This window comes from Marmota flaviventris, chromosome 16 (genome assembly GCF_047511675.1).
Source record: "Marmota flaviventris isolate mMarFla1 chromosome 16, mMarFla1.hap1, whole genome shotgun sequence".
Classification (NCBI taxonomy): Eukaryota; Metazoa; Chordata; class Mammalia; order Rodentia; family Sciuridae; genus Marmota; species Marmota flaviventris.
The window spans coordinates 74799966-74944144 of NC_092513.1; the positions used below are offsets into that span (position 1 = coordinate 74799966).

At 43.6% G+C, this 144179-nt stretch overlaps 2 protein-coding genes across 8 annotated transcripts; both read right to left on the reverse strand.

The window, feature by feature from the left end:
- Positions 1–30838: 30838 nt before the first annotated feature.
- LOC114107919 (F-box/WD repeat-containing protein 12-like) lies at positions 30839–73836 on the reverse strand. Of its 6 annotated transcripts, none has more exons than XR_011704751.1 (12): positions 73705–73836; positions 71048–71085; positions 67463–67614; positions 66760–66875; positions 54200–54409; positions 45018–45176; positions 43225–43435; positions 42025–42203; positions 41819–41946; positions 40555–40882; positions 33552–33682; positions 30839–31090 (listed from the first exon to the last, which is right to left on the reverse strand). XR_011704751.1 is itself a non-coding variant. In XM_071602553.1 (10 exons), exons 1-10 carry the CDS (start codon positions 73792–73794, stop codon positions 40756–40758), a joined length of 1401 nt encoding a protein of 466 aa, XP_071458654.1. In that variant the 5' UTR covers positions 73795–73836; the 3' UTR covers positions 37291–40755. The 6 variants fall into 6 exon arrangements, 4 of the variants coding, with proteins under 4 accessions (XP_071458654.1, XP_027811200.2, XP_071458655.1 ...); XR_011704750.1 differs by having other exon boundaries at positions 37399–40882; XM_071602553.1 differs by lacking the exons at positions 30839–31090; positions 33552–33682 and having other exon boundaries at positions 37291–40882; positions 73714–73836.
- A 9653-nt stretch (positions 73837–83489) lies between these two features.
- Positions 83490–91064, reverse strand: Cdk20 (cyclin dependent kinase 20). Of its 2 annotated transcripts, XM_027955423.2 has the most exons (8): positions 90716–91064; positions 90243–90356; positions 87853–88041; positions 87544–87665; positions 87370–87432; positions 86656–86779; positions 86088–86243; positions 83490–84456 (listed from the first exon to the last, which is right to left on the reverse strand). In XM_027955423.2, the coding sequence occupies exons 1-8, from the start codon at positions 90788–90790 to the stop codon at positions 84259–84261; spliced, it is 1041 nt and encodes a 346-aa protein (XP_027811224.1). In that variant the 5' UTR covers positions 90791–91064; the 3' UTR covers positions 83490–84258. The 2 variants fall into 2 exon arrangements, with proteins under 2 accessions (XP_027811224.1, XP_071458657.1); XM_071602556.1 differs by lacking the exons at positions 86656–86779; positions 87370–87432.
- Between the last annotated feature and the right edge of the window lie 53115 nt (positions 91065–144179).

Below are 144179 nucleotides of genomic sequence, written 5' to 3' on the forward strand. Positions count from 1 at the left end.
CCCAACTCCAGAACTCTGAGAAGTGAAGGTCTGGAGTCTTATTTACCTAGTCTATAGCATTCGGTATGGCAGCCCAAGCTAACTGAGACAGTGCACAGAACGGCCTGGGAGCACAGTCACAAACTGGGGCAATGATGAATATCCACATTCAGAATTCAAAGAGAGTAACTTCCTCATGAGTGCCACTTGACCACAGTGTCCTTATCAAGAGTTCAGGACAACATTGTGGATATCTGTAGAGTTCTGTCATGGAGCCAGCAACCCTAACCCCACTTCTGGTTGTGATTTCCTCATGCCAAGAACAATCAGGTGTAGGGTAGAAGGTGAAATGACTTGGGGAGGGACCATCATATGGAGCAAGACAGCCAACTCCAAATTCTGGCTCACATTACCCCAGAAACCTACTATAGCTTGAGTCTGCCATATAATGATGAAGACCATTGGAAACAAAGATTTCCATCACCCACAGGGCTGTGATGGGCACTGAGTTAAGGCACATTTCCTCCCCTGGTGTGAGATCAATGATGCTGGGAATGTAGGTCTCTCGGCTTGTTTCCCACCCTCAGGACTTTCCTTCCAGTTCCCCTACATCCCAGCCTCCTTTTCTGTCCCCCACTTTTCCCTGTCAGAGCTCAAGGAGAAGTTCTGGGTCCCTGGGAAGAACACTCACATGAGTGGAGTCTTAGGAAGGTGCTGGTGGACTAGGATCTTGAAGCACTGCCAGTGCCCGAAGATTCTGTAGGTGCTCTGAGGTCCACTGGAGTCATCTGGTGGCACCGCAGCTGGTATCCCCTCCCCGTACACTCCCTGTGGCCATTGGTGGGCATTCATTGGGAAGACAATGGGGGTCAGGTGGGCAAATGGTGGTATTGCTGGAGTGTGAAGGCTCAAAGTCCATCAGCTCCCATAGTTCTGGGTCCCCCCACTGGCTGAGGCAGGCACAGTTGTCCTCCAGGCAGAAGCTGCTATGAGGAATGGAGCAGGATGATCCACACTACCTCAGAAGGCCCCTGTGGCCCTCCAATTGAGGAGCACCTGAGTGAGGGCAACCTTCTGAATGTGGCTCTCCTAGCCTCCATCTGGCCCATGTTGATCAAAGTTGAATAGCCTAGACACACACACAGCAGGGACACTGCTCCTGCTGCCATTGATATTCCAGGGTAAGGAGACTGCACCAGTGGGTTACCCTGGGAGATTGGTGCAGTCACAGGAGGCAACATGGGCAGCACCCAGATTGGCTGGTGTGCTGGCACAGGAGCAGAGGGAAGACAGGGCAGGTCTCTGAGGGGAGACATAGGGGAGCCAGGTTCTGCCTGGTGTCAGCATTCAAGATGTTGTGGAGCAAAGTAAGGGCAAGTGGCTGTAGGAGTGAGGCCCCCAGCCTTTGTCACTGGGCATCTGAGGAGGAAGGGCAACAGCTCAGGGTCTCGTGGGCAGGAAATCTTGTGGTTTGCAACTTTCTCTGAGTGAAATTTAGGCTTCCTTCCTCCAATCAAAAGTATCACTCAGAGAAATCTTGATCCCAGTACTCAAACATTCCCTGAACATGGTCTATAGTGACACCTCAGCTTTCCCTGACTTAGAGGCCCCTTGGCGTCCTTTGCTGACAATGGGTCAGCGTCCAAGGCATCTCGCTGGAAACTGACTCTGCCGAGTGGCACCATGCCTCTCAGCATTCTCACCAACAGGAAGGAGACCTCCCTTCTCCAAGAAAGTTCCAGGCACTCCAAGGCCTATGTGAAGGTGACAAGTTCATAATTTATGGGTCCATCACCTCCTCAGCCTTCCTTTTGCTGATTCTCCTTGGAAAACCCTGTTTCTTTCCTGGCCTTGCACAACTAAGCAAAAGCACCTGAGTGAAATGTCTCCCCAGCTAGAGCCTGAGGAACCCTGAAGGTCACCAGGAGCACATCCTGCCCAAAGTGGGGGTACTTCTCCCAGCACTTCTAACCACAAACACCAGTGGGGACACATATTCTGGCACCTCAGTGTATCTGTAAAGAGGGTTTTTCCAAGAGAATTCTTGACATGGCCACAACTAGATTAGCACTTGAATATTTTGGCAGGAGGTGCAAAAGCCATGGTCACAGAACTGTTCTCAACTTGAAATGAATCAAGGCAGGGGACCTAAATCGTACGAGTAGAGACTGTATTTGTCTCACCCACCCAGATGCATGAGAAATGACAGTTTTAGTTAAGAATGTTCAACATAAAGTAGAAAGAATGTCATTCATTCTTAAATCTTGAACCACGGGAGATGCAGCGCTAAAACTGAACACCCAAGGGCCACACTTACACATATCAAATAAATGGTGGGAAGAGTTGATAGGCACAGAGATAGTTCAAAAGTGTTGGGAAAACATACAGCGGGAATGGGGTTGATAGCTAAAAGACAAGGGATTTCTTTTTGAGCTGATGGAAGTACTCTATATTTTGTTGCAGTCATGAAAGAAATGTTTATTGCCGACATGGTGGCAAAGTCTATGAAAACTAGATTTCTAATATTTGATGGGTGATGTGAGTTATGTGAATGTCTTCCTAAAGTGATTTTGTAATGACCTGCAGCAAAAATAGTGAGATGTTAGCAGACAATGCCTCAGATGGTTGGCCAGGGTGCCACAGCCTGGCCAAGATCCCAGGAAACTGTCCTGGCCAATGCATAGAGATCAGGAGGAAGTTTATAAACTGAGTTTCTATAAGAGTGCATCTAAAAAAAGGGGACATACAAGAGCCCAGACCCAATGGTCACTGTCAGAAAGCACAGCTTTTCATTAATGGAGGGAGTGGGTCTTGGTGGTGTCAGTTGATGACTCCCTCGTGTGCTGTGACTTCTTCCCCTAGAAGTCAGGGCCAGTCCTCTCATCAAGCCATCTATTGAGGAAGACCGTGGCCATGCTGGGGTTTTGTCCATCCTCACTGTCCAGCATCATTCAGGGGAGGAGAAAGAAGCTGTCTAAACACATAATGTTTCCAGAATTACTTCTAGAAACCTGATTAATGGCACAGGGGCCTGAAGACTCCAAAGCAGTTCTGCATCCAAATGAGACAGGAGGGCTCAAAGTTGTCAAGAAATACTTGAGAAAACATTGTGTCCCTGTCTGTGAAAGCCATGGAACCTGTGTCCTATGAAGAACCATGGTGTTTGATTACACATGACAGACCACAAACTGCATCACGTCTGATCCCTTTTGTGCATGTCAGAACTCACCCCATCTCTTATTAGGACCACTAAACTTTAGCCTCCTTGTAATTAAACCATTCTCCTTTGCAAACTTTCCAGGCAAACCATGTTGTGTAGCCTCGGTTTCTTTTTCTCATTGGTTTGTAGGAGAACTTGATTACATTTGGGACAGCCACGAGGAACACAGGTCAGGCTGTGGTCAGGGTAGGGATGACACTAGGGAGGGTCAGAGCTGTGTCAGTGGTGGTTCTGCCTTGGGATGCAGTCAGAGCCTCCAGGCTGCTGGGTCCCCAGAGAGTTCATGGTCAGGACTGTAGAGGGGGTGGGAGGGTGGGAGGAAGGCCATGTTCTCTCATCAGGCCACCTACAGAGGAAGACCATGGCCATGCTGGGGATCAGTCCAACCACTCTGTCCATCATCATTCAGGAGATGAGAAAGAAGCTAAGAAAAAAGACAAAACAAATGTTTCCAGGCTTATTGCTAGAAACCTGGTTAATGGCACAGGGGACTGAAGGCTGAAAAGTAACTCTCCTTCCAAAGGAGACAGGAGGGCCCAAAGATCTCAAGAGGCAGGTTATAAAAAAATTATGCCTCTGTCTGTGATGGCCATGGCTGCCACAAATGCCTCATAGTCACTCGGAGCCTTTTGCTTCCATAGCAGGTCCTCCCCAGATGACTCCACTCCTTGCCTGGAGTGCAAGGAGTCCCTCCCCTAACCATGCTTAGGCAGAAATACTGGGGATATCTTCAAGGACACTGCATGCTTGAGCCCATCTTTTTAATTCAAATAAATTTGTTTCCCCATCTCCTTTTGCCAACAGTGGCTGTGCATCCCTTCATGATCTGTACCTCTTCCCATTCTGCTGCAGCAGGAGTCCTAATGAAGGCTCTTAGGGATGGGTAGAGTTTGTATATTCAGACTCTCATCTCAACTGGAGCAGGTCAAGTTGGTTGCACTGAAAACTGGCAAACTGGGTAGGTCAACCTTAGGTTGACCAGCACAGAGAGTGACCCAGAGCAGTGGTGAGCTATAGGAGCTGCTAGGTCTGTCAGATGAGTTCCAGGACACTATTGGAAGTGGCTGGCTACTGCCCCCAGGAGAGCAACAGGAGAACTGCTGCCACCAGGAGCTGGGGGTTGCTGACATTCAATGCCAGGTACTAACACTACTGTCTGAGAGCCCCATGTCAGTCCTCAGATCCCAGAGCTCCAACACCAAGGAAGATGTGCTTTGCCTCTTTGTGATTCCTCTTCATGTCTGGCCCTCAGATAATTGGTAAGAGAGATGTTTAAGGGGCACAGATCATGAAGGGATGCCCAGAGAAGATTCCCTAAACCAAGAGAGGCCTTTTCAATGGTGCGATGATTAGGGTTTTCTCCTAGGATCAGAGGAAGAAACAGTCTAAATCTGCAAACAAGACCCAATAGATGGATGCTTGTGCTTCCTTCTTCCTGGCAACCCCAGTTGTCTCCTCTCAGTTCTCACTGCATGGACATGCACAGACCACATGGCAGAGTCAGCAGCCACAGAAGATGTTTCCTACCAAACTGCCTTTATTATAACTGACAGTCCAACAGGGTACAGCTTCCCACCAAGGCTTGAACATCGTGACCCTCCCTTCTCAGTACCCTCCCTTCTGCCCCACACCTGCCCTCTTTCTGTATTCCCTGTACCCTCCCACCCCCTTCACTTTCCTGAGAACCCTCAGGAACTGCCCTGTGTGGGGAAGAAGGTCCTCAAAAGCTGAAGACCTTTGGCCCTTCTGGTGTAGAATGAAGCAAAGGTGATTCTTGCCTGAGGGGCAGCCACCCCAGAGGCCACCGGCCAACACTTCTGTCCTCAGGGCCTCTTCTTCTTCTGGTTGCCAGATGACACACACTTTCTCTTCTGAGGCTGTGAGGTTCCACCTAGCTCCAGGTCCACACCTTGCCCTCCGATGACCTGGAGGGGAGGCCCTGTGCAGGGCATCTTTTCCGCATTGCATGAGCGTCCAGTGAGAACGCTCTTCATGGTCATGGCACCTGGAGGAGGGTGGGAGCTGAGGCGCCCCCTCTGGGGAGGTGCGGCCTGGAGTGGTTGGTCTCCTGAGCACAGGGTTTCTATTTGAGGGGCCTGGCTCTGGGACAGTCCCCAGGGCAGCAGGCGGTGCCGGGAGTTAAGGAGGAAATCCAGGCTTTGGAGGTCATCGTCCACACTGCAGCCATTGGCTGTCTTATGTGGCCGCCCAGAAGAAGTGGCTTTTCTGGGACCCACTACGCCTTTGTTCCCCAGGTTTAAGGAGGAGGATCTGCAGTTCTGGGGAGGATGGTTGGAGCCGATGGCCCCCAAAGAGGAAGACCCATGAGAGCCTTGGAAGACAGCAGTGTCCTTTGAACCCAGCAACTCTGGCTCCATGGCCCTGCGCCTCTTCATGACCTGGGAAGCCACCTCTGTGGACGAGTCCTCCATGCCGGCCCCTTGATCAGTGTGATGTTTCCGTTTCTCTGCACCTTGGTTGGCAGGTGCCTGGGAAGCTCTTGAGTCCTGTTGGGACATACCATGACCTTGAGGCCCCTGAAGAGCTGCTTCTTCACAAGCTGAAGGAGAATATGGGCACTGGCCAACTCTTCTACATGCATGAAATGGGCCACAGGGACTGGGACAATCATTTCTATGGGAGGTGGGAAGTGGAGAGACAGACTGAGTCTCTGCTGGCCACCCTCCTGGGCTTCCTTTATTCTTGATGCCCTGAACCCATCCATGACTCTCCTGTCTCCTTCCTTTCCCTTCTACATCCTATGTCCTGTGAAGTCACTCAAGGAAACATGTATCATAGGCAGGATAGAGACAGATGACGTCCTGTGGGCCACATGACTAGGGTCCTGTGCCTTCCTCATCTACGTGCTATCCCTTGATCCTCTGTCCACCTGTGGCCACTCCCTTTCTTGTCTATTTGTGTCCCTTTGTCTCCTAGCTGGCCAGTATTGCTCTCTGCCTTATCCACTTGGTGTCTTTCTCCAAGTCCCATAACCCTGGTTTATCTACCTCCATAGTTCTATGTGGTGCCCCTTTCTCTTTATCTTTTCTTTCTCCCCAACCCCTGATGTTCCTGCCATTGTTTGTGAGGAGTATAACCAGTGTACCTTCTACCTGGTTTACTGGGGGACCCTCCTTCCCTGTCTACCTGGTCAGGCGTGAGTCCTTCCTCCTGGTCCAGCTCTTTTGTTAGGGCCAAGATATTTATGGATGGTTCAGAGGAAAGTATTTCTTCCAGGAAGCGGGGGTGAATTATGTTCTCTGCCTGGGATGAGAAGGAAGAGAGGGTGAGTGACCTTGGGAGTAAATAGCCCCAAGTCAGGGAGACTTCTAGTAGAAACCGGAAGCAATGATGATCCCATTCTTGTTACACTATGGGGATATTATAGCCCAACAACCTGCTACAAACATTTACAAGAGTGCGTGCGTGTGTGTGTGTGTGCATGCACACACACACACACACACACACACACACAGATTCTGCTGAGCAACTGTGCTAGAAGCTCAGTTCCATGAGTTTTGCAACCTTGACTACACCAAGATGGTAGGCGTGGCCCACCTTGTTGACAAAGTCCTCATCAACGTAGCTCAGGAGACTTGCATCTGGGTATAAATCCTCTATTGGCTGATGCTCCAGTCCTTCCTCTCCCAAGATCTCAGCAAGCTCTTCTGTGGACAAGTGGGAGGGCTCCCATGTGGCAAAGCTGGTAGGTCCACATAGCTCATCCATGATGTCCATGTACTCTTGGATGGCTTCAGGTGGGATCTCCTCGGGCGCCTTGGTCTCAGGCCCGTTGGTCTTGGCCACCTTGTTCTTGCGTGCCTTGGTCTTGCGTGCCTTGGTCTCAGGCACCTTGGTCTCTGGTGCCTTTGGTTTGGCTGCTAATGAGCAGGCAGGCTGTAGTTTGGGGCTGGTCTTTCTGGAGGTGCACCCTAGGACAGGGAAGACCAGAGTGGTGCATGAATGAGGGATCCATGTTCATCCCAAACACTGGGTAGTAGGCAGGGTTCAGCGGACCTAACTGGCATACCATGCATGAGGCAACCTGACCCAGGACCTGAGGGATAAAACAGTGCACCAGATGCACCATCTAGGAGAGTCTAGTGGGAGCACATTTAGAGTGACTGATATTCCATGTGCTCTACCCTCCAAGACCCAAGTCCTGGGCAGATGATATGTGTGTTCTTTGGACAGGCAAAAAGAGAAAGGAGCTGTGTACTTGTGCTGGTGAATACGCAGTTCAAGGCTGGGTGGCAGGGACCTCAGGGGCTAGGGGCTGTTCTGCTTACAAGACCAAATCCCCCACACTGAGGGAAAAGGTCTTATTTGAGACAACAACTTGCCTTAGCCCTTGTCACCATTCAGAGACTATCGTGGGCTCCTGTGGGAAAGAGGGAACCCTACCTGGCCGTTGGAAAGCCTCAAGGACTGGCGGCTTTGAAAGTTGCAGCATTGGAGGTACAGGAGGAGGTCGGCACTGGAAGACCCCTGACAGCTGCATCCTTGGATCCTCCATCTCCTCGGCAGCCTCAAACTCCATGAACCTTGGTGGGTAAGGGAGGCACAGGCTGAGCTGAGAAGCAGGTCAGCCATACCAGGCAGGTGCTAGCCCCATACCAGGGAGGAGCTGGGGGCAGAGATATGGAGCTGTGTCCTGGAGTGGTTCAGGCCATTCCAGGAGGGAGCTGCTACATAGGAAGAGTGGCAGTTCTGAGGGAACACCACATCAGCCAGCACCTAAAGGGAATCAGCTGAGTGACGCGGCATAGCCCTAGGTGACCCTTGTTTCCCCTGTCCCTGCCAGGAACCACATGGATCAGGCAAGTTCCAGAAACTGGTCAGGGAAGTGATGTATATGAGGGTCCTGGCCCAATTAAGGGATGCTGAGGCTGGGACCTTGAGGATCACCTGGGAATGAAAGGCATAGGAGGGGTCATGTGGAGGTGGAAGCTAAACTGAGAACATTGGGTTGCTTCCCCAGAGGGCTGGTTCTTTTTCTTCCTTTCTCTTGTTGGAATGCCAGGGATTTCATAGAGCAAAGGCAGTAAAGATGGCAGACCTGTCCTAGGGCATCTGAGGTTCTGGATGCCCCTGACCCTGCACTCTTCACTGCCACCCTCTTCTGGTACATTGGGTTAAAAGGGTGACCACTTTCATGAGATCCAGTAGTCCCCACTCTGTAAAGAGGTGCCAGTTCCCGGGCAGGTGGTGTGTGTGAGGCTAGTGAAACTCTTTACCTCTGCCCAGACAACAAAGGAGAAGGAGTCAGTGTGGCTGGACTGGTTTCTCATACTCATTGTGACCCTGAACCTCAAGGCACAGTTGGAATCACGAACACTGAGGCTGGAGATTCTGGGATTGTTGCAGAGAGAATGTCCAGCGCTTCAGCTAGAAGGAGCTGCAATTTGGAGAGCTAGACGCCTCAGAGCCAACACATAGGTAGGTGACATGCCCTACCCGACCCTGCTGTGCAAACCCTGAATTCCCACCACTAGGTTCTGGGCCCTGGAATCTAGCTCACTTTTGTGAGGTCTCATAGAAGACCATCCGGTCAAAGTTGCTGGTGCGCTGCCATTCCTGCAAACCCTTCCGCAGGCCCTCTTCCATAGTCATGGTGGGCTCCCGTCGGGACAGAGACCGAAGCACTGGGCTGGAATTCATCAGGATCAGTGTCCACAAGGTCACCCTCCTTCATCAGCAGACCAACATACCTTCCTAACTTTGTTACATTTGACCCATCATTTTCACCTCAAAGTATTGACATTGGGACTCCAGGACACTTATACCAAACCTGAACACCAAGGGCTGCATTGAGCAGCATGATTGTGCTTGGATTCCTCAATGATGTGGTGTACTAGGTGCTGAATGTTTTTATCCTCCCGCATTCACCTGTTGAAGCCCTAACCCCCAGTGTGATGGTATCTGGAGACTGGCTTTAGTGCTTAGAGGGTTAGATGAGACCCTGAGGGTGGTGCTTCATGGGGGCATTAGTGGTCTTCCTGGAGAAGGAGGAGACACTGAAGAGATGTCAGTCATGTGAGGACACAGGTGAGCCAGCTGTCTTCCCAGCAAGGAGAAGAGAGCGTTCATGGGACTTTAGGTCAGGTACCCTTTACCTGGGAATCCTGATTCCAGAACTGTGAGAAAGGAATACCTGCCTGTGTTTGTGTCCACGTGTTCCATAGTGTCCTGTATGGTGGCCCAGGCTGACTAAGACAGTGCACAGAATGGCCTGGGAGCACAGTTACAAACTGGGGCAAAGATGAACATGCCCATGCAGTATCCAAAGACAGCTTCCCCATGAGTGTGACATCACCAGAGGGTCCCAATCAGGAGTTCATGACAATGTGTGTGGGTATCCTTAGAGTTCTGTCTTGGGGCCAGCACCCCTGACCCCACTTGTGGTTGTGATGTCCTCTGTGCCAGGAACAATCAGCTCTATGGTGGAAGGTGAAATGACTGGGGGAGGGACCATTATGTGGAGTCAGACAGCCCACTCCAGTTCCTGGCCCACATTACCCCCAGGAACCTCCTCTGACCTTGAGTCCTCCATGTGATGGAGATGATCATTGGAAACAAAGATTGCCTGCACTCACAGGGCTGTGATGGGCACCGGACACAAGGCACGTTTCATTCCCTGGTGTGAGGGGATACATCTGGGAATGTAAGGCTCTCAGCTTGTCCCCTCACCCTCAGGACCTTTCTTCCAGTTCCCCTACATCCCAGCCCCCTCTTTCCAACCCATGCTTTTCGTCCTCACAGAGCTCAAGGAGGAGCCTGAGGAGAACACTCACATGAGGAAGCAGGAAAGTGCTTCCACATCAGGAGTCTGAGGAAGGTGCCTGCGGACCAGGGTCTTGAAGCGCTGCCAGCGTCTGAAGTTCTCATAGACGCTGGGAGGTCCGCCGGAGTCATCTGGTGGCACCGCAGATGGGAAGATGGGTGGTGCACCTGCCCCATACACTGTACCTGGCCACTGGCACGCATCCATTGGGAACATGATGGGGGCCAGCTGGGCAAATGGCCGTGGTGCTGGAGGGCGAAGGCCCAGGTGCCAGTGGATCCCATAGTTCTGGATCCCCCCACTGGCTGAGGCAGGCACAGTGGTCCTCGGGGCAGAAGGTGCCGTGAGGAATGGAGCAGGATGCTCCACACCCCCACAGAAAGCCCCTGGGGCCCTGAAGTTGAGGGGTGCCTGAGTGTGGGCAATGTTCTGAATATGAGGAGGCCCTGCTGGCCTCAGTTGTGGCCCATGTTGTCCAAAGGTGGACAGCCCAGGCACATATGGTTGTCCAGGGTAAGTGGACAGCACCAGAGGGTTACCCTGGGAGATGGGTGCAGTCACCCGTGGTACCAAGGGAAGCTCCCAGAATGGCTGGTGTGTTGGCACAGGGGCAGCTGGAAGAAAGGGCAGGCCCTGGAACGCAGACATGTGGGCACCAGGATTGACGTTCATGCCTGGTCTCTGGGATGCAGATGCTGTGGAGGCAAAGCAAACGGGAGAATGGAGGAGGGGAAATGGCAGCAGGATTGAGGCCCCCCAGTTCCTTAGTCTGTGGGAATCTGAGGACAAATGCTCACAGCTCAGGGCCCTGTGGGCAGGCAAATTGTGCAGTTTGCAAACTTCCCTGAGTGAATTTCATGGTGTGTTCCCTTTGTCATAGTTCTACCCAGAGAAAACTAGTTCCCAGGACACCAGGACTCCCTGAAAGCTGTCAGTGGACTGTGGCACCTCAGCTTTCCCTGCCTCTGAGAGGTCCCTTGTGCATCCTTGGCAGACAATCCCTTGGCCTCCTAGGTGACTCCCTAGAAATGGATCAATGTGACTCTGCTCAGTGGCACCGTGCCCCTCCCCATGCTCGCCAACAGGGTAAGGGACCTTCCCCTGGGCAGTTCTAGGCACTCCAAGGTCATTTGTGAAGGTGACAGGTTCTCAAGATTATTGCCCCATCACCTGCTCAGCCTTCTTATTGCTTATACTCCGTGTCTACCCCTCCCCTTCTTTCCTAGACTTGCACAAACAAACAAAAATCCCCTGAATAAAATCTGTCCCTAGCTAGGGGCTGAGGAACCCTGAAGGTCAGCCAGAAGCACTTCCTGCTCAGAATGTGGGTGCTTCTCCCAGAATTTCCCACAGTAAACACTAAATGGGGGACAGATTCTGGCCTGCCATGTCCCCAGTGTTCATTGGTCCCTGCCATGATACACAAGCTCTGTTCCCAGGGAAGAGGTCTGTGTGATAGACACTGATTTCGCTGAAACCCTCTCCTGCCCTGACCAGCAATGGCTTCTGAGGATCATGGAAGGTGATGGCATCGTGAGGATTGGGGCATTTCAGAGATTTTCACAGCCACTGGTCATGTTGGTACTGGGCCTGGGAATTGGAGCCATTATGCAGTCCTTTTCCTTTGAGCTCCCAAACAAAGGAAGGAAAATGTCACAGAGAACCAGGTCTGCACCAGCTGCCAGGCGTGGCCAGGTTGTCTAGAGCACATCCCTGTTCACCAGGACGTCATGCAGAGTGTAATCAGGGAATGCGAGGTCCTCCCCACTTCCACGCTTGCACATGTTGATCAGGACCCCTGCCTAACTTCAAGTGACAACATGAGTTGGGCCCCTTCCTAACTGGGTGCTATTCTCCTTCCTCTCTTGTAAAGAACCCAGTCATCTTCAAACCTGATCCTCGAAAAAAGAAGGACAACCCACAAGTGTTCATGGAGTACCAAACAAGGAAGATGAGAGAAGTCTTCCTGCCCACATGAAATGAAAGGATTGGGCTACCCCACAGAGAGGGGCCAACACCAAGAAGCTCTGAAAGAACTCCTCTTTCCATGAAAGTGATAACGATTCAGACGACCTCACAGGAGCCCAGATGTATGTCGGTTAAGTTTTCCTGGGTTCCCTGACCTTTAGGAATAGAGAACAACCAACTGTCTGAATGGAAGGAGAAGTTTTCCTGGGCAGGAAGTTGGCGAGGTGCCCTGGGCTGTGGCAGTTGGAGTGCCCTGCAGCCTCACCCACAGAGAGTATATCACACTGCGTCTGTGGTCATTTGTGAGCCCCACTGGGCAGTTTTCTAGCTAAGAACACTTCTCACCACTGCCCACTTATGATCTGAGACCCTTCAGTTGAACCCCTCACAATGATATCCCAGGCAGCTTCCATGTGTCTGAAGAATGGACCCAGGTCTCACTCATCCTCTCCCCTCGCCCTTCAGGGAGCCCAAACTGCCCAACACTGTGATACCGTCTCTGACTGCCTAAAAAGCCACGAAGTGACCTGTGTCCATTCTACAACGATGCAATCCCTTGGCCTTTCTCCTTTCCGTTGGCCCCATGTACTTCCCGTGAGTTGTCTGGATCTATGTCTTAGGAGCTCTCCTCCCCATGAGCAGTATCAGTCTTCCCTGGGCTTTCCCAGCCACGTCAAGTGTGTCCTCTAGTGGACTTTCCTTCCTCTATTTCTTCTCACATGGAGAAAGTGCTCCATTCAAATTCCCAAGGATTTAAGGAGTGACCAGCAGTCAAAAACCAAACCCTCCAGGCTCACCTCCTCCTAAAGGCTAGGACACTGGACACAGAGTCTCGAGTCTCCAGAGTGGGAAACGTCAACACAGGACCCAGAGAGTGACCTGGCTATAGCAGATGCTCAGGGTCCAACTGAGCAAAGCTGGGCAAAGTTTGAATGTAAACCCCAGTGGAATGTTGGATCCAGACATTCTGCAGGGGGGGAGGGGCTGAGGGCAGCAGACCTGGGTGGGGGCTGGGCAGACATTCCATGAAGAGCTCTGGCAGGTATGGAAGAACCTCAAGTTCACATCAAGTAGTTTAGTAGTGACACAAGAGGTGTGTGCCTCCAGGCCATTTTGCAATAGTTTCTCAAATGCACAGGAGAGTGGCATGACAGGTGCCCCTCTATTCCAATGCCTCCCCTGTCATTTTTGTTTTCTTCCCCTATTGGGCAGGGCCAGTCAACAGGGCTCTCATCAGCCATAAGGGCATGGGTATAAACAGCCAATACTCTAAGCTGTAGGGTGTGGCTTGCATTCTATAGGATATAATGGTTTTTCATCCCATCATGTCTGTAAAATGCACACTTTGGTGTTTATGAAATATTCATAAACAAGCCTTTTCAAAGGAACCCAGAGGCAATCCTTGACACTCAGGAACTGAAAACATGCTTCTTTCATTCTTCACTTGTCAAGTCTTCTAATAACTTCCCACATTCATGTCATTGATATTATATCTGGCAGGTTGTTTTTTTTTTTTTTTTTTTTTTTTTTTTTTTTTTCCTGAGTCAGTGAAATAAGTGAAACAATAGGGGCAGTATGGAAAAAGTGTCTTCTCCTCATTCCACAATCAGTATTTTTTTAAAATAATGGTTTAGTGTAACTAATGATGGAGAGTATATTTTTGAAGCAAGGTTTATTTGCTAGACTGAGATAGATTTCAGGGCCCTTGGAAACTCTCTAATCAGTGCTTTGCTACTTAGCTTCACCCTGTACCCCATGCAATCAGTTTTGCACTGTTTCAGATGCATATAAGCCAAGTAGCTCAAATCCAATTCGTGCAAAGAGGCCATGGGAACTAGCCGTGAATTGTCCTTCTGCCCTACCATGAAACAAAAAGGTTTCTGCACATGGATGTCCACTTAATCAGGAACATTGGCGGAATGGCTAAAGGTCCTGTCTGCCTCCTGTAGAGCCTTTAGTTCTGTGCAGGGGGAGGCCCTTGGCAGTGTCACCTGTGACATATCTTCTCCATTATCCTTTAGAGTGATACTAATTACCCAAATCCCCAGAGAGAGCATCAAGGGAGTGGATTTTCTTTTTCAGTGTGTTCTAAGGTCATGCGAATCCATGGTACACATTCGAAAAACTTCCAGCTGAAAGTATGCCTTGTAGGAGACAAAGAAGAGGATCAATTTGCTGTCTGCTGAAATTGGTCAACATTGCCAAGTCTTCATTAAACGTAGAAGAAAAACTTTTAGAGAGAACATTTGAGCATCCGTATCTATTGGGAGAGCTCTCCGTATGTAGTAAGATGCCGAGGACAGTAAATGCAGCAGTAGGTAAAATCAAGGAATGGGGTTTTCAGAGGTTGCCCAGACCTATAATTCTCTGCAGAACTGTTTCTTACTGGAACCTACAGATGGACTGGGAGGAAAGCACACACTGATGTTTGGATGAGTGAACAGGAATCAAAAGGACTGAGTGCAAAAGGGGTAAAATCACCCGGCCCAAGATGAGTCTGTGTTTCAGGGTCGAGAGAAGCCAAGCAGTGCAGCAGGGTGGTCTCTAATGCAGGGATGGCAGGTTTGTAGATGGACTCGCTGAACGCAGGGCCAGCCCAGAGGCTGTGGGACGAGGAGCCGCCTTTCCTGAGACACCCAGAAGCCTTCAGCCCCACTTGGTCCTCTTGCAGCGGGGCGCTCCTGGCTTCCAGTCTGCTCCGCACCCCTCGCGCATGCGCACGCCCTTGGCTGGAGGCGCTCTGGCGCTCGCGGGCCACCATCCAAGGGCTCCAGAGTCGGTTGGGGCTCGGGCGTCCGTTGGGGCTGCAGCGGGGCAAGGCACAGGCGCGAGCACGGACGACGCGTTCCCAACGGCCGGCCAGGTTCCCATGGCGGCGTCCAGACTCAGTCCCATAGGCTCCGAGGTACTGGACCCGCGAACCTCTCTGGTCCCCAGTGTGTCCCTGCCTGGTCCTCTGGCCCCTGCGCCTCGCCGGGCAGCCCGGGCGCTGGCCTTGGCTCCTCTGGTGGGACGTGGGCCGCCCGCACCAGGCCCGGAAGTGAGGGGCGCGTCGGCCAGTGCGATGGCCATTGTCCATCCGTGTCCCTTACAGCCTGTGTGGCTCCAGGGCACCTGTGCAGTGATTGAGAAGTGGGGTCCAGGTCAGCAGGTCCGCGGCTCCTGTCGGTGTCAGACGAAGTGGTGACGGTCATCTCCTTGTTCCTGGTGAAAGCTGTGAATGTTGGGGACAACTGTCAGCCGGCATCTGGGTTGTTAGGCCGAAGGAAGCGCATTTCTCGTGACGTTAGCGACTTTGCAGAAGGGAACACACTGAGCCGAGTGTGCTGAGTCCGCTGTGGTCACACCGTGGTTGACGAGCCCTCCTAGGTGGGCTGTTGGTGGGCCCGGCTGGACAGAGCACCTAAATGTGATGGGAGAACCATGTGGCCCCAAGTCGTGTGCAATAAAGAGACTCGTGTTGTATTATTACATTTTGTGGTGCTCATCTTTTACATTAGGAAAGTTATGTGTTCTCTCTTTGTAAATGTTCATTGGCCACTGCGGTGTCAGAGCTTGGTTTTGGGGATGCTAATACGTTTTGATTCTGCTTTTGCCTGCGGTGCATGGTTGCATCTGACTATGTTGCAAGCTTTTTTCCTTCTTGGGAATTATGTAAATTCAGAGGCCATGAATTTTTGGTTGCATGTCCATTTTGAAGATGGTGTTCCAAAGTGTGTATTTGCATTCATAGTTTTGGGTTTGTTATGTTTTCAGTTGGCTGGTGAGAATCTGAGATTTGTATGTGTCTGGATGGATTATTGAGAGAAAGTTGTATCTCTAATGGGAGAGTAGGAAAGTTGCATTTGGAGGGTGTGAGAAATAATACATATCAACTCAGGGAGTTTGGTGTAGGTGTTTGTATTTTGGCTTTGGAATATTTCACCTGTGGTTCTCCGCACCACCCCCCACCCCAAATGCTGCAATTTTTGTTTATATCATGGGTTATTTGGAAGAGATATGTGCATGTGTATATGAGCAATGTTAAGTAACACCTTTGGGTGTATTTTTTGATGGGTATACAATCTGTTTTGGGAAATGTAGTGGGAATGTTTGTGTATTTAGGATATTATGTGTATTTGTGGGTATGTTTGTTGTTGTTTTATGGATTTTTGTATTTCCTTGTGTGAAGTCACGTCTATGGCTAATCTTGAGGCGTGGCAGAATGAATATGTGTGATTGTGATGTGAAGTGTATATTATTCTCCATTTGGGGAAATGGATGATTTATTTCTTTGTGAATATTTGGAAGTGTGTGACTTTGTATATGCAGGTAATGTGAGATAATAGGACTTTGCATATTTATATGTAGCTATTTGATGCTTGTGGAGAGTTACATGTGTATTGACTGTAGTTACTAGCATTCTTTGGGTTTGTATGGGGTGTTTTATAATCAGAGTTGTGTGAAGAAAGAATGTTAAGGGGACAGGTATTGCAGGGGTATGGCAGTTTTGATGAATATCTTCGTTGGCAACGTGTTTTAAGTGGGGATTTACTAGTATATAACTGGGAAGTAAGGCTGTCTGTATCTGATGGAATGCTGGGCTTGTGCATTTATGCCAAAAAGTATGAATTATATTTGTATGTATTATAGGCGTGTAATATGCTACAATTATTTCTTAGTATTTGGGGGATGTTGGATCTGGTTTCCATTTTAAAAAATTAAAACTTTATAAAATTTATGAGTGGGTTGATGAGTATTTTTAAGTGGTGTGCTAGAGAATATTGTGTGTGTTTGGCATGTGTACTACTTTGTGTATATTGAGCTGTGGGTGGATGAATCATGTAAGTTTATTTTCATAAATGTGGTTGTTATATCAAAGTGTATTTGTTTGAAGAATGCGGGGGTGTCTACAAGTGTGTGAAAATGTTTGGGGATAATGTTTATGTTGTGTTCTGAAGATGTGGAATGTGGCAGTGTTTGAGAGGGGTTGTATATTCAGTATTGGGAATGTTTGCGTATATGTGTTAGTGTGTGGGAGTTGTGTGTGATTTAGTCACTGTACCTTTGTACATGTGTTTGCTCTTCTTTGTGTATTGTTTGGTACTGTGATATGAACCCAGGGCCTCATACTTGTGTAATGAGTGTTTTTGTATGCAGCATATGAGTGTTTGGGCTCAAGGGTCCTGTTTCTGTTTATTCTGGAATGTAATGTTTAGAGAGATTGGTGATGTTGCTTGAGGGAGTGGTCCTGACTTTGTGTTTGGTCTTATGCAGTTGAAACCTGTAGGTTATGGTGGTCATGTGAGTATTTTAACTCCTGGTTGTTTTGATGAGTGTTCTGGGGTTTGGGAGGTTCGTTGTGTTTGTTTAGAAATAGAGAAGCCATGTAGACAGGCTGTGCATTTGGAAATAGCAGATTACAGGAATTTGAGAGCTTTAGGCTTTTGCTTCAGTCTTGGCTGGGGGTGGTGTCTGAGACAATTTGTGTATGCTAGGTGGTTTTCTGGAGTCTGTGCCCATAGAATTTTCACGGTGTGCATATGGACAGTGTGTCTGTTGTATGTTTGTATCTAGCGCATGTGTATGTGTGCGCATAGTTATAGGAATGGCGTGAACATTCAGGGTATTATGGTTTTCTATTTTAGGTAAAAATTGGTAATTTGTCTATGTGTTGATGGTGCAGGTGTCACCAGTGAAGGGTTTGAAAAGGTCTTCAGAAATGTAGGATCCTCTACTCAAACCTTCAGGTTTCTTGGCAGAGAAGATTTTAAGGCCCCGATTTTAGGGAAAGTGAAAGAGCTTGATTGCAAAGCAAAAGTGGCCATACTTAGAGGCCAAGTAGCCTCCCTGTCAGATGGTTGGTGGCTTCTGTTGTTCAGAGCATTGGCTGCATGATGTGTAGAAGTCATAATGTTGTATGACTTCTTGGGCATGAGGTGAGATGGTAGTTGTTCTCTCTATGCAGAATGCTCTGATAACCAGCTGGGCAGCTACAGGGGCTGTTGGCTTCTCTGGGCCATAGCTGGTGGGCAGAGACACCTTGTTTCATGGTTTGAGCTGTTGAAAGCCAAAATCTGTGCCTCAGCTACCATGTGCCTCCTCAAACCTCATACACACACACACACACACACACACACACACACACACACTAGAGGTGTTCTAGTAAGATGTCCTTTAGGGGTAGGCAGAAGAGCCTTGACTTCTAGTTTACAGGGGTGTAAGTGTCCCACCATGGTTAAATTCTACTACCAAACTGGAGCCACTAAACACAGTGTATCACAGTGTTCAGTGATGCACTGATCCTTGGGCAAGTGACTTTGCTCAAGTGTCTTAACCTCTCTGAGCCTCAGCTTACTTCTCTATAAAACTGGAATAATAAAGCTAACTCTACAAGATTGTGAAGACTAGAGTTAAGGTGTAAAGTGCTTGGAGCAGTGAATGGTGTGTTTTTAGTAGCTGCCAAAAATGTTTGGTATCCTGTTTATTGGTCCTTCCAGAATATAACTGTCCATCTCCTTAATATATCCCGTTTCCATCCATATCAGTGCATCAGCATGTATTCCATGGCCCATGGGGAACATGGGCTCCCTACTCTTGCTCCTAAGCCCTAACTTCACCTCTCCCTCATAAGAACATTGAGTTTAGCATCTGTCTCATGTAGGATTGATACCTCAGGGACAGCAAGCAGACCCTTTGACTTGAAATCCTCCAGAGCATCCTTCAGCGGCTGCATTAATTAAGCAATGAAAAATGAAAAAGATATAGGAGGGTGTGTTTTTGACTTTCCAAAAGTCAAGTATGATAACTTTCTCTTGGGTAATATTTGTTCCTCAGAGTCTACACCTAGTTGAGGGAGTAGCAGAAATGACCTGGTTCCTTACCTCAGTGCATCTCTGCCCTGAGCCATGTGACTCAACACAGCCTCCCTTGTGTCCTGGCTCTGAGCTTTCTGCCTTGCTTGGAGTCCTCCTCTTTCTTTTCTGTCATAGACAGGAGGACATCATGAGGCTGACTGCTGGAGGATATGGCCCTGAGAGAGATGCATGTCCCTGTCACTTGAGTGAGGCCAGACTGGGGGAGGAGAGCTGTCTGGCAGAGCCATCCCTAATCCTGACCCTCATGCCTGAGAGGATAAATATCTGTCATTTTGAATGGCTGAGTTTTCCAGTGTTTGTTAGTCTACAATATGGGTTCACTAGGTATCTAGTGCACCCGAAAATGAATGTACACCTTAAGATAAGATTGTATCCAGTGAAGAGAAAACCACAGAAGTTGAAACTGTTCAGTACAAGGCAATGTATTCTTCCATTTGCACTCTTCCTCAAGCCTGTATTTGTATCCCTTCCCTTCTTTCTGTAGAGACCCTGTCCTTTAATTTAATTGCTGACTGATTCTCTCCAAAAACTCCATGTGTGAATCCATAATACATATATTTGTTTATTGTCTATTTCCTTCTGTGGGGTGAAATATCCATAAGAGAGATGGTCTTTCAGTGTCTCTTGGTGCTTAATGAGTAATCATTGAAGGAATCAAAGAATGCTGTCTTATGTTGAGTTCCTTGCAGTTCAGTCCTGAGACAGTTTTGCCAGCATTGTATTTTTTTTTTTTTTGAAGAAAAGTTCAAAAAGACCATAATCAGGCTGAGGAGAAGCTGAAATACGACCCAGGCCCCCAGATAGTCTCAGCTAGCCTCATGTGTCAGGGAAGAATTAATATTGTCATTAGGGCTGTGCTCAGCTTTTTATTACGCATTTATCCATGAAACCTCCCTAGAAAGTTGTAAGAGCTCTTGAGGGTGCTCTCTATAGCTGATGCAGAGGTCAAAGGAGCTGACAGCCAAGGCTGTTTCCAGCAGCATTCTCAGAAACTGGTAAAAGAGTCCCTTCATTGAGAATAGATCCAGGTTGCAGATGTCCGTGTCCAACATAGTCTACTTCTGATGAGCTCAAATTCATTACTTTCATTTCCATTCTGAGGAAGGAAAAAACCAAATGTGTGTTTGTGTTCAGGATTGTGGGAGTTGTTTGCATATGTTCAGAGTAATTTATGTTTATATGTTTAGGTTTTCATGTGTGAATTTTGGGGCTGTGAGAACTCAAGCCCAGCCTCTAACATACATTTTTGATATGGAAGAATTTCAGGAGAAAATTTGTTAGTGTTCTGTTGAGCATTTTACATCGTGTGTGTATATTTTTTCACTGTAAGCTAGTAGAGTCAATGACTTGAGAAGTAGTGAGAATGAGCTTTATTAGCAACAAGCTGTCCTGCTGGAATTGGAGATTGTAGGCTCCAAGGAACATATATGATGGTCCTAGGTGGGTGCCTCAGTTGTCTAGTGTTTCAGGAAAGTAGCCTCTTCTGGAGTGTGGGCTGTGTATGTCTTATTCATGTATATGTCACCAAGAGTTTCAGTCCAGTAGATCTAATCAAGACTTAAGTGATCAAAGTTTCTGTGTTAAAATTCTTGATTAGAGTGGTTTGTGGGTTTTGTTTAGTCAACATTTCTCTTTCTGTTATTCGAGGGGGTAGTGGTTACTGGGGATTGAACTTAGGGGCACTTGACCACTAAGCCACATCCCCAGCTCTAGTTTGTATTTTATTTAGAGACAGGGTCTCACTGAGTTGCTTAGCACTTCACTGTTGCTGAGGCTGGCTTTGAACTCTCGATCCTCCTGCCTCAGCCTCCCAAGGTGCTGGGATTACAGGTGTGCACCACCGTGCCTGGCATGATCAACATTTCTGGCAAGCATGTTTTCAGGTGTGACCTTCTCCCATAACTTCGGACTGGGGAGTTTCCAAGAACGGAGGGTCTTGTGCATTTCTAGCTGGGTTTATAGTGTGCAGCTAATCTGTGAGAGACAGGGCAGGTATAAGCTAAGAGAATTGGATTTTGATTGGGTGAAGGGCTTATTTGTTCTTTCATGATGTTTCTTTGATTATATTTATTATAAGAGAGCCATTTGACCAAAAGACATTTTGTAATAAAAAGATCCCTATTTTATTATTAATTTTGTGGTACTCATGTGTTGAGCAGTGAAACTGATGATATGCTCTCACGTGGTGTTGGTGGGCTGTTAGGGGGTCCTTGTATGTATTTCTGGATGCCAGAAAGTTTTCCTTTCATTTTGATGGGCATGAAGATCATGGAGTGGTTATTTGTATGAGAAAATGAGATGCTGCACTTTTCCTGGAGGGATGGTAAGAATTCAGAGGGCTTGAGTGTTTTTTACTTTTTTTTTTTTTTGGTGAGATGCTGGTGTCCCTAATGTGTTGATATGCATTCAAAGTTTAGGGTTTGTTTTGTTTTCAACTTACCCATGAGAATCTGATATGTATTCACCGGTGTGGGTGGTGGTGTCTGGGTGGCTATTTGAGACCAAGGGAAAGTCATGATGTGTTTTGTGAGACTGTGCAGTGTTTGGTGTATTCGGAGGGCTGTTACTTATTTGTTTAGGCTCATGAATGCACCTTGGGATGTTTGGGTGTAATGTGTGTGTTTGGGTATGGGCTATGTTAATGAATGTGTTTGGGTCTAAATCTCTGGGTTTGCCATGTGATTGATGTAGTTGGGAAATGGAAGAGGGGTACTTGTATATTTGGTACTTTGTTATGTGGGGTTTTATAAAAAATTTCTTTTCTTTATTCATGTATATGTATTTGTGTGCTTGAAGGCTAATTTTGTGGAGTAGTAGGATGAATATGTTCAAGTGTGGTGTGGAGTTGATAGGGTTCTGCATTTTTGAAGACAAGGAGTTATTCATAGTTGGGAGTGTGTGAGCTTGAATATGAAGATAGTATAATGTTTTGTGTATAATTGGGTATATTTGCATATTTTATGTAATGGGTGACTGTGTAGAAATGAGATGCCTATGGAGAGTTACTTGTGTATTGAGTTTGTATTAACTACCACACCTCAGGAGTACGTGTGTTTGTGTTGCATGTGTTCATAATAGTTTTGAGAAGGAGAATATTTATGTGTCAATTAGTATGTTTATTTAAGGGACATGACAGTTGATATCTGCTTTCTGGGGATATATATATATATATATATATATATATATATATATATATATATATATGAAGTAGAAAGTTATTTGTAACTGGGAGGTGAGGATCTATGTATGTGATGAAGAGGTGACATTGTGCTGTGGGAATTGTGTTTATATGTTTTAGGGATACATGATACAGTTATTTGTTAGCATTTGAGTAAAAATAAAATGTGTTCTATTCGCCTGTGATAATTTGGGGTTTGTAAGTGAGCTTATGTGTATTTTAGATAATATTCTTGAGATTTTTTTGTGTCTTGGGCATGCAAATTGGTTTGTGGATTTGTAGATGGATGGTTGAATTCTATAAATTTCTTCACTGGGAATGAGGTTGCTAGGATTATTCAAAGTGTATTTCTTTGGAGAACCATTTCTAGGTGTGGACAGGAACGTTCGACTGGTGAGGTTGGCAGGTTGTGTTCTGAAGATATGGAATACTTTGTAGTGTTTTAAAGACTCTCTATATTCATGATTTGGGTATATTTATGTGTCTGTCCCTCCTTTCCTGTTTGGAAATTATGTATATATTTATCCATAGATAGAGATTAATGTGTGCATGATTTTTCATGTGTGCTGGTATTGAATTCTCTGACTCATTGCATTCAAGTCTAGCATTTTTGTGTTTTGTATGTAGGCACCCAAGTGATTAGGTGTATGTTCATGGATTTGTGGATGTGTGTATTTAGAATCTGTGTATACAGGATGCTTAGTAATTGTGTTTTGTGTTTATTGTAGCATGTAATTCTTGATGATTTTGGTGATGTTAGTAGAATGTGGAGTCCTAATGTATAATTATGTTTAGTCTCATGCATTTGAGAAGTATAAGTTGTTAGTGGCTGAGTGTGTTTTGAATTCATAGGGATCTTGTGATGTGTACTCTGGCAGATGTGAGAGGTTCATTTGTGCTTGGAAATAGATTGTGTCTTTGGATGTTATGGAATGTGTCTATTTTAGAACTGTGGGATTTTATGTGGATCTGCTTTGTGTAGTGCAAGATATGACTGGTTGTATGCTTTTTGGTTTTCCAGAGTCTATGCCTGTAAGATATTCATTGGGTATATAGGAGCAGTGTATTTGTTGTACACGTATGTATCCAACCGATGTTGTACCTGTATGAATACTAATAGGAATATGCTTGAACATTTAGGATGAATAGGGTATTTTTGTTCAAAAATTCATGTAGTAACAGGTGGTGTTTCTGTGTGTTTAGGGTAGAGATATCACGTGTTCATCTTGTCAGAAGCCATGAGGTTTATTTTTGTCTGGAGGTGTAAATGCGGTTTTGTTTGTGTATTTGGGGTTGGAATTCAAGTTAGTACCCTGGGCAGGTGAATTTTGTGCACATATTCTTTGTGCGCTGGAGCTGCCAGGAACCAATATGGTAGCTGATGCTGCTCATTCCTTTCAGTTCAGCAGCATTGGGTTGTTAGGATGAAGTTAGTCTTGAGATAGATATACTTTGTACACTAGCATAGTTTATTGTGTGTGTGTATGTGTGTGTGTGTGTGTGTGTGTGCGTGTGCGTGTGTATGCACCATTTTTGTGAACAGGCATCTGTGTGAAGTAAATATATTCAGGCAACAATGTGTTCATATCTTACAGATTGTGCATGCATTGTGAATGGGGCATCAGGGACTCTTTGGGCAAGGCATTGACCCTGGTCATTCTGATCCACCACATTGCTCCAAACAGGGTTAGTGCATTCTTTGGGGCCAAAGAGCCCACATGACTGTTGATTTCTGGCTCTTCCTCATGCAGGTGGGTTCCGCAGTGTATGCTCTTTAGGCAGGCAGGTTCCTCTTCAGCATGCGTGTGGTCCAGGTGTCTCAGTTATAAGATGGCAGTGGAGAACAGAAACTTTAAAATAGGCATAATGTTTGTGATGGGAAGCAGGCATAAAATCATGGGGTTTTCTGGAAAGATGGGAAAGTCCTTATCCATGCCAACACCCTGAACTTCATCTGGGCAGTAATAGATTCTTTCTGGTGGCTGCTCTGAGGCTAAGTTGGTGGATGAAAATACTGTGTTCCACAATGTGAGGCTGCTGAAAGCCTGCAGAACCTCTGCGCATTGAGTGGTTGACATATCAGTGAGCTGCGTGCTCGAGGTGGCCACCAGGGCACCCCACAACAGGCCCTTCCTTCCTGGGACTCACCCGAGGTTTCATGTTCCTGCCTCCTTAGGCTGACTCTCCTTCTGGCTGTGACCCAGGGATGGTTTCTGAGCAGGGTTACCCTTTGTATGTGAAGTGGTGGAAGGAATAAGTGAGGGGATCCAGTCCCCACCAAGGGTTGGGAAATCATTGTCTGGGAAAGGCTCATGAGTCAAAAGCTTGGTCTGCAGTGAATGGTGCTATTGGGAGGTAGGGGGAGGTTTTAGGAGGTGGGATGCAGTGGAAGTTAATCATGTCATTGGGGTTGTTTTACAGATGGGATATTGGGACATAGGTCTTTCCCTATCACTACCCCCTTTCTTTTTCTCTTTGCTTCCTGGCCACATTGAAGTGAGCAGTTTTCCTCCAGCATACTATACTGCCCAGCCTCAGGTCCAAAGGCAACAGGGCCAAGCAATCATGGGTTGTAACCTCCATACAATGAGCCCAAATTAGTCTTTTCTCCTTTCATGGTATTGATCTCAGATATTTTAGTACTGTGGCACATGACTGATTAACCCAGAAAAGTGATTAACCCAGAAAAATAGTGCTGGGAATGTGCAGGTGTTTTTGAGTATACCTGGTCATATAATTTAGAGGATTTTGGAACTGGTTTTCAGGAGACGTTGAGAAAGCTCGGAGAAACAGGCTAGAGAAAGCCTAGAGTGCTAGGAGAGAGCTTTGTGGGTTATGCTGATGTGAGGTCAGACCAGAATGTGTGGAGAGATGCAGACAGTAGAGGCCGTGTCCATGAGGTTTTGAGATTGAAGTAAGCACCTTAGTGGGAATTGGAGTAGAGGCCACTCATGTTACCTCTGGCAAGAATTGGCCTACATTCTGCATGTCCTTAGAATTCATGGGAGGCTTATTTAAAGGTAAGAGAAGGTTATACTTTAGATGTGAGGCATCCCTGGAAAGCTCATATGTTATACCCATATCACACCATCATGCATGAAAGTTTAGAGGTGAAATGATTGGGTGTTGAGAGCTTAATCCTCTTCCTAATGAGTGCATTAACCCACTGGTGTGGATTAACCGGATGGTAACTGTAGTCAATCAAAGGGGGCATGTCTTTGGGGTACACAGTTTGTCCCTGGTGAGCAGAGGTCTCTCTCTGCATCCTCATTGCCATATCCTGAGCTGCTTTCCCACACCGTACACTTCCCCCACTGTGTTCTGCCTCACCTTGGCCCCAGAGCTATGGAGTTGGTGGTCAGTGGAGTGAGACCTCTGAAACCATGAGCTACATAAACTTGTCTCCTCTAATTGTTGTTGTTAGATCTTTTGGTCACCGTGATGAAAAGTATCTAGTTTATGCTAATTAAGATAAGCTGTGTGGAATGTATATATACCCCTCTTGTCCTACAATAAATGGCTTCCACTACTGCTGTATCAACGTACACAAGTTGTTCGTCACCCCCCCACCCACCCCCCCCCCCCGGTTATTTTGCTGCAGCCGGACTGCAGCAGTACAGTGTCCAGTGTTTTCTACAAAAATAACAAAGTATACAAAAAGGTAAGGCCAAAAAACAGACAAACAAAAACCCAAAGAAACAGACCACTGGAAGAAACCCAGAAATTATGAAGATAATATAACAGACATGAATTTGAAATAAATATTGTGGGTGAAAGTGGTGGTATACAACTGTAGCCTGAGCTACTTAGAAAGCTAAGACTTGAGCTACAAAGTTCCAGACCAGCCCAGGTACCTAGTGAGATCTTATCTAAAAAAAATTAAAAAGCAGATAAGTAGCCTTAATATTATACAAAGAATTGATATGTTAGATTCGTAATTTGGCGCAAAGAACATGAAAACACGCACATTTTAAAGCCCCTACCCCAACAGTACTAAATGAGAACTCTAAAGGTAGACTCAGGAATATGTCTCAAGTTCTCCTGGTGATTCTTAAACATTGAACAATTCTTAAGACAGTCCTGAGGAAAATTGTCAGAAGCACAAGGATATTAAAATTGCAACCTGTTTACTCAGAAAAATGAGAAATTATATCCCATCTGATTCAAATGTATGATATGTCAAGATCATTGTACTGTCATGTGTAACTAAGTAAAACAAATAAAAATAAATAAATAAAATTGTTATTAATATTATCATTTTTTAAAGGAAAAATAAATTTCATTGCTTTGCTAGTAAAGGGAAACACAGGGGATTTCTGTCCCAGAGTCTGTGATTCTACCTATTCAGGGAAACAGAAGGTTTTTAAAGATGTGATTCCAGGTGTTTCCTGATGGGAATTGTAATTAACTTGTAAATTTGGGATCTTCTTAGATCTTCCAATACCCTCCCCAAAGTCTGAATTACTTCTTTACTGTGGTGAGAGTGTGTGCTCAGGAACATATAACTTGATCTGCACTGGAGAAGAGGGGTAATCCTGTTTCTCCTGAGATTAGGGAGGGGACATTAAGGAGAAGAGGAAAAAACATGTCTATTTTAAAATAAGCCTCAGTGGCAGAGCAGCAAGGGCTATATTCAAACATGTAGTGGACCACTGTTACATTTCTCCATTGTCAATTTCTGTCTTCCATTTCTTTGGGAAAATGTGCGATGACACCCCCAAGCTGCTTCCTGCTGAGAGAGTGAAGTTGGGGGAAAGTGACCCAAATACCTTGTTTCTATCAGGTGGGATATGAACAGTGTGAGGGCATTTAGCATCAGGGCAGTCCAGAGGTCCATGGTGGCAGTTGGCTGGTGACTGGATAAAGCATACATTGGGCAGGGATCATGTTTTTCGTAGACCTCCAATGGAATGTGCTTAGTTTCTTTTCCTGGTTAGCAAGCAAAAGCTGGAACCAGAGTGAATTTTGGGGAGGCACTTGCAAATTAAGTTATTGCTTTTGGGTACGAATATTATCTGTGCACTTAATTCACACAACAAATTCATTACACAAGAGGAATCGGACAGTCTGGTATATACAAAAACTGTGCCCAGATTGCATTGAAGGGGTTGGAACACAGGCTATTATTGAGCCTGACCTGTCACCCTTATCATTATCAAAATGCCATCAGCTTTAATAAGTGCATCCCCACTGTCAGTTATGCCCAGAGGCTCTTTTTCTTTTTCTTACACTAGGCACATTGATATTCAATGGGGGAGGCCCTATCCATCCTTTTCCTTAGGCTTTGTTGAAGATCCCTTTGCAGTGGCTGCCAACAAAACACAGGTTGGCTTTAGTTTCTGTTTTTTTTTCCCCCTGGATGCAGTTGTTTATCCTGCTAGTCTCCCCATGCATTTAATTGAATGGGATATTGTAATAGCAAGAATTGATATGCTCCAGTGATGGATGGCCCCTGGTCAAATGGGGTATCCTATCAAATCTTAAAAGGGGAAACTATTCCTGTCTTCAGGTCATAATCTAGCATACTGGCTCCCTTTGCCACATCCTTTGTGACTGACAGCCTACACCCCCTGGAAAAGATAACATAGTTTAATGGTTGGGCAGTCAGGGCAATGGGCACCAATTAAAGTTGTTGTTGTTGTTGTTTTTCAAATGTAAAGACCACTGAGGTTAACCTGTAGAAACATTGCAGCCAAGTCCTTTGCCCCAGAGCTGTGGGAAAACAGAAGTGAGGGCAGACCCAAATGGAGGTTGCAGAAAAGTTTAGACTTAAGGACTAAAGGGACATAATCAATTAGAAGGTTACCAGCCAAGCCAATAGCCCCAGTACCTTCCCAATACCTGTTCAATATAAATTCCAATCAGCAGCCCCAGCACTTTCCAATATCTGTTCAGCATGGACTCTGATCAATGCCCCTACCCAGAAGCCATACAAGTCGTCAGACTAGCACCCAAATGGGAAACCCTACTGCCAGGTCCCCCCTTGCATCTCGAGAGCTCTATCTCCCTTCCTTTCACTCAAAACAAAACTCACTTCTTTTATTCTTGCCCTCTACCATCACTCCTTGAACCTAAGAGATAAGAATGAAGAAAGAAATCAGCAAGGCCTGCAGCCCACACAGACCCCACCCACCAGCAGAATCAGAGAACCAACTCCATTCTCAAAATCTGGTTTCCCCCATTAGAAAGAAGGGCTGAAGGCAGGACAGAAGCCAAGTCCTTTTTGCCCTTTTTTTTTTTTTTTTTTACAGCCCAGGCAGCTTTCCTGAGACTTTCTCCTCTAGCCCAGGGTTGATGTCTCTGACTCAGAGCTGGATGATCTGCAACTCCCTGGTGCTGGGCTGAGAAGCAGTGTCTTTTTGCACTATTAGCTTAATTTCTAGCTGTTCAGACTCCTTATCATGCATGTACCTGCAGGTTTTCTTCTACTTATTTTACCTCTGAAAGAACAACTCCAACTGCAAAATTATATAATTCAGAGAGCCATTTTAAGGCTAGATCGTTATAGTAAAACTCATCTTTTTCTTAGAAAGTCTTATACTTATAGATGACTTTTCAGCCAAGATCTTTCCCAAGAGATTGCCTATAGGATCAAAGCAGTATCACCTGTCTCTTAAAGAGCTTGTAATGGATACAAACAAAAACACAGACACACACAACCAGAGAGGAGCCCCCAAACCACGGCTGACAGATAAGAACCTTTAAAATAGACCAGATGGGAGGAAATCCCCTAAGTTCCCTACTTCCACTTAACCATGATTCCTACAGCAGTGATGCCACAGATGTCTCAATAAAGAGGAACCAAATGTTCCTACGAAAGGGAACCAGATATATGGAATCGAGTATCTCAGAGTGCACACCCAGGGAGCTTATTGAATGACCAAGGTGTTGCAAGTTTACTGCTTTGGGTTTCCTTTTTCTCAGGGTAGACCAATTGATGGAGCAACACATGCAGTTCAGGGAGAGAAGGAAGGCATTCCCAGAAGCAAAATAAACTTCAGCAGCCGCTGGGATGGTCCCTCAGTCCCTCCCTTTACTCACAGGAACAGCTCCTCTGGTTTGGCCCCAGGCAAACTCACCTCATCTCCTAATTCTCCAGTTGTTGGCTCTCAACAAGCTCACCAGCTACCTTTCATCCTTAGCATGGAAGGAGGGTTCCCCAGAATGCTAGACCATCCCTAGAAAATTGGAGTGGCAGGTCCATCTGGACCACCAATTGTTACTGAATGCTCAATACTCATCCCTGATGCCAAACCAATAATGAAGACAAGGTTTTGATCAAAAGGGAAAAAAGAGTTTTCTTGATTTCTAGCAAAGGAGAAACATATCCCACAGCCTTTGATTCTCTTATTATCCGTTTACTATTTATAGACTCTGAAATTTTATTCAAATATCAAAGAATAAGTTTTTTAAAAAAGGTTAATCTCTCTCTCTCTCTCTCTCTCTCTCTCTCTCTCTCTCTCTCTCTCGTAATTGTAGATGGACAGCATGCCTTCATTTACTTTTATATAGTGCTGAGGATGGAACCCAGTGCCTCACATGTGCTAGGTAAGTGCTCTGCCACTGAGCTAGAGCCCCAGCCCCAAGTATAAACTTTTAAATTCATTTATTTTCTTTATTGCTTTTCCTTTTTTCTACTTCATGATTAATGGTCTTTATTTTCTGCTTACTTTGGGTTTAATTTGCTTATCCTTTTCTATTTTTGTTACTGTATGTGTAAACTCAAATTTTAAACTTTACTGAAGTATAATTGGTATATAAACCTTGGCACATATTTAATCTGTACAACTTGATGAATTTAGACATATGCATATATCCACGAAAATATCCCCACTGCCAAGGTAATACACATCCGTTGTTTCCAAAATTTTCCTTCTGTTTCTTTTTTGGATTCGCTCATTTGCTTCTGGTGGTTTTGTCTGTTTGCTGCAATAATGCATGCTAGGCAAGTTCTCTGACAGTGAGCTACATCCCCAGCCCTTTTTATTTTGAGACAAACTCTTGTTAAGTTTCCCAGGATGGCCTTTAACTTGTGATCCTCCTGCCTTTGCCTCCTGAGTAGCTTAGTTTATAGGCATAGACCAGCATGGCCAGCTTTGTTACTGGAGTTTTTTTTTTTTTTTTATGTGTATATATATTTGATAGTAAAATATTTAACATGAGGATAGGGATGTAGCTCAGTGGTAGAGCACTTGCCTCGCATGCATGAAGCCCTGGGTTTGATCCCTAAGCACCATGAAAAAACAATTTAACATCAGGTTTTAATGGAATTTTAAGTGCATGATACCATATTGCTAACTATAGACACTACGTTGTTCAACAGATCTCTAGAACTTATTTCATTTTGTGTAACTGTAACTTTATACCCATTCAACAACAATGTCTCATTTTCCCGTCTCTTATCCCCTGGAGTCTACCATTTAGTTTTCTACTTCTTTGACTATTTTAGATGCTTCATGTAAGTAGAATTATGTATTGGTCCTTCTGTGCCTGATTTATTTCACTTAGCATCTTCTAGTTTTATGCATATTGTCATAAATGGTAGGATTTCTTTCTTTTTCTTTTTAAAGGCTGTAGAATAGTGTTCCATGATGTATGTATGTGTACGTATGTGTGTGTGAGTGTATACACATCACATTTTCTTTATTAATTCTAATGTTCATAGATATTTGGGTTGTTTTTATATCTTGGTTATTGTAAATAATGCTACAATGAATATGGATGTGCAGATATGTCTTTGAGATCCTGATTTCAATTCTTTTAAGTTCATACTCAAAAGTGAGATGCTGGATCATATTGTACCTCTATTTTTAATTTTTTAGGAAATTTTTAAAAATCATTTACTCACATACTTATTATCCAAATATTCTTTATTCCTTTGTGAAGATTCATATGACATCTCTTTCCTTCAAGGAGAAGGCAAACATTTTAACATTTGTTATATAGCAGTTATTCAGTTGACTGATTATGGTTTTCCTTGTATGAAAAGGTCTTTGATGGGCTGGGGATGTGGCTCAAGCGGTAGCGCGCTCGCCTGGCATGCGTGTGGCCCAGGTTCGATCCTCAGCACCACATACAAACAAAGATGTTGTGTCCGCCAAAAACTAAAATAAATAAATAAATAAATATTAAAATTCTCTCTCTCGTTAAAAAAAAGAAAAAAGAAAAGGTCTTTGATTTAAAAATTATTTTTTTTTGTATAAGTACTACAAAGATGTTACTTCAGTGTTTGCTACCCTAACGTGTTTCCTAAGAGAAATATTCTTTTGTTCTTTTTTTATTGGTTTGTTTTAGTTACACATGATAGTAGAATCCATTTTGATAAAATTATCATAAGCATGGAATACAATCATTGTTCTTTTATATGTAATGTATCTTATTTCTCTGGCTGTTTTATAACATTTTGAACAATCTGATTATAATATGCTTTGATTTACTTTTCTTCTTTTTTTCTTATATTTTGGGCTCATTGAGTTTCTTTGGTCTGTTAGCTTTTTAAAAATCAAATTTGAAAATATTTTACCTATTATGTGACTTTCTATCACTAAAATAGTGATAGAAAGGGGAAATGCTGCTTTAGGGATAAAAACCTGGACAGACCTCCCGCCTATTGTTCTTGCTTGAGTTTTTTTGGTAGCACACCTTTCTGCAGAAGTAAAATTTACCTTGCTGAGTATGTAAATACTGCTTTCTGGGCACCCTGATATTTCTAATACTTTCATTCAGATACATGGTTTATTAGCCCTAACCTATCTCGTCCCCCTTCAAAACTGAGAACACCAATATAAAAGTAACTAACGTATTGGTTTGTAAGGACATTGAATTGCCAGCGTCCTGTTCTAGATCCCCTAGAGCAGCACTAGAAGTCTCCAATCATTGCCCAACCTCTTCTCGGAATAGTGTAGCCTTGCAAGCAGATCACGCCATAATGAGACTGCAACTCTAAGCAAGAACAGCATCTCATGGGAACCTGACTGCCCCTTTTGAGGATCACAGATCTGATAGATAATCATGCCCCTCAAGTACTTAAGGACTTCTCTGGAGCCACTTCACAGAACCAGGACTGAAATAATGACCAATCAGACCACGATTTGACCAGGAATGTTTAATTATGCATACCTCTTACCCCCTGCTAAACCTAAACCTCTTGTCAGTACTCTGAAGACAAAGCCAAGATGCTGTCTTGCTTTGCCTTCCATTATGGCCATATTGATTTAAGTTCATTTTCTGCTTTTCACCATTACTTTTTCCTTTTGGTTTTTGGGGAGAGTAGCCATACCTGATTTGTTGGGATCCCCAGAGTTGGCCCTCTGGCCTGAGATTTCAGTAATAGGAGAGCTAAAAGAATTATGCATGTGTAAAAAGTTTAAAGGAAATAAAACAACAAAATCAAGACTTAAGTGAAAGTCAGAGATAAAACCCACAGAGAGAGAAATAAACCTGTTTTTTGCACCTTCCAGAAAGTGAAGCTGGGAATAAATAAACAGGCCTCAATTTAGGTTGGAGTAGTCACAAAGTTTCAAGTCTCTAAGGTTTCTCTGGAGGCCAGAGTTTCTAGTGGACCATTCCTCATAAGAATTTATACTGATTTATATAGCCTCAGATTCATGGAATGATTAATTTATGCTGAGTCATATAATCACAAATTCATACTAATGCATAGAACTACAGATTAGTACCGACTCATATAATCAAATTCATGCTGATTCATAAAAGCACACATCCCAGTCTAGCACCATAGAATACAGAATAGCCTTTCTTCATTCTTCATTTGTAGCTCTTTCTCCAACACAGAATTTAGTTCTCAATCCTCATAAAGTTTTTTGCATCTTTGCTCAATCTTGGAGTTCACATGAAGTAGTTTGGGATATCACCTCCCCCAATCTTGTTTAATTTAATTTAATTATTTTGAGCACAAGAAAAATGAGCATTTCTAAATGTCAGAATGTTAGACTTGGGTGTACTCAAAGAAGAAGCCTTCATATTCCTCCTACCTAGCTCCCATTCTCCATCCTATCTGCATTGCCTCTTTCCATTTAGATAATCTCATTAATTCTTAGTTTATATTTTTTGTTTTTTGTGAAGATGAATACATACATGTTTCTTGTTTCCTATTCTTATATGAAAATTAGATAGTTCATGAAAATATTCTTGTCTAAGTCTCACTTTAAGTGTAAACAAAGACACAATCTCATTCAGAAACTTTAGGTAAATAGATAAGAGAATGAAGAATAAGTTTCTAAAACCCAATTGTTGAATCAACCTTCTAATTTTCTCTCTTGAACGTCTTGGTCCTGATTAGAAGCCCCTAAAGGCACCATTTAACCTAAGTAGAGGAACAAGAGATGGTGGTTAGTATTAGATAGCCTTCACTACACTCATCTATATTCCTAAACTAGGAATAATTTATCTTCAAACTTAAAATCTTCTGATTAGTAAATTTAAGGGTTTGGACTAGGTAGATCTCTGATGTCACTCAACTCCAAGATTCTTTTGAGGCTCTGTTCCCATGGTGCTATGGTTTCTAATATTCTAAAACACAAATCATTTTACAGAGACACTTACAGGCAGCTTCACTATCCTGCCTTGAATCTCTTCAGTCACAGTTTAAGGACAATAGAATGGGCTTCATGATAAAGAGGAGCATCTTGAAGTCTGGAGACCCCATATTCCTGCATAGGGCTCTTGTGAACAACCTTGGAGAGGAAAAGAAGACCAGGATTCACATTGAAAAACTTCAGAAATCTTTAATCATCCGGTTCAAAGAGATTGAGCAAGAAAAATTAGCCCTGAGAAGGTTTATGATACAGCTTCGCCAAACAACTGGTTATTTTCCTCGAATGCCTTTCTGGTGACTGATGTTACTGTAGGTGAGGAGTTCAACTGAGTTTCTATTAGAAAAAATCTGAGTCTCCTGTTATCTCTGTGTAACCTAAGAAAGCAGTGTAAGCAACTATGACAAGTACAAAAACAGATAAAAAGATGCAAATGGAATGTCTACTGAAAATCAACTGATATCTCCTGAAAGAGAATAAGCATTGATTTTTTCCCATGATACCATTTCTTTACAACTTGAAATAGTAATATGCAATGCATATTTTCTTAAGAGATTTCCCTGAGACAAGAATAAAGCTTAGCTGTTTTCAAGATCTTTCTGATATTGACCATGAAATACATATCATGCCTGAAACATATTTGCCTTAGAATGCCTTAATTGACATAATTTCAGTTGTTTGTCTATAGTTTGAATAGCATGAATAAAAAAGTTGATGCCAAAATTAAGAGGAAAATAATATAGTGGGAAAAGGATAGAATCTTGACCAATTCAAGGGCCCGGGTGGTGGCTCAGTGGTAGAGCGTTTGCCTAGCATGCGTGAGGCACTGGGTTTGCTCCCTGGCACCACATTAAAAATTAAAAAATAAATAAAATAAAGGTATTATGTCCATCTACAACTAAAAAATATTTTTAAAAAATAATCAATTCAAATCTAGAAATTTGTATCTATTACAATGTGTGATCCTGGAATTAGAACTCTTTTATTCAAGATGGATATAGCAATAATTATATCAAAAGATTGTTTTAAGGATTAAATAAAAGACAATATATAGGGCATATTGTAGACATCCCTCTATGTTCCAATGGCCCCTTAACAAGGACATCAATGGTTGAATTAGAGCCCACACTTAAAAACATCACTTTAACATGGTTACCTCTGTAAAGCCCCTATCTCCAAGTACGATCATATTCTGAGATCCTGGGTGTTGGGATTTCAGCATATTATTTTTAGGGGTGGTCACAATTCATCCCATCACAGGGAGTCCCTGGGTCACAGAGCTCTGAAGAGCAGCAACTTGGGTTTTTTTTTTTTTTTTTTTTTTTTGTCAATGGATCTTTTTTATTTTGTTTACTTATATGTGGTGCAGAGGATCGAACTCAGGGCCTCGCACATGCCACGCAAGCACTCTACCACTGAGCCACAACTCCAGCCCAACTTGGGGTCCTTTATACCCCAGGGTTTGTCTTTATCTACTGCTAGCAGATATTGAGTTCAGTTTTATGGAGAATGCAAAGCAGGCAGCTCTAAATGCATAAGAAATTTTTGTTTGTTCAGGCTATAGTTAATACAATGGGATATTTGAATATTTTTGTTTGGTCCCATCAGGCTTTGAGCCAAGAGTCTTGGCCAGCTAAAAAGAAATAAATAACACTGGGGCCTACATACAGGGGCTGGTTTATGTAGTAACCCATTTTTGTGGCTCCATGTTGTGTTATAATCTAAGTTGGATGTTACTTTGTAGTGCCTGAATTTGGAGCCAGTGATATAGGTTCCTGAAGACCTAGCATTCCACACGGACATAAACCAGGGTTTCAAAGCCTATTCTTAGCCTGCAGGCCCACTTATAGATAATAAAATAAGAAGCTTTTTATTTATTCCATCCATTTTGTTAATAGAATGACCTTCTGACCACTTTGATACATGTTCTTGCTGTTATTAAAACTTAGCGAATAATGTCCACCAACAAGCATCAATTTTCATCAAATGCACAGCTAATTATTGATCCAAGGGTGTAGTTATCTCACATCATGGTCCCTGAAGTGCACTTCCATGAGAAATTTCAGTCCTTGGGCAGTTGTATAGTTTGTGTAGATAATTCTTTGGGTATGGCTGTGTTTCTTTTAATTGTTGTGTGGTGTGCCACATATATGCTATTCCTGCTGCCCCCCAAATTAGTGATCCAGGGTTAATAATCAGGGGGAACTGTTGGGAAAATTCTCTGTGGCTTTGGAGAGTTGGGCCAGTATAGCTTGTAGGGACAGACTGCTATTCAATAAAATTATTTTTGCATTTTGGGCAACATTCAAGTGTGGAAACAATTTTCCAGGGCTGGATGGGAGAAAGATTGTGATAAGTGAGGCTATTTGATTTTATTTCAGGCCTGCTGGGTTCCCCTTACAACCTGTATTCTCTGTGTTCCTGTGAAGGTAAGTTTGAGTGACTTAGTGTAGTTCCAAATAGCGGGAACGGGAGCATATAATGTCAGATAAGCTTATGGTTTACCTACTCCACCTTCAGTACCTGACTCAACTCAATTGGATATGGCTTCAGCCTACCACTACCCACATATTTGCATGAGGTAAGTCTCACAGTTTATTGGATGTTAATGTCATTGTAGGATATTGGTGGTTAGACTAGGCTCCTCTTATAAGGGAAGTTTATGGGAAAGGAAAATCAAGCAAGAGGTAATAAACTCTGTGAAGATCAGGTTCTTGAAATCAACCTCAGCATGTAGTTTAGATTTGTGCAGATATGTATTACTGTATCTAAGGCTATATACAATATGACCATACAGTTGGTGTGCATTAATGATTGAGTATTCTACTGATTGCCAATGATCAGTAGCGTTACTACATTTGAGTAGTACATAGATTCAGGTGTTCTCAACAGTTAAAAAAAAAAAAAATTAGCTGTATACCAAATTGGGCCTGAAACTATGGGACACTCACACATGAGATCCTCCATAGGTGAGATGAGTTATTCCAAAAATAAACATTAATTGTATTGTACAATTGGCTCATTTCCATCTCTATTTGTTGCAACATATTATAGCTGTGTTTTGTAGTATGACTACCTGCTACATCTTTTCCATTCTAGGGGATACTTCTCAAGGAAGTTTGAATAGCTCTAGTAGCCCCAGGGGTGGCCTCTTGTGAGGTGCTGGTGTGACTACACCAATAAATTTCCTCCCAGGTTAGTTTTCATGCTGATCTTTTCACTCTTGTTTCTATATTCTATAAAGTGAGATGTGAATGGTTTCTTAAGGTGGCCCCCAGAAGACTAACATTGGATGATGATATCCCTCAAATATTTCCCAAGTCATTACTGTGGGTGGTGTTGGTAGGCCTAGCAAATTTTATAATAGCTGTATGCAAGCAGCTGGATGGAGAAACCCCCATGCAGAGAGAACAGCAGGTGACTCCATCAGTCTGATCAAATATATTTTTATGAGAATTATCTTTGCTGCAACACCCAAGTGATATGATTATTCTGTGAGCAGCATTCATTGTTGTAGAGCCTATTTCCACAGATTATTGTGTAATAGTTGTAGTTGGCATTGTGAGAGGATTAAGTTGTGGAGAATTCTTAAACTGGTTGTATTCACCGATTTCTTAGATACGCCTTGCCCAGGTAATATTATTTAGTATTCATAGTCTTCCTCGCAGCCACAGATGAGGTCCATAGTAATGTGTCCTTGGCAACTCAGTGAGATTTTTTTTTCTCCCCAGTAAATGGAGATTGTAGTATAGGAGGTAAAAGATCATTATAATTAATAGTATAGGAGGAGAAAATCATTATAATTCATAGAAAAAGAGACCAATAGTTACAAGGGTGTACATTATTGCATGACTTACACTGACAGAGATGGGAAGAGATCCAGCCTCAGTTGTTGACCAACCAACCCAGGTGACAAACATTGTGGTCCCATTGCCCCAGACTGACCCATGTTGTGTGTCTCTGTTATGTTGTACGGCATGCTGTCATCGGTCGTAGGGGTGCAGATGACCAAGACTATGGTGACCCACTGATGGACATGAAGTTGACAGTGGCAAATCTGGGAACTCCTCAGGTAAAGAAGAGGTACAGCAACAGAGAAGGGGTTAAAATTACAGGTCATCTACATCCAGGAGGGGAGCTGTATCCGGAGCATCACACGGGTAGTACTGCGCATCCTGAGAATTGTTTTTTCCACAGCATCTGTAGTGGAACACAGCACGTGGATGGCAGCTGAGGATGTCTCTCCAGATAGTGGCGGGTGGTGTGGGTGTTGTGCTCAGCTTACAGTGGATGATAAACAGATACAGGTTGAGAAGTGTCCCAGAGTCAATGGTCTGCACCAGTGCCTTGTTGGGATCAAGGGGAAACTGTTCAGTCTTTGAAGGTGAAGGGAAAGATGGAAGAGCCATGGTTCCTTGGCTGTGAGCAACCCTGGCAGGGCTCCCCTGTCCATTAAAACTGTAAATATGTTGTATCCAATATGATTATTAGCAGAAGTCATAGCATCTCTGTTGGTTATCTCCCTATTTGTTATGAGTTTAAATATGGGGTGATTATTGTGCATGACTTGCGTGGCTGAAACTGAGAAACTAGTGAGGGGCAATGGGGAATTAAGAAAAAAACAACACATAGACACAGTGAGAAAGCTGGGTCAGGTGGAATACTGCATTCTGAAGGAGAAACAGTGACGAAGTGCTGGCCCAGCAAGCTTATTATATATAGTCTCATAATCAGGAAGTTAAAGACTGCAGAGGCATTGTTCTTTATGCACTAGAAAGTTATGGGGCTAGAAACATTCTTGTAGCTATTTCACTGTTGCAATGCTAGGAGCCTCATGTGGCATCCAGGAAGCCCATTATTCAAAGTTTCTATTAAGCAGGCAGGATTGAAGTTAGCAGATCTGGTGAAACATTGTAGTTATCTGACTATGCTCAGAATCCTCCATTCCTGGGAACTGGCTTCTGAGATCTAGGCCAAGATTCTGTGCTTTGCACAGAGCCTTTTATAAACAGGGCATCACCATAGCAACTGGGCTATCTTGTCCCATACTTTGTAAAGGAAATTCCCAGTATTTGTAGGTGCACCACATGGTGTTTTATCCAAAACATCATGCTCCACAGTATTGTGTAGACAATGTAATCAGAACTAAGGGCATTGTTTTTATGACTTAAGAGATCATTGTCCTCAATGTTCCCTCAATAGCCATTGTTTAAAAAGCCTAGTATGTCTTTGTCTGTAATCTGCTGCTCTTATTTTGTAATGTTCATTGTTAGTTTTGCTATGCAGTAAAATGGGAACCTCAATCTGTCTGTATAACTTGTGACATTCCCAAAGGCTATGGATATGGTTTGAGTGTATTCCCCAATGTTTCATGTGCTGGAATCTTGGCCCTCCGTGTGGTGGTTTAGAAGTGGTGGAAACTTAGTGGAAAGCGATTAGTTCATAGGGACTCTGACCTTATTAATGCACTGTTAACTTGAAGGAGGAGGTCAGATCTTTGGGAATTGAGAGAGTACTGAGAATAGGCTGTTACGAGTTAAGGTTTCTCAGCTCATTCTCTTATTTCTCCCCTCTCACACATGTGCTCTTCTGTCCATGCCCACTTCCTTCTACTCCTCTGCCATGTTGTGATGCAGTTGGGGCAGGGGGTGTTCTTGCTGTATCTTGGTGCCCTACTGTTGGGACTTCCCAAGCATGAGAATTATAAGTTAAACAAAACTTTTTTCTTTGTATATTTGCCAGCTTCAGATCTTGTTATAACAACAAAAAATGAACTAAGGCTAAGAAAGGTGTTTTGTTCATTCCTCAATAACATTAATGGAGGTTTGTGCCTGTTGTAGACTTGTGTAAGTACCCACCACTGTGAAGACCCTGCCACATGACAGGAAGAGACCCAATAAAGTGGATTTTTCCAGTTCTTATGTGGCCTTTCTCTTCTGCAGGTTCTCCCAAGTAGTGGACCCAGTCTTTATTATGTTTCTAACATGTCCCTAAGTTTGTCCCAGGCTTTGTGTAAACATCCCAATTCCTCTGTGAAAAGTCTATTTTCATAACTCTATGATGCCCAAATGTCCTGACCTCTTCTCTTACATACCTTTGAGTAGAAGAGGTAGAGTGCCTCATCCCTAAAGTCTGGGACTCTGCCTACTGCAATAGGTTTACTCACTCTGATGTTTTGGTGAGTGTATCAACTTTGGGGTTGTATGTGCTTCTTCTATGTCTTTTCTTGTGTGGGCTGAGTTCATTTGTGCAAGGGAGGCAAAAAAGGAGCCAGTATGATAATATTTTCCCACATTTTTTTTACCCCAAATGTCTTAGCCTGATGTTTTATAGCACTGATTTTGCCAAAGTCCCAACCAATTAGTTCACACACTACAGAGCAGCTGGGAAGTGTTTCTGTGGTGGCCATAGTGCCTATTCAGTGACAAACAAGAAGAACAGTGGTAGCAAAGCACAGAGCCTGAGGGAAATGAAGCCCAGGGGTGGTTCAAGTCAGACTTGCTGGAGCAGGACATGCATGTCTCCTGCTGCCTGGCCGTCCTCTGTTCCATCTTGTTTGTCCAACTTTCCCAATGACCCAGTGGACTACTCCATTTCCTTCCAATAAATTCCTTGTTTGGTTTCAGTCAGTGTCTGCTCCTGTTGCTTACAATTAAGAACTCTGAATGATACACCCACCAACCCAGCCAGGCTTCCATACTGGCCAACTGGAGCGGGTACCAATGAAACAAAACAAAAAATGGCAGCTCTAGGGTTATATAACAGGGTACCACAAATCCATCTATGTGACAGCAAGAACTGTCTAAAGCTCATAAAACAGAATTTAGAATTAAAAATACTCAGTTCATAGTATATTTAGATAAAATAAACCCTTATAATCCTAATAATTTAATTATGGGCTTTCTGGTACGCTCAGAATTTTACTCAACTCCTGTCTGCCACCAATAATCTGAAAAATCTTGGGCATGTTGCTTAGCATCTGGAAATGGGGATAATAATGGCTAATTACTCACCTTTTGTATTTTATTTTCCTTGTCTGAAAAACAAAGAAGATAGTACCTACTTCATTGGCCTGTTATGAGAGGATTTAAAAGTCACAGAGCACAGTGCACTTGACACACAGTAAACTTGTGAGAAGGACTCTCCTTTCCCAACACTGATAACATCATTAGTTTTTATATGCCATGCAGGCTCTTTCCCAAAGTGAGATAGCTTCAACCGGTGCAAGTTTTTTGGCCACACTGAACTTTGAAGCAATATGATCTCAGAATACTTGTTCCAGTGCTTCTGACTTCCACACCCACAATGCTCATGATGTCACTTTCCACATGACTAAATCCTCTGCAAAGAGAAAGGCATGCCAGGTGTTAATCTGAAAAAGGGTCAATATTTAAACAGTAAAAGCTCTTTCACGAAGATCAACCTCAGCCTTCTGTGCTTTCTCACACCCAGTCAACCCCATCCAGCCCTCTTTCTATCTCTTGCTTACTCTGGGCCTACAGTCATTTGTCACAACTGGCAAATTACTGGCACACTCTTAAGTGGAAATACCATTTGGACCCTCCTGACAGTATCAGCCTGGATCATGGTGATTTTAGCTGTTCTAAGACACTTTTTTAAAGAGAAGCATCTAATATAATCTGGGCAAATCTGAGTCATTTCCCCAGAATTTAGAATTAATTTTATCAATTTCTGGACAGGCTCACTGCTCTTTTTTTTTTTTTTTTTTCCACTGCTCTCTTGAATGGAGGAGACTGAACCACAAGGGCTCATGGGTCCAGTCGAGTTTTCATAAGGCCAGAGTCAAGGTCCTACCTGGGCTTGGCCATGCAATCCCTGTGGGACTTTGAACAAATCATCCACATCTCTCAGCCTGTCTCACCTGTGGATGATGCCAACTGCATGTGGCTGTTTTGTGCATCACAGGAGATGACATATATACCTAGAGCGAGCAATCGTTTAACAGAAAAGGCAGCAGAGCATGCAGAAGCTGGTCTCACGTCCAGTAAGTAAGGGGCAGGATGGGCACATGACTAAGTCCTGTTAACACCCTTTCCAACATTTCCTTTAAAAAACTTCTTTGAGACAGGTGTGATAGCACAGGCCTGTAGTCCCAGGTACTTGGACAATGAGGAAGAAGGAGTGCTTGAGCCCTGGAGTTCAAGGCCAGCCTGAGCAACACAATAAGACCCCCGTCTCCAAAACAAAACAGAAACATGGCTTTGTAGGCCACATAGCCCATTTTTACAGGCAGCACGAAGAAACACAGCCAATTACCTGGCCCATCTGTGGGATCCCCCAAGCAAGTGATAGCAGCTCTTGAGGGCTGGGAAGTTACTTTTCTTATTCCACGTATAGACACGCAGAGAGAGGTCGAAGGAAGAGGTGATGACTCGCTCTGGGCCCTTGAGAGGAAGTCAAGTGAGGCCACGGTGTGGGCTCCTGCAGGAAAGCATGGCAGGGGCAGGGCACGCTGCACTCACCACCCATAGGGATGTGATGGGCTTCTGGTGGTCCCGGAAGGCCTCAAGCTGCAGACCATGTATGGTGAAGAGAACCAGTTCCGACCCAGAGGTCAGCAGGATCACCTGAGAGCCATGGCTCTGCATGAGGTGAGGAGGCATCATGGCGTCTGGCAAGAGGAAACTGGCCATCTGTTGTGCTTTTTGGAATAAAAACACAGATTGGCTTTCTCTGAGTTATCAGAGATATCACTTAAGATGATGTGGCACACTTATTCCACTGCTTTGCAGTTAGACCCGCACTCAACCCTGATCCATGCATTTATTCCCCTAAATCTCCAGTTCACCAGCAACAGAATAGTGATTATAACATTGCAATCACAGAGGGTGGACTCAATGCCATATGCTTATGGGAATGACTGACAGCATGTGGTACACAGAACCATTCAGGGAACCAGGGCTCCCTTTACCTCTTCCCTTGGTTGAAGGGAAGAAGTTGAAGATACCCTTCTAAGACAGAGTGAAAGAAGAAATGGCCATGGGACAACTGTATGACATCTGCCAAAAACTCCTCTTTAAGATACAGTTCATTATACTGCATAGCATTCCTTTATACAGGAAAAAAATTACCTCTTAAGAAGAATTTGTGTGTTTCCTTATAGCAGACAAGGCACATATTATACATCCTGTTTCCCTTTTTTCATCAACTGCCAGGAAGCTCAGAGCAAAATTTAGTCATAGTATATGAAAACGAAAGAATACAAAGGAAAAAAATGCCAAGAACCAAAAGCAAGGCCTATCAGAGTAATGTGGGGCCTAGGAAATAGAGGAGATAGCGGGGAGGGTCACGGTTCTTACTAGACTAGAAACTCCTTGGGGAAGAAAGTAATTTTAGCTTTTATTCATCTTTGTACACGATGCTGAGAGCAGGGGCTTTGACATAATCAGGAAGAGAAAGGTAGTAATAAATGGAAGCAGGAAGATCACTTGGGGCGGAGAATCTGTGGACGTGTATTAGTGTCTGAATCTCAGGACCATGAAGGGGGCCCAACATGTGCACCATCTTTCCACCAGGACATAAAGTCACAATGTAACTTCTGCTGGGCTACACCCCTGGGAGAGAGGAACAAGTGTTCAAAAGAGACGCGGAAACCCGCCATAGAAACACCACACTGTGATGCTGGTGATGTGCAGACCGTGGCCAGCATGGGGGACTCTTACCCAGAATGCTCACTCTGTCCCTGGATTTCATGGCTTTTAACTCAAAGGTAGTGACAACCAGCTGCCTGACACTGCCATTTCTGTGCATAACAATCAGCCTGGCAGCTTCATCAGGGGCCCAGCAGGCTTTGGAACTCAACCGGACAGTGAGGATGGTAGAAACAGGAAGTTCATCTTCCGATGGGTGCAGCAAGGACTGAGTGTAGAACACCTGGGGAAATACCCCTGAATGGTCACCGTGTAGACGAGGGAGTGGCTTCTCAGACCCTGGGCACTCAGAAAACCTCCCATGCCCAGCCTGACTCCTGCATCTCGGGCCTGGCCAGGGCACCAGGCTGTCTGCATACCCCACAATGCCTGTATGCCTGTGCCACCGCATACCCTCCTTCCAGGCTATGAATGGACCAAGCTTTTTTTTTTTTTTTTTTTTAAACTGGGCACTAAACTCAGGGGCCCTCAACCACTGAGCCACATCCCAGCCCTATTTTGTATTTTATTTAGAGACAGGGTCTCACTGGGATGCTTAGTGCCTTGCTTTTGCTGAGGCTGGCTTTGAACTCGCGATTCTCCCGTCTCAGCCTCCTGAGCCACTGGAATTACAGATGCGTGCCACCACACCCGGCTGGACCAAGCTGTTTCAGGTTAATCCCAGCTTATGTCTGGCCCTGCTGGAAATATCCTGGTATGCCATTCCCACTAAGATTGGTGTTGGTGTGACAGATCCATCACATAAATGGCATTTCTATTTGTGACCAGCTGTTGTCATGTTTTGCTGATGTCACATGTCTCCCTGGCATATCTCTTCAGTGACTCCTTAGGCCTCCCATAGACCCCAGCCTGTTCCTGGTAGTTCCCTCCATGCCCTCTTTGCACCTGTCTGTTCTCTGACCACTTACCTCCCTGGCTTCTAGGTCCTGAGGATCCCCACCCTACTTCTTGCTCTGCAACAACTTTTGTTCTCTCTCTGTCCTCTTTCTCCACAAGACCATAACCAACTGTCTATATTTTACTAAGATCTAATTTCCCAGTCCAAACCCTGTCACTCAAAAAGTATTTTATTTGTTGGGCACAGTGGCCCATGCCTGTAATCCCAGCTACTCAGGAGGCTGAGATAGGAGGATCACAAGTTTGAGGCCACCCTCAGCCACTCAGCAAGACCTCATCTCGAAACAAAAAAGAAAAAGCGCAAGAGACATAGCTCAGTGGTAGAGTGCCCCTGAGTTTGATCCCCTGAACAAAAAAAAAAAAAAAGTGCTTCATCCCCTGGCAAATGAAAGCCATTTCTGCATGCATGTCACTGGGACTCAACATTATGGCACAGGAAGAGGGCAGCACTGAAGACATGCCCACCATTTCCTTTTCCAGACACCAAATGCTCCCCTCACTCATTCTCTCATTGAAACTATTCTCAGACCACCAAAGGCTCTAGAAGTTTTCCTCCAGTATGTCACTAAGGTCCCAAACCTGTTCCATCTGAACACTTCTGCCTCCCCAGCAAGGCTGGCTCCTTCTAGCTCACAGGCAGCATGGCTGCCAGATAACAGCGCTCTCCAGGGCCAGGGACTTCCAAGTGTCCCTTCTGCTAGAAGCAGACGTGACTGCTGGGAACAGAGCCCCCTGCGGACAGAATGTGGCTCCTGGGAGCAACAGGGTTCACTCCTGCCAGCCATGGGGCTTGGTCTTAAGCACAAAGCAGCTCTTGAGCTCATAGGATGCAACTCCAGAGGCCAGACCCTCTATTTCCTCTCACAAGGCAAGGCCTCCCCGAAGGAAAGGGTTCCCTAGGCACTGACCTTTGGGCCTAGGTCTGAATTGTGTGCAGATGCAAACAGCCACTGTCGGTCAGGAGAGCAGAGGAGGCTCACAAAGGGACTGGGAAACAAAGTCACTTTGGAGACCACCTGCAGCTGAGGCACTGTCAGTGTGTAGAGAGTCCCTTCAGCACAAGCCACCTGCAACAGATAAAGAACCAAAAGACCAGCAGAGTGTGAGAGGGGCCAGGCCCTGAGCCCAGCAGGAAGCATCATGTTCTGACCTGTCCTCACCAGAATGGAAACCACTGTTTAACTGCTGCCCCCACAGGGTGCAAGTGCCACTTACTTGAGGTTGCACCTTAGAATATTTTTTCAAATACACTCATGGGACTAGGGTGTAGCTCAGTGGTAGAGTGCTTGCCTAGCATGCATGTAGCCCTGGGTTCCATCCCTAGGATGGCAAAAATAAATACACAGACAAAAATGAATACATTCAAACAACAGAGACTCCAAAGCTTCTGCTCACCTCCCTGCAGGATTTGCATGTGACCCTTTCATGCCTTTCTACCCACTGGCAAAGGCATCCATGGTCACAATGGCATGCTGTGCTACAACCGGCCTTTTAGTTTTACACTGAAAATACTCCTTGGAATCTCCACATTAGTGGACCTTTTCTTTTGATTTCCTGTCCTACTGATAGAAATTTAAACTGTTCAACAATCACTGCTGCAGAGAATACTCCTGCACACACCTGGACACTATGTGTCTGTGCTGAGACAGGGAAGGACCCTAACTGGAACCACTAGACCAAAGAGTATGCAGCTTTCAAAAATCCCTCAAACTATATTCCTCCAGTTCCCCGCATAAAATAGCTATTTCTCTTCATCCAATTTATAATATTTTAATGGATTTTTAAATTTGGATATAATAAAATACCACCTTTGATTTTATTAGACTTCCTCCTTCTCTCCCCTCCTCCCTCCCCTTGTTCCCATCTCTCAACTTTACTGATCGCTTTACTAATTGATTTTTTTTTTTTTTGAGTGAGTGTTTTGTGGATGTACATGAGATTGAGAATCACTCTGACATATTCATATATGTACTTGGGGAAGTTAAGCCAGATTCATTCTGCTGTTGTTCCCTGTCCTATCCCTCCTACCTTCCCTTCATTCCTCTTGGTCTACTCCACTGATCTGTCAATTCTTTTTTTGTGCCCCCTCTATTTGGATTAGCTTTTGCATATTAGAGACAACATCTGACCTTTGACTTTTGGGGACTGGCTTATTTCACTTAGCATTGTAATCTCCAGTTCCATCCATTTACTAGCAAATGCCACAATGTGTCATTCTTCTTTCCGGCTGAGTATATACTCCATTGTGTATATATACCACATTTTTTTTCTAATCCATTCATCTATTGAAGGGCACCTAGATTGACTCCATAGCTTGACTACTGTGAATTATGCTGCTAAAAACATAGATGTAGCTGAGTCACTGTTTTATCCTGACTTTAAACCTTTTGGATATATACCAAGAACTGGGATAGCTGGGTCATTTGGTGGTTCCATTCCTAATTTTTTGAGGAATCTCCACACTTTTCAGAGTGGTTTACTAATTTGCAGTCTCAACAGCATATCAGTGTACTTTCTCCCTTACACCCTCACATGGATTTATTATTCGTGTTCTTGATAAATGCCATTCTCACTGGAATGAGATGAAATCTTAGTGTAGTTTTGATTTGCATTTTGCTTATGGCTAGAGATGTTGGAGATTCTTTTGTGTATTTATTGGCCATTTGTGTTTCTTCTTTTGAGAAATTTGTTTGGTTATTTTGCTTATTTTGTTGACTAGATTATTTGTTCTTTGGCATTGAATTTTTTGAGTTCTTAATATATTCTGGGTATTAATCCCCTGTCAGAGGAATAGCTGGCAAAGACTTCTTCCCATTTTGTAGGCTCACTCTTCACTCAGTCATTTCCCTTGCTAGGCAGAGCTTTTTGATTCAAAGGCATCCCACTTAGTCTTGGTTTTATTTCTTGAGCTTTAGGGGTCTTGGTGAGGCAGCTGGTGTCTGCTCCCACATGATGGAATGTTGACCCTAGGTTTTCTTATAGCAGTTGCAAGGTTTCTGGTCTAATTCCAAGTCTAGGATGCATTTTGATTTGACTTTTGTGCAGGGTGAGAAACAGGAATATAATTTTATTCTTCTACATATAGATATCTAGTTTTCCCAGCACCATTTGTTTAAAAAGCTGTCTTTTCTTCAACGTATATTTTTGGTACCTTTGTCAAGTACCAGATGCTTATAATTATATGTGTTTGTGTCTCCTACTCTATTCCACTGGTCTTCATATTTAATGTCAATACCATGCTGTTCTTAATCTTTAAAAATATTTGCTCATCAGGCTGGGCACAGTGTCCATGCCTGTAATCCCAAAGACTCAGGAGGCTGAGGCCGAGTTTCCACCTGTCTGTGGCTCCCACTCTAGAGAGCACTCAGCAGGGAGATTAACAACATGACCAACATATGGGTCCACTGGTTGTAAAAAGACCAATCACCATGTGATGTGCTTAGGCCCTCACTCCTGAAAGCAGGTGGCTCACCAGGACCCCATAAAATGCCTGAGTTATCGCTGCTGCCTAATGTCTCCGTACCAACAAAGATTCTGGTGTTCTAGGTTATTAGATGTTTTAGTCAGCTTTTTCACTGCTGTGATCAATAGACCTGATAAACTGTTCCTCCTTTATAATTGTTTTTATTTGGGAGCTCACAGTTTCAGAGATTTCAGTCCACAGACAGCTGACTCCACTCCTTAGGGCTTGAGGTAAAACAGAACATCACAGCAAAAGAGTGTGGCTGGCCGAGAGAAGAGTGTGGCGGAGGGAAGCAGCTCACATGATGATTAGGAAGCAGAGAGAGAGAGACTCTACTTGCCAGATATAAAACTTATGTCCCAAAGGCCCACCCTCAATGCCCCCTGCCTCCTTCAGCCGCACTCGCACTCTATCCACCTTCAGTCACCACTCAGTTAATCCCATCAGGAGGATTTATTCATGGATTGGGTTACGGCTCTCATAACCCACTCATTTCTCCTCTGAGCCTTCTTGCATTGTCTCACACACTAACTTTTGGGGGACACCTCACATCCAAACCATAACACTGGGAATAACACCTGTGTCACCCAGAGGCATCAACTTCCTTAAAAGCAGTGACAATGCTTCGCCTACCTGTCTTTACCATAGTCACCCTGCTAGATAACTACACAATGGCCAACAGATTCGGGGTTCCACTCAGTCCACAGTTCACCAATGTGATAAGGGGCTACTTCATTCCTAGCTTAGGCTCAGGGCCTCTGAAGCCAGTAAGGTAAGCACTGCTACAGGGATCCCCCAACACTTAATTGGGATTCTTTGGGGGTAATTTACTTATAAATATAACCAGGATAGAGAAGCTCTCCCCCTTCCCCAAAGCATGCATGAAAGAAAAAAGAAGAAATAAGAAAATTCAAGGGAAGGAAACAAAAACTCAAAATAGAGATGGGCCCATGACAAAATCACCAGTCCTCCTCAACACCCACAATGTGAAAGGAAAAAAACTTGATATCTTTTAGATCTTCTGAGGTGCTACTAAGGCTAAGTCATAAAACAGCAACTTCCTATTCTTAAAAACTGCTCGAGCTGTGCACAGTGGCCCATGCCTATAACCTGAGACTCAGGAGGCTGAGGCAAGAGGATCACAAGTTCAAGGTCAGCCTCAACAACTTAGCAAGACCCTGTCTCAAAAACAAAAACAAAAAAAAAAAAACTGTTCAAAGGAGGTAGGAATGTAGCTCAGTGGACAAAAGTTTGCTTAGCATGTGTGAGGCCCTGGGTTCAATCCCCAGTACTGCAAAAAAAAAAACAAAAAACAAATGCTATTCAAATTCTTTTTCAGGACACAGGCACAGACCCCTAGGACCTTAATAATTTTGTTTTTGATTGTTGTTTTTTGGGCTGTGCTAGGGATCGAACCCAAGGCCTCATGCTTGCCAGGCAAAATGCTCTATCACTGAGCAACATCCCTAGCCCACACTGAAAATAATCTTGAGGACCTGGGAGAACCCACTCTTCACTGAGGAATAAGAACAGAGCCTCAGAGACCTAGGTTAAAACCAGGGATGCCTGCAACAATGCAGGGCAGATCCACCTGGATCAGTGTGTGCTGCGTACTATTTCATCAAAATTTTCCTGGTTTCAATGAATCCACCCTCTATTTCCCCTTACATTACCACTTAAAATCCTCTGCTGCTGGCCAATCAGGAAGACAGATGAGGTTGCATCCTATCTCCTTGTTGCTGACCATCAACAAAGTCCTTTGTGTTTGCAAAAATTCAGTGTCATAATATTAGCTTATTGTGCTTCTCGTGTAGCAAGCTGTTGCTCACTGTCTCACTGTAGACCATATATTCCCCATTTACAAACTTTCTTTGGGCCTCTTTATAGTGGTATTCACAACTTTCATAACAAAAGGCTCTTGAAACTGTTCATAAACAGGTGTTGTGGTTCCTATGACTGAGGAGGCAGAGGCAAGAGAATCACAAGTTAAAAGGCCAGCCTCAGCAACCTAGTGAAACCCTCAGCAACTGAGTAAGACCCTATCTCAAAAGTTAAAAAAGGACTGGGGATATACCTCAGTGGCAAAGCATACCCTGCATTCAATTCCCGGTATAAAGAAAAGAAAGGAAAATTAAAGAAAAAAGGAGGGAAAGGGAGGAAAAACTGTCCACTTTGCAACATCATAAGCATCTCATCAGTGCCCCCAGGGATTTCTGTACCACACAGCCTTTAGTAACCTCCTCCTAGGCCTCTACCAGACACTGGATCACCCATAATGGCCTATGCTACCCATGGCCCTGGTACCAAAACTTGTCATACCTTAGAACAAAAACTGCTGGCTGCACATGGGGCCCTTCTGGGGGTGGAGGCTCACAGTTCCTGAGCCTGTGACTCTGCCCCCAGTTGCATGTTGTGCTTGGGTCCTGGAAGCAACACCCACAGAAGCCTTCCTGCTAAGAACATACCTGGCATCTTCAGGACAAAGTCAGATCTGAGGCATAAGCACAGTCACCTCTGTAGGAGGATGCAGCTCCCCTTCTGCTCAGTCACTCCCTAGATGCAGTGGTCTTAGAGGGCCCCCCATCTCTAGGACCACTGACTCCCTGAGAGGCTCCTGAGCAACTCATGAAGTGTGTTCAGATGTTTTCTGAATGGCACAGCCACCACTGCATGTGACGACCTCACTGGAGAGGTGCTACAGTCTAGCCCTTAACTGAATCCATCACTCTTAAACAAACAAACAAACAACAACAACAACAACGAAAACACAGTAATACAACAACAACAACAAAAAAAAAAACACAGTAATACTAAACACCATGACCCTACAATGCCCCTTTCCCAGGAAGCCAGCCAAGTTAGAAGGAAAGTTAAGAGCAAGCCTGAGGGGCTGGGGTTGTGGCTCATGGCAGAGCTCTCACCTAGCATGAGTGCGGCCCTGGGTTTGCTCCTCAGAACCACTAAAGATAAATAAATAAATGTATTGTATCCATCCATAACTAAGAAACATTTTTTAAAAACACTAGAAAAATTCATGTTCAAAACACTAGAAAAATTAGGGATGACAGGAACATATCTCAACATCATAACAGCTGTCTCTGCTAAGCTCCAGGCCAACATCATTCTAAATGGAAAAAAACTGAAAGTACTCCCTCTAAAAACTGGAACAAGACAGGGATGCTCTCTTTCACCACTTCTATTTAACATAGTTCTTAAAACACTGGCCAGAGCAATAAGATAAAAGAAATTAAAGGGATACAGGTAGGAAACGAAAAACTCAAATTAGCACTATTTGCTGACGATATGATTCTATACCCAGAAGACCCAAAAAGTTCCACCAGAAAACTTCTAGAACTAGTAAATGAATTCGGCAAAGTAGCAGGATATAAAATCAACACTCATAAATCAAAGGCATTTCAGTGACAAATCCTCTGAAAGGGAAATGAGGATAACTACCCCATTTACAATAGCCTCAAAAAAATATGTAAAATACTTGGGAATCAACTTAACAAAAGAGGTGAAAGATCTATATAATGAAAATTACAGAACCCTAAAGAAAGAAATCAAAGAAGACCTTAGAAGATGGAAAGATTTACCTTGCTCTTGGATAAACAGAATTAATATTATCAAAATGACCATACTACCAAAAGCACTATACAGATTTAATGCAATTTTAATCAAAATCCCAATGGCATTCCTCATAGAAATAGAAAAAGCAATCATGAAATTCATCTGGAAAAATAAGAGACCCAGAATAGCTAAAGCAATCCTTAGCAGGAAGAGTGAAGCAGGTCGCATCACAATACCAGAACTTAAACTATACTACAGAGCAATAGTAACAAAAACAGCATGGTATTGGCACCAAAACAGATTGGTAGACCAACGGTACCAAATAGAGGAGACAGAGACTAACCCACAAAATTACAATTATCTTATATTAGACAAAGATGCCAAAAACATACACTGGAGAAAAGATAGCATCTTCAACAAATGGTGCAGGGAAAACTGGAAATCCATATGCAACAAAATGAAATTAAACCCCTCTCTCTCCCATGCACAAAACTCAAAAGTGGATCAAGTACCTAGGAATTAAATCAGAGACTGCATCTGATAGAAGAAAAAGTAGCCCTAATCTTCATCATGTGGGATTAGGCCCCCAACTTCCTTAATACAACTCCTATAGTACAAGAATTAAAACCAAGAATCAATAAATGGGATGGATTCAAACTAAAAAGTTTCTTCTCAGCAAAAGAAACAATCTGTGAGGTGAATAGAGAGCCTACATACATCTTGGGAGCAAATTTTTACCCCTCACACATCAGGTAAAGCACTAATCTCTAGGGTTTATAAAGAACTCAAAAAGCTAAACATCAAAAAAAAAAAAAAAAACAAATAACCCAATCAACAAATGGGCCAAGGACCTGAACAGACACTTCTGAGAAGAGGATATTCAATCAATCAACAAATATATGAAAAAATGTTCATCATCTCTAATAATCAGAGAAATGCAAATCAAAACTACTGTAAGATATCTCACTCCAGTCAGAATGGCAGCTATTATGAAGACAAACAACAATAAGTGTTGGTGAGGATGTGGGGAAAAAGGTACACTCATATACTGCTAGAGGGACTGCAAACTGAAGTAGCCAATATGGAAAGCAGTATAGAGATTCCTTGGAAAATGGGAATGGAACTACCATTTGACCCAGTTATCCCACTCCTCAGTCTATACCCAAAGGACTTAAAAACAGCATACTACAGGGACACAGCCACATCAATGTTCATAGCAGCACAATTCACAATAGCTAAACTGTGGAACCAACCTAGATGCCCTTCAATAGATGAAGGATAAAAAAAAAAATGTGGCATATATACACAGTGGAATATTACTCAGCAATAAAAGAGAATAAAATCATGATATTTGCAGGTAAATGGATGGAGTTGGAGAATATAATATTAAGCAAAGTTAGCCAATCCCCAAAAACCAAATGCCTAATGTTTTCTCTGATATAAGAAGGCTGACTCATAGCGGAGTAGGGAGGGGGAGCATGGAAGGAAGATAAACTCTAGATAGGGCAGAGGGGTGGGAGGGGAAGGGAGGGGCATGGGTTAGAAATGATTGTGGAATATGATGGACATCATTATCCAAAGTACACGTATGAGACATGAATTGGTGTGAATATACTTTGTATACAACCAGAGATATGAAAAATTGTGCTCTGTATGTGTAATAAGAATTGTAATGCATTCTGCTGTCATATATAAATGAGAGAGAGAGAGAGAGACCCAGCGAACAAGCCTGGACCAAACGTCCAAGTGAATACTATCTCAGAAGACCCTGATTCTCTCATGGTATGTTACAAAGAGGGCAAACCAGTGTTATCTGTAAGAACTGCTTTCTTGCACACATGTCAGAATAGCTGCTCACTGAGATGCTGATCATGCAAAGAACAAAGCAAACTGATAATATGACTACTTCTTCAGCCTAACTTTTACACCCCATCCCTGCAGTCACTGGCATGGATCTGAGCACTGTGGAATGGAAAGAGCTTGAACCAGCTGCCGTCACTGAACAAAGCATCGTGGGAGAATGTAGGTGTGCTTTTCTGGTGAAGCACTGACTCACTATGTGAAATGGAAGTGCAGCTGTGCAACCTGTCACCACTGGACTTTCTGGAGAAGCTTATCACCACTGGATCTTCCCTGTAAGCTTTTCTCAGTAAACCTTACATCCTAACATCTCAACCCCAGGAGTTTTCTTTGGTCCCTGGGCCATCTTCTCATTGCCCTAGCACAACAGGGCTGTGAATGATACACTGGAATGTCCAGTTAAAGATGAGGAAGTCAGTGTGACTCAGGCATGTCCCCTGCTTTTATATCCAACCACTGGGTTCTTAATCTTTGTTAATGAATTCTTCTAGAATTTCCATTAAATCTAGTTCTTTTCTAAATATGTTACATTTTATTTTTTAAATAAATAAAATAACAGATTTAGAAAATTTTTGTTTTCTGTTAATATTTATCTCCCTGAACAACAACTTCAGGCGTCTGAAGCCCTGTGACTCACTTTATATTGTGTGCTGTTTCTAGTGCCAGTTCTAGCTCATGTGACCTCATCTCTTCATGTGCCTAGTTTTAAGTGTGTACTGAACACTGTATTTGGAAACAATGTGAGCTGTGGGACACTATTAACATTATCGAGAAATTATTCTCATGTACTCCAAATGAGTAACCAGAGTGCTAAATCCTGCTTTCCTTTGGGTTGTAACACTTGCAAATCCTACCTAATCCATGAGGGTTCACAAGGTTCCATACATGGTGGCCCCATACTCCAAAGTTTGTCCCTATGCTATCAAAGGTCTGCTCAATCTCTTGGCTGCCTAGACTAAGGTTCCATGGCAAAAAGAGTCCCAAATGATAGGCTCATCACTTTGACTTCTACCATCTCCTTAATCCTCTTCTATTAACTATTCACTCCTTATTTTAGATCACTGGTATTACCAAATAGGTCTGCCAAGGAGAGGGTCTGGCTCAGGACTCCTCCAATCATGGAAGCCATGATGCCAGTATTCGGATCTGGGGAGGCAGCTAGGCCCTGCAAAGGCTCCTAAGAGCCAGGTCACTCACCAGCAGAAAAGAACCCTCTGGATGGTCACAGGCCTCCACTGCAGAGCAGGAGGTAGGTAGGCAGAAGGAGGCCCACTCCCACCCAGTCTCTGCTTTCCACACTTTGATCAATCCCTGCTTGTCCACAGTAGCAACCAGCTGCAGCTGAGGATAGGTCACCAAATTCACCAGAGGAGCAGGCTGCAGAGGGCTGGACCAGATCTCCGTGCCCTGGCAACAACAAAATTAATATTAACAACTGACATATGCATCCATTTATTTCATAAACAGTTATTATTTTCATACAGTCAACCAGCATACATTTTCCTGTGCCTATTCTGCCAGGCTTCACAGTACACATAGGCACACAGGTGAAGAGGATGTGACCCCACCTTACTGCACTATAAGGAGAGCAGTAATAGAGACCCATGTCCTAGATGGACAAAGAGCAGGACCTACGGGGGACACTTAGACCTCCTGGAGGCTGGGTAGCTTCCATTAGGAGCACAAGAGAGGAGAGTTTCACAATGGCATGATGCTTTAGGCACTTCCAAACGGTTACCCAGAGCTCAAGGAAAAAGAAGGTGCAGACTAGACAGGGAGGCCAGAGGCAACACTGACACACCACACACATATACCACACACACACACACACACACACACACACACACACAGGCTGCATGCAGCTGCACTCTCAATTGACAAAGACTTTTCTTTATTCTTTTTTTAATATATATTTTTATCTTTTATTTGTTCTACTTAGCTGTACATGATAGCAGAATGCATTTCAATTCATTGTACACAAATGGAGCACAACATTTCAATTCTCCAGCTGACAAAGACTTTTCACGTGTGCTTTCTCACTCGAGTCTCATGGCAGCCCAGTTTTACTGACAAACTCACATGAATAGGTTATGCTGCACAGATGGCTGCTGCCCTGCTGAATGCTGCCTCCTTCTCTAGGATGTGCCCTAGCAGTGCAGCCACAGGCTACCCCCAGCCAGGCCTATCCCCATCCAGTCCACCAATTCAGACAACTGCCCTGAGCTGAGTCCTCCAAGGTCTCTCCTGGGATTTTGCAAATTGGAACAGAGAAGCAGGACAACCTGTTGCCACAAAGCACTGTCACAGGGTGTCAGAGTGGATCTACCCAACTGCTGCCCCAGGCTTCCCAGGCCTGCATGGTGAGGTTTCTTCCCAATTTTGAGTCATTATTGATCTCTCTTCTTCATAATGATTTATCATGACTTTTTTTCCAATCATGATATCCTAGAACTCCTCCATCAGTTGTTTTTTTCCCCTCTGTCATTTGACTTCTGTTGACTAAACAGGTAATATAACAGGGACTGGTGACAAGGGATTCTGAGAGAAATACAGAATTTTTACAAGTTTTCGTTTGTGGTATTAAGAGGGAAAAAAGCACTGTAACTCCCCTTTCTATTTCTAAACCGAAAAACAACACCCACTGAAACAGAATGAGGAATATGCTGGTCAATTCCTGCCTGCAATCTCCAACTCCAGGGCCTCACACAGGGGACCCAACTTGTGAGACATGAGGACTCTGGTGCCCCAGGGCAGATGGATGCTTCTGCTGATACTGAAAACTGTGATTCTAGGAGGAGAGAAGTTTAACCCTACAATTTTTCAGAGGTTAAGAGAATAAAACATAGCATGGGAAACCATCAAAAATGAATGCAGATGACTGGTTAAAAATATGGAGTTGAACATTGTTAAGTACATAGAAAAATTAAGCAAGTAAAAAAAATGTCTAACTTCAGGGATAGTAAAAGGGGAGGAAGAGGATAAAAATGATAATGTCAGTGTTACCTCATGATTCAACCATGAAGATCATGTACATTAATAATTATGGTAATATAGCCTGATGTGGTGGCACCTGTCTGTAATCCCAGCGGCTTGGGAGGCTGAGGCAAGAGGATCGTCAGTTCAAAGCCAGCCTCAGCAAAAGCAAAATGCTAAACAATTCAGTGAGACCCTGTCTATAAATTTAAAAAAAAAAAAAAGTAATATAAATAACTGTTGGCCTAAACAAAATGTACTTGTTTCAGGACAGGAAATTTAAACCTGTGTAGAGAAAAAATGATAAATCACCTGCCCCCAAAATTCAACAGATAATTCCTTTGGGAATACCCTTTCCTCCAGGGAAACATGAATGGGACATGATTGGTTTTTAAAACAAACCTTTTGAGCTAGGCATGGTGGTGCATGCCTGTAATCCCAGTGACTTAGGAGGCTGAGGTAGGACGATCACAAATTCAAAGCCAGCCTCAGCAATTTAGCCAAGTCCTAAACAATTCAGGGAGACCCTGTCTCAAAAAATAAAAAGGGCTGGGGATGTGCCTCAGTGGCCCCTGGGTTCAATCTCCAGCACCAAACAGTAAAAATTAAAACAAACATTTTAGGTTTTTTTGTAAGGTGCTCAGGATGGAACCCAGAGCCTCACACATTCTAGGCAAGTACACTATCAATGAGCCACCCCCAACCCCGCTTTTAGAATTTTGACCTTTAAACTATATGTAACTGCAACATATGTAGCATCTTCATTTCTATCATCTATAGGTAAGATGACCGCAAAACTCTGTTATGCTTTTAATTTTTTTCAAAATAACAGTTATGAATTTTACAAATAAACAAATAATTTTAAAATTTGATAGAGGTTCAGGATGGCAGCACAGAGAGACAAAGCACACGGTAACTATGATGCAGCTCCCTGGCCAGGGGTCTCTACATTTGCCAGAAGATAAGCAGGAAGGCACAGGCTGGCAGTCCTAATGACAAGAGAATTTCTTAGTGCTCATAGACTTTGAAACTGGTGTGGGGAGCTACCCATGTGACTGCTTTGCTCCAGAAAAGAAATGCATATGGGCAATCCCACTCCAACCTCCAGAGCTTAACTTAAAACAGGATGTCACCTTGGGAATGGAGTCACTGCTACAGTCCATCCTGCTGTAGGGGCCACAGGGCCCCAGCAGCATGGCTGCTCCTGCCAGGAACCCCAGTACCACTGGCACACACCTCTACAAAGACTGAGGAAAAGCCTCTCCACAGCCTGTGTCCCTTGATGTCATATCCACCATCATTGTCACTCTTCAACTGTGGTCATGCATCTTTGATAGCCTGGGTCCATTCCAAAGTTCTACCACTATTTCCAAAACACCTACAGTCTAGACTGCTGAGGTACTCTTAGATGTGATGCTGATTACGGATGGCTAAAGAAATGACACAGAAGCTACAATCCTGGGCTAAATCAAAGCCAGTGCACCTACCTGACATTTTACACCTCAGCTACATGCCAAAGTCTTTCCCTATGAAAGTTTCTTCATAAAATTGGAAGAGGCAACTATTACACCAGATGCACAGACATCAACATACAGACACAAGAAGCACAAAATTATCCAGAAACTGACCCCAGTGTAAAGGAAATCTTTTTATTTGATTGCCTGAAAAGGAATTCAAATTAACAATTCTAAGGAAACTCCTTGAGATACAATAGATAATAAGAAGAGGAAAACAATTTATGATCTGAATGAGAAATTCAACAGATAAAAATCATAAAAAAAGAATGAAATAGAAATCTTAGAGCTAAAAAAATCTTCAATTTGAGGCAGCATGGACAACTTAAAAGTAAGATCCTATTTCAGAATCAATTTTCAAAATGGACTAGAGATGTAGCTCAGTGGTAAGAGTACTTACCTAGCATGCATGAGGTCCTGGGTTAAATCCCCGTATTGCAAAAGAAAAGAAAAGGAAGAAATGAAGGAACTCTCACTGGTAAAACAGACACACACAAAAGAAAAAAATCAAACTTTATCACTACAGAAACCACCAAACCATAGGATAAATCAGAGAGCCAGAGAGGAAAAAAGAATACACAAAATAATCAGAAAACAATAAACAACTTGTCAATAACCTTGAATATAAATGGATTAACTTCTCCAATAAGAAGATACAGACTGGTTGAATGAATAGAAAAAGAAAAGAAGACCCAAAGGTAGCTTTACAATCACCAGTAAAGACACATGTAGACCCAAAGTGAAAGCATGGAAGAATATTCCACACTCATGGAAACCAAAAGTAAGTAGCTACTATACTCACATCAGATAAAAGAAACTTCTAAGTCAAAGGTTTTGAGACAGGGCAATTCACGAGAGGATATAAAAATTGTAAGTATATACAAACCCAACAACAGACCATCTAATTAGGGAGATACTCCAGAACAATAATATTTGAGAGCATCAACACCCCATTTTCATTAATGAACGTGTCATCAGACAAAAAAATCAACAAAGATACATCAGAGTTGAACTATATACCATGGAGCTAATGAACCTAACATGATTTACAAAACATTTTGGCCGCTAACTGAGGAATGCATTCTCATCAGCACATGGAACACTCTCCAGGAGAGACCAAACAGTAGTCCACAGTAGTCCAAACAAGACTAGAAGTCAACAACAGCAATGGAAAATATACAACCATATGGTCTTGAACAACCAATGAGATGCTGAAGAAATTAAAAAGAAAATAAAAAATTTTCTTGAAATACAACCCATCAAACTATGTGGAATACAGCAAAAATAAGTATTAGAGTGTTACATGTTAGGGAAAAAACTAGAAAGATTTCAAATAACCTAATGATATACCTCAGGGGCCTAGAAAAAAGAAGAAAAGCTTAACCTAAAATTAGTAGAAGGAAAGAAAAATTAACAATGAGAACAGAAATAAACAAAATCAAGAGGTTTTTTTTTTTTTTTTTTGGTACTGTGGATTGAACACAGAGTTGCTCTACCACTGAGCTACATCCCCAGCACTTTTTACTTTTTATTTTGAGATGGGTTCTTACTAAGTTGCTTAGGGCCTTGCTAAATTGCTAAGGCCAGCCTTGAACTTGTAATGCTCTTGCCTCAGCCTCCCAAGTCACTGAGGTAGGGTTGGGCCACCATATCTGGCTCAAAACAAAGACTTTTTAAAACAAAAGAGATCAACAAAATGAAAATCTGATTTTTGAAGATAAAATTGATGCCCTTAGCTAGCTAAAAAGAAGAAAACTCAAATAAAATTAGAGATAAAAGAAAAGATGTTACAACTAATACCACAGAAATACAAGCAATCATAAAGAAGAATGAAATTATGGCATTTTCTGGTAAACAGATGCAACTGGAGACTATCATGTCAAGTGAAATAAGACAGTCCCAAAAAACCAAAGGCTGAATGTTCTCTATGATATGTGGACACTAACCCACAACAAGGTAGGGTGGGGAAGGGAAGAAAAGAAGTTCATTGGATTAGACAAAGGGGAGTGAAGGGAAGGGAGAGGAGAAGAGAGTAGGAAAGACAGCAGAATGAATTGGATGTGACTTTCTTTTGCTCATAAATGAGCACATGACTAGTGTACTGTGACTCCACATCATGTACAACCACAAAAATGGGATCCTAACTGGAATGGGTTGTACTCCTTGTGTGTACAATGTCAAAATACACTCTGCTGTCATGTATATCTAAGAACAACAAATAATAATAAAAAGATTAAAAAAATACAGGCGATCCTAAGAATCTACTATGAATAATTATACACTAACAAACTGAAACACCCAGAAGAAATGGATAAGTTCCTGGACACATACAAGCAACCAAGATTCAATCAAGAAGTAACCGAAAATCCAAATAGATTTCTAATAAGACGTGAGACTAAAGCATTAACTGGAAGTCTCCCATCAAAGAAAACTCTAGGATCTGATGGCTTCACTGCTGAATTCTACCAGACATGTCAAGATTATTTCAACTCTTCTCAAACTATTTTAAATAAACAAAAAAAGAGGAAACTGTGTCAAATATGACCTACAGGGTCCTTCCTCCAAATGCAGACAATGACGCACACACAAAGAAAACTACAAACTGCTCTCACTGATGAACACACATGCAAAAATTCTCAACAAAATATGAGCAAACCAAATTCAAGAGCACATCAAAAACATTATGCACAGTGGGATGCACCTGTAATCCCTATTATTCAGGAGTCTGAGGCAGGAGTATCATGAGTTCAAGGCTAGCCTGGGCAACAGTGAGATCCCTATCCCAAAAAAGACTTTGGGTTGGGGATATAGTTCAGGGGTAGAACACTTTCCCACCATGTACAAGGTCCTGGGTTTGACTGCTCTCCAGCACAGCGACTTTATAACAAAAAAAAGATTTACACCATGATCAAGTGGGATTTATCCCAGGAATGCAAGAATGGTTCAACATGCACAAGTCAATAAGAGATAAGAGATGATATATCACATCAACAGAATGAAGAACCAAAACCTTTATGATCATCTCAATTGATGCAGAAAAATCACGAGATGATAAAAATTCTCAAAAAATTAGGCAGAGAAGAAACACAACACAATAAAAGTTATATATGACAAACCCATAGCCAACATCATACTGAAGAGGGAAAAGCTGAAAGTGTGTCCTCTAACATCTGGTACAAGGCAAGGATGATATGATTTTATACCCAGAAAAACCTAAAGACCACTCCTGCCAAAAAAGAAGTGATAAGCAAATTCAGTGAAGATACAGGATATAAAATTAACATACAAAAAAGCATTTAAAAAAAATTTAGTTGTAGATGGACACCTTTATTTTATTTATTCAATTTTTTTAATGTGGTGCTGAGGATCGAACCCAGTGCTTCACATGTACAAGAGCTCTACCACTAAGCCACAACCCCAGCCCCCCAAAAAGCATTTTTATACACCAATAACAAATTTGTTGAAAAAGAAGTCAAGGAAGCAGTCCCACTTGCTTGGTGTTTGTCATTCCAGATGTAAGACAGATTTTGAACTCAAGTGCTCTAAGGAAGATAAGGGCATCTGTGTTCTTTCTCCCCCAGGTCCTCCAGAAACAAAGTGCAACAAATTTTGAGAAGCCAATGCCTTTCAACACTCCAAGAGTATCATAGACATCCAAGAGTATTATAGAAGTTCTTTTATACAACAAATCTGCAAATGTCAGATATTCTTTTCAGCTTAATGACAGTTTTTTTAATACTCCTCTATGATTTCTTCTGTTCCCCAATTTGTAGGCAGACATGAATTTGGCAGCTGCTATAGAAATGGGAAAATTATAAGGCATGCTGAACGACTTAATGACTAGATATATCTTTGAAATGTATTTTCCCTACATTCTCCTAATTAATTACAACTTTGAACAGCTGGATAGCAGATAAATTGACAGAAGGCTTTCACCCTCTGGCTGAAATAATCATAATATAGTAAATAATTCTTCAAATTTTATGACCCCAGAGTGTAGTAAGTAGAACTGCGCTTTTCACAGCAGAAAGTAAAAGTATTTCAAAATAAAAAGAAAGAAGGAAAGCAGTCCCATTCACAATAGATTTAAAAAAATTAAATTTATGTTGGAATAAATTTAATCAAAAAAGTGAAAGGTCTCTATAATAAAAATTATAAATCACTAAAGAAATTAAGACATACACACAAAAAAAGACATCCCATGTTCACAGACTGGAAGAATTGATAGTTAATATGTCTAAACTACCCAAAGTGATTTATAAATATGATGTAATCCCCATCAAAATACCAATGATATTCTTCACAGAAACATAAGGGAAAAAAAACATTAAATTTACATAGAATCACTAAAGACCATGAGTAAATAAAGCAATCCTTAGCAAGACAAATCTAGAATCTAGAAGTGTAACAATATGTCAATTCAAAACATACCTCAAAACTATAGAAACTAACGCAGCACAATAAATACATCAATTGAACACAACAGAAAATACACAATTTATTTATTTATACCCAATTCATTTTCAACAAGGATGGCAAGAAACTGGAAAAAAAGTCTCATCAACAACAAACGGTGTTTGGAAATCTGGATCTACATATGCAAAAAGAATGAAATTAAGTCTCTTCCTCTCAAAAATCAACTCAAAATGGATCAAAGTCTTAGATGTAAGACCTAAAACAATGAAATTACTATGAGAAAACAGGAGTAAACACTTCAAAACATTAATATAGGCAAAGGTTTTTTGCATAACACCTCAAAAGCAAAGACAACAAAAGCAAAACAAGGCAAATGGGCTTCTTTCAAACTAAGAAGGTTCAGCACCAAAGAAAATTGTGAGCAGAAGTGACAACATGCCTGCAGAATGGGAGGAATCTGTCAACTATTCATTCAATGAGAGAGTAATCCAGGACACACAAGGAACTCAACAGCAAAAGAACAAATACTTTGATTTTTAAAATGGGCAAAATATGTGAATAAACATTTCTAGAAAAGACAAATTGGGACTGAAATGAAGTAAATCAAATTCCATGCATGTATTTGTCAAAATGAACCAAACTCTTATGTATAACTGTAATGAAGTAATAAAAGAAAAAAACAAATAGCCATAAGTATATGAAAATATGTTCAATATCACCAATCATAAGGGAAAGAGAAATTAAAAACACAGCGAGTCAGACACAATGGCATATGCCTGTCATCCCTGTGATCTGAAAGGCTGAGGCAGGAGGAGAGCAAGTTCAAGGACAGCTTCATCAACTCGGCAGGCGAAGCCCTCAGCACTTAGCAAGACCTTATCTCAAAATAAAAAATAAAAGGGCTGGGATGTAGCTCATGGTAGAGCATCCCTGGGTTCAATCCACAGTACCCAACAAAAACCACAATGAGATATCATCTCACCCTAGTCCACAAATGGCTATAAACAAACAAAAAGGCAAAAAATAACAAATGTTGACGACAATGTGGAGAAAGGGGAATTCTCACACACTGTTAGGAAAGTAAATTAATATGGTCACTATGAAAAACAGTATGAAGGTTACTTAAAAAAAAACTATAAAGAGAACAACCATGATCCAACACCATTTCTAGGTACATATATAAAGGAAATGAAATCATTATTTCAGAGATACTTGCACTTTTTTGATTATTACAGTACTCTTTTGTTGTTGTTTTGATACCAGAGATTGAACCCAGGGGTGCTTAACCACTGAGCAACACCCCCAGCCCTTGTTGTATTTTATTTTGAGACAGGGTCTTGCTGAGTAGTTAGGACCTCACTAAATTACTGAAGCTAGCTTTGAACTCACAATCCTCCTGCCTCAGCCTCCCAAGTCACTGAGATTACAGGCATGTGCCACACACCTGGCTATAGTACTCTCCATAATACCTGAGATAGGCAATCAACCAAGGTATCCACTGATGGATGAATGGATTAAAATGTGGTATTTGTACACATGTGGAATATTGTTTAGTTATAAAAAGGATGAACTCCTGTCATTTGTGGCAATTTGGATTGAACTGCGTTATGGGAAATAAGCCTGGCACAAAAAGAAAAATATTACATATTATCACTTTATGGAAGCTAAAAATGTTGATCTCATAAAAGAGGGAAGGGCAAGGGGAGAGAGATGTTAGATGAGAGGTTACCAACATATGGTTAATATAGTAGGAACAGTCCTAATGTTCTAGAGCACAATAGGACAACTGCAGCATACAACAATTTATATACCTCACAGGAGGTTCCCAGCACCAAAAAAAAAAAAAAGTTTGAGGAGATCGAAATACTAACTACTCTGATTTGATCATTTTACACTGTATACACTATACCCCACATGTACATATACTGTCAAATTTTTTAAATTGCATTTTATCCCATAAATATGCACACTACTTCTCAGTAAATTTAAAATGAAAAACATTTTTAATAACTATAGATACAAAAAGTTTTAAATAAATTATTGGCAAACTGAATCCTACAGGATTTATAAAAACACCGATACACTAGTAAGAATGGGAAAGGACTGGACCGCAACCAGAAAGGCGATGAGAAAATCAGAGCCAATAAGGAACAGATTTAGATAAATTCCACATTTGAAATTTTAGAAGAAATGGTCATTTTCCAGCAAAATATAAGTGAGTCAACTTGACTCAAGAACAGGTAAAAATGTGGACAGAAGAGAAGCTCTCAGAGAGGCCTTCTGCAAAGGCTGTAAAATATCATAAGCGAGACAAAATTTCCATAGTGAATTCAATCTTTCAGCTTTATTCTTATAGTATTGTCCTCCTTTTTTTTTTTTCAGATTACAGGAAAAGAACTCAAAATGAAGTTTGCAATCAAAGATGACTGGGAAGAAATTTTATCTTTTGGAATCAGGGTCTTGTTGTGTTGTCCAGGATGGTGAACTCACAGCGTTATGGTGTAAATTAATCAATAAAATCAGTAAGAGTGTAAGTTATAGGTTATAAATTAGTAAATAAATATATATATATATATATATATATATATATAATAAGATTTTGATAAGTGAGGTAAGACAATTATAAATCAAGAACTGACATAGGAAGGCCTACGACTCCATTTTGCTGCCTTCTATAAAACACTGTTACAAGAGCTGTTTTTGAGAAACTGAAATTAAAACTGTTTTCTTATTATATATTGTTTTCTGTATATTGTACCCCACAAATTGTACCCTACTCAGGATGCAGCAATGGTTGTGGTAAGCTGCATCCTGGGTTGGAGTGCCCTCGTGGGTCTACATGACTTTGAAATAGACTCTTGCCCCTGCCAACCCCTGCTCAACTCGGGATACGACTGTCTAATACCTGCTCGGACCCAAGATGTGGCTAACTGAGTGGCAAAGCTGACCGCTTTTTTTTCTAGCTTCTGTAATAGGCTTCCTTGCATGATGCTAAGGAAAGCCCCTGAGTTGTGGTTCATCTTTAGGTTCCCAGGACATAGGCCAGGAAGCTACTGTTCTCCCACAGAGATTCAATCTCTACGGGTGAGTGACAGTCCCTGGCCAGGTAAATAAAACTCTCTTTGATTTGAATTTGGACTTAAGAGTGTTTTCATAAGTCCAAATTTGGACTTTTAACAGGCTCATGTGATCCTCCGGCCTCAACCTTCTGAGTAGCCAGGACCATTTTGGTGTCGTACTGCACAGGGCTGTGTCAGGATTTCCTCAGGAAAGGTCCTGTGGTTGGGAAGCAAGGCAGAGGAGCATGAAGACCCTCGAGCACCCTGCAGCCAGCCACACTGGAAACAACGGCACACATTAACATAGGGTTTGGCAAACCAATTCAGCCAAATTCAGACCACTGCTTAATTGTGTATTATATGAATTTTTTATATTTTGGTTAAAAAAACAACAAAAATAATAATTCATGTCACATGAAAATTATATGAAATTAGAAAGGAGAATTACTGAGGAATGAAAATGGTCAAATTAGGGGCTGGGGTTCTATCTTAGTGGTAGAGCGCTTGCCTAGCATGCGTGAGGCATTGAGTTCGATCCCCAGCACCACATAAAAATAAACAAAATAAATTCATTCTGTCCATCTACAACTAAAAAAAATATTTAAAAAAATAGAAAATGCCAAATTATATTGTTGTGTGCATGTATGAATATATAACAACGATTTCCACCATTATGTACAACTGCAACGCACCAAAAATCATGGAAAAAATTATATGAAATTCGCATTTCAGCCAGGCATGGTGGCACACGCCTATAATCCCAGTGGCTGAGGAGGCTGAGACAGGAGAATCGTGAGTGAAATAATCTATAATTTTAAAGAAAAATCTATTACAGGAGGTTGTGTTCTATCCACATGTGGCCCTTGGCAGAACTCCTGGCTATGTAGGATACCATGTGGTTCAAAATTCAGGGACACAGTCCCTCCTTCAGTCTTCAGTTTATATTTCTGTGAAGTCAGGATAACAATGAATACCTATTCGGCTGCTGTAATGAGAAAAAGGATATGAAAACTGAGATTTTTTTTTAGTTGAGGATAAACACAATATCTTTATTTGCTTATTTTTATGTGGTGCTGAGGATTTAACCCAGTGCCTCACACATGTGAGCACTCTACCACTGAGCTACAGTCCCAGACCTAAAAACTGAGAACTTCTGAACTGTATATGCTAATAAAGTTTAAAATGTTAAGCCACCCAAGCTTGCACAAAGCTGTGACTGAAAGATCTTACTGTCTTGGTAAAACATCCCAGTGGGCCAGCATCAGTGCAGTGTGGAGGATCATATGACAGAGAGATTTCAGATTAAATTCTGATGATGCATGCAACCATTGGAACACTACAACAGCCGCCATCCCAAGTACTGTTGGTCAATTCTGCCTTCACGAGGCAGCACCCCAAGAAAGCAAAACTGTGCCACCTAAGTGACATTCAAATTTCAAACATGCTCCACCCCACGCTTATTACCAGTATGACCTGGCACAGTGACTGAGCCAAACTGTGCTCATATTTCTTATCAGCAAAAGGGGGCTCCCTCTCCCAGCGACTCAGGAGGCTGAGTGAGGGAAGAGGATCTCAAATTAAAGGCCAACCTCAACAACTTAGGGAAACCCTGTCTTGAAACAAAAAATAAAAAAGACTATGAATGTAGCTGTATGGTAAAGAACCCAGTGCAAAAAAAAAAAAAAAGTTTTGCAAAATAATTAAGAAAGATCATAAAGACAAAGGCATTACAAAGACCAAAGTAACACAAAGGTTCGATTTCTTCCCTGCCTTTCCTTCCTAGGGACCAGCTCACCTCATGCAAGTCCCAGGCACGGACAGTGCAGTCTGAGGACACAGTGCAAACCACAGACTTCTTTCTGTCAAACTGGTACTCATTGGTTGAGATGTAAGCCAGCTTATTTATCTCTCCTGTAAGAGAACACAGAGATGGCCTGGGATCTGAACACTCAGTAAAAAAGGCTGGCAGGAATGCCACTTCTTTCTCTCTCAGGAACACAATGGGTATTCAGGGGACAGTAAAATAGAAAAGAACTAGCACTTTACAGTAATAATTAGGGACTGACCATCACCCACCAGTCATATGATCTTGAACTACTCCCTTTTCCATTAGTTTTGTTTCTGTCTACTCTGAAATGTGATGATTCTTCTCCTCACAGGGTTATTGTGACATACCACAAATGATATGGAACCTAGCAAGATAGGTACTCATGAAGTGACACTTTTTAGGCCACTCACTGCAATGCCAAATCCCATAAGACTTGCCCAGGGCAGGGCATCATGGCATATACCTCAAATTCCAGCAGCTTGAAGCAGAAGGAGTCAAGTTCAACAACAGCCTCAGCAACTTAGCAAGATCCTGTCTCAAAATTTAAAAGAGCTGGGGATGTGGCTAGGTGGTTAAGCACCCCTGAGTTTAATCCCCTGTACAAAAAAGACTTGACCAGGGAAGGTGAGCAGTATGAATGGACATATCTGCTACATTCTGCCCCTCATACCCGTGTGCCCAAAAACTGCTTTGCAAATGAAGTCCTTCTCTGACCGCCCAGTCTCCATTCGGAACTCCAACTCGGACCGGCAGAGGTAGTACTGTTTCCATGTCTGTGTGCCCAGGACCGTGGGGCAGGACCAACGCCTCAAACACAGCTGCCTAAAAACAGATGCAAATTCTGGGCAGACAGAATATAGCAGGCATGGATTTTGGAGTCTTATTTTGGAGTTGAGCTTTGGATCCTGGCTCTGTTATTTACTGGTTTTGAAACCTTGGACAATTAATGTTGCTGACCTACATCTTGATTTCCTCTCCTATAAAACAGGACAAAGATAACACAGAAGGAGGCCAGGCGTGGTGGTGCGTGCCTGTAATCCCAGGGGTTCGGGAGACGAAGGATCGAGAGTTTAAAGCCAGCCTCACCAAAGGTGAGGCACTAAGCAACTCAGTGAGACTCTGTCTCTAAATAAAATATAAAATAGGGCTGGAGATGTGGCTCAGTGGTTGAGCACCCCTGAGTTCAATCCCTAGTATCAAAAAAAAAGATAACACTGAATGAATCTTATAGGTGTGTCAAAGAAAAAGTGTCTTTTTATGTATCCAGTCAACCCAGTGAGGCATGATATCCTCATTCTACATGTGACGACACAGAAGCAAGAGGTTAAAAAACTGGGATTCAAGAGCCTCAAACTCTTATTACTGAATTGCCTATTTCTCCCTTTAATCCGTCAACACCTGCAAGTATTTGTTGCTCTGTTGTTAGGGACACATATAAATGTCATATTTTCTTGACAGATGGACCCATTTATTATTATAAAACACCCTTTGACTCTAGTAACACTTTTTTTGTCTTAAAATCTTTGAATGATGCTACTAGCACAACCATTCAGCGCTTTCTTGGTTACTATTTGTCAGGCACATCTTTTTCCATTCTTTCATTATCACTTACTTGTGTCTTTGAATTTAAAGTATATCTCAGGGCTGAGAATGTGGCTCAGTGGTAGAGAACTTGCCTAACATGTGTGAGGCCCTAGGTTCTATTCCTAGCACACAGAATAAATTGTGTCTCACATAGATGACATACAGATGGATCACTTTTTAAAATCCATTCTGTCAATCTTTGCCCTTTTAATGGAGTGTGTAACACATTTCATACAGTTACTAATAAGATGGGAGATAAATGTCATTCTGCCATTTTATTTTCTGTGTCTTATGCCTTTTTCCCCTCTATTCCCCAACTACCGCCTTCTTTGATGCTACCTTCTAGTATACTATTATAATTCCCTCATCCTTTCTCTTACCATTTTCATATATTTGATACTTTTTAGTGGCTGCCTTGAAACCAAAATTTAAATCTTAACTTTATAACAACAATGTTTGAATTAGTAACTTAATTCCAGTAGAACATAAAACATTTCCTCCCTGCGTCCTTTTCACTGTTATTGTCACAAATTAAGTTCCAGAAGAAAGGAGCAGCTTATGATGTGATGGAAGTTGAGTGCCAGGAGAGTGAACACTTGGCTGGAGAGAGGAGGTCTTATGGATGGAGGTTTTCAGCGCTCAGGTTACACCAGAGCTGATGTGGCATCTCCTGGCTCCAGGTCCAGCCCTATATCTCAAGAGGGGGAGAATGAGGTCAGCTGGGAAATCACTTTTCACAGCCCCATGGTCTGAGTAAGTACTGGTACTACACGAAGGGTGTCGACTATCCCGCCCCCCCCACGCGCTGGGCACCTGTGTGTCAGGCTCTGTGCCAGACACTGGATGAAGACCCACTGTGCTGCTGAATCTCTCGCCTTTTCACAAGTGACACACTGACGGCCTAGGGGGGAAGAAGGCCCAGATTTTTGTGTGTGGCCTGCATAAAGGTTGGCTCACATGAACGAGCTGCCAACGTTTTTAAAAAAGGAGACTTTACAAAATGAAAAACAAAAACAATCACAAGAGATAATTTTACACTAAAATCAAGACGAACACTATGGAATAGTAGTTAAAAATCTACTTGTGATTTGGCCTACAGACAGCAGAAAAACTTTTATGAGGAACCTGGTAGGCACAACATAGGAACAAATGACACTGTGGAAGTTAAGTGGTGAGGTGATTTTTTTTTTTTCTTTTCTTCTTGTGGTACTGGGGACTGAACCCAGGGGAACTCTACCACTGATCTATATCCCCAAGCCATTTCAAAGATTTTTTTTTTTCATTTTGAGACAGGTTCTCACTACGGTGCTTAGGCTGGCCTCCAACTTCCTATATCCTCCTGTCTCAGCCTCCTGAGTCACTGGAATTACAGGCATCTATCACTGTGCCAGGCCTAAATATTTTTTTTAACTTCTCAAATAAATACATATTTTACTCATAGGGAAAATTTTTACTCTGTCTTATCAGCAAAGATGAGAACAAAGAGTGGGGATGGGATTGACATCTCAACCATTTAAATATGACCACTCCTCTGCAAGGACTTCTATAAGTAGTTACCCTGATCATCAGTCAATTCATTTATTCCTAATGAAACAATTTAAGAAACACACTGGCACCTGGAATCCCAGCAGCTCAGGAGACTAAGGCAGGAGGATTGCGAGTTCAAAGCCAGCTACAGCAACTTAGCTAGGCCCTAAGCAACTATCTCAAAATAAAAAGTAAAAAATGGCTGGGTATGTAGCTCAGTGGTTAAGTACCCCTGGGTTCAATCCCTGGTACCAAAAAAAGAAAAAAAGAAAGAAAGAAAAATTAAATTAAAAGAAACACTGGCAAGACAGAATCTTGTCTACTTGCCTACAGGAAAGCCAATTTCCAAACTTTTTTTTTTTTTTGGTGTGTGTGTGTGTGTGTGTGTGTATGTGGTGCTGGTGATTGAACCCAGGGCCTTGTGCATGCAAAGCAAGCACGCTACCAACTGACCTATGTCACCAGCCCCTGAATGTTATGTCTAGACCACAACCTCAGAACTAAAGAGAGAAAGACTGAATTCCAACAAAAGTTCTACTTCAAAACTGAATAAATAAGAGAGTATTTGTTTAATTTTTAGTAATAAAAAGCTACAAATAGAAAGTGCTCTATAATCCTGAAAACAAAATATGGTTAAAATTGGCATTCCTGACTTCTCAGATATCTTAAGGCATAATTATCCTAAAAATTCCCTCCATCTTTCAAAGAATCTTTGATGTGTAAATAGGTATTTCCCATCATGAGTGATAAACACAACTCCTGGTTGACAGGCTGAACTGTATTCAGCAAAGAGATTTGACAGGTCTTTTTCTTTCCCTATTCTTAAGTTTTAACATCATACATACTTACATTGCTACGTTATTATATCAAGGCTGAATTAAAATGAAAGTAATATGATCATATTTCTTTTCATTTGTCTTCTGTCAATCAGCAGCATTCATTTGCTGTATATTTCTGCCTGAGTCTGGAAACCCTCCCATTTGACAACCTTATGTCCCTAACCAGAGAAGCTTTCTGCTGGTAGGGTCAGGGATAATCATTTCTATGCACTCACAGAGCCAGAAATTCATAGGGCACTCAGAAGACTTATCAAGTAGACCCATCTCTCCTTTGTAGGATCATCTTTGGCTCTTCCTTCACTCACCTCCAGAGTTCCATGGTCATTGAAACTTCATTCCAAATCTAGTACCAGGAGGGAGAGAAGAGAATATCTGGTCAGTCAAGAGGTGATTTGAACCTAGCCTGCCAAGCCCTGTGAAAGGAGCAGAGAGACAAACCAGACCTAGTCCCTGCACTCAAGAAAACTTACCTTGGGGAGTTAGAGACACATTTAGATAATTAAGTAAAAACATTCATAAGCAGGCATGCTGGCTCATGCCTGTAATCCCAGCAGCTCGGAGGCCGAGGCAGGTGGCCAGCCTCAGCAACTTAGTGAGGCCCTAAGCAACTCAGCAAGACCCAGTCTCTAATAAAATGTTTTTAAAAGAGGGCTGGGGGGGCTGGGGTTATGGCTCAGTGGTAGAGCACCTGCTTGCTATGTGAGGCCCTGGGTTTGATCCTCAGCACCACAAAAATGGAAGGAAGGAAGGGGGAGAGGGAGAGAGGGAGAGAGGGGGAGGGGGGAGGGGGGGGAGAGAGAGAGAGAGAAATTGTATCTATCTACAACTACCTAAATAAATAAATAAGAATTTTTTTAGAAAGGGGGTAGGGATGTGGCTCAGTGGTAAAGTGCCCTGGGTTCTGGAGATGTGGGGATGTGGTTCAATGGTTAAGCACTCTTGGGTTCAATTCCTGGTACAAAAAACAAACATTCATATAATGAGTAAGAAGAGACTCAGAGGGCCTAGTAGGGCTCAGAAAGTGATTACTGATCAAGTGTCAAAGAATGAATAGTTATTACTACTAAGAGAACAGCTGAAGCATCATAGATGGAACAGCTGGGCAAATATGATAAAGTGTGGGGGGAAAAAATGGTTTATTTACCTGCACAAGCACATAAGATTCTGGTTGGGAAAAGGAGCTGGACATTGACTTAGACCAATCCTGTAAAGCCCTAATGGCAAAAACAATAGAAGTTACTTGAGAACTTTGACTACGGGAATACCAGCAACAAACCACATTGTAGGAGTCTGGCAGTTGTGAGGAGGAAGGACGTGAAATGAGATCAGAAAAGAAGACCTTCCATAAAGGCTGCAGCAATGGAGTAAATTAAGGCACTGACCAAGGAGACGCTGCAGAGATGCCAAGATGGAGAATGAAAAAGCCTTCCAGGGAAGGAACTATTCAGACCTTTCTCTCACAGCTTCTCTGCAGAAATACCTGCCAGGGGCACAGGAAGGTTCTGAATGTGGAATGGGAATCAGGGTGCTGTCTAGACCTCATTCCCTCAGGCCCACACTGTCACCTGGAACTTCCTGGCCTCTCCAACCAAGCCACTGTGGATTCTGGAGCACAAACTGCAGTGGGTAACTCTGAGCCGTAGGTGGTCTGGTGGCTCTGCAGTCCCATGCCAGAAGAGTGTATTTCCTAGCCCTGGCAGAAGCAATCAACACCTTCTCCAAGCCTAGACTCCCCTTCAATAACCCTCATGTATCTGCTAGATCAAAATCTCCTGGGTCTTTAGTAACTACCAAAGATGTAAAGTTTATATTTTGCAAAAGCAAACCAAAAATCTGAGTATTTTTCATTCTAGTTATAGTTCAAAACCCAAATGAAATCTTATTTCCTAAAGAGTACTATAACATCTTTGAGAATCCTTGATAAGATTCTATAGTCTTCATAAAGACATTATGTAGCAGGAAGTACTGACCTCATTTTACCTATGCAGTAACTATTACCAGGGAAAATGGTGCTATTAAAGGGTATAATGCACCCATCTTTCAAATTAGGCCTCTCAATTAGCCCTACCTTACTTCTGTAAAAGCAGAGATCCAATTTCAGCCCAGTGAGTGATTCTGTGGGTTACCTTAAACAAATAACTTATCAGTAACAAGAGATGAAATAACATCAATAAAAGTACTAGTTGTATTTAAAATTATGATTATGGTATTCAAATGAGTATATTTACGAGCCCTTTCATTAAATGAAATAATAATGTGCTTTGAATGTCCTTTTATTCAACAAACATTTACTAAGGGGCACTAAATGTCAAGGGACACTGAGTGCTAGAGATAGTTATGAAAAAGACAAAATCCCTCTCTTCGGATGAGTCCAGCAGGGAAAAACAGTTATTAGACAAGTACATTATATTAATAGTCAATTAAGTCGCGTTGCGTCCTTCAAAGAAAGAATACAGAGGACCTGTAACGCAGGTGGCAGTGAAGCTGCAACAGATGAGGCTATTTCGCTCGACAAGTGTTTCGTGAGCAGAGCCAAAAAGGCGATGGCAAGGGAGCGGGACATGCGAGGGACAAGAGAGGGACAGCAGAGACCACAAAACGAGGAGCCACTATGGGTGGAAACCGGGAGGTGCCCTTCCGAACTCTGACGGTAACACAGAAAAAAACAGGAAGAAAGTTCCAGAATATTTCAGAAAACCCGGAAATGAGAAGAAAAACCATCCCTCAGCCAACCTCAGGGGTGAATGCGGACGACCGCAGGGAGCGCGGGTCCGGGTCAAGATGCGCGGCTCAGCAGCCCGGACCAATGGGCGACCGAAGGCACCAATGGGCGACCGAAGGCGCCAAGGCACCCCCGCTGGACCCGGAGCAGCCAGATGCCCCCGCGCACTCCCCCAGGGTCGCGAAACAGGTCCCAAAGGCAACACCCCTGGCCTCAGGCGCCCCAGGCCGAGCGGCGCACCTTGTTCACCTGCGCGGCGCACAGCAGGTCTTGGGCCTCCAGAAAGGAAAAGACGTGCAGCAGCTCGTGCACCCCCAGCCGCTGGGCCATGGCTCCGGCGCCGCCGGGCTCGCCGCACGCAGGACACCGAGCTCCCGCGCCCCGGACCCCGCCCCGCGCCCCGGACCCCGCCCCGAGCCCCGGACCCCGCCCCGAGCCCCGGACCCCGCCCCGCGGCGCCTGCCCCCCCCCGCCCGCCCCGCCCGCCACCCCCGCCCCGCTCCCCGAGCCCCCGCCCCGCGGCGCCTGCCCCCCCCCCCGCCCGCCACCCCCGCCCCGCTCCCCGAGCCCCCGCCCCGCTCCCCGAGCCCCCTCCCCGCTCCCCGAGCCCCCGCCTCCGCCCCGCCTAGTTAAACTGCACTTCCGCCGCGGGCCGACTCGCCGCTGTCGCACCTGCATTTCCGCCCCACTTATACCCCGTCTGCCCAGCAGAGCTTAGGTCCAGTTGGCCCAGGCCCACCTGCCTACTCTCGCCCTTCCCAGTTCCCCCTTAAACCCTGCTTTCCCTGATCGTGGGCAGGCCCCTGCTCCCACCCAGTCTTTGTACTGACTTTCACCCTGGCCCAGACCCTCTCTGTCTTTTGGTTGACCTTCTCCCAGACTCACCTTCACTGTCCCTCTCACCACCCCTGTTCCCCTTCAAGTGTCCCACTCGCTACTGTTGTCCTTCTCCCAGGCTGGGTTCTGACCCTGTCTCCTTTCCTACCACAGATCTTCAATCTGGCCCTGATGTTCTCACTTTTCCTCTCCTTACCATTAGCCTTCTCCCTGGCCCTGACGCTCTACCATTGACCTTCTCCTTGACCAGGGGCATGATTTTGGCCATAATCCCTAACCTCCCCTGACCCTAGTTTTTGTCTTGACTTTGGCACTGCCCCTGGTCTTTGCCCTGTCCCTTACTTTGCTCTCATTTTCCTGGGCTTCCACTCTCATCCCGAACTTAAACCTGACCCTCCTCCTCCCTCTGCCTAGTTTTGCCCTCATCTCAGGCCCACCCCTCAACTTTACCTTTGGGACTAGTCTTCATCCATGCAGGGGCAGTTTCCTCCACCTTGACCCTTCCTTGTCCTAGTCTGGGTACTGATCTTGGACACAACACTGTCTTGGTCCTGGATCTTGCCGGGTTCAGATCAGATTTAGCTTATGGGTAAAGTTTGGGGTGACATTCAAGGTCAAGTTCAAGTTCCGGGGTCATTGCTGGTATGTGAGGGTATGGCCAGGGACAAAGCAATGAGAGTAACAATCAGAATGAGGGTGTACCTAGTCTAGGGTGAAGTATGTGGCAGGTGAAGGATGATGGTGAGAGGTCAGGGCCATGGTTATAGTTAGAATCATTCAAGATCAAAATCAATGTGAAGGAAGTTTTATAGCCAAGGTTAAGTTCTAAATCAGGTTAAGGTCATGATAAAGTGTGGGGGTCATGATCAGGATTGGAGTTCTGGTAAGGGTCAGAGTCAGTGACAGGGTGAAGGTTAAGTTTAAGAATAGGGTAGGTCAGGATCAGGATGATGGTCACTGTCAGGGTGAACTAAGGCAGAGAGTTGGATCTAGGCTGATGGTAAATATCCAGGATAACCATGTATTTAACGTTCAGGATTAGGGTTAGTGTCAGATTCAGGTTCAACATGAAGATAATGTCAGGGTCCAGCTGAATTAGATGCCAGGTCAGGTTAAGCATGAGGTTAATCATCAAGTTTAAGGTCAATTAAAAGTCAAGGTGGGTATATTTCTATTACTGCCTTACTGCCTTAACAAGTTACCGCAACCTTGTGTCCTGTTAAAACAACAATTATTATCTTAACAGCTGTAGATCAGAAGTTTGGTTTGAGTCTTATTAGGCCCAAATCAAGGTATCAGGTGGGCTGCATTCCTTACTGCAGGTTCTAGGATAGAATTCATTTTCTTGGTTATTAAGGTTTGCACAATTCAGTTTCTCATGGTTTTAAGAATGAATTTCCATTTCCCTGCTGACTGCCAGTGGAAAGCCATTCCCAGCTCCTAGGGGCAACCTGGATTCCTTGGCTGGGGGCTCCCAAGTCCATCTTCGAATTAAAAAAAAAAAAACAGTAATTGGGTCAAGTCCTTCTCATCCTTCCATTTTCTCTCTCAGTGCAGCAAACAAAGGCTCCTGCATATGATTAGTTCAGACCCACCTACATAATCCAGGATGCTCTTCCATCCCAAGGCATATATCCTTTATCACATCTTGAGCAAAGCTCCTTTATCCATGTATCTTAGACCATTTTCTGTAACTATAACAAAATATGTCAGACTGGGTACTTTATAAGGGTTTATTTAGTTCACAGTTTTGAAGACCACAAACCCAAGATCAGGTGGTGTCATCTGTTCATCCTATGGTAAGGGCCCATAGTGAATGTCATCATGGTGGGAGCACATGTGGAAGATCACAATGCAAGGCAGGAGGCCAGCAGGACTCACGGGGCCAGGCTTCCTCCTTTATAACTTGCTAATGGAGTCTAACTGGAGTCCCACAATAACTGCATTAATTCCTTGTAAGAGTGGCATTCCCAATGACCCAAGCACCTTCCACTAAGTCCTTCTTCTTAAAGGTTCCACTATTTCAAAATGGCCATACTGGGAACCAGGCTTCTAGCACAAGAACTTGTGAGGAATACACTCAAACCATAGCACCATTATAAGACAACATAGTCATGGATTAGGACACAGGGGTGATATTATTTTGCCTACCAGTGCAGTTAAGATCTCAGGATGAAAATCAATGACCAGTTTGTGGTTAAGGTCAGGTTCAAATCTAAATTCAATGTAATGATGAATCATGGATAGGAAGCAGTCTCAAGGGTCAACATAATGAGGGTCAGTATCAGGGTGCAGTTCAGTTTTAGGGTTAAAAGCCAAGTTCAAAGTCAAGTTTAAGATTTTGATGGGATTTAAAGTAGGTTAAGTGTAAAGGTCAAGTGAAAGGTTCTCCCTGAAGGTCAGTGTTAAGGATGAGGAAATGGCTACACAGGCAAGAATAGTGTCAGGGTGAAAAACAGGTTCAATTTCAGTGCCAAGTTGATGGTCAGCATCAAACAAAGGTCATGTTAAAGGTGAGATTAAAATTGAGGTCTGAGTCAAGGTCAGTGTCTGAAGCAGGGAGCAGGGGTCATGATCAAGGTCAAAGTCGATTAGTTTCACTATGTATATAATTCAGTCAAGTTCAAGGTTACAGTGGGTCAGGACGATGGTCATTGTCAAGGTGGGGATTCAGTCTAGGGGCAGAGTGAGGTTGAAGTTCAAAGTCAAACTAACAATGAGTGTGCTATTCAAGATAATGTCCTGAGATACTGTCAAATTCAGAATCATGATTAGTGTGAGATGTTTATTGTCAGGTCAAGGTTAGGGTGCATGTGAGGGTCTAGTTAATGTCAGGGTCAGGATCAGAGCTATGGTGAACATCAGTCTAAGATGAGTCATTGTCAAGGTAAAGATCAAGTTCATAGACAAGTTTAACTTCTAGGTCAAGTAAGGTCAGAGTTAGGTCAGTGCCAGGGTTAGAGCAGAGCCATAATCAGGGTAAAAGACGATGTGAGAATCACTTTCAGGTTTATGATAAAGTCAAATGTTAAATTTGAGATCAGGTGTTAATAAGAATCTGGGTTTGGGCCTGGGGATGTGGCTCAAGTGGTGCTGAGAGCCATTGCCAAGTAAGAATGACGCATGGCATGACCCAGGTCATTTGCAGTGACATTGCATGAAAGGTGACCTTGCTCAAGGACCAGGGCGGATCCAGGTTTAGGGCGCTCCTTGGGTTCAGGGCGGTTCCAGGTTTAAGGTGTACCCTGCTGGGAATAGGGCGTATCCTGCTGCCTCAGGCGTGCCTGCTCCTTGAGTTCCTGTTGAGTTCTCTCGGGATTCAGAGAGTATTTTGGGATACAGAGCCCAGTGGAGGTGTGGATTTTGCCCAGAACGTGTTTGTAGAGTGCCAGTGTGAGTTCGGGAATAAAGAGTTGCTGTTTGAATCTACAAGGTGTGTGGTGGCTCGTGATTTTGTGCCCAGCCAGACTGTGGCAAAGTGGTAGTGCGCTCGCCTGGCATGCGTGTGGCCCGGGTTCGATCCTCAGCACCACATACAAAGATGTTGTGTCCGCCGAAAACCAAAAAATAAATATTAAAATTCTCTCTCTCTCTCTCTCCCCCTCTTAAATAAAAATACCATAAATAAAAAAAGAATCTGGGTAATGTGTCAAGAGTCCAGCAAAGCATTGTGTGAGGGTGAAAGTATAGGTCAAGGTCAGAGAAGCCTGAAGTCCATTCAATCAAGGTTAGGGTTGGTCATGTTTAAGTTAAGTATAAACATAAGGTTGTCTCAGATTCAGGTTAAATGTTAGGTTCAGCCTCAATCAGAAAATCAGGGTGAAGGTCAGATTCAAGGTCAATCAAAAGTTAGGATGGTGTCAAGTTTAGGGGGTTGTATGGATGTGTTTGGTTGAAAGTCAGTGGCCAGGGTGGGTCAGTATCTGGATTAGCACCAATGTAAAACTGAAGTGCAGTAATAGGGTCAGGTTCCAATCCTAGATCCAGATGGTCAGATTGGTGATCAAATACCCCAAAAGAATGGAGTAGCCGGCCGCAGTGGTACACCTGCAATCCCAGCAGCTCAAGAGGCGGTGGCAGGAGGATCAAAGCCAGCTTCAGCAAAGGCCAGGCACTAAGCAGTCAGTGAGACCTTGTCTCTAAATAAAATTCAAAATAGGGCTGGGGATGAGGCTCAGTGATCACTGAGTTCAATTCCCAATACCCCCCCCCACCAAAAAAAAATGAGGTTCAAGGTGAAGTTCCAGGTCATTGTAAGGTTGAATGTGAGAGTGGTCAAATTTGTGGTCTAGATATGAAAAAAGCTCATGTGTGAGACAATGTAAGAAAGCTTAGAGGTGAAATAATTGGGTTATGAGAACCTTAATCATTATCAGTGCATTGATCCTCAGGGGTCATAACTTTAGGCAGATAGAGTATGGATAAGGAGGTACGTCATTTGGGGCATATCTGGGGGATACATATTTTGTCCTTGGTGAGAGAATTCTGTTTCCTGGAGCCACGTCTGGAGCAGCTTTCCTCGGCCACACTCTTCTGCCATATGTTCTGCCTCACTCAGGCCCCAAGGAATGGAGTCAGCTGTCTATGGACCAAGACCTCTGAAATGTTGGCGCTAAATAGACTTTTCCTCCTTCAAAATTCTTCTTCTCAGGTCTTTTGATCACAGCAGCAAAAAAGCTGATGAAAACAAATTCCATGCTAAGTTCAAATTTAAGTTAAGTTTGAGGCTCAGACTCAGTCTGAAAGTGAGCATCTGATTCAGGCTCAGGTTCAGAATCAAGATGAGGTCAAGAATATGATTTTCAGCATCATCACAGTTAGGAAAGTGAGAACAAGCTAGTACCAGGATAAGGCTTGAATTCAAGATCAGATTAAAGTCAATGTCAAGTTTACGGTCATGGTAAGAACAGGTAGGTGGGGGTTAGGTCAGGTTCATGGTTAAGGTCAGTTTCAAGTGCAAGCTAAAGATCACTATAGGTCAGAGTTAGTTTGAAGTTTAGTTAGAATACCAAAGTATCAGAGTAAAGTTCAATCTGAAGGTCAAAACAACATATTTTTAATCTTTTAATGAATTGTCTTTAGAAAGGTTTTTAATTACGATTTTTATTTCATTAATAGATAGATACTGGGCTACTCAGTTACATATTTCTTCTTGGGTAAGCTTTGGTAATTTCTCTTTCTCAAGGAACTGGCCAATTTTTATGTTATTAATTTTGTCAATATAAAGTTCATAATATTCTAATATATGAAAAATCTGTACCATTGATACTAACATCTCATTCCCAAGTAATCCTTGCTTTTTTATAATCTGTGACTTTTCTTTTATTCCTCTTGATCGGTATGGCTAGATGTTTGTCAGTTTTACAAATCTCAATGAATGACTTTTTGGTTTCATTTTTTTAAAAAACTTTTTTATTATTTTGGGGGTGGGGTGAATTGAACTCAGGGCAGTCCACCACTGAGCCACATTCCCAACCCTATTTTGTATTTTATTTAGTGACAAGGTCTCACTGAGTTGCTTAGCACCTCACCATTGCTGAGGCTGGCTTTGAACTGGCCTCTACCTCCGGAGCCGCTGGGCTTACAGGCATGTACTACCAAGCCCAGCTTTAGCTTCACTTCTTTTTCTCTTTGTTTCAATCTGGTCAATATTATTTCCTTTCTTCTACATATTACAGACTTCTCTTTTTTAAAAATTAAATCCCTCCAGGAGAGGGTCCAAATATGTTGTCCAGGCTGGTTTTGAACTCTTGGGCTCAAAGATTTCTCCTATCTCTGCTTCCCTAGTAGCCAGGACTACAGGTGCACATCTCCACACCCAGCACCAGCCTTTTTTATATTGTTATGTCATGAAGATTATAGAGTGGGGGCTGGAGTTGTAGCTCAGTGGTAGAGCGCTTGCCTTGCACCTGCAGGACCCTGGGTTCGGTCCTCAGCACCACATAAAAAATATATGAATAAAATAAAGGTATTGTGTCCAACTACAACTAAAGAACAAATATTAATAATAATGATAATAAATAAATAAATAATAAAATAAATTAGAGCTGGGCGTGGTGGGGCATGCCAGTAATCCCAGCAGCTTGGGAGGCTGAAGCAGACTGTTTTGTCTTCTTGACCTCTATTTCTTGGAGAGATGTTTTAATCTAACCATTTGAAAGTGTTTGTCTGATTTTTTAGCTCTGTTATTATTTAGTTAACATCTCAATATTTGAGACTATTACATGTATATAAATTTAGAAAATTTTGCCAAAGAATTGAATATCTTTTCATTAGAATATAATCTATTCACACCTTGTAATATTTTTTGCCTTAAAATCTATTGTTAGATATCAAGTAACTACATATTTTTGTCCTTTTGTTTGCATGTTTGGTATTTTCATGTTTGGTAGTTCAAAGCCAGCCTTCACCAAAGTGAGGCCCTAAATAACTTATCAAGACCCTGTCTCTAAACATAAAATTAAAAAATTGGCTGGGGAGTGGCTCAGTGGTTAAATGCCCCTGGGTTCAACCCCCTGATTCCAAAAAACAAAAAACAGCAAACAAACGAACAAACAAAAAAAAAAATTATAAATGAACCTCTAAGCACTGCCACAACTACAGCACAAGTACTGACATGTATTATCAGTAAGCGAGTTCACAATATTTTCTATATTTGTTTAATCTATGTTTAGACATGTATTTCTTAATTTTCAATCACATGGGAAATTATGTTCTTATTAGTTTCTAGCTTAATTATATTATAGTAAAAAATTAGATACCTAATTTCACTTTGATCCTTTGAAATTTGTTGAGACTTACCGTGGCTCAGTATATGCTCAATGTATTGAAGTGTGTGCTTGGGAAGAACATGAATCCTGCATTATCTGTGTCCTATATTGGCCAAGTATTCACAAATGTCTGACTGCCTATTATTCATTTTTAGGCTTCTTTCCCTGCCTTAGGCCCCCTGCACTTTGGGCCCCTCAGTGTAGGCAAGCATCAAGAGGTAGACCTGCTCTCGTAAGGCCTGAATCTGAAGACTAATGAAAATAAACAGTCCTGGAAAAACATTTGATGATGCTGTCTCCTGGCTCTCACTGCCTGCTCCCACTCCCTGAACTTTTCTGCTGGCTCTGCTTATCTCTCCTTAAGAAAGAAATGCCCTTTTCCATTTGCTTTTCCAATATTTCAGGTCCTGAGATTGAGATGTTCTCCCAATTAAGTCAAGTCTTTTCTAACAGTCTCTCAGTCTGGACTCATTTTTGGCTATACACAACCACTAGGTAAATCTGTTCACCCTCTTGGTTAAATTGCCTACCTTTGGAATTGCTTTGTCTTCTTGACCTCTGTTTCTTGGAGAGCTGTTTTAATCTTACCATTTGGAATATTTGTCTGATTTTTAGCTCTGCTATTATTTAGTTAACATCTCAATGTTTACTATATTATTACATGCATACAAATTTAGAAAATTTTGCCAATGAATTGAATATCTTTTCATTAGAATGTAATCTGTTTACACCTTATAATATTTTTTGCCTTAAAATCTATTGTTAGATATCAAGTAACTACATATTTTTGTCCTTTTGTTTGCATGTTTGGTATTTACTTTTCTCTTGAAAATATCAGTTTCATTTTCTTTTTAATTAGGATACCCATGTTTCAACTGGAACATTTATTCTATTTATATTTAAATTACTGACATTTTCAGTTTAAAATATCATCTTACTACGTGCTATATATTTGTACCTTATTATATTATTTCTTAATTATTCCATTTTTCATTGTAGTTTTGGATGTTGCATATTTTTTATTCTAACTTTAAAAAAAATTTTTTTTGTAGTTGTAGATAGACAGAACACCTTTATTTTGTTTGTTTATTTTTATGTGGTGCTGAGGATCAAACCCAGTGCCTCAAGCATGCCAGGCAAGTGCTCCACCACTGAGCCCCAGCCCCAGCCCTCTTTATTCTAACTTTATTTTTACCCAAGAAAGTACAAGGCATCCCGGGCTTACGGAGTATAATTGTTACATAGTCTGTTCTTGTAAGCCCACCATCAAGAAAACCTACAGTAAGTTTTCTGCATCTGTACTGCTTACTTTTAAAAAATATCTATTTTTTTTATGTGGTGCTGAGAATTGAACCCACTGCCTCACGCATTTGAGGCAAGTGCTCAACCACTGAGCTGAGACCCCAGCCCCTGTGCTGCTTATTTATATTCTTGTCTTATGTGCCTGGTTGTTGTATAACATATAGTTAGAAAAAATTTTGCCGAAATAATTTAAGGCATCTGTTGATAATCACCAAATGAGCTTTTCATCAATCAGCTGTATCTTTTTTTTTTTTTAATATTTTTTTAGTTGTCAATGGATCTTTATTTATTTATCTGCAATGCTGAGAACTGAACCCTGTGCCTCACACATGCTTGTCAAGTGCTCTACCACTGGGTTATGACCCCAGCCCCCAATCAACTGTATCTTATTTAAACTGTTTTCAAATACATCAAGTCCAGGTACACGGTGGTCTACATATGGTTGTGTAGAACTAAGAGCTTGAAAAACTGAGCTTGACTGGAGTTTAGAGTATGCAGATATACCTGGAAAAATAAATGGAGGCCAGATCATGAAAACATCCGACTTTCCTAAAAGCAACAACTGGGATTTTTTTTTTTTTTTTTTTGTCTCATCTTCCCACCAAGAAACCAGCAGCTACAGTGACATTAATCACTTCTGTATCCTCAGTGCTCAAAGAATTTATGCACATGACGCCTAAAAAAAAACCCTTTAAGAATAAAGGACTGCTATGGTTAAGCTTCTGTTTTTCTCTCTCACTGAACCAAAGTCTTTATGTGACCACCATCCTAGTCATTATGTGACCTTATAGTAAGTCTTGACACCTGGTAAGTTCTTTGATCATCACCTCTTCTTCTTCCTCCTCTTGGCAGTTTGCATATATATACATATACATACATACATACACACACACACACACACACACACACACATATATATATATTTTAAATATTCTTTTTAGTTGTAGATGGAAAGAAACTTTATTTTTGCTTATTTTTATGTGGTGCTAAGGATTGAACCCAAGGTCTCATGCGTGCAAGGCAAGCACTCTACCACTGAGCTACAACCCCAGCCCTCCCATGTATTTTTGGAATCATCTTTCCAAATTGTTATCAAATAAAAATATCTGTACCAGCTGGGGTTGTACTAGGATTTATTGAATAAATGAATTCCAGGTCTGCCAGGTTTCCTTACTTGCACAGCTGCTTTGGTTCACCCTCATCCTTAGTAACATCCTAACAGGCAAAGACTTCGCTGCTGAATCCCCAGCCTGCCCATCCCTGGACCTAGACTTCCCTCTACCTCATTTCCAAATAAGCACTCAGTCACGTGAAGCCACAGGAAGCCCTCAGGGCAAAAGCAGCTGTGCTTGTAGTCACCTTTCAGGTGAGGGCCAGGAGACACTGTCACTTCTACCAGTAGAAACAGAGGAGGATGAGACATAGGCAAAGTCATTTGGGGCTTTTATATAAATCTTAAATCCTGAATTAAGAGTGTTCACTGTCTCTGGGAACCAAAACAAACCTACCTGCCCACTCAGGTTCCCAACAAGAGGATACCTTTCTCTCTGCACTTCCCAAATGCTTCTAACAGGAATGTCCTGGAGGAGGGCAGTGCCACTGCATGGGTGGTCCTTGGACAGTATGCAGCACAATGGAGGCCACAGTCTCCTCCTCTGCTTGGCTAGACATCCTCATTGCCTTGGCAGAAACGTGACCTCTGCCTCCTTGGAACCCTGGAACCCCCATCAAGGAGGTTAAGGAGCAGGCCACAGTGGGAGAAAGGCTAGTGTGGAGTGAGTCCAGTGTGGCCCTGGGAAGGCCCGGGAAGGTGGAATCAGGCAGGAGGTGGACAAACAAGCAGCCCAGGTACTTCTGGGGGTCAGGCAGGACCTGCGCCAGTGTCTCACCCCTCTGGGATAAAGGGCCGAATCAGTTCTGGATCCAACAGCGACTCCTCAAGAGGCCGGTCCACATGGAAGTCATGGACATGAGGAGGTCCCGGGTGGGCCTTAGAAGCAGGCCCCCCTGGGCGCTGGGGAATTGGCAGCTCAGATGGGTGGGCAGGAAGGGGAGCTGTGAAGAAGTATTGATGCAGGAGAGCCTGGCAAATAAGGGGCAAGAGAAGGAAGGCCAGTCACCATACCATGTCAGCCCCAGGCAGAGGTCAACAGCTGACTTAGATTCAGCCAACTCAGCAACCTTTCCTGGGGGCCACCTGTGTGGAGCCCTGTTCCAGAGACTGGGGACACAGTGGTGAACACACAAACCAAGCTCTGCCTTGTCACAGCAGCGGGGAGGGGATGGTGGGGGTGAAGTTAGGAGGGATAATAAACCAGATAGAGGTAAAATACACAGTATGTAATGATTAGTGCTATAAAGAAGATTGGGGAGGGGGGTTGGTAAGGAACACGGAAGTGAGGCTACAGGCTTGAAGAGGCTTGAAGAGTGGTGAGGGGTTAGCTGGGCACAGTGGCACACGCCTGTAACCCCAGAGACTCGGGAGGCTGAGGCTGGAGGCACACAAAGCAGCCTTAACAACTTAGTGAAGCCCTCAACAACTTAAGACCCTGTCTCAAAATAAAAAATGAAAAAGGGCTGAGGATGCAGCTCATTAGTTGAAAGCCCCTTCTTCAATCTTTGGTCCAAAAAGAGAGAGAGAGGGGGGGGGGGGGGGGGGTAAGGGTTACCTGAGAGGCAGGTGAGTGAGTCAACAAGCGGAGCAGCAAGAGTCCCGGGGAAGAGTGCTCTGGGCCAGAGAGAGAAGGGCACAGGCCCCAGGGAGAGGCCCTGGGGCTGGACAGGAAGGACCATGAAGGACAGTAGCAAGCAGGTCAGAAGGTGACAGTGCCCACCTACAGTGGCTATGGGCTCCAAAAACCCTGACTCTTCCTGAGTGAAGGGGCACAAGAGGCCCCTGGCAGAAGAGGTGTGTGACCTGCTCTACTGGAGAGTCACTTTCTCTGCCAGGTGGAGAAGATATTAAACGGGATGAGGGAAGTCACAGGTTCTGGAAAGCCGTCCAGGAGAGGAGTCAGAGTCCTCAGGAGCTGCTGAGGGCAGGAACCGAGGACATGGGCAAACACAGGCTGCAGGTGCCAAGTGTGAGAGAGAATGGGCAGCTCTCAGGCTGGAGGCACAGGACCCCTGGGAGCGCGGCTCCAACACCCCCTAGCCCCTGCCTCTGTGGTGCTCACTGTCTTTTCCTGCCTTCTACAGCCAGTCCTCCCGGGTCCTCTCCCCTGGACCACTCTCACCACCTCTCTTCAGCAAACAACTCAAAGACCTTGTGCTTAAAACTGCCCAATGCCAGGGCTGCCCCTGTTCAGCCCCAACCACCAGGGGAGACCACCACACTCGTGACCCTGTGGGTTTGCAGCTGCCTTACTATGGGGGTGAGGGATGCCCTGGAGACAGGTCATATTGTCAATGCCTGCCATGTGCCACATGGTAAGTCCATGCCTCTAAAGAGATGAGGGCATGAAGCCCCAGGGACTCTGCTGCTGTCTGCCACATGGTCTGCACTCTCCCGAGACCCCATGGGCCACCCCTACTGTAAAACCTCAAGAGGTACTGGAGATGTCCGGTGGTGTCTGTTCATGGAAAAGCACACCTGCCCCGAGGCTCCCATCACCTGGGGTTCTGGCCCATCGCAGGTTCTGAGGATCACTGACTTGGGTCCCATGGCTACTGGGGGCAGAGTGTGAGGACAGTGACCATGGACTCCTGCCTTACCTGGGAGGCTGCAATGCGCTGGCGAGGAGGATAGAGGAGAAACTGACCCAGCAGGTCCAAGGCCTGAAGAGAGGCGTCTGACAGGACCTCCTCCAGGGGCACTGGCGCCTGTTCCTTAAAGGAGATCTTGTTGTAGTCTGGCAGCTCTGTAATCTCCTGGGCCAGGAAAAAGAGAAAGCGGCACATGAGAGGAGGCACTGCCCCAGCTGCTCCCCGATGCCAGCTCCCAGTCCCTCCTATTCTCAGGTTCACAGTTCTCCCGTCCACGTGCCCCATCGCCACTCACTTACTCCTCACCCTCTCAATGTCCGCTCCGCCCCCAGAGACAGAGACACTGTGTGTGCACGTGTTGGAGTAGGAATAGGCAGAGAATAGGACCTGGCCCTCCTGCCTCCAGCTGGAAAGAGAGAGGAAGCCTGGGCTGGAACAGAGGTCCCTGCTGGTCAAAGAGGGGCTGGGTCAAGGGGAACTGGGGCTGTGAGAGAAAGTGGCAGGGCAGAAGCAGTACTTGCTATTGGAGAATGGAATGAACCTGCCCCACACCCTTCCACCAAGGACCCCTACAAACCGGCCAGACTTGAGGGCTAGGGGTGCCCAAGATGCGAAGCACACAGCAAAGCTGTTCAATGTCGTTCTCTCCGGGGAAAAGAGGAGACCCATTCAATAGCTCCCCCATGATGCAGCCCACAGCCCTGTGGATATAGAATCCCAAGTAGCTCAAGATCTCACGCTGTGGAATGCAGACCTACTCACATAGCTCCAAGGCTTAAAGGCTTCAAGTCCAGGGGTGCAGACCCCCAGTCAAAGTCCTCAGCCTTAGAACACAGAGCAAGCCCCCAACAACTCCAAGATGTCCCGGAGCCTCATGTTCTAGGATGCATAGCTCCCCCTTCACTTTCTGGGGCAGACCTACAACAGCCCCAAATCTCAGATCCCTTGGGCACAAAAAAGGTTCAGAGCCTTCAAAGCCTGCAAAAAAGAAAATGTTTCAGAGCCTTTAAACCCAGTGTCACAGGCCTCTGATTAGTTCAGACACTTATCCTGGGCTCTGACCCCTGCACATACCAGCTTCAATAGCCCACACCTTGAATCTCAGACCACCTCCCCCCTGGCCCAGAACAATCCACTCTCTGATAGAGACAATCACTTTCCTTCTACCCTAATCTCCCACCCAGCTCAAAAACATCAGAGTGAGGAACACTAAACTCACGCCAAACTGCTCAGAATACCCCAGCCGGGGAAGACTCCCCCATGGGCCACATTACCCTTTTCCCTGTCTTACCATAGGTCAACGCCCTGGTCATATTGGCGGGCACCATACAGGAGTTCAGGGGCTCGGTACCACCTGTGCAGAAGAGGGTTGCTGGTCACTGGTCTGACAGGCTGGAAGTTCATCCCAACCCCATAAGCACCTCTTCCCCCGGAAAGGGACTGAGGGGAATCTGGCCCTCCGTACCTGGTAGCCACCTGGTGTGTGTAGAGGCGGCTGCCATCAGGAGAAAAGACCCGGGCTAGACCAAAGTCTGCTATCTTGAGCTGGCCTGAAGCACTGATGAGCAGATTGGCAGGTTTCAGATCCTGTGACATGAAAGGAAGCATCAGTCCCTCTGTGTCCACTGTAGGACTCTGGGATGTGAGGAATTGACACCCAGGGCAGCCCCAGCCCCTGCTTCCTCTAAAGCACTCCTACCCCCAGCTACTCACCTAAAAATCCCCTCTAACTTCTTCAAGGGTTAGCCCACCCTTAGCCCATGCTGAGACTGACCCGATGCACAATGTTGTTGGCATGGCAGAAGGCCACACCCTTGAGCAGCATTTGCAGGTAGCTCTTGACCTGTGCTGGAGCCAGCGGCCTCTGGGCATGGCGCACCACCTCCGCCAGGTCTGACAGCATGAACTCGAAGGCCAGCACGAAGCCTGCTCCATGCGGGAACACGGCCTTCAGCTGCACCACCTGCAGGCAGGCATTCCATGACTCACCTTGCTTGACCTCCTCTGCAACCTCAGGACCCCCATCTGTTCTGACAGAGGATCAGAGAGGCAGAGAAGTCAACACAGGGCCTAATGTCAGCTAGGGACTCAGCACTCACCTGGTCTGCAAGTGACGCACTCAACCTCTCCACAGAAACTCAGGGACAGAGTTAGCAGACAGAATTTAGCACATCCAACGAGCACAACCCCAGAGACATACGTGAGCAGCCTGCCTCCCACTTCCTCTACAACCATTAAACCCCAGGATCTAAGGAAAGCACCAGGAGACACATCACAAATACCCAGGACACCCGTGTCAGAGGGCCTGCTGAACATAGCAGAGAGCTAGAACACAAGGACTCTAAGGAACTCATCCCAGGAACAAATGATCAACAAAGGAACAAAAGGGATGTGTACAGGAACACATATACAAGATGACAATGGGATTTTAAGTACAGAAAGTGACACTTTATTTGGATGATGTGGGGTCAGAGGAGGGCACAGAGATTAGCCAGTTATGCAGTGATTTGGAAGAAGCTCTGGGCAGGGAGAATAGCAAGTGCTAAGCCCTAAGACAGGGACAGAAGGAGTCTAGAAGGGGCTGGGGATGTGGCTCAGGCGGTGGCATGCGTGCGACCCGGGTTCGATCCTCAGCACCACATACAAACAAAGATGTTGTGTCGCTGAAAACTAAAAAATAAATATTAAAAAAATTATCTCTCTCTCTCTCTCTCTCTCTCTCTCTCATCTCTCTTAAAAAAAAAAAAAGAGTCTAGAGGGAAAGGAGAATGGATGGAGCCTAGATTGGTGCTAGTCATGGGAGAGATGCCTAAGAAATTATAGCGAATGGTGACAATAACCTGAGGTGGAGACAAATTTGGAATATTTTTTTAAATGGAACCTTAAGGACTGTTGAACACCAGATGCATGCAGAGGCCCTATCACCAGCCTCTTATGGATTTTTCTCCACCTGCCACATACAAGGTTGACCTGGAAACCCTTTTATTTTCCACAAAAAATAAGAACAGCCTTGCTGTTTTTCTGACTTTTCAGGTAGTATATAATTATCTTATGGATAAAAACACATACCTATTCAGATAATACATAAAGTTATAAGGAACAAAACAACAAATGAAAAACCCTACCACCTACAATCTTGAAGCACATCCTACCAGACTTTAAAAAATATTTTCATATAAAACCAAAGGTCACCTAAAGTTTTATAAGATGCTATGTCACCCAATACATCATGAACATCTTCACAGGACCATGAACATAAGTCAGAGGCTCACATACAGACTCAAGCCTGTCACCCTCCAGGAAGCTGAGTGTTCTACTCCAAAATGGAAAAGAGAAAGCACCATATGAACAATGATGCTGGGGGATTTAAGATGTCCCTCCTTTAGTCCCCATATTCCCCTGCCACACATCATACCAAGTGGGCCCTGTTGCCTCTGCAGGTGTCCCTTACACTTTTAGTTCTTAGGAGTCAGGTCAAGGCCAGTTCTTCACTGTGTCACAAGTGCCCCACAAAGGCAGAGCTTATTAGGCAAGCCCCCAAGGGAAGGCTGTCTGAACTCCTCTCTCAGACTTGAGCCAAAGCCTCCACTGACAAGGAAGGGCTCATGAGCTGGTGACAGAAATTCCCATCTTTGCCTGAGAAACAAAGATACTGAAACCTGTTTTGCACAGTAGTGAAGAGGACTTGAGATGACAATGGACAGAGGTAAAGCATTTGACAGTCTACAGAACACATCAGGAGCTCAACAGATGCTACTTATCATTAGAAATCACTAGGGCTGGGAAAATGGCTCAATGGTAGAGCACTTGCCTAGCATGCCAGAGGCCCTGGGTTTGAACCCCAGCACGGTGTGCATGCATAAATAAATAAATGGGGGTAAAAATCCACTAAACATTTTAAGAGAGACGTGCAAGTTGACAAAGAGATTAATGAGTGAATGATGGATAAATGAAGCAATTAAGAGAATGGGGGTAGACAAAATAGGGCATAAATAAAGTGTAAGGAATCAGATGGATAAACACAGTGGGGAAGGGAGGGAATCCCTAAAAGCAGGTGTATCTGGATAGATAAAGGCTGGAAAGGGTGGGAATGAGTGAAGGGGGACAAGAAGGTGAAACCTCAGAAATCACCCTTGCCCACCTGGGCCCAGAAGCCCCACTCACATACTGATTATCCTCAATTTCTTGCAAAGCCTTGATCTCCCGCAGGGCCTGGTTAGGGATGCCATCCTCCAGCCGCCGCAGGGCCACCTTCTTGAGGGCAACGATCTCGCCAGTCTGTCCAGGAAAGAGCGCAGACACTGCCAGCCCACTCCAGGGGCAGAGGGAGAGTGAGAGGGAGGAGAGGTGGGGAAGAGGAAGACACCCTCCCGGGTCGCGAGTGGCCCAGAACCTGCTTAAAGGGGCGCGAACCTGCCGCGCCAAGGGGAGCCGCTAAGGGGTCCACTCAGGACCCAGCAGGCCCGCCGCTGGACGAACAGGGACCACAGGGATGAAGTCGGAGCTAGGAGCACGGAGGCAGGCGCCACAGTCCAAAGGAGGGCCGGGAAACCCGCAGGATTAAGAAAGACCCCCTCCCGAAGGGTGCAGCGCGGTGTGGGGAACACTCCCAGGCGGCCCGTGCGGCAGCGTCTCACCTCTACGTGCTTGGCCTTGAAGACGATGCCGTGGGCGCCTTCCCCGATGCGGCCCAGGATGTAGTACTGGTCCATCAGCGCCCCGCAGCTCCCAGAGCCCACCCTTTATCCGCCCGTGCCGCCCGGGTCCCAGACGCAGTTGCCTAGCAACGGGGCGGCCTGCTGGGGCGGAGCTGCGGAAGCACGTGACCGAGAAGACTGAATCTGCGTTGGGTCAAGGATGGTTGTTCCGGTTCGACTGCGCGTTTCCTTAGCCCTCCGCCATAACGTAGCAGCCCGCTTAACTCCAAGCGCCAGCTGCGAGCAATGGCTGCCCGCGCGTCCTCAACACCGCCCCGACGTCGCGTAAAGAGGGCGGGCGTTGTGCGCTCCTGGAGGGGCGGGGCCACGCAGCCTCCGGGCAAGGGGGCGTGGTCGGTGGGGCGGGGACTCCGGGTAAGGGGGCGTGGAAGGTGGGCGGAACTCCGGGCAAGGGGGCGTGGAGGGTGGGCGGGCCTCCGGGCAAGGGGGCGTGGAGGGTGGGCGGGCCTCCGGGTAAAGGGGCGTGGAGGGTGGGCGGGCCTCCGGACAAGGGGGCGTGGAGGGAGGGAGGGGCCTCTGGGCAAGAGGGTGTGGAGGGACAGGCGGGCTGCTACTACTGGGAGGCCCGAAGCTCCGCACCCGTGACTCAAGTACCCTTTATCCTGCTAAGACTCAGAGCTACAAAGTTTCAACTTGTGTCCTTTTATCCATCTTTGCAACGTTTAAAAAAGATGAAAAGATGAGAGCATAATGTAACATTGCAAATACATGTTCCCTTTGAAAGAAGAAAACGTGTTTATGCTCCTTTTAATAATGTAAATTAAAAATATCAGATCTTTAGGGGCTGGGGTTGTGGCTCAGTGGCACAGCGGCTTGCCTTGCACATATGAGGCACTGGGTTTGATCCCCAGCACCACATAAAAGTAAATAAACAAAAAATAAAGATTTTTTTAAACCTAAATTTTTATTTAAGCATGAAAATCAGTTTTCACTTAGTCATGTTTTAATACCTAGAGTTTGAAGCACAAGAAAAGTTTCAAAGCAAATGCCATTCGTTGTTTGTTCTTTTTAGATATATGACAGTAGAGTGTATTTTGATATATTATACATGAATGGAGTATAACTTCCCATTCTTGTGATTGTAAGTGATGTGTAGTTACACTGGTCATGTATTCAAGTATGAACATAGGAAAGTTATGTCTGATTCATTCTACTGTCTTTTCTACTGCCATTCCCCTCCCTTCCTTTTATTCCACTGTGCCTAATCCAATTATCTTCTATTCTTGGCAAATGTCATTCTGTGTGACTGATTACTTTCACTTGACCAAATTTTACTTCCTTTCCCACACAGAAAACCATTGTATAATTATTAAATGCTATACACACCTTTTTTTTCTTTTTACCTTGCATCAGACTAAGAAGACTTGCACAATTATGGTAATACAGGAGTCATTCACTGTTTTCTTCAAGAAATGCTAAAGGGTAATGATCATCTCAATTTATACAGAAATAGCATTTGACAAAATTCTACACCTTTTAAAGAAGAAAGCAGTCAATAAATTAGGAAGGAAAGAAACTAACTTGATTTAACAATGGCTATATATAAATGAAAAGCCCGTAATCCAAAAAGGAAGTCAAGAAAATGATTCCACTTAAAATAACATCAAAAGGATTAAAGTTTCAAAAAATAAACAAGAAAGCAAAAAATTCACATGGAAAAACCACAAAATATTGTTGGGAATGTAGCTCAGTGGTACAGCATTAAAATTTGCCTGGCACGCAGGAAGCCCTGGTTTTAATCCCCAGTAAAAAATGAGCAAAGAATTTGAATAAACAATTCTCCAAAGATGGTATATAAATGGCCAACAAGCATATGAAATGACATTCAACATCCCTATTCATTAATGAAGTTCAGTCAACCTACAACGAGATATCACATCATACCATGAGGATACTACTATAAGAAAAACCAAAAATAAGAAGTTTTGGCAAGGATGCAGAGGAAACGGACCCTTGTACACTGTTTATGGGAGAATGTAAAATATTTAGTCACTATGGGAAATAGTTCCTCCAAAAATCAAAGAGTGGGCTAGGGTTGTAGCTCAATGGTAGAGCACTTGCCTAGTACATGTGAGGCACTGGGTTCAATTCTCAGCACCATAAATAGATAAATAAATAAATGTCCATCAACAACTAAAATTTTTTTTAAAATTAAACAAAAATAGAATTAGCATATAATCCATCTACTTCTTGGCCTACACTTGAAAGAATTAAGAACTTTATTTTGAAGAGGCTTTTCCCACTCCTATATATCAGATGGAAGTACTTCATATCTTGATTGGTGGATGAATGGATAAACAAAATGTGGTCTACACACTTACAATGGAATATTACTCAACTTTTAGAAGGAAGGTATCATATGATAAACATAACTCAACCTTAAAGACATTATGGTAAGTGAAATAAGCTAGTTGTAAAAAGACAATAATATATGATTCCTCCTGTGTGAGGTACTAGAATAGTCAAATTCATAGAGACACAAGGTAGAATAGTAGTTTCCAGGGGTGGAGGGAAACAAGAAATAGTAAGTGGTTGTTCAATGGGTGTCAAGTTTCAGTTTTGCAAGATGATAAAATTCTGGATATTGGTTGCTCAAGAAAGGGTACACTGTTGAACTTTACATTTACTTTACATTTAGAAATAATTAAGCTGGTAAATTTTATATGCATTTCTTATCACAATTAAAATTTCACAAGATAAAAAATATTAGAATAAGCTCCTTCCTGGTTGCCATGTCATATACTGCTTTCTTCTGCAACAACACTCATGATATTCTTCCACCATGATATTCTATCTCACTTTGGGCCTAGAGCTTGAGAGTCGACAACCATGGCCTGAATCTCTGCAACCTGCACTGAGGTAAGAAACTGAAGAAAACACTAGAAGACAGAAAGATCTCCAATGTTTTTTTTTTTTTTTTTTTTTTTTTTTGGTACCAGGTATTGAACTCAGGGGCACTTGACTACTGAGCCACATCCCCAGCCCTATTTTGTATTTTATTTAGAGTTAGGATCTCACTGAGTTGCTTAGTGCCTTGCCATTGCTGACACTGGCTTTGAACTTGCAATTCTCCTGTCTCAGCCTCCCAAGCCAGCTCTCCCACATTCTTGGATGTGCAGAATTAACACTGTGAAAATGGTCATATTGCCCAAAGCAATATATACGTTCCATGCAGTCCCCATCAAGATACCAATGACATTCTTCACAAAACTAGAAAAAGCAGTCCAAAACTTCATGTGGAAGAATAAAAACCCAGAATAGTCAAAGCAATCTTGAGCAGTAAGAGCAATACTGGAGAATTCATAATTTCCAACTTCAAATCATACTACAGAGCTATAGTAACCAAGAAAACCTTGCATGATATTGGCATAAAAAATATATGGAATAGTTTTGAGGATACAGAGATGAACAAACCCAGATACAATCATCTGATCTTTGACAAAGGTACAAAAAACATACATTGGAGAAAAGACAACCTTTGAAACGAAAGGTACTGGAGAATTGGATATTCACATGTAGAAGAGTGAAATTAGATCCCTATTTCTCATCCTAAAAGAAGCCAATGCAAAGTGGATCAAAGACCCAGAAACTTTTCAACTGCTAGAAGAAGACACAGGATGGACATTCCATCATGTAGGTACAGGCATTGACTTCTTCAATGAGACCTCTAATGTTCAGAAAGTACATAAATACATAAAGAACTCAAAAAAATTAACACCAAAAAAACATCATTCTTATGTCAAAAAATGCATTCTACTGGCATGTATAATTAATTAGAACAAATAAAAAAATCACTCTTAATTTTGGCCCTGGGGATTGAACTCAGGGACACTTAACCACTGAGCCACTTTCCCAGCCCTTTTTAATTTTTTAAAAATTTCCTATACCTTAAAACACAATTTAAGCCCAGCAGTAGAGGGCCTGCTTAGCATGTGAAAAGCTCTAGATTCATTCCTCAGTATCACCACTGTTACCACCATAACTAAATCTTCATAAGGTAAAAATCAATATGCCCATGTCATTAAGAGAGTATCAGTGCTCAGAAATGTTAAGTAACTTGTCCAGTATCAACAGTGAATGCTGGAACCAGGATATGAACACGGCTGCTGCGACATTATAGAGCACGGACTTTTCCCACAGCTTCAGAAATGTGAAGGTACTTAAGAGCCAGGAATGGGCTCCATCATCAGAAACCCATGGGATTAGCTACACTGTTTTTCTGGAGTGCGTGTGTGTGTGTGTGTGTGTGTGTATCTGGGGATTGAACTCAGGGTCTTGGGCGTGCTAGGTGACCACTCTACCACTGAGCTGCAGCCCCAGTCCACGAATCCTAAGGACTGCTTAACTGAGAGCCAAACATAGTGGCATACACCTGTAATCCTAGCAACTTGGGAGTCTGAGGCAGAAGGATCATAAGCTGGAGGCCAGTCTCAGTAATTCAGCAAGGCCCTAAGCAACTTAGTGAAAACTTGTCTCAAAATAAAATATAAAAATGGGCTGGGGATGTGACTCAGTGGTAAAGCACCCCTGGGTTCAATCCTCAGTATCCAAAAACAAAACAGAAAAACAAAAGAGACAGTCTCTTTACTAAGAGATAGTTGCATTGCATCTGATTTCTTGTTAATGTCTTCTTTATTTATTTACAATGCTGAATATTAAACCTAAGGCTTCTTGCATGTTTGGCAAGCAATCAACCATAGAGATACATCCTTAACCAAATTTTGACAAATACATATAGTTCTCCATAAGACAGAAGCAATTTTCACCTATAATTTTGAAACAGGACACACTGTGACCTTAGGAGAAGAGAAATTATGTAATGCTGAAAAAAATACTTGTACTGAATTTTTGAGTGTCAAAAGTTTAGACTGAAGGCTGTCTGTACAGGTGGTCACTGAATAAGAACTGTTTGACTTATGATGTTTCAAGTTTTTAAATAATGTTGTGAAGTAATGTTCATTTGTTAGAAACTTAATTTTTATTTTTTCTCAGGCTGGCAATACTCCATGCAATACTGTTTCAAGATGCTGGGCGGCAGCAGCAAGCCATAGTTAAATACCCAGCAGTGAGATCATGAATACAAACAACACATACCGTGCATTATGCTGTGTTGCTGAGCTATAATAGTTCATAAATTAGGTATATTAAATGCATATTTGGCTCACAATATTTTTGACTTAAAATGGATTTATAAGGGCCCAACTGTCATAAGTTGAGGAGATTCTACACTCCATTTCTTTCTTAAAGAGCATACACTATTACAATTTTCCTATTTCACAAATGATTTGTAATCTTGTGTTTCATTTCTGCTATTGACTAACATGCATACTTATGAAGATTGTTTTTCCATTTAAAAAAGTTAGAGGGTTGGGTGCAGTGGCACACGCCTATAATCCCAGTGGTTCATGCCTGAAATCCCAGTGGCTCAGGTGGCTGAGGCAGGAGGATAAGAGTTCAAAGCCAGCCTCAGCTACATAGTGAAGTCCTAAGCAATTCAGAAGACCCTGTCTCTAAATAAAATATATATTTTTAAAAAGGTCTGGGATGTGGCTCAGTGGTTAAGTGTCACTGGATTCAATCCCTGGTACCAAGGGGAAAAAAAAAAAAAGAAGAAGAAGTTGGAGGGAAAACTCAGTAGTTTAGTATGTACTTAGTAAGAATAAAGCCTAGAGTTCCATTTTGAGCACCAAAACATAATTAACACAAGTTACATCAATATGTGGCAGAAAATTTTACGGAAAAATGGATTATCATCATTCATAAAAATTGATTAAAATTTTAATGAAAAAAAATTAAAATAATTAACAGAGTTTCTGGGACCTGCCAGATAATAACATCAAATCTAATATTTAGGAGAAGAGAAATTATGTAATGCTGAAAAAAAATACTTGAATAAATAATGTCTGAGAACTTTACAGATGGGAGGAAGACATAATCTATAGATACAGGATGTTTAGTGAGCCCCAAACAAAATAAATCCAACAAAATATGACCCAGCTGAGCATGGTGATGCACACATGTAATCCCAGTGACTTGGGAGGCTGAGGCAGAGGATCACAAGTTGAGGTCAGCCTCAGCAACTTAGTGAAGCACTAAGCAACTTAGTGAGACCCTGTTTCAAATTTTTTAATTTTTTTTTTTAAATTTAAAGGGGCTGGGAACGTGTCTCAGTGGTTAAGTGCCCCTGAGTTCAATCCCCAGTGCCAAGAAAGAAAATATGATCTAAACGTATACTGTCTACAAGAAACTCACTTTTAATATAACAATATAGATATATTGAAAGGAAAAGAGTTAATAAAGTTATGCCAACAAGATGCCTGATGCATCAAGTAGTGAGAGAAATAAAGGAATTATTTGAAAAAGAACTCATGAGGTTAAATCAGAGAGGCATTAGAATTAACTGAAAGAGCTCCCAGTGGTCAGGTGGAAAAATTTACTAGACATGGTGATGCACAACTGAAATCCCAGCAACTAAGGAGGCTGAGACAGGAGGATTGCAAGTTCAAGACCAGCCTCAGCAATTTAGTGAGATCTTGTATTAATATTAAAAAAAAAAAAATAGAAAGGGCTACAAATGATATCCCCCTTGAGGACAAGAGGCTAATAAAAATACATTCCCCCCACCAACAGAACCTCCTTTGCCTTACACAGGAATTTATGATGAAATTGGGCTTCCTGACACTACCACTGAGCTACATCCCCAGCCTTTTTTTAATTTTTATTTTGAGACAGGGTTTCTCTAAATTGCTGAGGCTGAACTTGAACTTGCAATCCTCCTGCCTCAGCTTTGTGGGTCTCTGGGATTATCTGTGTGCCCCTGGTCCAGCTTCTGCATTCTTTCTGAGAGCCCTTTGCCTACCCAAAATTGTATAGAAAGACACCCTGAGAGTTAGCAGGTGGCCTGCTTGTCCAAGGCTGAGAGAGAGAGTGAACAGAGCCATTTGTCCTCAAGGATTTTTCCTTTTTGAAAGATACTTCAAGATTTTGCTACATCAGGGCTACAATTCTGCTTTTGAAAATGTTTCGCATCCCCTGTCAATCACATTCTTCTATAGCTCCAATTCTTTCTTTCTCACAGGTTTAAACGAGGTCAAAGGGTTCCTGATTTCCCAGCTTCTTGGTAGATAAACCTGCCCCAGCTGCTTTCCAGACCTGTGTGTGTCCTTGGGAAGCTTCCGCCTGTACTGTGGGGTACAAACCTGCAGCGTGAGTCACGGGCTTCTGCATTTGCTAAGCTCACCTTATGAATCTTGCCAACAGAAATTAATTTTACAAGATTGTGTGCAAGGAAGTTCACTAAAGCTCCAAAATACTAGAAAGAACTTATCTACCTGTGGAAAAAGGATGAATCCACAAAAGCTGAATTCTACATAGCAATTATCTCCAAGAGAAAATAGATTTGCATAATTTTGTAAAACAATTAATATATTAATGTATAAATGCAAGAAGATTCCAGGAGAATAATGTAAATGGTTAGCTGGAGGGGCAAGTATTGGGGGGGGGGATGATAAAAATAGATATAAATAAAAATTAAATTTATTTATTTGAAATTTATTTACTTTTTGAGTCGGGGGTCTTGCTGTGCCGTCCAGGCTGGCCTTGAACTGGGCTCATGCAATCTTCCTGCCTCAGCCTCCTGAGTAGCAGGGACTATGAGTGCTGGCCTTCACACCAGCTATACCATTTTAAAAAGCATGCATGTATGCAAGGGCTGGGGTGGTGGCTCAGTGGCAGAACGCTTGCCTCACACATATGAGGCACTGGGTTCCATCCTCATGTAAAATAAATAAATAAAATAAAGGTACTGTATCCATCAAAACTAAAAAAAAAATAATAATTTAAAAAGCATGCAAGATTATTGTTGACTTTAATCTTGTTTATATGATTTATTTTCCTCTGAAATGAAACTAATAAAATTAAAATAGAGAGGAGAAGGGTTTCTGTCTCAATTAATCTATATCCTTATCCCCAGAACCAGTCTCTGTTTTCTAGTGAAATAGAACTGGATAAGTCCCTGCCTGTTGGAGTTGGGTGACTGCTTGGAAATCAGGATCCAGCATCTCCTGTTTCAGGGGGTGCCAGGATGTAGACCTTCACTTGCAACCTGAAGTTCAGGTTAACATGTTGACTTTGCCATGTGTGGGTGAGGTTCCGTTGGGCAAGTGATTTTCCATCTCTGAGCTATTGGCCTCGCATTCCGGGTTTTATTTCAACAGATCTCTGAGTCATGGTTACAACCTCAGGCAAAGAAACTTGGAGAAAAGTCACACCAAACATTTGGATAAGGCGAGGGCAAGGTTTTGTTTTGTTTTGTTTCTTTTTTTTGCATGGAGTTGTTAAAACACTGGAGTGGGGTGGTGTGCAAAGGTGGCCTTGACAGTCTATATATATCTCAAAGGAAGTGAGTTAGGGATGTTCTATAGTAAGAACCTTACCTCACCCAGTAAGAACTGAGACCCTTCATATAATGGGTGTGGGGGTTGGGGGGGTGCTGGGGTTGTGGCTCAGTGGTAGAGCACTTAGCACATATGAAGCATTGGGTTTGATCCTCAGCACCGAATAAATACAAATAAACAAAATAAAGAACTGAGACCCAGAAAACAAAGTGTTCTATGAAAGCCACTTATAAGTTTCTTAGCCAAGGCACGTCCAGGGTGGAGACAGGGTTAAGAGTAGGCAGATCTCATTCCTCTCTGCATTAAGGAAGAAGTTCACAATCTCCAAATGCATCTCCCTTCTGGGAATCTGTTATCTATGCACCTTGGACGTTACCAACTCTGAAGGTGTACCTGGCTTCCCTTGCTGGATGCCTCTTCCGGAGGCGGGGAGGAGGCAGAAGACACTGGCCAAGATGTCAAAAGTTTCCAAAGATGATTTGGAAGAAAAGATGAGAGGGGGGATATAGACATTTGCCCGTAAGTGGAGGAAGCTTGGCATCCCTCTTGGGAATACGTTACCATAGAATGATGGGAAGGCTCCAGTTTCTAGAACCAGGTTGGCACCACAGCTCTGCAGCACAACTGAGAGGGCTGATGGCAGATTCAGAGCCCACCATCCTGGAGTCATGCCGCCCAGGAGAAAATTAATGCGAGCTGTGAATTTGAATTTTATAGTAACTACTTTGCAAAGAAGCCAGGTACAGTGCTGCATACCTGCAATCCCAGCTATTTGAGGGCTGGGAGGATCACTTGACCCCGGAAGTCCAAGGTCAGTCAAAGTAGTGAGACCCTTTCTCAGAAAATATATAAATAAACCAATACAAGCTTTAAAGAAACAAGTGAAATGGATTATAATGTCACAAATGTTATTTCAACATGAAATCTGTGTAAAAATCAGTAAGATTTCACATTCTGTCTTCATGCTGAGTCTTCAAAATGTAACCAGGCGGGCACAGAGGTACGTGCCTGTACTCCCAGTAGCTCGGGAGGTTGAGGCAGGAGGATTGCAAGTTCCAAGCCAGACTTAACAACTTAAAAAGGCCCTAAGCAACTTAGTGAGACCCTGTCTCAATATTTAAAAAAATAAAAGACGGGCTGAGGATGTGGCTCTCCAAGTGGTACTCGATTGTCCCCTGTGATTCATAGCCTCTACATTGGGCAATGCAGACCAGTGAAAGCAAAGTCCCTCACTGCCTTTCTCTTCCCTCACACACTAGCCTGTGACAGGAGGAAGCATTCTGTCCCCAGTACTACACAGTTCATGGTGGCTGAGACTAGCCTTCGTCCCAGGGCTGTACCTACTCAGTTGAGGGACTTTGGGAAGGAGCTGTGCCTGGTCTCTGGCTTCCTCTCCAAAAGAAATGTAGATAAGGATTGTTTTGATGGCTAAGTAACACAGGGGCAGGACAGGACAGACCTTGACCCAGAGGAGACGTCAAAATACTCCAGCCTTGTGCTTCCCTCGCCTACAGCCATGCTTGAATCTCTCCCATTCTAAAACAGGTTTCCCGCCAGGCATGGTGGCGCATGCCTGCAATCCCTGCAACTCAGGAGGCTGAGAAAGGAGGATCACAAATTTGAAGCCAGCCTCAGTAACTTAGCGAGGTCCTGAGTAATTTAACGAGACCCTGTCTCAAAATTAAAAATAAAAACGGCTGGGGTTGTGGCTCAGGGGTAAAGGGTCCCTGGGTCCCATCCGCAGTACCAAAACCAACCAACCAACCAACCCAAACTCCAAAAAACAAAAACAAGTTTCCCCTTGTAGGGGAGGGAGAGAGCTCCCTACCTACCCTTAGTAGCTTTCTCTCCTCCTCCTTCTTCTCTTCTATTCTTCCTTCTGAGATGGGATAGGAGGAAATCTCACTATGTTGCCCAGGCTGGCCTCAAACTCCTGGACTCATAAGATTCTCCTACCTCAGTAACTGGGGTCACCACACCCAGTTAATCCACCTTTAGTTCTTACTCGGGCTCTTTAGTTGGAGTCAAATTAATATGAAAGCCAATGAACAAGAGAAAAGCGTACAAGTTTTATTGGTTTTATGTGTGTGTGTGTATCTTCATGAGAACAAAGTCTGAAGAATTGGCTATTGCAAGATGGTTTTGTACGTTTAAAATAAATAATAATGCATTTGTGAAGGAATGACAGGACAAAGGGATTTCAGGACTAGGGTAGTAAATTCTAGAGATGTCATTAAGATATATGTGGGGGTGGGGGAGTGATGCTAGTGGCAGGTAAAAAAATTTATTTATTTATTCAGGTTCATTATAGCCCAACTGACAGTGTTTTCTTGTTTTTTGCAGGGGGATGGGGTGCCGGGGATCGAACTCAGGGACACTTGGTCACTGAGCCACCTCCCCAGCCCTATTTTGCATTTTATTTAGAGGCAAGATCTCACTGAGTTGCTTGGCGCCTTGCTTTTTCAGAGGCTGGCTTTGAACTCGGGATCCTCCTACCCCAGCCTCCCAAACTGCTGGGATTACAGGTGTGCACCACCACACCGGCGGCAACTGACAGTTCAATGAGTTCATTTATTCAGTTCATTATAGCCCAACTGACAGTCTTGGTGATCAAGGCTATTTTCCCGTCTGGGTACAGGGAGGTCACCATCTTTACAACTTGCTGCATGTAACAAAACAGGAAAAATGGCCCTGTCTGAGGTGACAATTTCTTGGGTAATTTCAGCTTGAAGTAACAAGTACACCGATGTGGCCTGTTTTGAGATGGCACACCCTCAGCTCCACCCCCAAACTTGTGTCCATCTCTCTATGGGGGTCGATCCTTCTGCGTTCCTGTGAACTTCACCGTAGCCATGTTGCTGAACTCACTTCCGCACCCCTGGCCATTTCTCTACTCTGCAAAAAATTTCCCTTCCTTCCCTGTCCTGAAACTACTATATGTCTCCTAAAGTTACATATTAAACAGGGTTCTGGGAGGTAAGAAATGAAGTGAGAGATTTCTAGGGTAGAAGATTGGTGGTGGTTATGTGAGGTCTTGTGGGGTCGGGTAGTCAGTGAGGAGATGGCAGAACTGTCCCCTGTTCAAGGAGAGGGGTAGCCTGTGTTCATCTAGGTCTGGAGGAGCCAAAGAAGGGGTGAGTTGGAAAAGAGCTTTGAGACAACCAGAAGATGGTTCCTTCTGCCCCAGGTGACTCACAAATAGCTCTAGAGATCATGGCTAAGCACAACTCGGGAGGGTGGAGACCTGTCACAACCGGAAACTTTCTGTGTCTCCCACTTGGCATCCACGAGAATGCGCAGCTCCCCATTCCTCTGCGATTCCTGGAAAACGGAGGAGGAACAGAGGAAGGACGTTTCCCATCGAGGCACTGAGATGGAAGTTTCCACAAGACGCAATTCCCAAAAGACTTTATTTGGATGTCCAAACATTTCATATACAAATTAATCCAGTGAAAAACAAAAAGAAACAGTTTGAAAAGGATTACCTGATGACCGTCATTACACAGTGATTGTCACTAGAACCCATCCTGCCAGTTGCCCAAGTGACTCTGAGAAACTGGATGTGACTCCATTTTTGAGAAACCAGCCTCTACCTCAGAGCAAAGCCTGTCCAAGGAAGGGGGCGTGACGCTTGTCCTTGGAAAGACTCACAGAGCACTCCTAGGCACATACACACCCTGCTGAGTTGTTTATCTACAAATAACAGGAGAGATCTGCGGAGCCAGGTGTCCCTGACTCAGTCAGTTGGTAGGGACCCATAGCAACCCCCTAGCAACCACCAATCAGCATGAGACAGGGAAAATACCTGGGATGCCAGATGACCCACCCAGTAGTTTATGGTGGTTGATAACATGTTGGGAAACCATGTAGTTCAGCACATACATCCCTAGTGGCCTAAACCAATCAGTTCAAAGGAATCCCCCTCTTGTACTAACCAATCACCCCTACCCAACTTGTTCCTGCCAGTGAATGTGCTAATCAATGTTAAGAGTTGTTTGATTTTCCCGAGGTATGGAATGATTTGCTCTGTGATGTTGTAACGCATAGAGTATCCTCCCAAACCTATAAAATCTCACTGAACAAAGGACTGAGACTCACTCCCTGGGACCGCTGCATCGGGAACGGTTGTGAGTCCAGGCTTGAGCTTGCATCGGATTTGGCTTCTGGAGGTCTATTGGGGTCCCACGAATCTGGCATTACAACTCTACCCCTCCTCTGCTCAACTCTGCTTTTCCAAGCTGCTAGAGAATGCTGGGACCTGATCATGAAAAACCAGCCTCTACCTCAGAGCAAAGCCTGTCCAAGGAAGGAATATGACCTTTATCCTTGGGAAGACCCACTGAGCACTCCTAGGCACATTCCCACCCTGCTGAGTTGTTTATCTACAAATAACAGGAGAGATCTGCGGAGCCAGGTGTCCCTGACTCAGTCAGGCTAGGTGGGGACCCATAGCAACCCCCTAGCAGCCACCAATCAGCATGAGACAGGGAAATACCTGGGATGCCAGATGACCCTCCCAGTAGTTTATAGTGGTTGATAACAAGTTGGGAAACCATGTAGTTCAGCACGTACACCCCTCGTGGCCTAAACCAATCAGTTCAAACAAATCCCCCTCTTGTAGTAACCAATCACCCCTACCCAACTTGTTCCCGCCAGTGACTGTGCTATTCATGTTTTAGAGTTGTTATTTGATTTTCCCGCGGTGTGTGATGCTTTGCTAAGAGATGCTATGATGTATGTGGGGGTCCCTGCCTTCTCCAAAGAATGTATAAAACTGCTGCAAACCCTGGGCTCGGGGCCTCTCAGCATCACCAGTTGCTGTGTGCGCACAGAGGACCGAGCTAGCTCGCAATAAACACCTCTTTGATCTCTGATGGTCTTTTGGGGGTCCCGAATTCGAGCATAACAATCAGTCCCTCTAAATTCAAGAAAAATGGTGTCTGATATGGCACAACTCTAAATATGATCTCACCGCCATCTTCGTTCTAGGCAGGCACAAGGAAAGCTACTCTATAAGAGCTCATTCCATGATCGAATCGTCACATGGGGTCAGGGTCAGTGCACAGTAACACTGAGCAATCAAGATGAAGAAGCAAGCAGTTCCTGTGGCTGGGTAAGGAAGTGTCACTGGGAAGCCCCACCCTCCTCCAGAGTGTCCTTGGTGTGTGTGAGGTGGGTGGGGGGCTGCACCCAACCAAAAGGGCACCTTCAGGTTGCACAGTTTCCTTTGTAATCTGTAACCAATCCATCTGTGGCTGCGCCCCTCCAAATACTACTCCCCGATGAGCAGGCTGCTCACATCTTAGAGGCCAGAGGAGCGCATGAAGAAGAATCTCTAAGCTCCTAACGCGAAGGTCAGATGCTCTTGGGAACATCCCTTTCTAGAGAAGATCAGGTGGAACTATGAAGGGAAGTGCCCAAAAGGGGCGGGTCCCAAGGCCTTTTTTATAGGCCTCCCTGGAGTGAGGTGGTCTGTTTCCATCAAGCCTTTGGAGAGATCAAGGCTGGGACCATGGCTGCAGACAGTAAGTTCTCCTGGAGGGAGGGCCAGCTGGTATAGAGTCTTTAGTGGAAGAGCTGGGGACCCAGGGAGCTTCTCTCTTTGGTGATAGATGGCGGATGACAGGCCCCACCTGATGTGGTTGCCTTAAAGTTTCCCTGTGGCAGCCGGGGAGCACTCTGGGAGCCCTGGTCTGGGCAGAGGAGCTGCTTCCTCCTCCATGAAGAAGAGGTGTCAGGAGGAGCCGCAGCTTCTCCTGGGTCTGTGTTTTGCTAGTTTATTTCTCTGAGTGAATTCTGCTCTGAGCTGAGTTACAAGTCAACTGTGAGTCTAACTAACTTGAAAGGACTCTGGCTGCGGGAAGGGCAAGGTCAAAATGCAAGTCTGGGGGCTTCTCCATTCACACAGGAAAATAGAAACACTAATTGTGTGAAAAATCCCTTGAGTTTAGGTCTTCCCTCATGAAATTGACTTATGTTTTCGCTTTTGGAAACTCTTAATATTTGTGTTTTCGGGCCTTGGAAAAGGACAATTAATAGGATAGTTCATTAGAATAATCCATCTGGGTCCAGGGGCACATGCCTGTAATCCCAGCAGTTTGGAAGGCTGAGACAGGAGGATTGAAGTTGAGGCCAGGCTGGGCAATTTAGCAAGAACTTGTCTCAAAATAAAAAATAAATAAAAAGGGCTCTCAGTAGTAGAGCACTTCTCTAGCGTGTACACGAGGGTCTGGGTTTAATCCACAGCCACAAATAAACAAAACCCTCAGATACCGTAATAGGATATGTGATGGGCTGGGGATGTGGCTTGGTGGTACAGCACTTGCATTCCATGCATAAGGCACTGGGTTCTGTCCCCAGCACAGGAGAAAAAAAAAAAAAAAAAAAGGAACTTTCTGCAAAGCAACAAATCCTTGTTGGGAGCCTGTGGTTCCTACTGGGACAAGAGAGAGGGTCTTGGGAAACACCTAGGCTTACAGTCTTTCTATTTCTTCTCTTCCCTTACCCTGGGTGGCTATAGATGTACCCAGGCAACTCCAGAGGCGCAGGAGGACCAAGTTTAACAAAAATCAGTACAAGGTTCTTATTAAGGCCTTTGAAAAGAACCAGTATCCAGACTTTGGTATGAGAGAAGAGCTGGCCAAGCTGACCCGGATTCCTGAGCCTCGAGTCCAGGTAAAGAAAAAGATGACTTTTCCCCATCTACTCGACATGTACTGAGCACCCATTTTTCTCCAACATCAAAGCCAACCCCTGCAACCCCTGATAATGGGTATTGAACACAGTGCTTCCTGCAAGCACGTTTGCTTTAGTCTTCTCAATACCCTGGTGATGTCGGTTGGTTTGCTCTGCATTCACTAGATTGGGAGAATAAAGATGAGATAATGTAATTTAATTACAACTCTGTCTACAAGTAGTGTCTAATACCTGAAAAATGAGCTAAGAGTGTATAAGTCAGTGGTAGAGCCCTTGCTTGGCATGTTCAAGGTCCTGTCATCCCCCCCCCCGCCCCCCCCAAAAAAACCTAGGAAATTTTGAAAACTAAAAATAATTCATTAATATAATGCAATTTAAAATAATGATTACATACACATTTTATCTTAAGTAGCAGGGTTGTGTGGAAGGAGAAATTTTCTGGGGGAAAACAGGAGGCACAGTTTGCACACAGGGCTAAGTTGCCTAAGGAGAAGTCGAGGAAAGGCCCCTCAGAGGAAGTGAGTGGAATGGAACTGACCTTTGTGGTTGAAAGAAGCAACTAGTGGGAGAAGGTTGAAGCTACAGGTGCTTTACTGCTGAACTACATCCATGATGATGATGGTGATGATGATGATGATGATATCAGGAATTGATCTCAGGGGTACTTAACCATGGACCCACATCCTAGACTTTTTTTTTTTTTTTTTTAATTTTGAGACAGAGTCTCCCTAAGTTGCTTTGGGCCTTGCTAAGACGCTGAGGATGGCTTTGAACTTGAGATCTTCTTGTCTCAGCCTCCTGAGCTGCTGGGATTACAGGTGTGTATCACTGTGCCCAGCAATTTTTTAATTTTGAGACAAGGTCTTGCTAAATTGCTGAGGCTGACCTGAAACTTGCGATCTTCCTACCTTAGTCTCCCAAGTTGCTGGGATTGCAGCATTATTACACCATTATTATACCTGACACAAAGTATGTTTTTAATACATATTTGATAATAAGGAATTTTATGTGTGTGTTTATATGTGTATATATATTTATGTATGTGTGTGTGTGTGTGTGTGTATATGTAATCACAGCTGCTAACGGTGGTACCTACCTGTAATCCCAGCAACGCAGGAGGCTGAGGCATGAGGGTTGCAAATTGGAGTCCAGCCCGAATAACTTAGAGAAACCCTATCTCAAAATGAAAACTAAGAGGCTGGGGTTGTGGCTCAGTGGTAGAGTGCTCACCTAGCACATGTGAAGCACTGGGTTCAAACCTCAGCACCACATAAAAATGAGATAAAGATATTGTGTCCACCTACAACTAAAAAATAAATTTAAAAAATAAAAAAATCAAAAAATAATTGGGGCTGAAGATGTAGCTCAGTGATAGAGCACTTGCCTGGCATGTGTGATGCCCTGGGTTCAATTCCCAGCACTGCAAAATAATTAAATAAATAAGAAATAAGCCAGGTGCAGTGGTGCGTAGCTGTAATCCCAGCAACTTGAGAGACTGAGGCAGGCGGAGGATCACAAGTTTTAGACCAGCCTTAGCAACTTAGTGAGGGCCCTAGGCAACTTAGGGAGAAGACACTGTCTCAAAATGGTTCTGTGGTCTAGTGCACCTGGGTTCAATCCTCAGTACCATAAATAAATTAATTGGTAGGGCTGGGATGTAGCTTAGTGATAGAATGTCCTGATGTTCAATCTCTAGTTCAGACTGGGGTGGTGGTGGTGGTGGTTCTGATAGATCAGACTGGAGAGACATTTTTTTAAGAGATGAGCTGGATAATAGGCTAACCTGCAGCTGGCAAGATAGGGAAGGGGATAGCTGTGACAGTGCTGGCCAAAGCACAGGTCGAGGCCTGGGCCAGCACAAGTACCGCAGTTGACTGGGTCACACAGGGAGTGGTTTGGATCAGCCTTGCCAAAGATTCTGCTTTTATCCTAAGTCCTACTAGAAGTCTTATTTGACAAATGTTTGACCCTGGTCATATGCTACTTGATGATGATAATTATGGGACTAGGTTTAATTAGAAAATATCTTTTCTCCTTCTCTCTTCCCTCTCTATCTCTCCCCCACCTCCTTCCAGGTCTGGTTTCAGAACCGGAGAGCTCGAAAACTAAAGAGAAGCCAGAGAAACTCTGGCAGGAAGGCAGCTTGGGCTCAGGTCCCTGTCCTGAGCCAGGAGAGCCTTCTGGGGACCCTGAGAGAGATGAACCACTTCCCCTGGGAGCCGGAGCATGCTTCTGGTCCAGCTGTCCTCTGCGGGCATGCTGGTATCCTAGACGTGGATAGGACCTTCTCTGGCCTGGAGACTCCAGCCTGCGTGTGGAGCGAGCCTTCTGGAGACCTCTGTAGCTCTCTGTTCTCGAATTTAACTATGTTTTCGCCTCCTGCTTCCCCTGAGTTCTTTTCACAGCTGGATCCTACTGGTGCTGGGACTCAGGTTTGTGTGGAGGGATCTGGGCTGCTGCCGCCTGGGAACTGGGTCCTGCACGGAGAAGAGCAATATCATTGTTCTGGAGAGCTACAGCCAGGAGTGGCATGTGGATATGGGGATCCCTGTGAGCAGCCATTACTGTCCCCTCCCCAACCGTTCTGTCTGTATCCAGCTTCTTTCCCTCTGCTCTGGCCTCAACCACAGCCAGTGATGGGGACGTCTGAGTGTAGGAGCAACTGCTCCCTCCCTAGGGAACCTTTATGGTGCCCTAGAGTGCCCAGCCTCCTGGTGGCTCTGTAGTGCAAGCTTCTGCCACAGCAACATAGGAAATGACCTAAGTATATGTCCACTGATAAGAGATGATGAACTTAGCGATGATTCTACATTGAAAGATTAAATATGCAAAATTTGTTTTCTCTGCCATGGAAATTTTGGCCTCCCAGACAGACTTTTCAGTGAAATGAAGACATGTCCTGCAAACTAGACAAAGGGCTCAGGGACAAGATGAAGATTGCTCTCAACAAGTGCATTATTCTACAATTAATAAGGCACAATGATGTGGGCACTCTCTGCTTCTTTTTCTTTATTATTCTCTGTTTTGCAGTGCTAGGCACCAAATTCAGAGCCTCATACTGCATACTAGTAAACTATACTTCTGAGCTCCGTCCCCAGCTCCACCGGCTGTTTGAGTGGGTTCTCCCTCTTCCAAATGTGCACAGTGGTGACATCCCTTGGCCAGCCTTACATGGCCCATTCAGCCTCCGACTGATCAGCTCTCACTTCTCAGCTTTCTGCAGAATTCTCCCTCTGTGCAGCCAAGAAAGGCTTCTTTCTGGACACTTGGCATAACCCTATCAGTGGGCAGTTTCTTGGAAACAAGCCCTTCCCACCTGACTCACCTTGGAGGGCCTGATGCAAACTCCAGAGAACAATGAATGGGTCTGAGCAGAGACAGAAACACACTTTTTCTCTCCGCATGTTTATAGTCTAGTACATAGCATGTTGTTCCTCCTCCCAGCATCCAGCCAGCCAACTGGGGACAGGAAGGGGAGAAGAACAGTAGAAACAGGAGGAGTAGGGAGGCTGAGCCCACCAGCATGGAGGTGATGTGCTCAGCTAGAGACTGGGGAGAACCCCTCATGGTTGGGGAAATCATAGATATACCCCTCTCGTTTCTTGGAAGACCAGGACTTTAGGCTCACTGGGAAGCAAAATTGACCTTTTCCTTATTTATAAGTATAAAAGGATCAGGTATGAATCAAAGAGGAAATCAGGGAGGGATTAATGCCCTGCACAGTGTGAGTTTAAGAAATATCAGGGGCTGGGCTGGGGAGGTGGCGCAAGCGGTAGCGCGCTCACGTGGCATGCATGTGGCCTGGGTTCGATCCTCAGCACCACATACAAACAAAGATGTTGTGTCCACCGAAAACTAAAAAAAAAAGAAGAAATATTAAAAACTCTCTCTCTTTAAAAAAAAAAAAAGAAATATCAGGGGCTGAGCAGAGCACAGAGATGCACGCCTGCAGTCCTAGTGACTCAGAAGGCCGAGGCAAGAGGATAGCAAGTTCAAGGCCTGTCTGAGCAATTTAGCAAGATCCTGTCTCAAAATTGAAAACAAAAAAATTTTTTAGAGGGCTGGGGATGTAGCTCGGTGGTAAAGTGCCCCAATTCAGTCTCCTGTACAAAAGAAAAGAAAACCAATGTGATGTGTCCAGAGAAATGCCCAATACTTGCATATTCCCTTCCATGGAACCCTATCAATCTGTGAAGAGAGACCATATATTCACAAACCCGATCATGCACCTGAGCCCACCATGTCATGGTGTACTGGGTGCCCCTGTGTTCCACACAAGTTTGATGTGGAGATGGCAGGTGAGGCCTGGCTGTTGTGTCCCTGCCACACAGCCCCAGGAGTCTAACATGGGACCCACGAGTACTGCTACAGATTATGATTCTCAAACACTCGTGCAGCCAGGCACAGTGACACAGGCCTGTAATCCCAGTGACTCCAAAGGCTGAGACAGGAAAATCAAAAGTTCCAGGCCAGACTCCACAACTCAGCAAGACCCTCAGCAACTTAGGAGATCCTGTCTTAAAAAGGACTGGAGATGTAGCTCAGTGGTAAAGCACCCCTGGGTTCAATCCCCAGTGCCAAATGAAACAAAATACACTCTCGCCCTGATCAGTAGACATCTTTCTAGCCTAAAACCCTAGCTCTTGCGCACCCTATCCCCATTTCTTTTTTTTTTTTCAGTTGTTGATGAAACTTTTATTTATTTATATGTGGTGCCAGGAATCGAACTCAGTGCCCTATGCATGCTAGGCAAGCGCTTCACTACTAACCCACCACCCCAGCTCCCTATTTTTCTTTCTCAGATGAATCTAAACCAAAGAGGCTACCAGAATGAACTTTAATAATAATGCAGTACCATTCTATTCTTTTACCTATTCTATGGATTCCAAAGTAATAATTTCAAGCTGGATGTAATGGTGCACACCTGTAATCTCAGCTCCTCAGGAGGCTAAGGCAGGAGAATTGCACGTTTGAAGTGCCTCAGCAACTTAGTTGAGATTCTGTCTCAAAGTAAATTTTTTTAAAAAAAGGACTGGAGATGTAGCTCAGTGGTAAAGTGGATTTAATTCTAGTACTTCAAAATCATAATAGTAATAATGATAAAAATATTAGCCACATACAGATATTTAAGGTTCAGTCCCTAGTACTGCAAAATAATAATAGTAATGATGATAAAAAATATTAGTCACATCTGGTCAAATGTTTAAGAAGCATTTTCTATAATAGTAGATATTAGAAATTATTTATAAAGTTTAATGAAAGCAAATGAACTCATGCCTGCACCCATTTCAATGTCCTAAGTGAATATTTCATGATACACAGTCTTGTTTTCAACATCTGGGCAAAAATTATGCAGCTAACTAAATCCCCTATAATACAAGAAAAGAATTTGATTATTTAATTAGTCAAACTCAACCTTTATTTTTTTCATCAGATCTCTTTAGCTAAATTAAAAATGCCTTTAGAGGCACAGAAACATCTTTCAGCAAAATCACTGAAAACTAATGAAATACTCCATATCATGTACAACCACAAGAATGGGATCTTAATTAGGATAAGTTTTACTCCGTGTTCGTGTACGCATCATATGTTAAAATGTCATGAATATCTAAAAGAACAAACAAACAAACAAGAATCATGTATCTCTTTCTCTCAAACAACCAGCCAGAAATTTGTTTATTTCTCCCTTAAAAGAATCAACTTTAGACTTTGTTGACCCTTTGTTATGCTCGAATTCAGGACCCCCAAAAGACCACCAGAGACCAAGTTTGATGTAAGCAGCAAAGAGGTGTTTATTGTGAGCTAGATCGGTCCTCCACACACACAGCAACTGGTGATGCTGAGAGGCCCCGAGCCCAGGATTTTCGGCAGTTTTATACACTCTTTGGGGAAGGCAGGGACTTTACATACATCATAGCATCTCTTAGCAAATCATCACACACCGCTGGAAAAATCACAAAACAACTCTTAAAACATGATTAGCACATTCACTGGCGGGAACAAGTTGGGTAGGGGTGATTGGTCAGTACAAGAGGAGGATTTTTTTGAAGTGATTGGTTTGAACCATGAGGGGTGTACATGCTGAACTACATGGTTTCCCAACATGTTATCAACCACTATAAACCACTGGGAGGGTCATCTGGCATCCCAGGTATTTCCCTGTCCCATGCTGATTGGTGGTTGCTAGGGGGTTTGCTAGGGGTCCTCACCTAGCCTGACTGAGTCAGGGACACCTAGCTCTGAAGATCTCTCCTGTTATTTGTAGATAAACAACTCAGCAGGGTGTGTATGTGCCTAGGAGTGCTCTGTGGGTCTTTCCAAGGACAAGGATCATGCCCTCTTCCTTGGACAGGCTTTGCTCTGAGGTAGAGGCTGTTTTTTCACCTTATAATTATATATTCATTACTATTTCATTCATTTCTGCCTTCTGCTTTTGGGGAATGATTTTCTTTTGCTATGTATTTCTTTTCTTTCCTCTTTTTCTTTCTTTGGTACAAGGGATTGAACTCAGGGGTGCGTAAAAATTATATATTTTTAGGGAACAGTGAGATATTTCAATACCTGTATATAATATATAATGATGACATCTGGGTAACCGGCCTATCTATCACCTTATAAATTTATCATATCTTTGTGTGGGGAACATTCAACATTGTCTCTACTATTTTGAAATTTAAAATTAATTGTTATTAACCATAGTTATCCAACTGTGCTACAGAACATTAGAAGTGATTCCTCCTATCTTACTGCACTCCTGTACCTTATTTTTTAAAAGATTTTAAAGTTGTAGATGGATACCTTTATTTTATTTATTTATTTTTATGTAGTGCTAGAAATCGAACCCAGTGCTTCACACGTGCTAGGTGAGCACTCTATCACTGAGCTCCTATTTTTTTTTTTTTTAGAGAAAGGAAAAAGAAGGTTTATTGCTATTTTGCATTTTATTTAGGGTCTCACTGAGTTGTTTAGCACCTCACTGTTGCTGAGGCTGGCATTGAACCCTTGGGATTACAGGGAGTGGCCTCTTGTTTTGTTTCTGGTTTTGACCTTTCATGGTCAGGTTTACAATCTTAGATCCTTTATCTGTTTACCATGCAATCATAAAGCCTAAGTGGGAGGACTCCTTCGGTGCCCAGTAGAGGTCAACTTCACTGGAGGACTGTTCCTTCCTAAGCCATTTTGCTTGGGATGAATGTGTCAATACAGCTAGAGGATTCACCAGTGTGAACAGCAGGGAGCGAGGCTGGTTTTAGGTCTGTGGTGCATTACGTGGGCTGGCATCCCTCAATTCCCCGTGCCTCGTACTTTTTAGTGTACTCACTAAATTCACTGAGGCATTCACATCCCAGGGAGACCCCTGGAATCACTCATGTGTGCCATGAAAAAGGAGACCCTTTTCTTTTACCCAAACTCTAACTACAGTAATATTGTCCTTTTGGTTTGAGAATCAAGGAACAGGTAGAGGGACCTTCAAAGTCCATTTGTGTGAAAGTAATGTTCCCTCTTGAAAACGGCAATCATTAGTTTACACAGAGAGATTTTGACCTTATTGTACCTTGAGTTCTCACAGGTTTATTTTGTGTAGGGGGTGGGGTACTAGGGACTGAATCCAGGGACCCTCTACCACCGAGCTACATCCCCATCCTTATTTATTTATTTACTATTGGGGATTGAACCCAGGGGCATTTTACCTCTGAGTGACACCCCATCCCTTTTTATTTTTTATTTTGTGACAGGATCTCACTAAATCGCTTAGGGCCTTGCTAAGTTGCTGAGGCTGGCTCTGAACTTGTGATCCTCCTGTTTCAGCCTCCAGAGCCACTGGAATTACAGGTGTGCGCCACCATGGCAGCCCCAGTCCATGTTTCAGAATAGCATGTGGTTCTCAAACTTGAGCTCCAAAGGCATCATCCATGGGCTGTTCAAAAAGAACCATTAGATTAGGCTCAGTACCTGCCCCTCCCACTTTCTGACTAAGCAGGTCTGGGGTGTGGGGTGTGGGGTGGGGGGGGGGGGCAGGTCCATGGTGGGGTTGCTGAGAATTTGCATCCCTGGTGTTGGGTGGGCTGCTGGTCAACCATCAGGAGCAGTGCACCCATCAGCTCCAGAGGCCATCCACTAGGGCATGCCCTGGGAGCTCCTCTGGATTGGCAGTCACTGGCTCATACTCAGTATTCTAGCTGACCGCTCCCAGCTCACTCTCTCTACCTGGGCACCAGGGACCTTCCCCACCTCTGGTTGACACCTTTGTCCTCGTAGAAGTTCTCTCCCCTAAAATTGTCATGGCCATCCTTGGCTGTGGTATTCACATTTCAAAAGTAATATAACTTTAAGAGCTGGGGTTGTAGCTCAGTGGTAAAGCGCTTGCCTATTGCCTAGCATGCCTGAGGCGCTGGGTTCGATTCTCAGCACCACATATAAACGAATAAACAAAAAATAAAGGACCATCAACACCTAAAAAAAGTGATACAACTTTTACTGAAATAAACTCAGAATGAATAAAATTAGTAATAAACTATAACTCTTTATTTAATGAGAGAACTTTTGGTATCCAAGGGCCCAGCACATGCGGCAAAAGGATCTTGCTTTTTCTTTCTCGTTCTTACATTTTGTCTGTCAGTCAATAGAGGATCCATTTACTTTTGAAATTAATTTCCTAACCATCCGTCATTCTTCACCCTGACTCCTTATTTTCTGCGCAGTGGGATGTGAGCTGTTTCTATTTAAAACTAAAATATATGCTTGCAATTGACAGCAAGATAAGGTTTGGCTTGACTCAGCAAGATTCATCAAAGACAACCATTGCTATTTTTGGAGAAGGGAAGCTAACTAAAAATGGAGCAAATTATATATATTAGAGAACTAATATAATTAGATTGCAATTTTACAGTGACACAGTGATATAAGTAAGCATGACAATTAGAAGCGGGAGTCTGGAATAAATAGAATGTTCAGGCTGCATGATCAAAGTCTTTGAAAAGTCTGTGACAGCCTTGGTTATGAGTATACCCATGAATATTTGTCTAAGCATCTTCAACATTCAGTACAAGTTATACAATTACATCATTCATTTTATTTATGATTTCTAGCAGTTTATGAGTGATATGGAGAAAGTGATGATCAAGAAACAAACTCTTGTGAAGAAAATAATTCTCCTAGAGAAAATAAAAGGCACAAGGAGACAGGTCTCCTTGTCATTATTTTGGTTTAATTAGCAAAGTTATACATACATACAAATATATATAAATATTTGTGGTGTTGGAATGAAAGTAGGGCTTTCAGTCTACCACCGTGCTATATTCCAAGCCCTATTAGAAATCTTTTCCTGTTTATTTTACCACACTTCAAATTAGCAAAGGATACTGTCTTGAATCAATGCAGAGTTGGGGAGAAATAAATCATGCCTGTTGCAAGGAGGGAGAAAAATAATGAAAAAAAATTAAGGCAGTTACCTTTAAGGATGATTCTTGGCAGAAGGAAGTGTTAATTCACAGAGAGAGGGCAGTAGCTGTGGAAAGATAGTTCCTGTCTACTGCCCAGGATTTGTACTTGTTTGCAGTCTCCATTTGGCTTAGGGCAGACAGGAATTGAAGGATGAAATAGCACAATCTGTTGAGACAGGCAACCTAGGATCTCTAATCATACGTTAACTTAGGGTGAAAATTGCCTGCCCCTTCAAATAGGATCCTAAATTTTAATGGTCATGTCTTGGGTATGTGTGGCTGTTCAGTCTTCTTTGGAAAGGATGATCTGCACTCACATGGTGGCTTAGTCTGTTCAGGCTACTGTAACAAAGTACCAGAGGCTGGGATGCTTAAACAACAAATTTATTTTCTCACAATTCTGGAAGCCGGAAGTTTAAGATCAAGTTATTGGAGGAGTTGGTTTCTGCTGAGGCCTCTCTCCATGGCTTGTGAATGGTATCTTTTCTCTGTGACCTTACATGGTGATGTCTCTGTGTGTGTCTGTGTCCTGATCTCCTCTTATAAGGACATCAGTCAGATTGAACTGGGTCCCACCCTAGTGAACTCATTCTATCTTAATGACCTCTGCAGAGACCCTCCAAATGAAAGGCACATTCTAGGGGTTGGGACTTCAACAAATGGATTTGAGGGGAGAGGTCAGACGACAGAGGGTTATGACAGTCCCAGCAAATAACACAGTTGGCCTGTAGCCAGGATTAACTTGTTGGGAAGTGAGTCCATGACCTGGGAACAATGCCATGTACATCCTGTCTGAAGGAGACAAAGTCTAACCAGTCATTAAGCACTGGTGGGATGCATTTGGCTGATTAGAATAGCAGGAGTCCAGTGGTATGAGTTCTACCTCCAAGGAGCAAGACATTGACAAATTCAAAATGCTTAGGAACAGCTAAATCAGATACGTCGATGAGGCACTAATGTCTCTCATTTAAAAATGATGGAAGGCCGGGCATCGTGGCTCACACCTGTAGTCCCAGCTACCTGGGAGGCTGAGGCAGGAGGATTGCAAGTTCAAGGCCAGCCTAGGCAACTTAGTGAGATCCTCAACAACTTATCTAGAGAATGTCTCAAAATAAAAAAAAATAATAAAAATGGCTGGCTCAGTGGTCAAGCACCCCAGGTTCAATTTCCAGTACCAAAAAAAAAAAGAAAGAAAGAAATTTTCTGCATATGAATAAAGCTCATACGAAGTGCATGTTGAGAAGTGCCATGGTGACTTATGCCATGTACATATCCACAGACAAAACCAATAGTGCAATGGTCATGAATCCATCAAACTCCTTCACCTGCCCTGTGCTTCTAGATTACGTATTCTAAAGATTTCCCACGGATGGGAAAATGTGTCCAGTGTGGGAAAACGAACTCTTTAAATGAGATGTAAATGAGCATTTAAATGTAAGGAGTATTAAATGAGCATGTCGATTCTTAGGAGCGTGTCACATCTCTGTCTGAAATGGGAAGACACATGGAAGCCAGCAGGCTCAGTGGCAGAGGGTACACGGCCAGCGTTCACAGTGTCCTTCAGGGGAGCCTTCAGAGGGACACGGCAACATTATCACATTGGCAAGGATTTTATAATTGTGATTCTGAAAGAGTCTCCTTGGATGTTCCAGCATCACCAGCCCCTGGAACTGGTCAGAAATGCAGATTCAGATCCACTGAATCAGGATCTCTGCATGGACCAGGCAGGATCTCTGTGGAGGGGAGCTAGTAGAGCAAACGAAAACCCAGAACACAAACAACAAGTCCAAACAACAGATCATATCTTTTATTATAAGTATATCCCAGTTATTGAATGGGACACACTTAATAGTAAAGAACGGCTTGTGGGGTTAAGGGTGTATCTCAGTGGTAGACTGCCTAGCATGCATGAGGCCTTGGTTATATCCCTAGCACTGCAAATAGATAAATATTTCTAAAAGGTCTGGTGGCATTCACCTGTAATCCTAGTTACTTGGGAAACTGAGGCAGGAGGATCCCAAGCTCAAGTCCAGCTCGGGCAACTCAGTGAGACTCTGTCTCAAAAGAAAAGATAAAAAAATTAAAAAGGGGCTGGGAATGTAACTCAGTGATAGAGTGCTCCTGAATTCAACCCCCTAGTAACGAACAAAACAGATAAAAAATAAATATAAAGTTAAAATTTAATTTTAAAAAGAGGGTTGGGGATATAGCTCAGTGATAAAGCATTTGCCCAGCATGTGCAAGACCCTCGGTTCAATCCTAATACCATAAAAAGAAAGAAAGAAATTGTATTTAACAAATATTCACATTTAACTGGGATGATTTATATGGAAGCCTTGCTTCCAGAGGATTTGGATTAATACCAAAGTTGGGAAAACACAGGGATGGGGGTCTTTGCCAGGTCAAAAGCCCTGTTCTGACTATTTCCATGTTAAACTCTGAATATCTTTTCTTAGAGACCTTCTCACTCATACTTTCTCCCTCCCCACCCACCTCTCTCTCCCTCTCCCTCTCCCTCTCCCTCTCCCTCTCCTCTTCCTCCCCCTCCCCCTCCCCTCCCCTCCCCCTCCCCCTCCCCTCCCCTCCCCCTCCCCCTCCCCTCTCCCCCTTCCCCTTCCCTTCTCCCTCTTCCTCCAGTGCTGGGGGTGGAGCCAAGGCCTCATTCATGTCAGGCAAGCCTTCCACCACTGAACCTCAGCACCAGGTCTCCTCCCTTTTCTTAGTTGTGACTGCATGTTTTATAGACATCTCTTCCTGAGTCTGAATACTGGTTCACTCAAGCCAGACACTTGTGATGTGCCTGTGTGCTCATCTGGTATATACCAAAAAGGGTTAGACATGGGGTTGCCCTTCCATAGTCCCTGGTTCCACATCTGTGGTTGTAGCCAACTGTGGATCAAAAATAAGTGAAAAAACATTGCGTCTGTTCTGAACCTGTACAGACTCTTTTCCTTGTCATTATTCTCTTAGCAATAGGAATGATTTACACAGCATTTGCATTGTATTAGGTATTATAAGTAATCTAGAAATGATTTGAAGTATATGGGAGGACGTGTGTAGTTAATATGCAAATACCATGCCATTTTATTTATTTATTTATTTTTAATATTGTTTTAATATTTATTTATTTTTATGTGGTGCTGAGGATCAAACCCAGGGCCTCGCATGTGCTAGGCAAGCACTCTACCGCTGAGCCACAACCCCAGCCCTACTATGCCATTTTATACAAGGGACTTGAGCATCCACATATTTTGGTCCCTGCTGAAGCCAAGGGATGACTGCACAGCTATTACAGGGAGAAGGACTACTGTCCGCCAGCATTTGCAATGCTAAAAACTCTCATGTTCTTTCTTATCTCTTTTCTTTCTTTGTTTTGTGCTGCTGACTGAACCAGGGCATGCTAGGCAAGTGATCTACCACTGAGCCACATCCCTAGCTCTCATCCCTGATTTTTTTTTGTTGTTGTTGTTTGTTTTTTTGGTACTTGGAATTGAACCTATGGTTGTTTAACCACTGAGCCACATCCCCAGCCCTTTTTACATTTTATTTAGAGACAGGGTCTCACTGAGTTGCTTAGGGCCTCACTAAGATGCTGAGGCTGGCTTTGAACTCATGATCCTCCTACCTCAGCTTCCAGAGCTGCTGGGATTGTAGGCATGTGCCACCACGCCTGGCTCATTCCTGTTCTTATACACACAGTACAAAATCATTTTGGATTAAAATCTGTTCTGATATTTGCCCATTATCTTAAAGCATTACTATTTGTTTCCACTGAGGAAGACTCAAGGGCATCTCTGTGCACCTGTTCCTTTAACAACAGGAATGCTGGCCACAGTCAACTCCAGATCAGTCTGCATGATATCCACCTGCACTAGAAAATTCACGAAATAGCACATTTTTGCAATTACAGAGATTACAGTCAAACCCTGTACTATAATTTCTTTGACTAGCAAAGTGACACATCATTTTGGAGGAATGAAGGGTCTCAGAAAACGACTTTCTGACTTGAACCTTAGACAACATGTGAACACAGAATTGTGTAACTAGGCTTAGAGAGTTAGAAAAGGGAGGCCAAAAATTGTGGGATTCCAAAAGCCAGCAATATCAATTATTGACCATATCAGTTTTGGTCCCTAGATCAATAATTTGGGTCAGCTGAACAAAGTATGCAATCCTCACGTTGGTCTCCCTGTTATTTCTCCCTCCCCTACCTTCTTGTCTCATTCTGCCTACTCTCTCTCTCTCTCTCTCTCTGTATATATATACACAAATTTTCTCTGCCTTTTCATATGAGTGGCTTCTTAGTTCTATTTTGTTTGCTTGTTTTGCATTGCTGAGGATGGAACCCAGGACCTTGTGCATTCTAGGTAAGCCTTCTTACTATAAAGCTACACCCCTAGCCCTCTAGGTGATTTTTCAAAAATGGCCCCCAAATGAAAAAAAAATTATTATTGTGGCTAACTTAGAAAGAGCTTAGACTGTGATAAGCACATCAGCTTGCTCAAGCTCATAAATGGCTCAGCCTTTGTTCTGTATTTGGTTTCATGCCTGCACATGTACATATTCAAAAAGTTTAGTCATCAATTACTCTTGCATTCAAAGAAAATGAAAAATTCATGCTTCAAAATTGTTGAAGTGGAAAAAAAAAATTGTTGAAGTGGGAGCCAGGGGTATAAATGGTGGAACATTTGCTTATCATGAACATGTGAGGCCCTGTTCCATTCCTGGTAACACCTCCCCAACACCACCACAAAAGTTGAAGGGCATATTCCTGTGTTGATCCTGGTTGGACACTGAGCTACATGGAACTATCAATGGTAAAAGAACCTTTAATGTGAAGGACAGAGGAAATGGTATATCACAGTATTTATGATAGTAAGTGGTCAACTAAGATTGGTTTACTTCATTTCACTGAATTATTAATTGAAGATATTAAATCAATTGGCTAAGAAATTGGGAGGGTCACATAATATCTTGCCAACATGTTATACAGAGAAATGGAGGTAAAGTATACTCTGTTCTGATTACACATTGGATTACAAACAAAAATCATTAGCCCTTAATGTCTGATGAAACTTTTGAAATTAAAATGTTTCTTCTTTGTAAATATATTTTTGTTTTTGTACCAGGAATTGAAGCCAGGGGTACTTAACCACCAAACCACATTCCCAGACCTTTTTATTTTATTTTATTATTATTATTATTATTTTATTTTGAGACAGGGTCTGGCTAAGTTAGTTAAGGCCTTGATAAGTTGCTGAGGCTGGCTTTGAACTTTCCATCCTCCTGCCTCAGCCTCCTGAGTCCCTGGAATCACAGGCAAGTGCCTCTGCACCTGGTTACAATGTTGTCAACCTTCTAATGGTGCAAAAGCAATGTGCTTTCAGAAGGAACTACCCTTTGACTTTGGAATTTTGATCTTTTCCCAGGCTAGTGGTAAGTGGCACGAACCTCTCTCATGATTCTGGGAAGAATCGGTGAGTCCCACAGTCAGCCCCGCGACCACTGGAGAATTAACACTGCAGTCCACTGCGTGGCTAAGCTGTGATGTTCAGGTTAGGTACATAATGCACCTTCAACTCACAATATTTTCAACTTACGATGAGTTTATCAGGACAGAACCTCAATGGGAGTGAAGAAGCATTTGTATTCTCATATAATACAGAGGCAGGTTAAGTTGACAAAAGAAGGAATGGGGTTATGAGGATGTTATTTAAAAGTGTAAAGATCAGCAACAAAAGAATCAAAATGAATTGAGACTTTACAGAATAGTAAGGAGAAAACTGTAATATAAGAGTTCAAAGAAGAGTAATAATTACCAGAAAAGAGTTAACATGGGGGATCCGAGTGTGGGGAGGAAAACTTTTCCTCAACCAACTCGGGTCTGAGTGCTTGTGAGGTGGGAGGCTGCAAATTAATCAACAGGCAAATGAACAGAAGAAAAATTTACTTCACAAGTATTCAGGAACATCCAAAAAGGAGTGGCTCTCAAACATCCAGAAAATGGTTTATAGATCAGTGTGATTAAAAAGGACAGAAGGTTAGAAATTTGGTGGGACAGCATGTGAATATATATATTTCTGTTTGTTGGTTGGTTGGTACTGGGAATTGAACACAGGGCACTGGAACACTGAAATAAATCCCCAGACTTTAAAAATTTTTATTTTGAGACAGGGTCTCACTAAATTTCTCAGGCTGCCCTCAAACTTGCAATCCTCCTGTCTCAACCTCCCAAGTAGCTGGGTTTAGAGGCCCGAGCCACCATGCCTGGCTTACGTGGAAGGTTTTAACGGGCTTATTTAATTCAGCTGTTCATCTCGGTGCAAATAGATGGTTTCCTTCCTGGCTGGAAGCTGCCCCAGAGAAGGGATTTAAGGCAGCTTTATTCTCAGAGAGCTTTGCTTCTCATCAGATAAGGGAAGCTCAGAACAGCTCCTGTGTCTGCTGTTTCATGTCTTCAGTCTAAAATCATCTTTAGGCCATTCTGGTGGGTCATGGGGCCCCTTCACTGGGAAGCTCTATTTCAGGTCAGGACACAGGGCAAAGGGGGTCTTCACTGTAAAGCTTTCTCATCTGTACTATTCGATTTCCTTCCATACCCGTGAGGATCATGGACAAACAGGAAGTCAATCCCTTCCCCAATTTGATCCAGTAACTGTGACTGGAGGGAGGCCTGGGGCAGGGACTGGCCGGAAAAGCCATGCAATGGGTACCAGCTGAGGCCGGTGCAGCAGGAGTGTCCCCTTCTCCCTGCCTCACTTCCGGGGACATCTTGAAGGAAGTTTTAGGGAACTATTAAGATAATAAATGAGGCACTCAATAATTATAGTTATTTAGAAGTTTTTAAAAATTATTTTAAGATACTCGATTTTCAAAACAGGTCACGATGCTAAGTGTGTGGCTCCTTTGACCATTGACCCAATTCCAAATGCTTGCTCAGCAGCTGAGCTTTAGTAGCTTGTTTGGAAAGTGACTTAAAAATCCGTGTAAAACAAATATTCAAATAGTTTCCATAGGAACTCAGGTAAGTGTGACCCCCCCCCCCATCTTCTAGTCTTCTATGTTGCTACATTTGTGCCAACCTTACTTTTAGACATTTATAAGAGTAAGACATTTATAAGAGTGAGCAACAGTATAAAATTAGCAGTAATTAAGTTAAATGCCCCCCCATCCCTTAATGCAAGCTAAACTCTGAGTTCACAGTGGTAGGAATGCTTTGTACACATTGATGTTCGTGGAAGAACAAGCTGTCACATGATATTTCATTCTATTTCCCAAGCACAAGATATCGGTAGACAGCCAAGGAGCTGGTCTTCCACTTACAGCAGGAAGCCATAGTTCTGGATTTGCTACATAGTTGCCATGTTGGTCCTGATGACACATAATAGAGAGTGGGCCTCTGGAATCCAGTGGAGTTCCACTCTGGAATCCACTCAATGATCCAAGCCTTCACATGTTGGTCCCGGTATACTTCTAGATGAATTATACTTTGGATCTTTTCTGCATCAGGAGATTTACATGTGCATGAGCATAAAGTATGCAATAAAATGATTTGTATACTCCGTCACTCGATATGTAAACATTTATTGACTCCACTCATCTTTGCCATCAGAGTCTTTGATATGATTTTTTGTGGGGGTGGGCAATTATGCTAACTGCAATATGACAGCAGCTGCCTGGCTCAGCTGTGATTCTCACTGCAGAGTCTGATGAAGTCCAGTGCTGGGTGGATTGCCACGAGCCATCCATGGGTTGCGTGTGGGTCACTGAGCATCAAAGTCTAGTGGATAGAAACCTCTGATGTCTGGGAATGACCAATGGACATTTTCTCTGGTCAATTGCCCAGAGACATTGTGAATTTTTATCCTGCTCTGCCATGTCCCACGCAACACCTGAGATGGGTGTGACCTGCCAAGATGCCAATCAACCTGCTGACTGCAAGACATCATCAGGAAGCAAGACTCTGCCCGTGAAGCCTTATCCCTGCCTTTGATGTACCCCTTAAATAAACCACCAGAGCCATCTTTCCTTTGTCTAGTTCCGGCTCTTGTATGGACTGGACATATTAGGGGTTCCACTATTGTGAATATATCTCTGACTCTTTGTGTTTTGTTCTTCACTAATTATTTTAGAGTTTAAGTTTTCCGGTGGCTTACATCCTCCTTGGCAGGAAGAAGAACCCCCAAACAAGATGCAGGTCATTGACCCTGTTAGTGGATCACACGGGTGATCTCTTTAAATTTAAGCTTCACATCCTTGGGTACAGGAAAGCCATGGTCAACATCAATCAGATACATGCTGAAACCAACCTCAGTTCCCAAGTCAAAGACAGAGTTGGCATCCAAGACTAGCTGCAGGAACATCTGGGGATCAGTACAGACACACCTTGTGTGAAAGATAACATCAATATATAGATATTTTGCCTGTTCCAAGGAAAGTCTGCAGATTTTGAGGGCAGCACACAGTTTAACACTGCCTTGGAGTCAGGAGTGCTGATCCGCAAAACCAACTTTGCCTTTGGATGTTCTGGTAACTTGTATCAACTTGACTTTGCTATCAAAGTCATCATCTGGATTCCATTATTGGCAGCATACTTAATCTGAGACAGTTGCTTATAAGGATTTGCATAAGATTATCTTCTCTGCAGGCACCCCGAGAATGTGCCAATGTATCGCAGTAGCTAGCATGGTCAAAACCTGTTCCGATGACAGTGCCCTTGAATTCAATCATAGAACTAAAAGAAAAAAGATGCTCACTGCATTGACTGCATGAAGAGTTTTTAACTGCCTTAGATATTTCTTTAGAGTGTTTCTAATGTTCTCTGGGCCCAGTGGTGCACACCTGAAATCCCAGTGACTCAGGAGGCTGAGGCAGAATCACAAATTCAAGGCCAGCCTCAGCAACTTAGCTAGGCCCTGTCTCAAATAAAAAATAAAAAGGACAGTGGCTGGGCGAGGTGGTGCTCAGCTGTAATCCCAGCAGCTCAGAGGCTGAGGCAGGAGGACCTCAAGTTCAAAGCCAACCTCAGCAATTTAGCGAGGTTCTAAGCAACTCAGTGAGACCCTGTCTCCAAATAAAATACAAAATAGGGCTGGGGATGTGGCTCAGTGGTCAAGTGCCCTTGAGTTCAACCATAGAACTAAAAGAAAAAAGAAAAGAGTGTTTCTATCATCTGTGACAGAAAGCGTCCTTATAATCATCAGAAGAAACTTCATTTGATTTTTTGGTCTAGAATGTTCTTGGCATTAAAACCTTCATCAGCTGAACTTCATTGTTCATGGTTTCTTGATGTGTCTATGAAAAATTGGAGACGGAATTTAAAGAAATTATTTCTAGTTTCTCAAAAGGCAGTTCTCCAGGAATTCCAAACCCTGTCCTCGGAGCAGCAGTGGAAACATTCTCAGTGTGCCCAGGCACTCCATGGAGGTGCTTTGAGATGGAGATGCTTTGTCTGTCCCTACCTCCTCTCCCTGCCCCACAGGACAGTAGTCTGCAGTGGCGCCCAGCTGCTGATTCAGGGTGGTTGCTGGGTGTTTGTAGGGACTGGCCTGTGAGGTTCTCATGTTGTAATTATTAAGGAGATGCCAGGTGTGGTGGCACACACCTTTAACCCCAGCTGCTGGGGAGGCTGGGGCAGGAGGACCACAAATTCAAGAGTACTCGGACTCAGAAAAAAAAAAAAAAAGTTGAGGACGTACTCAGTGGTAAAGCATCCCTGGGTTCACTCCCCAGTAATGCACACACACAAAATTATTATTAATGAACTAATAAGTTGTTAGCAGAGCTTTAAGTTTGTTTGTTTGTTTTAAGAGAGAGAGAGGAGAGAATCTTTTTTGTAGATGGACACAACACAATGCCTTTATTTTTATGTGGTGCTGAGAATCGAACCCAGGTCCCGTCCGTGCTAGGTGAGTGCTCTACTGCTGAGCCACAATCCCAGCCTCAAGCTTTAAGTTTTTAATGAAATGTTCTCTAGCTCTTGTTCCACTGATTCCCCTGTTCAAATGTCTAAAAATAAATTTGGAATTAACTTTCAAATGTAATTATGCTTCAAAATCATGTTAGTCAAATTCTAGAGTTACCTGAAAGAAGATATGTTGTTGAAATAAATAAAACATGTATTTTCCACCTGTCCATTCAGCACTTACTCTGTGCTTGGCTCAAGGGCTGTGCTGAGTACCCACGGAGGCTCCACAGGCATTGGGGTGGCCAGAGAACAAATACACAAGGAACCCCAGAGTGTGGAAATGCCCAAGGGCATCCAGAAAGGCCACTGTCTCAGCCACCACTTTTAGATGAGGAGGTTAGAAAACTGTCTGTATCAGTCAAGTTATGCTAGAAAAATAGACCGATAAGATGTCTGTCTGAGCTGGGATTGTGGCTCAGTGGGAAAGCATTTGCCTAGCATGCATGAGGCACTGGGTTCGATCCTCAGCACCACATAAAAATAAAGGTATTCTGTCCATCTACAACTACAAAAAAAAAAAAAAAAAGATGTCTGTCTGTCTGATACCTTTGTTTTAAGGAACTGACTCACATGACTGGGGGCTGGCAAGTCTGGGATCTGTAGGGCAGATTGGAGACCTCAGAAGGGTTTGATGCATGCTGCAGCTGGAGGCCAGGGGCCATCTACTGCCAGAGTTCTCCTCTAGGGAGGATGACTTTTTTACCCCCAAGGCCTTCAACTGATGGTATGAGGCCTGTAGGAGACAGAATACAATCTTTCCTCTACCCATCCTAAGTCCATTGCATGGGGGCCCTGCAAGTAGACCACAAAAGGCAGATAAGCAAGAGGAAAAAACAAATGAAGTTTATCAGCGTGTGCATCTTGCTTATATGTGGGAATACTGAGAGGAGTAACTTGAGGGTGTTAGGCCTTGGGCTTCTATAGCATCTTAATCAAGAACAATAAACTGGCAGAGAAGGGAAAGGGGTCTAGACTGTCAGGTGTTGCAAACTGAGAAGGTAGACATCTGGGAAAACAAGTGGGAGGTGAATTTTGTTTAGGTAGACTCTTCCTTCGTTCCATCTTGTCTCTAGTGGTAAGGTTTTGACATGGGAAGTTGAGTGACACCTTTATAAAAGGGAATTTATGTTCTGTTTTCAGGTCGTGATGAACCCAGCCTAATTCCATCTTAAGATCACAAAGTCATGCAAAGTTAATTTCTGTTGTACTATAAATGACTGTGATTTCTGAACTTTGTTTGGAATTCCTGCCCTGCCTTGAACTCACCCATGCCTGACTTTCCCTGACCAGTTAACAACCCTCTCTGAAACCTCAGCGGGGCCTCATAAATTCTAATGTTGGGATCTGAATTTACTCCCTACCTTGAAATATCATGCCATGTGGATCATTAACCTGCTATCTCCTTTGTATTATGCTTGTTAAAATCCTGTTAGCTCTAAGTTCTCCCACCCCTCCTTTGCAACTTTTTGTGCTATAGAATCTCTTTCCTGGAGAGCTGGGGGACTGGTCTCTAGCCCGCATTAGGAGAGACAGCCACTGATCAGTTCTCTTTGTATACACAAATACAAGCTTGCTTTAATTTAATCTAAAAGTGGTCTTTTCTTTGAGTCGAGATTCAACAGTCGATAGGGGGCTGGTGGAGAGCTCCTCTTGTGTCTACTCTTCTTTCCTTTTTGCCTTTGGCACAAAATGATTCTTGACACAAAATGTTTTTTGGAGTGGCATATTCTGAACCCTTCCAGGCCCACTTGTATTATGGAGGGTCATCTTGTCCTCAATTTCTACTGGTATTATTATTATTATTATTATTATTATTTGGAAAGGGAATTGAACCCAGAAGTGCTTAACCACTGAGCCCCATCCCTAGCCCTTTTAAAATTTTATTTTGAGGTAGTGTCTGGCTAAATTACTTAGAACCTCTATAAGTTGTTGAGGCTGGCTTTGAACTTGTGATCCTCCTGCCTCAGTCTCCCAGGTCCCTGGGATTACAGGTATTTACCACCATACCTGGCATTTAAATGTTAAATTCATCTAGAATTATCTGTAGGGTTGGGGCTGTAGCTCAGTGGTAGAGTGCTTGCCTAACATGCATGAGGCACTGGGTTTGATCCTCAGCACCACATTAAAAAATAAAATAAAATAAAGGCATTCTGTCCATCTACAACAACAACAAATTTTTTTTAAATGAATAAAAATAAAAAAATATCAGAGGGGTGGGAGGGGAAGGGAGGGCACAGGGGGTCAGCAATGATGGTGGAATGTGATGGACATCATTATCCAAAGTACATGTATGAAGACACGAATTGGTGTGAACATACTTTATGCAAACAGAGATATGAAAAATTGTATTCTATATGTGTAATAAGAATTGTGATGCATTCTGCTGTCATGTATTTAAAAAATAAAAGCAATTAAAAAAAATACCTGTACAGAATCATATAATGCTCAACTAAACATCTAGGCACTGTGACCCAGATAAGCTGACACTACCAGGTGAATGTAGTGACTCTCTAGGAAGGAGGAGGGTTGGCCCTACCTTGAAGGAAAAAAGACAGGCACTGCAGTAATGCAGGAAGAGTGATTTTGTTAAGAAACAGATAGATGAGGATGGTGGGAATATGAGGTTCAGAGAGTAATTCCATAAAATGGGCCCACTGTGCTGACCCCACATGCTTTCTTTTCTAAGAAGCAATTTACCTGCAGCCCTGCCTGGCCTAAGTAGACAGGCTATGTCACATTCCCTAGCAAATGACCTGTTATCTGCAGAAGAAATGCAGGCCCGTGAAACCCAGGAGACTTTTGTGAACAGATCCTGAATCAGAAAGATGAGGACAATTCTGATAATTCCTCCTAACAATAAAATCTATAAGAATATATGGTTAAGAACCCAATTAGAGGGGGCTAGGGTTGTGGCTCAGTGGTAGAGAGCTTTCTTAGTACATGTGAGGCACTGGGTTTGATCCTCAGCATCCTTGAAAAATAAATAAATAAAATTAAGATATATATATATATATATATATATATATATATATATATAGAGAGAGAGAGAGAGAGAGAGAGAGAGAGAGAGAGAGAGAGAGAACCCAATTAGAACTGGTGAGCACGGGCCAACATCACCTAGAGTTGCCATGGCAGTGGGGACTTGGAAGTCTGATGTCATTCTGCTGTTAGTCAAAAGTCAAGAGGTGGATCTGGGTGGGACTCTCTGGAAACTTCTTTGGGATCCCCAGTAAAACTGGAGTGCAGGAGAGGAACATTGTCCCTCTCTGAGAGGATCTACTCTCACCCTGGAGAGTGTCCCCTTTCCCTTTCCCTATCCCTTCAATAAACTCACACCTGTTACTCTTATTAGTGACATGTCTGAAATATTTCTGACTTGATTGCAAGGATCGGAATTGAAGAGCAGAGGAGAACTTCGCCCTGCCTCAGTTTCTCAGAAGGCAGCTCTGTAACAGTCTGAAGTTTTAAAAGTGAGGAAGGAAGTTCTAAAAGTTATGCCAGGACCACATCCTAAAGGCCCTGAGGAATAAGATAGCGGGGTTTGAGTTTATTCTAAGATCGCTATGAAGGAAACTGCTAATGATAAGGATTCACATGGTATTAAACATCATGAACTTCCTCTGAAAAGATTTCCAGTTTCATGTGCCAGGTATAAAATGGGATACTAGAAGGAAAACTGTTTGCATAACTGAATAGAGAATGCAAGCTCCTCTCTACAATGGAGAATGATATTAAATACTGCTGGGAGCCATTAGCCAAGTAGGTATGACAATTTCCTTGCCAGCGTACCCCATGTTGCTTAGTGGAAGGACTCGTGGAAATAGGACATGTTGCAGTGACATTGCATGTAGGTGACCTTGCTCAAGGACCAGGGCGGATTAGGGTGTTCCCGGTTTAGGATAATCGGGTTTAGGGCGTTCCAGGTTTAAGATTATTCCTGCTGGGAATAGGGCGTATCCTGCTGCCTGAGTTCCCCTTGAGTTCTCACGGGATTCAGACAGTATTTTTTGGGAGACAGAAGCCCAGTGGTGGTGGATTTGGGCAGAGAACGTGGATTTCCCCAGAACGTGATTATAGACGGCTGGTGTGAGTTCGGGAATAAAGAGTTGCTGTTTGAATCTACAAGCTGTGTGGTGGCTCGTGATTGTGTGCCCAGCCAGACTGCGGCATTTGTGCCCAGCCAGACTGCGGCAAAATACATAAAGTAGCTTTCTTTACACTTTTACACCTAAAGAATACTTTGACAACTGCTAGTACTTTAATGACCACTTTTAAATATTTTTATATTATAATAGTTCCCTCTTACCTACAGGAGATGTGCTCCAAGTGGATACCTGAATTTATGATAGTACTAATGCCACACTTTTTCCTCTATGTGCCTATGATAAAATTTAATTTATAAATGAAGCACAGCATGAGTTTAACAATAGCTAATGAAATAGAACAATCATAGCAACATGTAACACAAGTAACCTGTAGTACAGATATATGTGTTGTCTCTGTCTTTCTAGATTACTACAAGGCGAATAGAGCATACAGGGGGGGATATGTCTAGAGAAAGGGATGATTAAGTCTGGCATGACATTGCACGGTGTCTCAACACTTCATCACACTATTCAGAACAATGCACAACTTAAAACTTATGAATTGTAGGGGTTGGGAGAGAAGCTTGGTGGTAGAGAATTTGCTTAGCATTCAAGAGGCCCTGTATCCATCCTGTCCCCATCACCTCAAAAAATAAGTAAAAAAAATATATAAAGTGTTTATTTCTAGAATTTTCTCTCTCTACATTTCATTTATTTTTTGGAAAAAAAAAATTGTGGTACTGGGGATTGAACTCAATGGCGCTCTACCACTGAGCTATTTCTTCATCCCATTAAAAAATTTTAAAAGAAATTTTTGAGACCCAGGCTGTCTTTGAACTTGTGATCCTCCTGCCTCAGCATTCCAAGTAGTTGAGGTTACAGGCATGCACCATTGACCATGGCTTATTTCTGGAACATTCCATATTTTCAGATTGAGTTTGACCACAGAAACCTCAGAAAGCAAAATCATGATTTAGAGAGACAACTGTATGTGTGTGTGTGTGTATGTGTGTGTGTGTGTGTGTGTGTGTATATATATATATATATATATATATATATATATATATATATATATATATATATATATATGGTGTGTGTGTGTGTGTGTGTGTGTGAGAGAGAGAGAGAGAGAGAGTGTATGTGTGAGGTGCTGTGGAGTGAACTCAGGGGTACTCTACCACTGGGATACATACCCAGCTCTTCTTCTTTTTTTTTTTTTTTTTAGACATGGTCTCATTAAATTGTGCCCCCCCCCCAAGACTGGCCTTAAACTTGGACTCCTCCTGCTCAACCTCCACAGACTCTAGGATTATAGGTGCATGCCATCACACCCAACAACATATTTTTATATTGTATTTTATTATATATAAGTGTATGTGTGTGTGTGTGTGCATTTTTTTTCTTTCTTCTTATTTTGGAGGGGGTGGTACTGGGGAGTGAACCCAGGGGTGCTTAACTACAGAGTCACGTCCCCATCCCTTTTTATTTTGAGACAGGGTCTGGCTAAGTTACTTAGGGCCTTGCTAATTTGCTGAGGTTGCCCTCAAAATTGCAATCATCCTGCCTCAGCCTCCTGAGCCGCTGGGATCACAGGTGTGCACCATCACACCCAGTTTACATTGTACTTTAAAAGGCATTGTATTATTATAGATCCCTGTCAGTTGGGGGCTATAAAAATCACAAGGTGTTGTGTTTTTTGTTTGTTTGTTTGTTAATAGGGATTAAACTCGGGGCACTTAACCACTGAGCCACATCCTTTTGATTGATTGGTTTCTATCATAGGCACATATAGGAAAAAGTGTGGCATGTGTAAGCTTTGATATTATCATAAATTCAGGTATCCACTTGGAGCACATCTCCTGTAGATAATAGGGAACTACTAAAATAACTTTTTAAAAGTTATTTTATTTAGAGACAGGGTCTACTGAGTTGCTTAGGGCCTCACTAAGTTGCTGAGGTTGGTTGGCTTTGAACTCATGATCCTCGTGCCACAGCCTCCTGAGTGGCTTAGATTATAGGCATGTGCCACTGGGTCCAGCAACCAGGTGTCTTTTAGAACACAAGTGAAACAAGTTCTTTTTAGTGTTTGGGAAGTCAGGTTGTCTTTCATAATGACAATTACTGTGAAAATTTCTAGAACTTTTACCCTGTTTTTCTCTGGACTCCAGAGACTACCAATTCATAAGCAGCCACACCTAGCACTTCAAGGCAGAGTGTACTTGGCACAGAAGGCACAGGGCTTAGGATTGACAGGTCAATGCTTAAATACTTACCAGGTGTCCTCTCAAAGGACTGCAAAGTGACTGTGCAGGAGTGTTAAAGAAGCCCCAGCGTGGCTGCTGAGTCCGCTGGCCCAACCCGCTGGCCCGTCTGTGTCGCGTCCGAGGTTTGCAGTCCTTTTCTGGGAAAAGCTTTCAGATGGGCTCCCTTTCTTTATCTGGATTCCAGAGGGTTTTCTAAGAGGGTTCTATTTCTAGCTCCTTTTACAAAGTGCATCTTGAGCGCCTTGAGCAGCAAGGAAGTACTTGAGAAAACAAAAGCAGCCATTCTGGGAGTGGATGAGGACGCTGGGGGCACCTTTCCAGGCCCCACAGCCCAGTCTTTAAGTGTAAATGCCTGGCAGGGGCGGGGGCAGGGGCGGGGGCTGCTCCCTGGGGCAGGGTGAGGTGGCTGCTGCAGCTGGCTGGTCTGAGTCAAAGACCACCTTCCTGCAAACATCTGACTTTATCCTTCCCTGTCTTCTTTGGAAAGGGAGATGGACCATTCAACTCTAGCAAAGAACCCCCACCCCCAAACCAATCCGAATCAAACCAGTACCCCTAACCTGGTGCTTCCCAGGCAGTTTTGATGGCATTTCCATTTTAGGAAGATCACATTAGGGTCAATGTCACATTTTCCCTAAAAGTTGGGGCCAGTCTTCCAGTCCTCCAAAGGGGCATGCATAAGCACAAGATAACTGGGTCCTCAGAGGAAGGCCTAAAATCAGGCCTGTCCTACCTGGGGCCTCCAAGCTTTCCACAAAAAGTTGAAATCATTCTTCAGGACTGACCTTAATATTTAAGAATCTTTTCCTTCTATGAGTAGGCAGAAGTTGACTGTGTAGGTGGAAAATTGAGGTACATGTCAGAGTTTTGTTCAGGATATAATTGATCTTAAAAAAAAAAAGAAGAGATGAGCCCACATCCTTTTGCCTGAAGGTTATTATATCACTGTGGGCTTAACGGAAATAAATAAATGCTTTTTTTCCCCCTGATGATTAACTTTCTATGGAAATTTGTTTTTGAGGATCAAGTGATGGCAAGTGAGCTAGGCCAGAGGCCCCGAGGCTGCAGGACTGGACATCAGCCCCTCCTGATCCACCCATTGGCTGCACCCAGAATTAACTCGTGTTCCTGGTCCACTCCATCCTGGTAAATACAGTGAGCACATCAGTGTTGGAAGATGCAGGAAGGCAGCTCAATAGTATCACAGGTTTATTTGGGACAAACCTGAGGAGGGAGCCCCAGTGGAGACTGAGACCACTGGGAGAGTTAGGGAGTGAAGGGACTTTTGTGGTTAGGCCGTTGCTAGGGATTGTCAGGGAAGGGTCAGTGTGGTGTCACCTCCATTCTTTGTGGTGGTCCCTGTTTCATGTTGAACCAGGTTTTTTGCCGGATTTCAGTCCCAGGTAACAGTTCCCTTTCTGTGTCATGCTGGAGTATTGTCTGAGGGTTAGGTTGGGCTGAGCGGCTGAGTCCCAGCTACCGAGGGGCGATTGCTGTCCCAAGATGAAGGATATGTTTCAGAATGGCACCACCTGTGTCACATTCTTCCTAATAGAGAGCAGGCAAGGAGGCCAACCAGGGCCCTGCATAGTCTACCTATATAGCAGAGGCCATGGTACTGTCAAAGAAAAACCTGCACCAGACAGGTAAAAAAGGTAAGGAAGAGTTTATTCGAAGTTATCCTCATGTGGAGGAGAGGACAGCACTCAGCCTGAACTCTGTTGAGACTAAGGATGGAGGGCCTTTCAGCACTGGGCAAGAGGAACCCTCAAGACACGTGTGTTTGGTAATTGTCAGAAGAAAGGTAGCTTTGCAGCCTCCTAGTTAGGCACTGGGAGGCGAGAGCACTAGCTCCTGAGATGAATTACATTTTTTTTTCCCCGAAACCAGCTCACGTTTAATTGTGACATTTTAAAATTGTACAAGTATTTTGACCACTAGCCTCCCAGCCCATATTTAGTCTCTTAAAATAACAGGAAAACATCACTGATCACAGGTTTAATGAGTTTAATAAGTTTACCCCTTTAGTTCCTATTTTCAGCATCCAATGTTTCTTTGAAATACCAGTAAGACCTGGCAGTGACCAAGAGCAAATTTCCACCTTCCAGAGCTGAAAAGTTCGGTTTCTCTGAACATTCTGTGTTACAGTGGCACTTGTCCAGAACTGGTACCTCCCCATAGCTGGGGAACTTTAAATGTACCGGTGAAAAAAAGCTTTTTCCCCCCTTCAAGGGGAAGGAAAAAAGATCACTCCTCAAAACCCAGCCAATCTGGCTGTGAGGTCTTTCATTCTGTCAATCTGTCCCATATCTTCAGGAAAAAATCTTTTTTTTTTTTTGCTTTTTTTTCTCTTACTTTTTTTGCAGTAGAGCAAGAGAGACCAAAACTTAATACAAGAAACAAGACAGTGATGGTTATAAAGGGAGTAAACAAGGAGCAACTGAAAAACTCCTTTTGCTCCCACATCCAACGTATGTTCTTCACAGAAAAACAACAGAAATAACAAACCCACAAAACACAACAGGTGGAATTACAAGACCCATTCATCCAAGGGTGCTAGGAGGCAGGAAGGAGAGGTGGGAGGGTCAATGGCACAGGGAGAAAAACAAAGTATTTAAATCAGTCCAGGCACAGGGGCTGGCAAATGCTAGAAAATAGCTACAGAGAAACCTGTGCTCCCTTCAGACTCCCAGGGGTACTAAAAATCCACAGACTGGTGTCGGAAGGTTCTGCCTTCCGTGTACCAGAGACAAATTCCAATTCCTCAGAGAGAAGGGAATACACAGAGGGTTCTGGGCAGAGTGGGTCCTGCCTTCCCTAGCCAGGACAGGATAGAGGAAGGAGCTGCCACAGCCTCCTTCCAATCCACCCGACCCTTTAGATGACAGTTTGGCAGGAGATGGATGTGGTGAAGGGAACCTGTCTGCAGACCTTGAGCTGCTCAGGGCACACTGCAGATAGCCTGTCCCGTGGAAGAGTCTGTTGCTTCAGAAGACCACCAAGGAGAACAGGCGCAACTGGAAAAGGTATGCTGTTCCAGGGGTCTTTGCTTCGTTAGCACTGATGATGGATAGAGGAAAGAGAGCGAGGCAGCCACTGATAATGTATGAGGACCGCATTGCTGTTAGGAAAGCCAAGGGCAAACCAAATCCAAAGTAGTAAGGCCGATTCCTTTCTATGTTTGACAATCGCTGGTGCATTTCAATTCCCAGAATACTCCACCATTCCAAGCACCGCCCTGGAAAAATCTACCAAGAATACGTGGCTCACTCTCTAGCTTCCGCTCTATACTCCGGGCTCTCCTCTGTGCCAGGACACTACTTGCCCTTTTTCGACGACGCTCCTCTCTCTTCTATTGGATTAGAGCATCTAGCTTTGAGATGGTACAGATACCCCAGATGGAGTCTTTGATTCCCCTGCCAAGGTCCTGGAGAAAGGTTTTGACACTGTCAGCCATCTCCTCACCACCTAGACTGTCAACTACACAGAAGGGAGAGAAGCACCCCAAAACCTCTCACCATGAAGGACCAGCCAGGGGCGCTCCCAAGCCTGGAGTCCTGTGGGCGCAGAGGTGGATGATGAATTACATTTTTAAGAGAGGGTGCCAAGGTCCCAGAGAAACACCATTCTGGGTCTTAAAAACTAGAAAGAGGAGTTTGTTGGTTCGTTGTCCTGGGGATTGAACCCTGAACTTCATGCATGCTTAGGCAAGTACTCCATCAGCAAGCTACTGGGTCTCCTTTGTCACCCAGATTGGCCTCAAACTCCTGGGCTCAAGCCATCCTGGCAAAAGGCTTTTTAAACAAGATTTACATACATCTAGAAAGGACAGAGAAAAAATTTGCAACAATTGGTGAGACAGAATACATTGCTTTCACTTAAATCTAAATATGGCATATCCTCGTTTTCTAAAGAAAAATGTTCTGAGAAAACGGAGGTCCTTTCCCAGAGACAGGAGGAAGTCCAATGAGCAGAGAGGAGATTCAGGAGGCCTTGGGCAGCACCCTATGGGACAAGCCCCTGTCTATGGGACCAGCTGCCCCAGCTGTGTCCCAGCCAGTTGAGGCTGTCTGGCTGCAGGACCCCTCTCCACCTGGATGCAAAGGAGGCCAGGAGAGCTGGCCACTATTGAAGCATGATTAGTAGAGGCTGGTGAGGGGCTGAGTCTGGAAAGCACATTTCACCTTGCCCTCAAAGCAGCTTTCAAAAGTATATTACTCAATGACTCTTGTTTAAAAAAAAAAAAGGCACGGTTGACTTTACTTAGGACCTCTGTGGTGGGTGCAGTGGTGGAAAGAGATTGGGATCATCTCTGAACACAGCATGGGCGGTGGATGGATAATGACCCCGGGGAAATAGAGGTGGGAGGAATTCTGGCTCAACTAGCCTAACGGGATTCCTGCTGAAGCCAGACCAGGGTAACCAGAGTCACCTGGAGAGGGTGGCAGAAGAAGAACCCTATCAGGAATCAAGGGTAGGGATTCTTGCTAAACTGACTTAGCAGGGCTCTTGGTAAAACTGCATTTTGCCAGGAAGTGTACAGAGGGGCCTAGGAGGAGGTTCAGAAACCTGACTTAAGTTTGATGAAGCAGAATCTTTGTCACCTCCCAGGCTCCCTCCTCTCCTTGCTCGGAGTCTAGTCTGAAAGAACAGAGCACCCCTCATGCAGAAAGTGGCCTACCACTGAAGTCTCCGGGCTTGAAATATCAATTCCCCAGCTATTTAGCGATGAAATTGATCAGGGAGGCCCAGAAATTTAAGATCAAGGTGTGACAAGCATGGGAATGAATTAGACATCCCGCCTGCTGTCTTACAGAAGGGCCATCCCCATTCTAAAACAGGGCTCCACAGCATCTTGTCTTCCAGGGAAGGTGGATTCTCATTTTCAGGTTTCATCTATTAGATTCAGCATTACTGCTCTTTTCTCAGAAGGGACTCTTGGGGAATATCCCCTGTCTAGAATTAAATTAAAACAATGTATCCTATCTCACCAGATGTTTTGCTGCTAAGTAAAACTGCTAGGAAAACAGACATTTATGCAGAATACCAGTGCATTTTAGGCTCTATTTGCCCCAAGACAAGACATTTTTTATTCAATCAGATAAATTTTTAGATTCCAAGGCTAATGGCAAAGTATGTGTAGGGGTGTGTGTGTGTGTGTGTGTGTGTGTATAAATATATAAAATTATTTTTTCTTCAAACACATCCCAGTTTCTGGTCTTCTTCTTTCCACTGGCTTCATTAGTAAGATTTTGAGCAGATTTTCACTTGTTGCTGATGGGATATCTCTCATAGTGCATGCATCTAGGGTTTTAGTAGCTATGCACTTAATTTCTACTGTAAACTTACTTTCTGAATAGACTCCAGCATTTTCCACATAGTGAATCTTGTTTATTTCAAAATTTTGAATCTGGTGCTCAGAATTTGTGGTTTTGAGTTTCCAAAGTCTTTTCTTCCAAATCATGATTTCTGCTGGGAACCTAAAAGCCCGTTTTGAAACTCCATGGTGCTGCTCTTCAGGTTTGCTCTGGCTCCTTCTCTGGGGCAGGAGGCAAAACTGGATCAGCCTGGACAAAAGTAATGAATGAAAACGAAAAACACGCTGGTCAGTGTCAAGTTAAACCAATCGATCTTTTTGAAATTTTGCCAATTTCAATGAAAATCTCTTCTTAATTTCAGGAATAGCTAAGGATTCAAGGAGCCAGAAGGAAGATTGAGTGCACTATATGAAATATAAATTAAAAGTCCTTTGGTTCTGTAGCAAAATAGGAATCATGTGGCATTTATGGATATATTTATGACCATTTTAAACATCGTTTAACAGTTTCAATTTTTAATTTGGCCACAGATTCATCAATAGTCATTCTGAGAGATGTTTGAAATTTAAAAGTCTAATATCATCTGGGCAGAGTAGTTTACTAAATGTTAACCATTCCTTATATTTCCATTTTAATATTTATTTTAAAAGTAGAAGACTATTTCGTGTGTCATTGCTCACTGTAAATACCTGTGGAGATTCTTTGTAATTTTTTCCCCCCAGGTACTAGCTTTGAACCCAAGGGCACTCTACTACTGAGCTGCCAGGCTGGCTTTAAACTTGGGATCCTCCTGCCTCAGTCTCCCGAGTAGCTGGGATTCCAGGCCCGAGCCACTGCGCCCAGCCCTCTGTAATTTTACCTTCAAGCTAGTTTTCATTTTCGCTTTACCAGTCTTAAAACACCTGTTGGATTTTGACAGCTTTTCACAAGCCCCGAGAGGCTCTTCCGCGCTTGGCACCGTTGGTCCCTGTGGGTCCCCAGCCAGCCTGTGCGCCTTGCCTGCGCCTCACCCTGATCTTGGCATCTTCTCCTCGCTCCCCTGCCAAGTGACCTCGCCTTTCACTCCCCTGCACTCCCCTGATCTCCAACCTGCCTCTTGGAGTCCAGGCCCCATTACCCGCCTGGGAGCCCTGGCTTCCGGCCCCTCCCTGTGTCCCTGTGCTCACCTGGTGACCTGGACTTACTCTCTCACCCTCACCCAGTGACTTCGCTGTTACTTTCCTGGAGGATAAGAGGCCACTGAAAGAAAACTCCCAGGGACTCCCACCCCTACTGTGAGCCCATCTCCATTGGAACTGATGTCATAAGGGCCCCACCCTATGACATCACTGGGCCCCTATTATGTCGTATCAGCCCTGTGTCAACATACACATGGGCAGGAGGGTCATCCAGTCCCTAACAGGCCCTGGGTCCAGATTGCTCTTTCTGGGGTATCTACAAAGCCAAGCCCTCTGCCCCTGGATGGGCTTCTGCACCACTTTTTGAGTTCATCTCCCGAGTCGTCTTCACCAGGACCACGTGGATTGAGCTGGGGAAATCTTACCTAAGAAGAATTAAGCAGCTCCAGTGGCAGGAATCTTCTGCGGATGATGGGTGGTGTGACTCAGAGGTAGAACCAATAGCAACACAACAAAAAGCCCGATGGCCACAAACACATCTCTGAATATGACCAAGGTGGAGTCCACCGGTTAAAGTTTCCAAGGATGCTGAGCTCCCACGTGAAGTGCCCCACCCCAACATGGAAGTTAGAAAATGCAGGAGAGCCATGGAGAGACGGCCTGGGGAAGCATGTACCGGGAGACCCTCCCCCTGCCTTGTCGAGGGCATGGGTGCTTGCCTTCTCACCTCCACCCACTGAGGGTCAATTCAACAGAGCCTCTCGGGTTCCAGGGGCACAAGGGCTGGGGATAACTCCTGCCCTGGGCCAAACAGAGGTCCAGGGGAACTGCTCTCCGAGGACTATTATAGGTCCCAGCGTGAGCTTGTTTATGCCTGGACAGGGGAGCAGGAGCCCTCTCCTCTTCCTCCTCATCCCTCTATTGACCAGGGTGGCAGGTGAGCAGAGAAGAAGCCAGGAAATAGAGAAGAACCACACGTGGCCCTTCAGAGGTCACTGGAAGGTAGAGCACAACAAATTGCACCTATTTTAAGTGTGCAGTTAAGTTTGATAAATAACGTACACTCACGGGGTCACCACAGTGGGGATGCAGAGTGCTTCCACCACTGCAGAAGGCTCTCTGGCCTCTGCTGTCACACACATGCCTGCAGGTTTATCTATAGTGTGCAAGTGCCAGAGCCACTGCCTCACTTAGCTTTCCGTGTGCTTACTGTGTGTGTGTGTGTGTGTGTGTGTGAGTGTATGTGTGTGTGAACGCTTTACTGGGGACCGACACCAAGCCCTTGTGCATGCTAGGCCAGTGCTCTACCTCTGAGCCATAACCCCAGTCCTTCATGTGCTCACTTTGTTTTACTTGATCCAAGGTTTAAAAAGTTGGGGGTGGGGTTGCAGCATTAAACAAGACTGGGTTCCCAAGCCAGAGTCATCGGGGAGGAGGAGGAGGTGGTTTGTAAAGGAATAATCTGTTTGCCTCAGAAAGGTCCCTATAAAATCTCAGCTGGGCAAGAAAGTGTGAAATAACATGACAGCATCACTTCTTTTTGGTACCGAGGATTGAACTCAGGGGCACTCAACCACTGAGCCACAGCCCCAGTCCACAGTCTATGGAGACAGTGTTTCACTGAGCTACTAAGCTCCTTGCTTTTGCTGAGGCTGGCTTTGAACTCGTGATCCTCCTGCCTCAGCCTCCCAAGCCGATAGCATCACAGGCATGCACAACCCCTGTACCTGGCTACTTTTTGTTCTTTGTACTGTTGGAGATTAAATGCAGGGCACTGAGCTTCCTGGTCAAACATTCTACTACTGAGCTACATCCCCAGCCCTGAGAGCTGCTGTTTTTAAGAACTTGAAAGCTAATTTGGTTTCCACAGTGGAGATTAATGACTTATTTACTTAATTCACAGAATAATAAATAATTATGGTGAATCTATTTTGTGCCAGGTGCTGTTTAAACATCAGTGATGAGGGGGTAAGTGTACACCTGGCACCTGCCTTCACAAGCTCTTAGTCTGTGGATGCTGTTGATTATTATAGGGTGTTGATGCAAATTCATACATATCCATCAGCTTTCCCCCATATTTAGTGATGTAAAACCACACCATTTTATTATTGCACATGATTTTTTGTGTTACTGGGCTGGCTTTCCATGCAGGGATAGCTTGGGTCATCTCTGCACCGCTTCTTCTCTGATCCTGGTAAGTTGGGCATAGATTGGCTGCTGGTTGGTGGAGAGTGGCCTCAGGCATCTCTCCGTTTTCCCACCAGAGAGCCTTAGCTTTCTGAGCATGACCTCCAAGAATCTAGCAGGCTGATTCTAACTTAGTGGTCTTGGGATTCTAGTCACAGCAAGAGAACGGGCCCCAATGTACAAGTCTCTTCTTGTTTTACATGTGTTAATGACCCATCTGCAAAAGCAAATCTCATGGTCAACTCTCCTCTTAGACTTCACCTCTTCATGGGGTGATCTACAAGGTCACATCACAGGGGGCTCTTGCTTACTCTGGATCATAGAGTGTGAGAAGTAGTTTTCTGGTTGAAGACCAGTGGGCCTTAAGGAAGAGCATTCAAGGAAGAGAGACCAATATGTGCAAAGGCCCTGAGGCATTAGAGAACATGTAACAGTCTGGAAGCTAGAGAAGCCCAGAGTTGGGGAACCAGATGGATCACTAGGGCTTTCCAGGCCAAGCTATGCCGCAGTCTGGCTGGGCACAAATGCCGCAGTCTGGCTGGGCACACAATCACGAGCCACCACACAGCTTGTAGATTCAAACAGCAACTCTTTATTCCCGAACTCACACCAGCCGTCTACAATCATGTTCTGGGGAAATCCACGTTCTCTGCCCAAATCCACATCCACTGGGCTTCTATCTCCCCAAAATATACTGTCTGAATCCCGTGAGAACTCAAGGGGAACTCAGGCAGCAGGATACGCCCTATTCCCAGCAGGAATAATCTTAAACCTTAAACCTGGAACCTAAACTGGGAACGCCCTAAACCCGATTATCTTAAACCGGGAACACCCTAATCCGCCCTGGTCCTTGAGCAAGGTCACCTACATTCGATGTCACTGCAAAATGTCAGCAACATGGGGTACGCTGGCAAGGAAATTGTCATACCTACTTGGCTAATGGCTCCCAGCAAAGCTAAGGATTCTCTATCTTAACCTCAGAAGGTTGGAGGCTGTTGATAAGCAGATTTCAGCTTGGTTCTCCAATTGCTCCTCTGGAAGTTGTACCTGATTTTATTACCAGTTTTCATTCAAATACACTGGGGAATGGGATGATTTTGCTTTTGTTTCTTGACCAGGAATCACTTGATCCTGAAAGTCTTGTGAGAAGACAGGGTGAGGGGCTGAATCGAGCACATGCACCACAATGGCCAAGAAAAGGCAAAGAGGACTTGTACATTCTTCTCGATTTAACCTTCTGAACATCTCTGGGCCCAGCTTTCATTCTCCTTCACCACCATGGTCCAAACCCTCCTCTACCTGGACTGCCTCCATATTTGCTGTGGTTTGGATATGAAGTGTCCCCCTAAAGCTCCTGTGTTAATGCAGGAATATTCAGAGGTGAAGTGATTGGATTGTGACAGCTTTTACCTTCACCAGTCCATCCTATTTGAATGATCTAACCATGGTAACTGTACATAGTGGGGGAGTCAGCCCACCTTGGACTGAACCTCTGGAACCATGAACTTTTGCTCTCCTAAGTTGTTCTTGTTGGGAAGTTTGATCAGAATGATGCAAAGCTGACTAAAATGATGTTTTTCTCACTGCTTTCCCTGTGCATTTGCATTTGTGCACTGCTCAGACGTAATCTAGCCTCTAACTTGCAATCAGGACAATCACAAGCACTGAAATCTGCCATTGCATGTGTAATTACTCATAGGTTTTAAGGAATTACACATGCAACGACACACATACTCATGCTGTATCAAGGTTACGATCATCTTGTCAGGTCAATCTGAAAATGTCACCACTATTTGGAGACCTTTGTTTTCCTTTATCCTCTCCAGCTTCTGCATGATATGTGAAACTTTTGGGGAAAAAAAATATTGATCAGATAGGGAGCAGTTTTAAAAAAATGGGCACAAATTCCTTGTAGCCCCTTCCAGCAGGCATTTCGGTCTATGTCCCCTCTCTTTGAATTGAGGCGGGTTTGTGTCTGCTCAGATCAACAGAATATGATGGTAGTGATGCTATGTGACTTCTGATCCTGAGGTATAGATGGCCAGTAGCTTCTTCTTTGCCCATCAGACACACTCTGGGCACTGGACCTCTGTATAAGAAGCCACACCCACCAGAAGCCTCCATGCTGGGAGGAAGCTCAGGCTCCACAGACACACTAGTCAGCTTTCTGTTGCTGGAACAAAATACCTGAGATGATACACTTAAAAGGAGGAAAGGATCTGGGTTCTTGGCATGCCTGGAATCCCAACAACTCAGGAGGCTGAGGCAGGAGGATCATGTCTTTGAGGCCAACCTTATCAATTTACTGAGAATCTGTCTCTATATAAAAAGGACTGAGCATATAGCTCAGTAGTACAGCGCTTTCCCAGCATGTGGCAGGCCAAGGGTTCAATTCCCAGCACTTCAAAATTTTAAATCAAAACTTAAAAAAAAAGAAGAAAACTTTATTTCAGATCATAGTTTCAGAGTTGAAGTCCATAGATATTTGGCTCAGTTGCTTTTGGGCCTGTGGAGAAGCAGAACATTATGTCAAACAGGGTGTGGTGGAGCAAAGCTTCTTATCATATGGCAGCTGGATAGCAAAGAGAGAGCACTGGGCTGGCTGTCCCGATATCCCTTTCAAGGACATACCCAAGTGACCTAAGTTCCTCCTATGAGACCCTACCTCCCTAAGGTTTCACCACTTCCCATAACCCCACAAGCTGGTGACCAAACATTGAGCACATGGGTCTTTGGGGACCAGGGAAGCCACACGTCGGAGCTCCAGTCCCAGATGAGCCCAGCCTATGTATCATCCCAGCTCAGCCATCAAATATGGGAGTGAAGATGCGTCTGGATGATTCTGATCCCTCCTAGTTGTGATCCCAGACCTCATAAAGTAGATGAAGCACCCTCCCAGAGCCCATCCAAATTCTCAACCTCAGAATTCAACTAACACAATAAAGCAAACCTTGTCTTATGCCCCTGGTTCTCAAGGGTCTTATTTTGTAATAATCCATAATTGGGATGAAGATAAAAATAGGGGAGGTGTTGGGGTGGCTTGCACAGAAGATGGCAGGATGTTTGATATCTTGTTTCTTGTTAGTTAAAATGGCTTCCTTAAAATGTCAAGACTGACGTGAGAGGGCTGGGGATGTGGCTCAAGCGGTAGTGCGCTCGCCTGGCATGCATGTGGCCTGGGTTCAATCCTCAGCACCACATACAAAGATGTTGTGTCCACCGAAAACTAAAAAATAAAAATATCAAAAAATTCTCTCTCTCTCTCTCTCTCTTAAAAAAAAAAGAAAAAGAAATCAATTTCCACTTAAAAAAAAAAAAGACTGACGTGAGAGGAGTCAGGAGCTCCTTTTAGATATATGGCAGGAAATGGCAGATGATTAGAGCATTAATTGAAATTATGAATGGACTAACTCACCAGGGCTGGTGATGAGAAGGAGGTGGTTATGGAGAAGAGGCTGTGGGGAGACCATCCCTGAGCAGCTGGAGTATTCAATGCCATTAACAATTGTCCCACAAAACATTGGGGGTGGAATTCAAGTCTGCCTTCATGAGTGCAAGAATACTGTGTATCTACATCATGATGTTCTTTGAGTTTAGGACAAATATATTAGTCTGTTTTCTGTTAATATAACTAAGTACCAGAGGCTGGGTAACTTAGAAAGAAGTTTATTTAGCTCACAGGGAGAATCAAGGATGTGGCACTGCATCAGCTCTGCTCTGGTGAGGGGTCCCTTGGCTGTATCAATGGTAGATGGCAACATGGTGGGAGCTCTTGTGGGGAGAGATCACATGGTGAGCAAGGAAGCCAGAGATTGGATGTAAAGGTCGGGCGAGCGTCGGAGGAAGAGACCATCAAGAGACTGTCTCATGCAACAGCAAAGGGTTTATTGGAGGTCCAGCATGCTGGGG

What these genes read in the sequence shown, in the direction of transcription:
- Cdk20 (XM_027955423.2), bottom strand. Translation starts at nt 90,790, where the DNA reads ATGGACCAGTACTACATCCTGGGCCGCATCGGGGAAGGCGCCCACGGC. An exon ending in ACACACCAGGTGGCTACCAG is followed by an intron (nt 87,433 to 87,543) that starts GTACGGAGGGCC and finishes TCTTCTGCACAG; the next exon opens with GTGGTACCGAGCCCCTGAAC. An exon ending in GACCAGGGCGTTGACCTATG is followed by an intron (nt 86,780 to 87,369) that starts GTAAGACAGGGA and finishes CTATATCCACAG; the next exon opens with GGCTGTGGGCTGCATCATGG.
- LOC114107919 (XM_027955399.2), bottom strand. Translation starts at nt 73,794, where the DNA reads ATGGCCCAGCGGCTGGGGGTGCACGAGCTGCTGCACGTCTTTTCCTTT. An exon ending in GCGCCGCGCAGGTGAACAAG is followed by an intron (nt 71,086 to 73,704) that starts GTGCGCCGCTCG and finishes TCCTGGTACTAG; the next exon opens with ATTTGGAATGAAGTTTCAAT. An exon ending in CCATCACATCCCTATGGGTG is followed by an intron (nt 41,947 to 42,024) that starts GTGAGTGCAGCG and finishes CTTCCTCTCAAG; the next exon opens with GGCCCAGAGCGAGTCATCAC.